This window comes from Schistocerca cancellata, chromosome 8 (assembly GCF_023864275.1).
Source record: "Schistocerca cancellata isolate TAMUIC-IGC-003103 chromosome 8, iqSchCanc2.1, whole genome shotgun sequence".
Lineage (NCBI taxonomy): Eukaryota > Metazoa > Arthropoda > Insecta > Orthoptera > Acrididae > Schistocerca > Schistocerca cancellata.
In genome coordinates, this window is record NC_064633.1 from 174000917 (window position 1) to 174145095 (window position 144179).

Sequence of the window (144179 nt, forward strand, 5' to 3'; positions counted from 1 at the left end):
TTTGTTGACATACACTCCTGGAAATTGAAATAAGAACACCGTGAATTCATTGTCCCAGGAAGGGGAAACTTTATTGACACATTCCTGGGGTCAGATACATCACATGATCACACTGACAGAACCACAGGCACATAGACACAGGCAACAGAGCATGCACAATGTCGGCACTAGTACAGTGTATATACACCTTTCGCAGCAATGCAGGCTGCTATTCTCCCATGGAGACGATCGTAGAGATGCTGGATGTAGTCCTGTGGAACGGCTTGCCATGCCATTTCCACCTGGCGCCTCAGTTGGACCAGCGTTCGTGCTGGACGTGCAGACCGCGTGAGACGACGCTTCATCCAGTCCCAAACATGCTCCATGGGGGACAGATCCGGAGATCTTGCTGGCCAGGGTAGTTGACTTACACCTTCTAGAGCACGTTGGGTGGCACGTGATACATGCGGACGTGCATTGTCCTGTTGGAACAGCAAGTTCCCTTGCCGGTCTAGGAATGGTAGAACGATGGGTTCGATGACGGTTTGGATGTACCGTGCACTATTCAGTGTCCCCTCGACGATCACCAGTGGTGTACGGCCAGTGTAGGAGATCGCTCCCCACACCATGATGCCGGATGTTGGCCCTGTGTGCCTCGGTCGTATGCAGTCCTGATTGTGGCGCTCACCTGCACGGTGCCAAACACGCATACGACCATCATTGGCACCAAGGCAGAAGCGACTCTCATCGCTGAAGACGACACGTCTCCATTCGTCCCTCCATTCACGCCTGTCGTGACACCACTGGAGGCGGGCTGCACGATGTTGGGGCGTGAGCGGAAGACGGCCTAGCTTCATGGAGACGGTTGAGAATGGTCCTCGCCGATACCCCAGGAGCAACAGTGTCCCTAATTTGCTGGGAAGTGGCGGTGCGGGCCCCTACGGCACTGCGTAGGATCCTACGGTCTTGGCGTGCATCCGTGCGTCGCTGCGGTCCGGTCCCAGGTCGACGGGCACGTGCACCTTCCGCCGACCACTGGCGACAACATCGATGTACTGTGGAGACCTCACGCCCCAAGTGTTGAGCAATTCGGCGGTACGTCCACCCGGCCTCCCGCATGCCCACTATACGCCCTCGCTCAAAGTCCGTCAACTGCACATACGGTTCACGTCCATGCTGTCGCGGTATGCTACCAGTGTTAAAGACTGCGATGGAGCTCCGTATGCCACGGCAAACTGGCTGACACTGACGGCGGCGGTGCACAAATGCTGCGCAGCTAGCGCCATTCGACGGCCAACACCGCGGTTCCTGGTGTGTCCGCTGTGCCGTGCGTGTGATCATTGCTTGTACAGCCCTCTCGCAGTGTCCGGAGCAAGTATGGTGGGTCTGACACACCGGTGTCAATGTGTTCTTTTTTCCATTTCCAGGAGTGTATTTGGAAATGCCATTTGAAAGTGGGTCTCGACCCGAAACTATTCATCAAATTAAAAATAAAATATTTGCAACTTGTACTGGTTCTTCGTTCTATTGATTAACAAATGTTGCTGACCCAAGCTACTCGAACATGCTGGAAGTTTGTAAATATTCAAGGTTTACAACTAATTACAAGAACGAATGGCCACCCTGGTCTGTATTGTAGTTAAGAATCGGGTTCACACAGTAACGTATGGTGCTAGAGACCAGGAACAATAGAAGTGCGAGACTATTTTGCTCTAATCGAACCCCTTAGGTAGGGCGAAGAGACCAGCGAGGTCATCGGTCTCATCGGATTAGGGAAGGTTGGAGAAGGAATTCAGCCGTGCCCAGACAAAGGAAGCATCCCGGCATTTGCCTGAAGCGATTTAGGCGAATCACGCAAAACCGAAATCAGGACGGCCGGACGCGGCATTGAACCGTCGTCCTCCCGAATGCGATTCCAGTGTGTTAACGACTGCACCACTTCGCTCGGTAAACACTCGTCTCGAAGTTGGTAACAACAGACATATGTGCACGTATACAAATGTACAACGGAAATCAGGAACCCCGGCCGGTGGCCCGCTAATGTTTGTTAAATCTTCTTAGCGCCCAAAGTTAACTGAATCTGAACGCTCACTTGCACAGTATCTGCTTTAGGTTCATGCATCCAAGGCAGGCGTCACTCGGTGAAAGTACCTAACTCTGATTTTATTTCTTTTTTTTTATCTTTTTTATTATCGGACATCTCCAAATATCATGTCGGACCCCGTTTTGCTCAGTGCAGCAACTCGTCGTGGCGTGGACTAAATAAGTCGATGGAAGTCCCCTGCAGAAATGCTGAGCCCTGGCTGGCCATAATTTTGAAAGTATTGCCAGTGAAAAATTTTGTGCACAAACTGACCTCTTGATCATTTCCCATAACTGTTCGATGAGATTTACGTCGGGCTATCTGGCTGACCAAATGAGTCACTCGAATTGTTCAAAATGTTCTTCAAACAAATTGTAAACAATTGTGGTCGGCAATATGACATCGTTATTTTGGAACAAGAAGTCCATGAATGCATGCAGATGGTTACCAAGTAGCCGAACGCAGCCATTGCCAGTTAATGTTCACTTCAGTTGTACCGGAGGAACCACTCCTTTCCATGAAAGCACAGCCCTCATCATTATGAAGCCACGACCAGCTAACAGAGTGCCTTGTTGACAACTTGGGTCGCATTTTGTGGGGTCTGCGCCCCACCCTAACATTACTACCAGTTTTTAACATCTGAAATCGGGGCTTATCTAACCAGATGACGATTCTCCTATCGTCTAGGATCCAACCGATATGGTCACGTGCCCAGGAGAGGGGCTGCAGGCGACGTCGGGCTGTTAGCCAAGGCACTGGCGTCGGTCATCTGCTGCCACAGCCCATTAACGCCTAATTTCGCCCCATTGTCGTAAAGGATACGTTTGTCTTACTCCCACACTGATTTCTACGGTTATTTCGTAGAGTGTTGCTTGTCTGTTAGCACTGAAAACTCTACGTAAACGCCACTGCTCTCGATTTTTAAGTGGAGGCTGTCAGCCTCGTGTAGTCCATGCTGAGAGGTTGTAACCTCCCCACAAAATAAATTCCGTAACCTCCCAACAGTAAAAACAATAATTATTTATATCATTCACATTTAGTGTAACCTTCCAACAGATTTATTCCGTAACCTCCCAACTGCAAAAAATAATATAAATAATATTCTCATTTAGCGTAACTACCCAACAATGAAAATATGTATAGCATTGACATTTAGCGTAACCTACTAACAGATAAATTGCGTAACCTCTCAGTAATAAAATGTGACTAATTTGTCAATAAAAAACTGTGGCTCACTTATAACCTTTCAATAACTGACTGTGAATTTAAACTGGTAAATTTTACACGTCAGCAGTGCTGCGTCATGGCCCTGAACATTCATTCTGAATAAATTGAAAAATCTTACCTCAATTAGGTCGCTGGATAACGCGTATATATCTGCTCCTATAAGAAATTTTTCAGGCGCAGCTCTGTGCAATGCTGCCCGATAGATTTGTCAAGTATACAAAGAAACAACTGATTTTTCCTTTCAACAATCGGGATGACAAAGGATTGGAGAAATTAGTAAATTCTTAAAACTGAAATGAATGGTTGTCAAAAGTTACTTTTTATCAGAAAGATTATTATTAAGATATTTTTAAAACATTTACATGGGACTTCATATAACAATACTACACATGCGCGAGGTTGCTTTTACCTTATACTACAACGGTCAGGCTCCGCCATCGCTCCACCACGACCGGCCCAGCCAACACGATACACCAGACTGCTCGCTAGCAACTGCTTACTGCTACTGCATACAACACTGCTCTCTGGTCTGAGATTCTCTTATACCTTACACATCGCAGGCAGCGCGTCAGCAATCCATCGAAATTACATCTGCTCGACTGCGCTAGCAACAAATTCTTTAATCGTGGACCTCTTACAAGGTAATGTCTGAAAGTTGGTATTCTCGAAACACTTCTGACACTGTGGAGCTCGGAACATTGAATTCCCCAACGATATCCGAAGTGGAACGTCCCATGCGCCCAGCTGCGAGGAGCATACCTCGTATAAACTACGTTAATTCCCGTCGTGCTGCCACAAACACGTCAGACGTCCTTTCACACAAATCATCTGAGTTCAAATGACAGTTCTGTCAATGCACTGCCGTTTTATACCTTGCTAACGCGACACTACTGGCATCTGTGCATATCGCTATCCCCTGACTTTTGTCACGTCAGTGTATACACGGTGATGGAGGCTGTTTGGGGCTGTTTGCTCATAGCTGATACGAGACTGCGTCGCTTTGTACCTCCAAATTCGCAGTCGGTGAGCGTGAAATTGGCAGTATCGCAATGCGTATGATCTCATATTGAACTCAGGAAAGCAATTTGCACTTTGCGCGTCTACCTAAGTTACAGGAATTACAGCTAATATTCAAAGCTGATGTTTCGTGATTCGGTAATCAAAGCACACTGTCCTTTAGGTTCAACACTGTCCCCTACAATTAAATACGGATTTGGTCTATCGCATATAGAATTTTTCATTCTTTTAGATATTTACGTCCTACTAATTCCTTTTTATGATAATGTTGTAGCATGTTCCTTTAATTTACTTCCTTGTTACACGCATTGTGGCGTAATCGGACACATGAAATGATAGGAAAAAATTATAACCACTGTTTCGTAACAATGCCTTCGGGCTACCAGGTAGTCAGTTTCATCGTCACGTCCAGGAGGAATGCTCTCCCTCTCTCTCAGTTTCTCCACGTCGGCTAGACAAGAAGGAACTTGCTTACTGCTAAAACTACTGGTACAGGAGCGGAGAGTTTCATTCCAGAAGATGGGACGGTCTGGAATAAAAGTACAGCAGAAACAAGGGTGGACAAGACCAGCGGCATTTATAAACTACGTAATAAGTAGCAAAACGTACCGGTTGTTTCAAATTCAAATGGCTCTGAGCACTATGGGACTCAACATCTTTGGTCATAAGTCCCCTAGAACTTAGAACTACTTAAACCTAACTAACCTAAGGACATCACACACACCCATGCCCGAGTCAGGATTCGAACCTGCGCCCGTAGCAGTCCCGCGGTTCCGGTCTGCAGCGCCAGAACAGCACGGCCACCGCGGCCGGCACCGGTTGTTTCAGAAGTGATGGTCAGTATTCAGGAATATGACAGGAATGATCATTCGAAACAAAAAATTTAAGTAAACCTGGCCTCTAAAACGCATACCTTAAGAGCTATGAGCAGTTCTTGATATTCGATACTGTGAAACAAATCTCTATTACTGTAATCTCTTCGCTTAGGTTATTTAGCATATTTTGGGAAGTGGTAGTATTGACCAAAACAAGAAAAAAAGGTCCAGTAAACGAGTGCTGCAAAATGCGCACCTTAAGAGCTGTGAGCACTTTTCCATATTCGCTACTTTGAAACACAACTCTTGTAATCAACAAGTCGGGTTTGGTTGTTTGGGGGAAGAGACCAAACTACCAGGTCATCGGTCTCATCGGATTAGGGAAGAATGGGGAAGGAAGTCGGCCGTGCCCTTTCAAAGGAACCATCCCGGCATTTGCCTGGAGCGATTTAGGGAAATCACGGAAAACCTAAATCAGGATGACCGGACGCGAGATTGAACCGTCGTCCTCCCGAATGAGAGTCCAGTGTGCTAACCACTGCGCCACCTCGCTCGGTTAATCAACAAGTGCTCATAACATTTTTGTTTCGAATGATCATTCTTGTCATATCCCTGAATACAGGCCTCCACATCTGAAACACCATGTATAGAAATTAACACGGTTGTATTCTTCAATAAATAATGAGAGTAGTCAAGAACCGAACAGGGGCAAAATATGAGACATTTTACTGTACAAAACAGGTAGAGCACATTATTTTTAATGACCGTCATTTGAAAATTAATCATAAACTGATAATGGGGCTGTTCCTATCATTACGTGGGTAGTCAACGCAACAGTCATCATTTCAGACCATGACCTACGTCTGACGTGTATAACTCTTGAAAACTCTGCGAGTGTAGATCCTAAAGCCCAAATATTGACATGTGGATGGAAATAACAAAGGCAGCATAGCAAGGATGACTGTTCGTATGGAGAACTGAACTCCCGATACAGATTCTTCACCTAGCATGGCTGGAGAATAGGAGGCTGCATCAGACGATGTGGCAGCTACAGCGGCAATGAATTGCTGATAAAAATCACGACGAATTTCATAAACTAACGTTCTGTAAATCCCGGCTTCAGACTAAGGAGTGCCACAAGTCTTCTGCTAGACAGTTCTTCTTAAACATTCGCCGGCCGCGGTGATCTAGCGGTTCTGGCGCTGCAGTCCGGAACACCGGGACTGCTACGGTCGCAGGTTCGAATCCTGCATCGGGCATGGGTGTGTGTGATGTCCTTAGGTTAGTTAGGTTTAAGTAGTTCTAAGTTCTAGGGGACTTATGACCTAAGATGTTGAGTCCTATAGTGCTCAGAGCCATTTGAACCATTTGAACCTAAACATTTGCATCAATCAGTACAGGATAAGAGACGAAGATAGACTATGCTAACAGCTCTCTTACTGTCAGTCCACCTTCGTTGTTCTATAGAGAATGACACGTCTCCACCTAGGTCTAACTCGAGGAAAGCGCAGGCGCAGAGACCTGAACACCCCACTAAACCTCGGACAGATAGTGATACTGCACGCGAGTGTCACCCACTGTGGACGGAGGATGGAGCCTCAACAGAGTAGCCATGTTCTGTTAAGTAATGGCTGTTTCTCTTTAGCTGTCATCTTGTGATCTTCATTAATGAATTACCCAAAAACTCCATCGAACCGAAATTTTGGATACAGTGATTCCTCTACCTCGGTTATTATTAAAAGTTCTCTTCGCTCATTCCAACAAATCAAATATGTAAAATCCGGTCATAACGTTTCCTTGGTTCTAAATGAGTTAGTATTTCGAAATTTCAATTGTGTGACTGTCTTCCTTCAATTTTTGTTAATGTTAGCCAGTTTTTCCTAAACATGTGCATCAATCTGTACTGGAAAAGATACCAAGACGGGTCTCCTGTGCTAACAGCGCTTCCACTATCAGTCCACCTTCCTTGCTCTATACAGAACGCCGAAAATTACTAGTTAGTCTCTCAATGAATGAAACTGTGTGTGTGTGTGTGTGTGTGTGTGTGGTGTGGTGTGTCTGTATATGTGTGTGTGTGTGTGTGTGTGTGTGTGTGTGTGTGTGTCTGTGTGCGTGTATGAGCGTGTGTGTGTAAGAAGAGGGGGTTTGTAGAGTGAGACCGAGATTTTAATACAATAAACATATTCATACGAATGAAAAGTGCCGCAGCCATGTGGGTATGGAAACAAATTGTACAAGATTCAGTTCTTCAGTTTGCCATTTGCCCAGATGACTAACGAGAACATAATGTTAGTTCAGTTCTAGTTTTTGTGGAAATATTGAGAATCATCCGCACAGGCCACTGATCGCTTCTGTTTACATTTTCGTCTTTCCCAAGTTATGGTTATACCTGTTAAGAATAGCAAAGCGAGTGATTGGTATGGGTATATAGGGTGGTTTTCACCGAGATCTATTAGATAAGTCCGTCCATTGTTTCTGTATTGCCATATGTTATCTGTGCCTGTTACCCCAGCTACTTTCAGACAATCGTTGCTAACTTTGCAGTTTTCCTGGACGACAGGTTTCATACGAACAACGTAAAGACTGGTGCCATCATCGAATATTCATACAAAAATGGGATTGTTTATAATGTTCCTCGAAAGGGAAGGAAGTATGGTACAATATATTGGGTCTAACTGTTTAGAGGCACAAAACGCGTGGGTGTTTTCAGCTCGTTACTAAACGCAAATAACTAGGAGGCTGAGTTGATAGGAGCTCAAGCAGTCCAGGTTGCAATAATATGCGGTACGGCACACTGCTAGAGACCGGGATTATCATTCAAGAAACACATAGTACAATGAAAATTGCTCATCTTCAGTAGTTTGTAGGACTGCAGTTACGGCTATAACTGACACAACATAATCTGAGGGACTAAGCCTGATTGGCCCTCCTCAGAGAATCAATGCAAACAGTACTGGCTGAGGGCCGATTATGAAAGTGCGTCTGCCTAGGTTGAAATCTACCGAAGAAGTGAACGAGGTACACTCCAGTTCCGTCGAGCTGCACAGCCCTCTAGAGTGCGCTGTGCCCGGCAGACGACGGGCTGCCAACATTACGTTGGCGCGGCGTTGTAGTAGTATCTGTGGCAATGATACTACGCAATATGTAACGCTAGGCGAATGTAGGCGAGCTAATCGGCCGCCTAGAACTGGTACAGGATGAGCTGAATTTGCTTGCTGGTTGTAACGAGTCGACGGTACGAGGGCGCCGTGCGGCCGCTCCAGGCGAGCCAGCTGCAAGGGCTTCAGCAAAGGACGGGACGTGGGGAAACTTGGATGACTTGTTGATCGCTTAAGAGGGCCGTCTATGCTCCTAGCAATGGCGGGCTTTGGGACAAACTGAATAAAGGTTTATTCAGCCCTCTGATAGTATATAACTATTCACAATCAAATATTAATGCATATCTGAACATATCTGCAATCTCAGAAAAATGCACCACTTCCAACAACACAACATTATTTCAGTATCCTTAAAACTACAGAAGCTAACATTTCACAGTGAATAAACATTTACGCAGTGAATCTCTGAATTAACATCTTTTAATCGCTTCCTGCAATTTTAAGAAACGATATCTCAGATGACAGCATTGCACTACAGCTACCATCCATGAAAACAACCTATCTGTAATTATTTTATTTATTGATTTACGAAGTGTTCTATATATATATATATGTTCATTGTGCATATGTTTGTCGGTACATCGTATTGTCCACATTTACACACCAAAGGAACATAGCATCAATTCCTCGTATCATGTCATACTTATGTAATTATTTAATGAACAGTTTACTATTTTGCCAGTAACTTTATTTAAATGTTGATTCCGAGTGCTATTAAAAACTGTGATAATTCAGAAGTGATCATTTGTATGTATTAACGGACACCACAGTTGAAAAGAGAACCAAAAGTCGCTTCTGTCACGAAGGCATAAATAATAGTTTAAATGATTAAAAGGTATTTAATGAGAATTTGTTTTCTTTTGTCATGAGCACACTTGATCTAGAATGTTGGCTTATTTACTTATGAACCAACTATTACTTACACGTACTGTAAATGATCTTAGTGTAACCAAATGATTATAATGTTTCTTTATTTAAATATCGTTGTAATATTTTATTTTAGCCCGGGAAGTGGTCAAGATGAGTCAAATCATCTATGCAGAACCTGAGGAAGATGCAATTTTGGTGCGGACGGCCTTCAGCAAATGGCAGTAGCGACTTTCGAAATGAAGAGCTGAAGAGAGCGATTCTGGACACTTTATGTCGAGTTCTTGAAGAAGGAAGAGCTTCCTGAAGTAACGAGTGCAATTCAGTTGTATAGGTGTTTGATTCTGAGTGGTATACGGCTGCTACCATACTCAAACTTCTGAAGGGACTTCGTATTTGGAGAGGTCTGAATGTGCTCCAGAAAAGCAGTCTAAGATATTCCGCTTCTCTTAAGGAACAGGACAAACAGAATATGAGTTACTGTTCATTACATTGCTTGAATTAGTTTATGAGCCATCATGTTTAACTTGTACTATTTTGAACTGACGAATATTTCATGTATTGATCGCGAAAAGGGCTTAGCGTTCTCGCGTATCTTTGATAACTATTCAATTTCGGGATTTTGCTACAATTCTCGTAATGCTGTCAACCTAACTTTACTGCATTAGGTAAAGGTATTTTCTCTCTTAAAATATCGGAAGACCACTTACGTTTATGAGAGATGTCCTCTCCTGAGCAAACATTAATCAACATAATCCATTGTAGATTACGTCAGGTACAGACTTTAGAACAGAATCCCTGTTATTAAATAATTCATTCAAATTTTATTCTGTATATCTCCGTATTTTATTAACCCGCAATTCAAGCCAGTACATAGAATATTTGACTGCGTGATCACAGCTACAGGTCATTATTTGCAGCTAATTAGCTGCAGGGCATGAAAGCAGATGTGCGTGGCTCGAGCTATGACTACATGGAGCTCTTCCCTTCTGTTTTTTGAACATAGCCCTACATAGACCAAGTACCTAAGGTACGAGCAATATCAAAGTCGCAACTGGGGTGCTTGTGTGGGATGCTGTTTACAAGAGCAGCTACACTGCAGTAACCGTTACGTACCGTCGTAAATAGCAGAGAATCGTGTTAATGAAGCCAAAATGCGAAAGGTTGCTGTGGCAGCTACAGTGAGCCTCAGCATGCGGGAAATGCCCAAACGAATCTTCGCTCCATTCCATGCTCAACGATGTTCATCTGTCAGTCAAATCTACATCCGTATCTGTATCTACAACTATACTCAAGAAACATTTGTAACCTGCATGGTAGAGGGTGCATCTAGCACCTCCTAGGAAAAAAATGCTGTGCACATAGCTACTCCGACGAGAAACGACAGGCAGCGGCGCGTACAGCACAACACGGGATACTGCAGGCCTTGTGAATAACAGCTCCAGCCAGGAGCGAGTAACTACTTCACACGTGTTAAATAATTATTGACTGATCGTTTGAATTCATGGAAGCTCTCTAAAACACACGAATATGTTAAGATCTTTAGTGAGTGCCTTTCTAATTTCATATTTATTTCCCATGGCCAAAGTACAGAACCTAGCATTCGCGAAACGTGATGTACAATGCGCCTATTTTGACGTCCCAAGTTTGCTTCAGGGCCTATATTTCTCGTGTGCCCCGGCACATTGTGCGTTAAGTAACAACATGTCGTACAAACGCAACACAGGAGCATTCGAACTGCACGCTATTTATCATAACCGAGTTTATTCGTGAGTGTAACTGGTACGACATTGAACGTGAATTGTTTTCATTTACCAGGTGTGCACTAGATTGGACGATTTTTGTGTGTTCGATCAACCTATGATGTTATTCTTACTGCCAAAATTCTGTTTCGGTGAACTGAGCTGACTTACACGAGAAATAACGATGGAGGCCTAAAAATTACTGTACTTAAATTTCTGGAGGATTGAAACAATGCCTTCCACTGTGGCCGAGCGCTTCTAGGCGCTCACTCCGAAACCACACTGCTGCAACAGTCTCAGGTTCGAGTCCTGCCGCGGGCATGAATGTGTGTGATGTCCTTAGGTTAGTTATACTTCAGTAGTTCTAAGTTCTGGGGGACTGTTGACCTCAGAAATTAAGTCCCATAGTGCTCAGAGCCATTTGGAACTGCAGTGTTCCTGTACACATGCATTTCAACACACGGGCTATCATTTGGCACTGGGATATACTAGTTGATAAGGTGTCCCAAAAAATAAATAAACAGTCACACCTAACATGTTTACACCTGGTGTTTTATTCTCTTTTTAATTTTACTGGTATATTACACACTGTCTTACACTGTTTAACAGGTTTCAATGATACTTTCTATTGTAAAGAAATTTACACTTTTCGTTTTATCTTACCTTGCAGTTCTAAATAAGTATCTCCAAACAGGTATGATATAAATAACATTTTGATATCATGTAGGTATAACAGCCAAAAAATTCATTAGCTCCCATATCTACTGAGGAAAGTGAAAAACAAATGCAATTAAAATGGACTTCGCTGTTTTCTCTGTACAGGATGTAATAGGTATAGTTGGAGATAATTTTATATATGGTACCTTAACATACAGGGTGATTCAAAAAGAATACCACAACTTTAAAAATGTGTATTTAATGAAAAAAACATAATATATCCTTCTGTTATACATCATTACAAAGAGTATTTAAAAAGATTATTTTCACTCAAAAACAAGTTCAGAGATGTTCAATATGGCCCCCTCCAGACACTCGAGCAATATCAACCCGATACTCCAACTCGTTCCACACTCTCTGTAGCATATCAGGCGTAACAGTTTGGATAGCTGCTGTTATTTCTCGTTTCAAATCATGAATGGTGGCTGGGAGAGGTGGCCGAAACACCATATCCTTAACATACCCCCATAAGAAAAAATCGCAGGGGGTAAGATCAGGGCTTCTTGGAGGCCAGTGATGAAGTGCTCTGTCACGGGCTGCCTAGCGGACGATCGATAGCCTCGAGTAGTTGACGTTCAGGTTTCATAATTAACCTTTTTCATAGGACTCTCCATACAGTTGATTGTGGAATTTGCAGCTCTCTGCTAGCTCTGCGAGTCGATTTTCCTGGCCTGCGAACAAATGCTTGCTGGAAGCGTGCTATATTTTCATCACTCGTTCTCGGCCGTCCAGAACTTTTCCCTTTGCACAAATACCCATTCTCTGTAAACTGTTTATACCAACGTTTAATACACTACCTATCAGGAAGTTTAACACCATACTTCGTTCGAAATGCACGCTGAACAACTGTCGTCGATTCACTTCTGCCGTACTCAATAACACAAAAAGCTTTCTGTTGAGCGGTCGCCATCTTAGCATCAACTGACGCTGATGCCTAGTCAACAGCGCCTCAAGCGAACAAATGTACAACTAAATGAAACTTTATAGCTCCCTTAATTCGCCGACCGATAGTGCTTAGCTCTGCCTTTTGTCGTTGCAGAGTTTTAAATTCCTAAAGTTGTGGTATTCTTTTTGAATCACCCTGTATAGTAATATCAGTGTGTTGTTTGTTTTTTCTCTATGTTTAACAACCATATAACACAATTTCCTGCTTGAAGTTTACTGCATTTCGTAAGTGCACCACTAAGTGAATTATACCATTCAGTATAGGCTAACAATTTTGCCTCCATGTTCCCACATATCAACACTTCCTTTGGTACCTGTTGTAAAATATGCATTAATGTCTTGCTCTTGCCATAAGTATTTGGAGGTCCTAACCAATATAAAAACATGCAACTCTTAGTAGCAATAATTATTAGTCTGCAAATTAAGTAAATACTGATGTTATGTTGTTCAGTACATTGTTCTCAGTCACCGATAAAAATATCTGCACTTATATCTGTTACACCCTGCATATTCAATGTAATCCCGTTCCATGAGAGAGTTTCTCAGACTAACTAGACATTTCCTCCTTACGCTTCATTGTTAGTTCTTTCATAATTCTTTGTCTTGTCCCTTACGTTTTATTATTCGCAGTTTAATTTTTATGCCATGTTCAACAATAAAGGCAACTCTGTAAAGTATCTCTGTCAGACAGATCTCTATGAACTAACGACACAGGGACCGAGTGGAGACACTTCTACCTGAAGCTAGGATAGCTGCTGGGAGCCTTAGAAGCGTCTTAGACGCGAGTAAAACATTATTAGAGTTGAGTCATTTTTTCACATAGCTTACAAGTCTTAGTTCTTCCGCAACAGCCTCGGCTGTTACTCATTCAGCTGCATGTTGGATTCTGGCTGATGTCTCTCCAGTCAGCTCAGCTGGTGCGCGCCCAGACGTGGTTAAGCGGCCTCGGCGCCACTGCAGGGTAACCGGCCACCTGGTGCGGCCACTGCCCAGAGCCTGAAGCTGCCTAGTGTTGGCTGCTGTAGTGTACTAACTCCCACCCCGAATTATACGACGACTCTGGATGACCCATCCGCCATTTACCCTGTGTCGGTAGCCATCTGATTGCTTGATCTCCTCCCTACCGCCTGATAGATCTGAGCACCTGCAGGCATCTGTGTGACGAACGGGAATGTGGACCACAAGTGGCCCTGTTGCTGGCTCCCACTTTGAAGTTCAGTGCTGGCCGCAACTTCTGATGTGGTGATGTCTGAAGGCAGTCACGTTTCCAGTAGAGGGTTACAGGTCGCGAGTTGTATGGAGTTCACCAGGTGAAAACCATTATCTCGAGTACATCGTCGGCTAGTTCATAGACGGTGTTGCAGAACTTAGAACATACATCCACTACAGCATCGTAATCATGGAATCGAGTGCTATTTCTTCGAATGCCATCAGTCCCAACGGTAAACTCATTAGGAGAGCTAGAATTCTGGAGTATTTAAAGGGAGCTATCGTGAAGCTATTGCTTGAGGCTTGGTACGCAGTGACCGTATGCGTCCAGCTTATTCTGTTGTATTCACTTAATATGTTGTTTTAACCATTGTGTCGGTTTGTTGCTCTTACGAGAAGATGTCTTACGAGATGATGTCATGAGATGATGAATATATTTGTCTTGCTTCCTTTGTTTTACTGTTGCAGTCTCCCTTCTACTGAATGTGTCGACATACTGACCCACTTGTGATATCAATCTCGCTTCCTGTGTCCGCTTCAGTCTCGAGCATCACTTGATCTTGCTCGTGGCGATTTTCATGATTCCAATTTCCTACCCCTTACTGTTCTGTGACGCAGTAAATCTTTATAACGTCCGTAATAGCTTATGAGAGCCTGTGGTGTCGTTTAAGACCTTCCTTGAAATCGATACGATTTTTTCACAGGCAGAATTTTTGTTTATATGCTCCATTTTCCTAAGCAGATCTGCATTCCATGCCTGTGTGCCTAGCTTTTCAAGGAGATACAGCTTGTCCAATGCCATATATTTTAAGGTCACTACATTCTATCAGAAATCAAGTAATAGCGTCGACAATCATAATTTATATTCAGATTCTAAAAATGAACGCATTTCAAGGCATGTAAGCTTCTCTTCAGGGTTTGGATATGTTTGAATATTGAATAAAGTTCTGAGCACCGCATTCCAAATGAGATTCCAAATGTAGGTAAGTGTCCCTTCCTTTTTACCATCAATTGGTTAACAATTCGTTACTGTGGTAGAGTTTCACACAAACCAGTCGATATTTCTCTCAGCGTTGCCATATAATGGTGCACAGTTTGTACTTGAACAATTCAGTAGCTTATTTTTACAAGCTGAAGATGGCATTGTTGTAGTTAACATCAGCTTAGCTTCGTTTCTGTGGGAAAGCCGACGCTTTTTTCTTCTATCGATTATCTAATACATGTTTACTGAATTTACCAACGGATTTCTGTTTATTACAGTGTAAAGTGTGTTTAAATGTGTCGCAAACGTTGATATTAGACTATACTGTTGGTCAGTCTGCGACCACAACCTTTATTTGGCATGCACATTCGTTGGCGTCACCAACAATGGTACTACTGCCACCAAGTGTAAATCTTTTCTCAGCCCAAATTAGCTTCTTGGTTCATTTCTTCGACCATAGGTAAGTTATACATGCATAGCGCGAGACAAAGTTCTTAGAACGAAGTACCGACGTTGGTGAAAAGGTGGTACATGTCACTGAATATTACAATGCTTAAATTGTGCTTATAGTTGATACTTTTGACCAAGTTGAGTCTGAAATGGCTGTAGAATGCTGCAAAGGTTTTCGTTGGAAAATTCCAACTTATCCGTCAATGTAACAGATATGTGATTCCTTGTTCACCCCTAGTGTTAAAGGTTTTTTTTTTTTTGAAGAAGATATTGAATGAAGTATGTTTGCTCCGAATATTATTTGCAAGCAAACTATATGTTACAACTAAAATCAGGACAATGTAAGATAACTCATGGTTTCTGTCAATTTTCATTACATTAACATCAAGAAGAATAAAATATTCTCTGTTTCTAACTACTAAATATATAAAGATATTGACTGAAATACGTCTAGTATACAGACCAAAGCGAATTCCACGTAAATTATCAAGCGGGCATGTCATAAACGTCGGGAAACAATGTATGAACTCTTGTTAACCCTTCTCTTAAAAGCGTTTTATGACTCACTGAGTACCACTCGGGTCATATAGACCCCAAGCAATTGAAAGTGGATATATTTGCACTATTTTAATGAACTAACATAGAAACATAAATTAAATTGGTCAGTGTAACTGTAATTATTGTATTTTCGTAAATATTTCTTTCAAGAGACCTAGAGAAATTTAAATTGAGGTCATAATGACTCAAAGCAAAGAAAGGACATGAATAAATATTATTGTGTGGTAAAGATAAAACTAAACGAAAAACTCACTGAATGCAACTGACTCAGAGAGAGAAATTAATGTATTATAAAAACAATGCTTAGAAAATAAGAGATATACAATTTTCCAATGCTTATTGGGTCATACAGGGCATAGATCCAGCAGCACTATTCTATTTTCGTAAATGTTAAATCCAAAAGAAAAATTAATAATTTCAGCTCGGGTCATTAATAAATTTAGATACATTGTAATCATAAAAATGAACGTAACATCATTGGATGCATTTGATTCGATAGGCCAAGTCATGTGTTTTGAAAATTATCATTTCGAGTATAAGGAACCCATATCTTTCAGTTCTGCTTAGTGTCATATTGTGCCCTATGGCACAAGAAGGGCTATGTAAGTGGGACATGTGTTTACAGAATTTATACGAAATTTGAAGACCAGTACTTCACCATTTGCAATTAGTTTTGAGCTTTCCCATCTTCCATTAATTGCAGTTTAAAGGAAGCTATTCATCAGACACATTTCACTTATATTTACAAACTGTCTTTTGTGTTCACTGGTGTCTTCCTCTGATTTGTTCGTTGTGAAGTCCATTGCTTTTTCATGCGTTCTGAGATAACGATTCACGATATATCGTCTCTATCAAACTCGCTTCTACTTTTGTAGCTTTTGCAATCTTTTGCACTTCGCTTTTGTAAACTTCATAGAAGTTGTTTTCATAGAAATCGATCTGTGCTTTCACCTGCTTCACACTCAGTACTTGCGAAAATATTATTTTTCCCGAATACAATCTCCACTAAAAACAAAGGATAAAATAGTGGACTTCAAAACATTTAAATGAGAGGAAGAGACTCCAATAACCCAACAAGATAATTTATAAGCAAATGCCAAACGCTTCTGATGACAAACGTTTTTTAAAGTGCAGTAAACTTAATATGAGAAAAAAAAATTTCAAATTGTAAACAAAAGCAAAAGGAGTCTGGTGAGAACATTCTCTCAAATTGTAGTAAGCTTATGATGGGAAAATATTAATAACTTAATCATATTATCTGCTACAAGTATGCATATTATCTGCTGGCAGTATGAAAATAAGCATATTAAATCATTTTTTCGGTACGATTTAACAGTAATCAGCTGTAAGTTTCAAATAAAACAATTGCATCACTTCAAAGAAAAAGCGTTGTCGTTGCATAAAGAATCACAGAGTTCAAGTCGATATTCCCTTCAAGAATTTTTTAGCTTCCCGGTCGCCTTACCAAATGGACTACGCTGTGACCTGCTCAGACTACGTGCGTTGACGTAACAGCCTAGAGCACAGGCTTTCTTTTTTCAGGAGGTGCTGATACCTCCCATTGTACCAATTATTAATCTATAATCGTCGTCCCTGTGGAAACAAAATGCATGACGTTGTAGCGTATTCCTAGAATCGTCACTTATAGTTTCTTCATAACACAGAGCCCGCCAGAAAAATGTATACACGTTTTGAGGAACAAAAAGGATCATGTGTTTATTTTACATTTTATACTTGATCACACATGTTTTACAACCTTCAGTTTAGCTGATGGTTACTTTAAATGTTCAAAATGTTCACCGCTGACGGCTATAAATGTAACAGAACGACAAGCGGTCGCCGCAACTACGTCAGTCAATGTTACAGTGGAGATCGTTGCACATATCGATGTAATCTCCTGGTGAAGTTCCTCCAGCGTGCGTGCCTTACGTCGACAGACTTTATCTTTCACAATTCCCACAAGTAAAAGTCCATAGGTGTTACATCTGGCGACCGTGGAGGGAACTCAGTGGGCATCCTTCATCTAATCCTATGCCCCGGAAAATTGTCATCCAGGAAAGCTAGTACGGCTTGGTGGTAGTGTGTTGGCGCGCCGTCCTGTTGGTAGAAGACCTCTTTATCAGCTCCATAAAGCGCAAGTATACGTGGCAAAACTGACGTGCGTAGCATTTCCAGATACACTTCTCCAGTGAAAGTAGCATCAAAGAAAAGGGGTCCTACTAAGCCCCTGGATGATAGTCCACACCACAAGTGAACCCCTGGTAGATTGACCTCTTTATCCTCATAATCATGCGGAATTTCCGGTTCCCAGCATACACTGTTACGCCGATTCATAGTTCCATTAAGTTTAAATTGTAACTCGTCACTCCACACTACTCTTCGTCACAAATTGTTCGTCATCAGTTACTCTTCGCTGATAACATTAGCAAAATTGCATGCGGCGATTGGAATCGTCATCATTAATGGCGTGAAGTAATCGAGGAATGTAAACTTTCCAGTTTGCTGCTTTCAGAATTCTTCCTACACTTGTATTGCTAAATCCTACTTCACGTCCACATAGCGTAGCAGACGTCTGTGGAGAATTAACAAACTATTACAATACAGGAGCCGACGAAAAAGAACTTGTAGCTGAACGCTGTCTTGCTGATCTTCCTTTGTGAGTATCATAAATCATTTCATGCAACTGAAACTTGTCAAGGATGCGTTTGTTGGGCGGGTTGGAGGTTCTGTTTCGAACTCCCGCCTCCACTGACGTTGCACTTCAACGGCATTATCAAACTTGAAAAACCACTTCACAATACAATTCAGTTGCTTGATGCCAAGCGTGCTCCAGCCACCTTGTTTCTTCAATGCATCTGTTGAGCCAAAGACCCATATGACACTAGAGCCTGACTAAGAGGTTATACATTTTTCTAGCGGACTCTATATGTTGTAGGTAGGCTTTCACAAGTAAGTTTGACTAAATCTTGACGCATCTTCCCGTCCATGTTTTTCAGAATCTGCTTGACGCTGTCTCATACTTAAAAAAGTAAGTGGTCAATCTGCTGAACTTCTTTGTGTATGATCAGTACCAACTTTAGTCCTATTTGGAACTCTCAAGTCGTACTCAAGGATGTGTCGCAAGACGTAAGCAGTTTCCTTCGTACGCTGATTACGTTTACACAGTCTCTTACCAGCGAAGTGAAATCTTCTACGTGCTTCACTTACGACAGAGCCTATATGATCATTGCTTTCATCACGCTAGGGACTATCACCAAAGAATTGAGTTGATTTCTTCCAACAGATTCAGGAAGAAGTTCAGAAATTGACTGTATTCCTGACGCAAGCGATGTCAGCGCAGTATCTACGGTGGCAGCTTGAACTAACAACCATAAACAATAGATGTACATTTGGCCAGTGAGTTGTGAGCTAGTCTGGAACCGCGCGACTGGTACGGGCATGGATGTATGTGATGTCTTTACGTTAGTTAGCTTTAAGTAGTTCTAGGTTCTAGGGGACTGATGACCTCAGGTATTACGTCCCATAGTGCTCAGAGCCGTTTGAGCAAGTTGTGAACTGTGTTCAGTAATGGACGAGTCGCTGCAGAGTGTCAACGTTGTTGTGTCATAAATCACAATGGAGCAACGAATGGAACATGTGAAAACCATTTTGACGCATTCCACAGAATATTCTGAAGAAGATATTGTTCCTGCCCATCTTGTTTTACGAAAAAAAAAAACAACGACGCCTTGACTCATGCCGCAAACTGATTGAAATGAAAAACGCGACCTACTCTTTTCTTGACAAAGTCGTCACGATAGGCAAGACTTTGTGTTATCAGTACGAATCTTTCACGAAGCGACTAAGTGCAGGCCTTTGATGGTTCACCAAGACCGAAGAAGTTTTGAATGTGGAGCACGAGTTGAGCATCATGCAAACCAAGTACTGTTTTGACAGTTTAAAATGAATGTGTAAACGTTTGTGCGTTGTACGCAAGTGATGGGTACAATGAATAATAGCTAAAGCATTGATATCAGCAGTTTAACTGTTCGAGTAGTGTGCTTCTTAGATGACACTTGCACAATTTTCCCTTTCTCAGCTTCAAAGCAAACTGGCGATATGTGCACACTTTCAGGTACATTGGCGAACTAAAATTAAGGACGAAAGAAATTTCCACATAATGTGTCACTGCCAAGTAACACAGTTGAATGAAACTTTTTCCATACATAGAGAGAACTGCTACAGTATAGTACGTAAGATACACGGAAGAAATACGCATTGAATCGAACAGAAATAACACTTCTAAAGATAATAATTACACTAAAGTATCCGCTGTTTATAATAGTCCCCTGGTTATTACAAAGGGCGGGACACCTTTCTCAATAGGGCTTGTAATTACAGCAAAAGGGAATATATGCTCTTCAAAGTTTTCCTGTGCTGGCCATTAGCTCGGTAAGAAGTTCTTGGGGCAGGTCGTTCCATTTCTCCACAAGATCGGTTGACACTGCTGGATGGTTGTTGGGTAGTACGGGCGTGCTTCAATACATCTGGCAGAGGCATCCCACATGTCCTCGAAGGGCCCAATCCACCCCTGAAAATATGCTCATGAGAAAGGTGTATAGCGTCACAGTGATGTAGACTCGTGAGCATACCGTACCATGTTAAAAGAGTTAAAGTCGGAACGCACATGAAACCTGATCCGTCTCCATACCATAATACCAGCACCACAAATGAAGAATTTATGCAATTTTCTTGGGTGCATTACGTGTTACACTTACTGGACCTCGGGCAAAGAGACCATCCCCACGCAGTCACCCTGCCACCCTGGAATTTGAGACTGCGTGCCTGGCAGTCCTGTTAAATGTGGCTCCACCCTCTATTTGACGTTTATCCTTTCTTGCCTGTAGCACAAAATAGCGGTCATCCGTGTTGACCTCACGACATGTAAATTTCAGCTTCCTGTGCACGGCTGGGAGACCTCTGGCAACATGCTCCCTCACTTTTTTTTTTCATTTGCACCAAGTTGTTAACGTGTTATGTACTTTACCTATTTCGTCCCTAAGTTTTCCAGAACAGTGTAGTAACAAAAACTTGCTGAATATTTGTAAAGCTCTTTTCCAGACAGTACTTAATTGTACTTCTTCATTGGATCTTAGCATAACTTCTTGACATTAGTCTGAGAATATTATTAAAAATCTTCATTATATGCATAGTTTATTTAGTGAATGAAGAAAGTTCCTTGACCAGTGCCAGCGGATCACGAGATGCCACCCGACAGCTCTGCGATGTGGCATCATTCGGATGAGGTATGGAGGTGCATGTGGTCAGACCACCGCTCTCCCAGCCGTTGTCTGTTTTCTAGCCACGAACCTCTATTTCTCATTCAAGAACCTCATCAACTAGCATAACGAGGCTGAGCAGACCCTGTCCCAGTCCTTCCAGAAAAAAAAAAAAAAAAAATCGCTGACAGTGACAGGAACCGAAACTCAGTCCTATACGTGACATCAAGCCCGGCCAACCACTCAGCAACTACAGCTAATCTGGTGTAGTGGCTCTCGTTAGACTCTTTGACATGATCTCTGAAATGAATCAAGAAATTTTCTAAAGGTTCTATAGTCTTGGGACATCATATTCACTGTGTTTGCGATTCATATTTCTGAAGGTAATTTTTGAACACACTGTGTTTCAAACTAACTAACGAAAAGTAGAGGGACTTGCTAGTTGTTACTTCTTAATGATTGCAGTGAAAAATTTAGATAGGGTGTAAAAGTGACCAATCTGAATATTAACTGAAATTACTGTTACCAGTCACAGTTTTAAGTTGCTTTCCCAGCGCATTTAGGAGGGTTATATGTCCATGGTAACACAGATTTGCACTGATGATCAAATACATTATCACCATCTACTTAAAACATGTTGGTCTACTTCTGGAATTCAATTCAGCAGTAAAGTGTATGCCATGGATTCTATAGGTACTTTAAAGGTCTGCAGATGTTTGTGGCACCAGATGCCTATGTACTGGTAACACACTTCGCCTGACTTATAGGCGGGTGGTTTCTGGGTGCGGAGCTGGCGTCCGATATAGTCTCAGTTGGGTTTCATCGGATTCAGATTAGTCGAATTTACTGGCTAGACATTAACGTGGGTTCGCTATCATACTCCTCAAGCCATTGAGGTAGGATTTTGGCCTTGTCACATGGTCAGTTACCCTGCTGGTAGATGCCATGGCTGTTGGGGAAGACAGCAAGCAATAGGGGTTAGGGGTGGTCTCTGATAATGTCAATGTCATCCAGAACCGTCGTGGTGCCTGCGATTACAACAGCAGATCCTGTTACGTCTGCCACAGACGGCCCCTGCCAGGCAGACTACACTCAAGGCACCCCTGTGTACCATATAAAATACACAAGCACTTGCAGGCGCAACCAAGAGGAAAACAATTCTTCAAAACAAACAGAACTTGCTAGAGACTGATTTGAACCTTTTTCTGCAGAGGTCGCCTCACAGATACAGGGAAAGTTGGAGTACTCGGCCGGCCTCCGCCGCCTTTATAAGGCCAGCGCAGCAGCAGTACAGCCGTTTCCTCGCCGAGCTAGGACCAGCTCCGACAGACCTCACCGACGCTCTTGATGAATGGTCGTATACAAGTTATTTGTTTTTGTGTGTATATAGTGATTGTTCAAGAAGTGTAATTCAGTTTCAATGAACGACATTATACTGAGCGTTCTACAATACTGAGTATTTTTCAGATCCCATGGTCGCCCAGGTGAATGTCTCCCATAACATAACACTGCTCCCACCTGTCTGCGTCCCTGGCGCGCTGCATGTTCCGAGTAGCCTTTCGCCTGAATGACGCCGTGTCTGGACAAGACCGTCGACCATGTTTAGCAATAAACAGCAGTCATCCGACCAGGCGACACTACTCCATTGATCGGCAGTCCAATAGCGCTGATTCCGTGCCTGCTGTTACCATAACTGAGGATGGGTCAACGCGGGAGCACGCATTAGTCCTCTGGTGAGGAACATCATATTCAACAGTGTGCGCCGAACAGTGTGCTCCAAAACACATGTGTCTGAGCCAGCACTGTACACTGCCGTCAGATCTGCCATAGATCGACGCCTTCCGTGCTTTAGAGAGCGGGAAAGCCTCCGATCCCTTTGCTCTGTGATGACGTATGGACGTCCAACTTCTTGTCGCCCACTCGTGGTTTCTACATTCTTCAGCTACCTTGCATAGACGTTCACGACAGTAGCACGCGGACAGCAGACCATCTTCACCATTTCCGAGATGCACGCTCCCAAGTATTTTGCCACAACAATCTCGCTTTTATCAAAGTAGCTGAAGTCGGCGGTTTTCCGTATTCGGGCCACTTTCCGTAGCTAGAATTATTCCCCTTTCGTCTCTGTCCCCTTCATATACTTCTGTTACTATATCACGGGCCCTCAGCGCCACCGGGAAGCATACAGAATGGCGGTGGGCTGTGGTAATAATGTTTTGGCTCATCAGTTTAAATTGTAATACCAGGAAGTGACCTGTTCGCACTGTAACGCGCAGTACGCTCGCTTGTGAGGGAGGGAGTTGAACCGTACAAGGATAAGTCTCCGCGGTGTACCACGGACTGGTACATGGGCCAGCCTGAGTGGGGTATTTAGACGATTTCCCACGATCGTCTGGAAAAATACTGTCCTGGTTCGCTCTTTCCGCCTACAATAATACGCTACAGAGGTAGTTGAAATACGGTACAACACAGAACAAAGTCTACACGATTCACTGACAGATGTCACACACTGTGACATTTGTACCTCATTTCAGCCCACGTTTTCTTATATTATATCGTACAGTACACCAAAGTTGAAGCTGCGTAAGTTCGCCAAGAGGCGAGAATGGTAGACAGGAAAGTGGCAGATGGCCACGACGACAGGGAATGGTGTCGTGAGTACAGGCAGTGTTGCACGAAAGCGTATAGAGAGAACGGTGATTCACCTACACGGCAGCTACCGCGTAAATTTGTTAATGGATATTATCGGTTGAAATATTTGCACAAGGTAATACTAATACCGACGGCCTTATCCACACTGACGGATTTCCAAAATTGCTTTCCGTCAAACTAAATTCACGGCCAAATCTTAATTAAAGATTTCAGTTAATATACCTAAATTATTGTCAGACTGAACCGACCAGTCGTAACCTCACCTTGAGCGGGAAGGTGCGAAAGAGTCAGTCTAGCTTATCACTCAGTTTAAAACTAACTTTCACGTCGGCCCCAGGTACCTATGTGAATATGGATGCTTAATAAATTAAGAGAAAGTATATTTTAGCCTCTGAATAGTTTGTTTACCATACATCACACTTATCAAAATCAAGTGGATAAGCGTTATTTTGTTATATTTTATGCCGATGAATAAGCGCTAATTAGAATCCGCTTTCTTTGATGCATATGTTGCTTTTAGACTGGCTCTAAAGGGATTTATTATAATGATTTATGTTACAGATTTTTAAATTTTGAGCAATAAAATCGCTTTATGTTGACTTCCACTGTGATGGCGTTGACATATTCCTTCTTGCCAGTCTATTACTCACTGTTCGTTGTCGTGTTTGGATCTGCGGCCGAGCGGACAAGAAACCTATTGGGGACATACAAATTTAGAAAACACGCGATAAGTATAGCCCCTCCCCTACATTTCAGTAATGCCTGGGAAGAGGAAATAGAGCCAGAAATCTTCACTGCGAGTTGGTCAGAGCAGCTCTGTACATGCAGCAGTTAGTAAACAACAACTTCAGACGTTAGCGTTTCCAACACAGTAATGCATCACGGCAGGAATGTTCCATACCTCTTTCTTCTTAGTTAATTTCTTAGGAAGCAATAAATGAACCACTACAACACGGCGTATATGCTTTACGACGACGATGGCTGAAGGATGGGGCATCTGACTACAAAGTTAAAAAATTAAAATAAAATTTGCCAAATACCGGAAAAAGGTACCCTCTACCTTGAGGTGACAGAAGTACTGGAATACCTTCTAATATCGTGTCGGACCGCCTTTGTACCGGCGTAGTGCAGGAACTCCACGCGTCATGGGCTCAACAAGTCGTTGACGGTCCCCTGCTGAAATGCTGATCCATGCTGCGCCTGTAGCCGTCCATAACTGTGAAAATATTGCCGAAGCAGGATTTTTGCAACAACTGACCTCACGATTATCTGAGTGGCCAAACAATTCGCTCGAATTATCTAGAATGTTCTGGCCCTGTGACATGGTGAGTCGTCATCCGCAAAAATTCCACCGTTTTTTGGGAACACGAAGTTCATCAATGGCTGCAAATAGTCTCCGAGTTGCCGAACATAACCATTTCCCATCAATGATTGGTTTAATTGAATCAGAGAACCCAGCACATTTTATATAAATGGCTCTGAGCCCTATGGGAGTTAACATCTGAGGTCAGCAGTCCCCTAGAACTGAGAACTACGTAAACCTCACTAACCTAAGGACATCGTACACATCCATGGCCGAGGCAGGATTCGAACCTACGACTTAAGCTGTCCCGCGGTTCCAGACTGAAGCGCCTAGAACCGCTCGGCCACAACGGCCGGCTAAATAGAGCACAAACATTTATAGAGCCACTACCAGCTTGCTCATTTTTGAAAGCTTTAAGCCATAGAATCGTAGGGTCTGCACCATTCTCGAACCCTACCATTAGCTGTAACTGAAGTCTGAACTCATCTGACCAGATCAACGTTTCCCAGTCGTCTAGGGTCCAACGGATAAGGTCACGAGCGCAGGAGAGGCGCTACACACAATGTCGTGGTGTTAGCAAAGGCCCTCGCGTCGCTATTACACCACATTAGAGCCAAATTTCACCGCTTTCTCCTACCATATAAGTTCGTCGTACTTCCCACATTCATTTCTGAGGTCATTTCTCCCACTGTTGCTTATGTTATCACTGACAACTCTACGCAAACGTTGCTGATGTTGGTCGTTAAGTGAAGGCCATCGTCCAAAGCGTTGTCCCTGATGAGAGATAATGCCTGACGTTAGGTATTCTGAGCACATACCTGACACTGTGGATCTCAGAATGTTGAATTGCGTAACGATTTCCCAAACGGAATTTCCCAGTCGTCTATCTCAACTACCGTCCCGTGATCAAAATCAGTTAACTTTCATCTTCTTCTTTTTCTGTAGAGGTCAATCCAAGGACTGATTTGCAACAGCTAAAATGGCAGCTTGTCTCCATTCTGTGCGTCTTTCTGCATTTCTCTTCTTCTCTATAGCTGTTACATTCCACATCTTTTACGATTTGATCAATGTACCTCATCCGTGGTCTTTCTCTTAGTCTTTTTCCCTCGACATATCCCTCTATGATTGTGTTCAGGAGTCCTTTATGTCTTAAATGATGGCCTATAAATTGCACTCTTCTTTTAACAATGAAACTCCAGAAGCTTCTCTTCTCACCTGCTTTTTCCAGAACCGTTTGTGACCTTGTCGATACATTTTATTTTGAGCACGCGTCTATAGCACCACATTTCAAAAGAATTTGGCTTCTGGTCTTCCTCTCTCATCATGCGGCGATAATCGCGTCGGACATCACCTGAGTGCAAATGACAACTCCATTAATGCACTGCCCATCGATACCTCCTGTAGGAGATACTACCGCCATCTGACTTTTGTCATCTCATTGTATATGCGGTAGGGAAAAGAAAGAAAGAAGAATTAGGCATGACTGTAGTGTATGTAAAAACTGCGAGCAACCAGTGGCAACAGTTTTACAGTTGTCACGGTTCTTCCACTCGTTAACACAACACATACGCTTTGTGTACACAACATAAGAAGTGAGTACGTGACAGTAAACTGTCACTGGTTGGAATAATTTGTAATTTCAATTGATACTGACGGTGTCTTTTTGGGTGAAGACTAGTTCGTAATTCTGCTGTCCACGAACGAGATTACTGGCAGAGGAACAGCACAAAATCGTGTGTGTGTGTGTGTGTGTGTGTGTGTGTGTGTGTGTGTGTTGGTGGTACTCTGACTCGACGGCGAGGGCCGTCAGCTCCAGTGACGTCAGCTGTCGCGGCGCCGACGCGAGTAAACAAACAATGGACGGCGCACAGTGCGGCGCGCAGCCTCCTCGGCCCGGTCCTCGCTGGTCCCGTCATTACGCGAGCAGCGAGCGGCGCCCGGTGGGTCGGCAAATATTATTACCCGCAGCGCCACCGCAGGAGCGTCACAAATACCGCGCCGGGCAGAGCGGCCGGTAATGAGCGGGCGGGGTGCGGGAAGCGGCTGTAGCAGCAGCGGCAGCGGCAGCGGCGGGGTCCCACCGTCCGGCTGCGGTGTGCGAGCGAGGGAGTGAGAGGACGCCGGCGGCGGGAAGCGAGAGAAACTGTGCCGCAGCTGCCACTTATCCTACATAGCGGCACGATTTGTTCGTATCTAGGACGGCGGAGCCGCTGCTATCTGCGCCCCAGAAAGGGAGGCGACGGAAGAGAATTAGAAACGAGGGCAGAGTTTAACATCACATCGACATCGAGGTCATCAGAGATGCTGTTATATAAGTAAAAGCGCCATGTAAAACTCTGTCTGAGATGGACATCTTTAACAGTATTGCAAACTGTTTCAGATACACTATACATTCAGTTTTCAAGTAATACCTTAATTATACATAGCGCTGCAGCTGCTCCTACTTCTTCGTTTCATGCAATCTGCAATGCCTTCAAAGTCCACCGCGAGGTTTTTATACCCTATCGCCCACTAAGTCGGAACTATTTGTCCTACAGAAGAAATTAAGACGATATCTTTATAAAAAAACTTAATGTACCTAAATGTTGTACTGAGGTAAGTTTTCAGTGGAGGTCATGATTTTCGAGTTATTAAAGAAAAGCACGGTCAATTGTCATTTTGTACGTTTTCCCTGAATAATTTGAAAACCGCGGAATATGGCGATAATGTATCCTACTAACTGCAATAAATTGCCTACCAAAACGTCCTGTCCATTTTTCTGTATTGTGGGCTGCTTAAAACCCATAGATAGGGGCAGTTGAATAAGCTTGTATAACAAAGTGAAATGAATTTAGGATCATACAACATCTAATAACCGAGAAACTAATATCTCCTAGGCTTCATGCAAGTGTTGGCACCAACATCTCTAAATCAATCACACATTAGTAACTGTGGCTTCTATGTAACTTATTGGAAAGAAATAAAAAGATGGACATACATCACTTAAATCTACAAAGATGTGAATTACATGTACAACGCAGTTTTAAAACATATAATCGTCGGACAGATGTCTTAATGGTGAGATGCAATGAAGGAATGACGATATAGTATCCAGTGAAGGAGGTACTGTACGACAGTCCACGACATAACAGAATGCAACACTTGTTTTGAGACGTAACGGTCATACTGATCAGGGAATAAATTTCAGTTATTGGCTTCTATACATGGTGTCCCATTTACCTTCACCACCCTAAATAGCTGTTTGTCCAGATGAAAATTACAAAATGGTTCAAGCAAATGTTCTTTATCCGCCAGGGGACATCTATCAGCATGATTGTCTTCATTGTAGCTTTGTTTTTTACAAAGATATGAACAGCGGTATGACTTTTTTAAATGGCACCCAGTATCATTTATTTGTTAATTCATTTCCTCTCCTAAAGACCTATTCAAATATGTATCACAGTGTACCATCACTGAAACACAACGTTATTAATTACGTAATACAACACTGACGTTGACGCCCCCAGCACTTAGTGCAGGTACTCGGGGTAACGGAACACATCCAAGTGCTGACGTTGACAGAGGACAAATGTAAACTTAAGTAGAATGCACACCAGTCATTTCGTTGTGTGAGTAGAATGTACACCAACGAAGACAAGGCAGAAATGCTGCCCATCTATGGTGAATGTAAGTTAGCACAATAGTAATTGCAATACTGCTTTCTTATGTACGGATACATTTAGTACAGTAGGTTAGTCCTTTTAAATACTGTTGTGTGCAATAGGCATACAGTAAATGCGGTCCCTCTTAGAAACTGCATCGACATAACGTTTCTGTTATTGTTGTTGTTGCTCAAGGTAAGCTGAACTGTACAGAGAGCGATATCCTGACAGGAACCCACCTTCCCGACGGGTGTTTCCTCGTCTTGTTGTGACATTTCAGGAAACAGGAAGTTTCAACCCAAGACAATGCAGTCGCCGTAGCACTCGCACAGACGAAGCTGCCGAAGTTACTGTTCTCGCTTCCGTTTCTTTTAATCCACATGTGAACACTCCACAGCCTGAACACGAGACTGGCATTTATAAAACCAGTGTACATCGTATTCTTACACGTCACCAGTTCCATTCTTACCATATACACCTACATCAAGAATGTTATGGGAATGATTTCCACAATCGTGTACATATCTGTCAGAGGGCACAGCCGTAAATCCTGGCAAACACGAACTTCTTCTCCAGTGCTCTGTTTAACGATGAATGTTCCTTCTCAAACAAAGGCCAGGTAAATACAATGAATATGCATTATTGGTCCAACGACAACCCACAATGACTTAGACAGGTGGAACATTAGCGTCAATAGAGAGTTAACGTCTGGTGTGGGATGCTTGGTACAACAATTATTTGCCCTTATTTCACCTATGGTAGTCTAAATGGCACAGCGTATGCCAACTTCCTCAAATTATTCCTACTCTTCTAGTTTAAGTGCCGCTAAGAACCAGAATGCTTATGTGGTATCAACACTATGGATGTCCAGCACATAATGTCTTGCGTGCACGTCGTGTTCTGAACCGAAGGTATCCTGACAGATGGAACGTCGAGGAGGAACAGTTACGTCGCCTGCTAGGTCTCCTGATTTAAGTCCTCTGGACTTTTTCTTTGGGGATGCATTAATGACGTCGTCTATCGCGATGTTTCAACAACTCCAGAGGACATGCAGTTGCAGGAACGTGTCGTACATGATTGTAATTCTCTTTAAGAGGCAACACTGGAGGCAGTAAATAATTCTTTCATTCAACAAGTACATCAGTATATCGGAGTCCAGGATCACCAATTTGAGCACCTTTGAATTTTCTACTCGTGGGCAATGGTACAGGAGATTCAAAGTCAATTTTGTGTTATATTTTTACTTGGTTTTAATTTCTCTGCTTACAACTCCCCCCAGTGGACGACTTTGTGATCCCAGGATCAAAGTCAATGTTGTGTTATGTAATTAATAACGTTGTATTTCAATGAATGGTGCACTGTGATACATTTTTGAATAGGTCGCTGGGAGAGGAAATGAATTACCGAATAAAAAATAGAGGGTGCCATTTCAAAAAGTCATACCGCTGTTCATATCTTTGTAAAAAAGAAAGCTACAACAAAGACAATTATGCTGATTGATGTCCCTGTTACAGGTAAAGAACATTTACTTAAAACATTTTGTAATTTGCATCTGGAAAAACAGTTATTTAGGGTGGTCGAGATAAATGGGACACCCTGTACACACCCGTCTCCATCGAGTTAGTGTGATACGCCCGCAAAGGGTTGCACCAGCGGGAAGGTAAAGGTCAACACAAGGGCAGTGGAGTGGAAGGAGAACCCAAACGTAACAATAGAAACACCATTCACAGTTAAAATGTTTTTAACAGAAAATTAATTTACCAGTAACAATTTGCAAGCTTTATTTTGATATAGCATGTATTTATGATAGTGAAATCTGAAGGAAATTTTTTATCCAGATCTCGCTCAGCTTGAACAATCTCAGCTGTATTTAAAGTAATGATTTCTAAAAAGATAAAAATTAGATTTAACAAATCGCAAGGAAGTGGTGTTTTTAGTAAGATGTTTGCCTTACATATTTAGCAGTGATTAAGGTAATCAACTTCTTGAACCACTATCTACATTTGTGCTAAAACTTGAGGCTGAGAAATAGTGATGTTAAGAAAAATTACTTATTACATTTATAACATCAAGAATACCAACACAAATAAGACCATTATTTTCAACCGACATAGTTGGTTAAAAGCCTAACTGGCTAGTAATAATTTACGGAGATAAAAAGTGATTAAATCAATTTCGTGCACTCGCACGGAACGTAAGAAAATGCTGTTAGGCACGCAGTAAACACAGTTCAGTTGTAAGGAGCAAGGAAATTAAGCGAGGCACTTTAACAAACCTTTCAACATAATAAGTTTATCACAACCGTTATCAACATAATTTGGTCCATAATAATCCAAAGGCCTGCCGCGGTGGCCGAGCGTTTCTAGGTGCTTCAGTCCGGAACCGCGCGACAGCTACGGTCGCAGGTTCGAATCCTGCCTCGGTCATGGATGTGTGTGATGTCCTTAGATTAGTTAAGTTTAAGTAGTTCTGAGTTCTAGGCGACTGATGACCTCATATGTTAAGTCCCATAGTGCTCAGAACCATTTGAATCATTTAATCCAAGGCCAAGGCACCGACCCGTTCTCCTTCGTCACAGCAATATTACGAATACCGTTACTGTATTTTGCAGCTTCCTTCCCTCAACAAATGATGGGCCCAGACCGTTTGGACTGCTGTAAACAAGTTGAATTGCTTACCCATAAACATGGAGGAGAAGGCGACCAAATACAGGCACAAGGAGTAGTGTACTAAGTTTATAACCGGAAGGTCGTATTGTTTAAAGCGGTGCTTGGGCCACGAGCTTTGACAAAAGGTTAAGCTCTGTTATCTGACAAGGAGGAAAGCAGTTTGCCATATTACTGCCAGTCTGTCCTAACAAGTTCCATTGAATCTAATTACACGGCAAGGAAGCGTTTAGAGTTGTGAATGCTAATGGTTTAGATCACATAAATCAGCTGATCGAGGTATATCGCAAAGTCACATGTAAACGTGTACTTGAGCCTACTACGCCTGTGATACCAGAGACCTTTAACAAGCATACACACTTCCAAGGGTTAAGCTCGATTCATAGAGAAATATTCACCACCAGCTGGTAATTCAACTCGCCACTGTATAAAAACAGTCGTTACACCCAGGTCTGTGCGATGCGCAGCGCGGCTCACTGTTTTTTATCACCAGAATTGGTTCCGTCGAGGGACGTAAACAGTTGTAGGAACAGATACCATGGCGATCACTTCACAGCTCCACGGACCACTTCAACGCAGGACAATCGTAGCCGACCGAGGCAGCACCAGCCGACTCACTCCGTGACGGTGTCTACACCCTGTGCGGGCCCACTGTGCTCCTCTCAACTCCTTCTGGCGACCACCGCCCGCACGCGTCTAATCCTTCGCGCCGCAACCCCGACATCTCGCCGCTAGTTTCTCTATTCGACCTCTAAAAATTCTAGCGAAGATCTTCTTGCTGAAGGAAAGCGTTCCCTCGGATTGATCGTCTAGAACTTCGGGCCTGTCAGAGTGCCACCCTCAGCAATGACATCTTCTTTTTCTGATGTAACCAATAACATGGCTGTTGTTGATTAAATATGTACACTACTGATTGGATGAAGCGGATAACGTTAGTAGTTTATTGACCAGGAAAAGGAAGTGTTTTAATGAATCTAAAGATAATAATACTTGTAATAATGGTCTAGCACAGGGGTTCTTAAGAAAATTTTATCGAGGACCCCCTTATCGAACATGATTCGTACCTTGTCATATCACAATATCAAATACCTAAAAAAGCCAAATTAAGAGTCTTTTTATAAGTTTTCTATTTTTGGTACAAAAAAAACATTGACATATTCATCATTGAAAAAATATTGTTTTGAAAACTTTTCATTTTATCCGTCGTTGTTATTGTTAAATTTTTGATTATTGCTCAAATTCTTTTTCTCCAAATCAGGGTGTTTAGTATAACAAAATCCTTAAAAAAATTAAAAATTTGGTATGAACTGAAAATGACAGGAAAAAAAATTAAAACTGAGTGTATTGGTCTTTCAAGTGTGCTACGCTTGAGATAGCATTGGGTAGACATGTGTGAAAAATAAGAAAACACTAATTTCATACAAGGTAATTATTTATTTAAAAAAATACAGTTACAACAGAGAACTCCATCAGTATACAGTTGGTTTTAATTTTCAGTTCTTAAGCTCTGCTCATGCAGGAAGCGGCCAAAACAAAAAATCTGTTATCATAGGAAATATATTAAATATATTTTTGATGCTAATAGCATCTTGCGGACCCCTCTGTCATAGCTCGCGGACCCCAGGGGGTTGTAGCAGATTGGAGTGTGAGAAACTGAGTATTAGATGTAAGAGACGATACCGAATGTGGAAGTGGAGAACGAGTTAACACATTTCTAGCAATTACAACGTAGTAAATACGAACAGTAATAGTATTTTTTACAAAAAAACGACATTAGATTTAAGAAGAGCGTGACTAACTTATGTGCTGGCGTAAGCTGGCGCCAGCACACCATGCGGCATATAGGTTACAAGATGATCGACAGAGGCCGAAAACAGACTCGCAGGAAACGCACTGCCAGCGCCCTCTCGGTTGCTAGTATTTATATAGCCGCCGCGGACTGTACGGCCAGTTTGTTCCAGTTAGTTTGAGCAGCTTAAGCAGAGTGAGTTCCAGCGTGTCACCGCGTCGCACCCGCAGTCACAGCCTCTAGCTCAAAGTCAGACAGCCCATAGCAACCAAAATTGTGAACACAGTAGACTTTGTACTTCGCCAACATTGAGGCTAAAGTGGACTAGAACGGAGAGCTTGTACCACAGCACGTGAGGCTTACGTTAAGTAGCTCTTTGTGTATGTTAATAAAGAACCCAGTTAATAACTGCTTGCAGTTTGTGTTAGAGGATACCGGCCACCAAACAACTTCGTCTCCTCGCTTCCCATGGCACAGCTCTTCAGAGGCAACTAGACGATATAAAAACTTATCATAAAGTTTACTTTTAATTATACAGTCATTTTTTAATGACACAATCACAACCGGTTTCGGCTGCAATGGCCATCTTCACGCGCTACAATAGAGAAAAGCAGTGCTTATATTAGTGCTTAAAGCATGTACAGATATTTTAATTAGGTCTACTTCAAGGCTAAGTGATAGTGCTACCATCATTTATATGGTTCATAACTATGGGAGACATTTAATGAATATATATTCATGCATTGTCAACTAACTATAACGTCGCATATACATACAACTAAGAGTACTTTCCCTCCCCTACCCTTTGCGCTTGATGCGTGCTTCCTCTTATAGTGTCCCTTTTGAAATATTGAAGCCGATATATTTGAAGTAAATAATAAAAGGACTCTGAATAATATTATATGGACATAAACGACAAATTAATTATGAAATTGTTTTAAATTATGTGATTCTTCAATTTGTCCAGGCGTATTTTATGACGAAATAAATCTCGGGGGAACAGACTGGTATGAGTGCGCATAGGACACAATATTCCGGCAATCGACCACGTAGCCATCATCAGGTGCGCCGATGTCGATTGCCGGAATATTGTGTCCTATGCACACTAATACCAGGTTGTTCACTCGAGATTTATTTCGTTGTATTAAATTAGTTTCAAAGAAAGACTATATCGATAGCAATGTAATAAAAAGACATTATTTATATTAGACGAAAGCGTAGTGCATAATGTTCTCGAAACTAACATTATTATCTTTGTCATTATATATAAGAGAAAAAAGATATTTAAAATCACTTCGAGTCAGATCGCTTCTTCTGCTGTATGTAAGGTACATTTGCTATGTGTAAAATGGTAGCTTTTGTTCTATTTGTTCTTATACATAGAGAATAATTCAAGTGTGCAATCTGTGCTAGTGGAAATATATTTACAAAAAGCGAGTGCATTGTGTTACTTAAAGAACCCATGCAAACAATTCGTCCTGAATTAATAATTGCAAGAAGTTGTTTAGGATTTTTTCAATCTCTGCGAAACGAGCATCGGTGATCACTGGCTGGCAACGATTGGCCTCCAATACGCGGCATATTTAATTTTTTTTTTTTTTTTTGTGTAACGTATCACCACAGCCGCCGCACAAAGAATCATTTCAAGTTATTGAGTTAACTAAAGTGCAAAGCTTCACTAATTTTATTTCGACAAAAAATGCATACTTTCAAAGATACGATTTATTCTAGGTCAATGAACATAGTCTGCATTACATTTCGGCGACAGCATTTGAAATAATTTGTAGGTAGCCTCGCGCTCATTTGAAATATAATTTAATATTTATATTTGGCCACCAACAAATCAAAATATATCTATCTTATACTATACCTTTCTTGTGTTTCACTTCATAATAATAATAATAATTAATAACCAAAGAAAGGAAGGGATAATATACCGGGTGATCAAAAACAACGGAATAATGTAGATAGAGAGATAAAAATTCACACACATGCTTCGAATGACATGGTTTTTTTTTAGAAAAAAAAAGACAAAGTTCACGTAATATCCGACAGGTGGCGCTGGACAGAAAAACGTCAGTGACTGCGCATGACAATCGTGTATAAACGAGCTGTAATGAGAGAGAGAATCAGATGCGCCAGCAGTCTCAGCATGTTGACGTTACCTGAAAAGGCGCTTTTAGTGAAGCTGTATTATCAGAATGGGGAATGTGCTAGTTTAGCGTTAATATCCTATCGCCATAGGAAGGGGATTCGAACGGGTAAAGGTCCCTTGACAAATGCAGCTGTGGCGAGAATGATTTCGAAGTTCGAAGTCACGGGTTGTTTAGACGATAGACGCATAGTGGCCGACCGAGCACAGGGCGTAATGCTGCTGAGACAGTTCAGGAAGAAATGGAGTCTGTAGCGGGTTCGTCTATGCACGGGGAAGTCAGCGCTCGTTCTGTCGCACGTCGCACCGGCATTCCATACACTACTGTTTTGTTGGCACTGAGGCGTACCCTCCGATGCTACCCGTACAAAATCCATCGGCATCATGAACTGTTACCTGGCGATTTAGTGAAGCGGAAGGCATTTGCGGTGTGGGCGTTTCAAAAGATGGCAGAAGATGACGATTGGTTGAGTAACGTGTTGTGAATCGACGAAGGTCATTTCAAGCTCCGAGGGTCTGTCAACGCCCACAACTCTACGACTGTTCACGGTATGGGTTGGATTTACCACATCTACCGTTATTGGGCCTTTTTTCTTCGAGGAAATGCGTGATTCTGGTTTTGTAACTGCTACCGTGACAGGTGAGAGGTAGGCCGATATGTTACAGAATCGCATCATCCCGAGCCTGGCTTATAAACACCTGCTGGAACGTACGATGTTTATCCAGGATGGCGCTCCACCCCATATTGCTAGACGCGTGAAAGATCTCTAGCGCGCGTCGTTTGGTAATGATCGTGTGCTCAGCTGCCACTTTCGTCATGCTTGGCCTCCCAGGTCCCCAGACCTGAGTCCGTGCGATTATTGGCTTTGGGGTTACCTGAAGTCACAAGTGTATCGTGATCGACCGACATCTCTAGGGACGCTGAAAGACAACATCCGACGCCAATGCCTCATCACAACTTCGGACATGCTTTACAGTGCTGTTCACAACACTACAGCTGTTGTTGAGGAATGATGGTGGACATATTGAGCATTTCCTGTAAAGAACATCATCTTTGCTTTGTCTTACTTTGTTCTGCTAATTATTGCTATTCTGATCAATTGAAGCGCCATCTGTCGGACATTTTTGAACTTTTGTATTTTTTTGGTTCTAATAAAACCTCATGTCATTCCAAGCATGTGTGTCAATTTGTACCTCTCTATCTACATTATTCCGTGATTTATTCAGTTTTCAAATTTATACTGTATATTTGATCACCCGGTACTCTGTAAGACAATCTTCTCTTATGAAAACTATACTTATGACAAACATTGAGATAATATTTTAATCAGTTATTCATATCGTATAAAAGCAGGATACAGCTCGTTATAACAGTGAAACCTACTTGAAACAGAGTGAAGTCTTTACAGTAAAAATGGACAGATTAGTAATACTTATGGTACATACTGCTGATGCATGAAGGCGCCAAACTTCAGGCAGCTAGTATACGCCACTGCACATAAGCTTAGGATATATGACACAGAATGGGTGACCAGCACAGTCCCTGTTGCATTTCGCTGCCACTCCTCTTCCGGTTACGAGGTGTTTACGTTAGCTGAATGAATGTTAGAGAGTGCAGACGCGACTCGGACGGCACAGTACGGTACTTGTTCGTCAAAAGATTCCTTAAACAGCTGGAGCATTTACACAGGACACTGCGACTATCTCAACTAAATAGATCGTCGTAAATATTAAAATATGCTTTAGTTGCAAACGTATTTTGCTCATTGACAAGTTTATCCGATTTCTTGCGTTTCGTAATATAAATCTCCAGTTCGTCTAAATTGTCTAACGATTTACTTTCTTAAATATTACGCGAAATTTGCAGTTTTTCAGCAATGTTACCAATATCTAAAAATGGTATATAAGATACCTTACACGCCATTTAAATGTATTCACTCTATTTAGTACGTGTCCAGCGTATGTACACAGATGTGCTCTTGTGTACCGTATTTGTATCATGTAACAAGCATCTGTGAGCAATACGTATTAGGATATGGAATTTTGGACGAGGTGCTGCGTGTTTTTAAACGTTTTAACTATGACAAACTTTTATGACTTGCTTTTATCCGTTTTATGTCTTTTGCATGGGGTTCAGTGTAAAGTGAACGTGTTTTACTACAGAAAAATATTTAAGACCTGAAGATGACAGCTAAGACTGTTGAAATCGGTTGAATAAAAAATCTTTCCTGCGATTTTGGCTTTTCAATGGTCCTTAATAATTAAAACACATCGCCCTTCGGTACTATCATAATGGGAAAATCCTACAATTATCTTGTCCTTCCTTTTGCTTACGTAAGAGTAATTCTGTTTTATTGCTAGAGTGGGTGTGCTCTTTCAATTTCAAGTGAAAGGAACTGCCTGTCTGGCCGATGCAACTTTCACTCCAGTCACAGAACGATATTTTATAGACCACAGCTTTCCCATATTTATTATTCCTACGTGACAAGTTAAGACGCAGTAATATCTTCAGATCATCTGATGCTAATTTTAAATCCCGTTCTCCGGAATATGTGTTCAGTTCTATCTAATGTTTTGCCTACGTATTTCCTGGTGGTGTCTTTGACCTTACAGAGTGCCGCCTGTAGACGTAATTTATTTCTCTTCTTCATCATTTGTTATACACTTTGTTCACAATATCCATTTCATATTCATTTGCAAGGGCGACTTGTCTTAATACGCACAGTTCTTTCTTCCCTTCTGCTTGGGGTAGTCGAAACCGAACTATTCTAGGTGTTATAGCTTCAAAGTACGCATGCTTTTGATGTAGAGGATGATTGGAATGGGTATTGATAATCGCGTCCATGCATGTAGGTTTTCTGTGCGTTTGAAATGCATGCCTACCGTTTTAGAGTTATATTGACAAATCTAAAAAATTAATCTTCCCGTCTACTCCGTTTACCGTCTTGGACTTGAACTTCGAATTTACACTGCTCAATCTTTGGCCTAGTTCTGTGTTTTGCGTTTTATTCCCCTTGCAAAGAAAAACTGAGTCGTCAACATATGTTTTGTAGTATACGATGTTGGCAACAACGTCTAGATTTGCTTAAAAAAACTATTTTTCCGCTGCATAATAAAAGTATCTGCACTGATTCCGATTAAGCATTTTCCTGTAGCAAGCCCGCCATTCAGCCTGTAATGTCGATTGTTAAATACGCAATAATTATATGACAAAACACACTGTAATATTTCTATCGGTTCTGTTACATCATCTTGCCCTAGGTCTATGTTACATAGCAGAATTATTTTATAAATTCTAAGGCTTAGTGAAAAGGGATATTTATGTGAAGTTTCTTGATATCAGTTGAAACGAAAGTAGCTCCATCCCACATACCAATATCTTATATTTCCTGAGAGAAGGTTCATCTATTTTTAATATTACAGGATTATTTAGAATTAAAACTCGCTTTCAATATTTAGTTTCGTTCCCTATTAATTCCATATGCACGACAGTTACTATTATTAGCTACTGATATCATTGATCTCCGTTCGTTATAATTTAATCGGTGTTCTCAGAACGGCTTACTAACGTTTATAAACTTGAGGCACCTTTTATGTTATTTGAAAACTGAAAATTCAGATTATGTGTTTCCTTGTTTGGTTCTTTGTGGAATCTCTATGTTGTGTACTATTTATCTTCGATAATAATATTATTTGTAAGAAATTCTTCAGTATTTTGAATATAATCGTTGTCATGAATCACTACAACTGTCTTCCTACTGTTCGCCTTGATTACGAGAATTTTCTCATTCGCAGGTAATTATTCAGTTTCTGAATGTCGACGCTGCTACCAGGCGCGTTCACAGTGGACCAACCGTGATGTCACTCTTCTCTTGGCGGCCGAAGAGCAAACAATGATAGACATACACACTTGTGACATAGCCAGCGCGTATTAGGAACACTGAATAGGTTCTCAACTGCCAAGCTCGCTAAAATCATTTATTCGTAGAGACGACCGGTTTCCGCAATTCTTTCTGTACTGGAGGAGATTATGCAGTGATTTAACAAGGTCCGAAGGTCGCAACAGAGATCTGTCAAAACCGGTCATCTATACAATTAAATGACTGTAGGGATCTCGGAAGTTGAGAATTAATTCAGTGGTCATAACGTTGGACACATCGAATAAAGAAGAATGTCTATGGGGCAGCATATCCGTCGAAAAGCACCGTTCTGGAATTGAGACGAAACGTCCGGAGCAGCTACAAGGGATGCTGCTGCTACATGTTCAAGTACGTCCCCATGTGGCAAATGTCGTAACGTCGGAGTTATGCCAACTTACGTGGGGGACACTCGAGCACCCGCCCTACAGTTCTGATCCCCCCCCTCCCCCCCCTCCCATGGGATTATCACGCCTTCGGTCCCTTAAAGAAGAGCCTTAGAGGGTCCACGACTGTTGTGCAGTAGGCAGTTACGGACTTGTTAATGCAGGAGGACACCGTGTTATACCGAACAGGTATCTTCAGCATTTTCAACTTGGTGCTTGGGCGGGGTGATTACCTCGACGCTGACGGCGATTTTGTTCGATAGGCTTAACCATTCAGCACCGTACGCCATTCGAACGGATTATTTCTGATATCCCCATATAATAACAGGTAAAATGGCAAGTACAACAGTAATAATTCTTAATCTTCTCGTAGTGATAAATTAATTTTAATTACCTGGTTAAATGATAGACATTACAAGATCGATAATCAATTGTTAATGGAATTAACCATATCCTTTTATTCAGGAAACATTTTTCATTCCTAGAGAGTTCAATCATATGTATTATAATTCTACTTATGTGGGTTTTTACTTCTTATAACAGAATTCGGAAATTCCTGACAGTGAGTGGACAAAGCTATAAAACTCATATCGAAAATTATCATCTTGGAAGTAGCCTGTTTATGTGTTTGTATGTTGGCAGCGCTGTGTAGCGCTCTGCGTTAATAACTCTGACAGCGCTATGAGCACTCTGTAACAGACGCTCGGTGGCTGGTGGGACGCAGTTAGAGGTGAACAGCCAGAGTGATGGAAGTTGGGAGTGAGTAGTCAGCAGTGATGAAGGTTAGAGGTTAATACTTAGCAGTGTAGGAGGTTTGCAGTATCAGCGCGAGCGGACGGTCTGAATGTGTATCAGTCATGGAGATTTATTACTGATGATTATATAGTATTTTTGAACTAGTTGTCACCTGATTAAGTTCAATCTGCTAAATACATTGTTTGCTCTGCAACAAAATCTTTCCTTTGCTAAACACATGCCTATTAGTAGTTAGAATCTTTTATTTAGCTGGCAGTATTGGCGCTCGTATCGCTGTAGTTCGTGTCATCATGATTTTCTGTGACGTAAGTGACTTACGATATGTATGGGTTGCTGTTAGGATTTCTTCCAATTCAGGGCCATTCTTTTGTGTTAATTATTTGAGCAGTCAGATTCCGTCTGAGTTGCATTTGTTAGGCAGAATTTTGTAGGTCAGATATGAAGTGATAAAGACAAAGACGGTACGCTCAGTTTCACTCAGCAGGTTCTCTTGCATTCAATTTCACTCAGCAGTTTCAGAATTAAATAAAGAAGTTTCACCTCCCCAGTTATTTCAGCCCAAGTAAAAACATAGATATAGAAGTTTCAATCTTGTATATCTGCTTCAAATTTACAGGAGGAATGATATATATGGAGTTCTACGTAACTATGTGTCACAGAAAACTATAAATTGTGCCACAAGTGTTGTAATGAATCAAACGACACGAGTGAAACCCTGTGAAACATTTTTGGAGACAATTTACACCGAATATCAAATATTGCCTCTCACACTAGAATACGACTACTTACCACATCAAAATAAAAATTGACGAAAAAGCTCTAGAAGAACTGCGTTTAAAAGACGTCATCATTCACACAACATCAGCTCGCCGCCTTCAGTAATGGGCTCTGTTTGTCGCCAGTTATCTCTACGAATTCAGTATGTCGCCAATTACTTCTACGAAATTCAGTACCGTTCTACGAATGCCCATGCCAACCCCGACCTAATTTCGCTGTTTCAGGTGGGTCCAGACTCATCCGTTGATTCCGATCCGGTAGTCTGTGGCCACTTAGATATACCGAAGATGAAGCAGCTCTTGCCTGACTCCCTACTGACGCTAAGCGAGTGGCCCATTTTTCTGTGGGTGATCCGGTTCTTGGCCTGCTTCTGCTTCTGGTCATGCAGGGATGGCCATTTTACTACCAGCAGATACTCATCCCAGAAGTTCAAAGTTATTGGCTTCACCAGCATGAAATCTCTGCCTTTAGCTGTGTTTTGTTGCTTCAGTACGAAAATGGCTGGACTCGAGTGGTCATCCCATTCTCTCTTCTGACCTGCTTCGCCAAGGTCACTGGGACATCTTATTGAGAAATCGCAGTGTGTAGCAAGATGTATGTTCGAAAGGGATAGACAGTGATTTTGCTGCCTTGGTCGTCACATGAACGTTTTGCCAAAGCAAACGAGCAGCCCCACGGAGTGGTTATTTTCCATGGTCGGAGACATCGTCACCATGGTCACGGGTTGTTTCCTTGGCTATTTATGGTGCATTGTGGTTGATGGATGATCAGCTTTTCTTTCGGATGTCTTTCACGTCTTCTTCATGATTAAAAGTATGTCAGAAATAACAGACAATTGGCATCAGTTTACGTCTGCTAAGTTGACGACAATCTGCACCTCCACTGGAATTGCTCGCCGCCACATAGCTCCTTTCTGCCTGGCCTCCAGGGCCAGGAGACGAGTCCAGCTAAACGACTCCATAGATGACTGAAGCTATACACACATTCTGGGCCTTCCCTCATTCCAGATTCAACTGTGACACAGCAGGACACCATTGCCCAGGCACCACTTCTGGCAGCCCTCTGTGGAGATTGGTCTTCCAGAGCCCATCCTCGGGCCAACACCAATGGACATCGACCAGAGTATTCGGGACACACATCCATCTGGGGGTTCTGCTGATGGCTTGTGAATCGACCGTTACGGTGAAATCATCTATTCTCTCTATCATCCTCTTGTGAGGGAGAGATGCCATGAGCATTTCATACGCCTACAAAGACCGGCAACCCGTCAGACACTGAAGCTACACGGGTTTGCATAAGTACAAGGCGTTGCCTCCCCTGACTGCTTCTAAGGACAACAGACGGCAGGAATTGAGCCATCAGGGCTCCTCCGTGCCGAGGACCTATTTTTTTTTACCTCCGCGTCACGTGTGCAGAACTGGAGCGCCACGAATTACTCCGCGCCTCGGCTATATAGGGTGACCCAAGAGAACACATTGGCCGTTCGCTCCAAAGGAGCGCTGCGCCAATTCATGCGACGGTTATTAGCAGCCAATGGGTCAGAGCCCGGTCGGAAGCCACCGCTGCGGGATCTACGACTTGCCAGCGATATCGTGAGACGTACCTGTCGGCCACTTACGCCGAACTCTCAGCCTCCGTCGATTGGGATTATCTGTCGCATAGTCCGCACATCCCACTACGTTTATTCAATTTGTGTTTCAGGCAAAAAATTTTTTGTGTCTGATGAGTGGTATTCTTTTTTATTTCGTGTATGGATTTCGGAGTGAAAACTGCATCGTTAGAGCTTAGCAGATTCGCTTGAGACCTTCCTTTGTAACCAGGTGAAGCACTCACAGACTATCTAAAATAAAAATGAGAACAGCTTGTTCTTCAAGACAACGTCCATGTATACAAAAGCTGTTGTATATGACTAAGGGAAACGTAGACGTCGTCGAAAGGAATAGAAATGAGCGTTTCCAGACTAGTTGCTCACCTGTCGATATGTGGAATTACATTGCTTGGTTATGGGTACCCTTATCTCGAGGGGGAGAGGATGATAAGATAACAACGACAGCTTGTAACAATAATGTACCTATAATAATTTTTTTCTTTATGCATTTAGATAAATGTTCCTTTCTGAATTTATGTGAAATAATGTAAATATTATTTTAGAATTTTTTTCTTTTCGTGTCATGTTAAAGAAACTGTACACAACTTTTGAAATGAATGTCATTACTTATGTTAGATTTTAAGCAATTTGATAACCAAAGGAAAATGTATTTAATGTTAAAACTATTGTAAAATGTGTAAATTGTAATTTAAACACTTGGTCCATACGTAGGTAATGCATTAGAATATGTGTAGTAGAAAACCTGTGGTGAATACCCTACCTGTAGGGGCGCGGGAAAAGGTGGATGCAGGCGAGTGCGGGAAAACGCACACTGGCGCGGTTCGGCACAACGGGCTCAGTGAAACAGTCGGAGTTGAGCATCGGTCAGAGGAACTTGTACTGTACCGAGGAGGCTGTCTAGGAAAAGTGGATTCCATTGAGCCTCGGATGGGCCGATTCCGACGACTACTTGGCATGGCTATATTCTCAGGCACAAAACTGGAACGATTACGACGCCAAGAAGAATGAAAGTGCCGATACTGTGAGAGCCTTAGCCGTGCTTGTATGTGTGCTGTGCTGCCCGCTATCTCGCTGCTCGCCACCCGCCGCACCGACGTGCACAGGTCAAACATTTACTTCATCTTTAGAAGTGTATCTGTGTGGACCAGTGTCGAAACCGTTTTAACTGTTCAATAATAACGTGACCTTTATCAGAATTGCCTTAGCCGTTACTTATCCTTATCATTGACCTAGACAGGGTCCTTACCACACATTGTGTAACCCGAGTATCCTGAATTGAAAGTTTACAGTTAGTACTAAATTATCTGCAGACCAATTTATGCTATAAAGACGTTCAAGGTTAGGAGTGCAAATGTAAATGTTAGTAAAGAACAACAGTGTGATTAAATTGAAAGATAAAATTTGAATTGAGCTAGCAATGTTGTTTAATTAATTTGAGACTGAAAGAATGTTAGTCAATTACTCCAGAAGCGTGACAAAAGAATAGTAATCCATAGGTTGATAATTTTGAGTGTTAATGTACCTTCAGGACTTACTAGTTTCAGCATAACGACCGTAACAGTTTCAGCCCCCCCCCCCCCCATTCTCTTGCCTATTCTTGCACATTTTGAAGTGTACTGATCAGAATTGAACAGTAAAATTAATTTCTATATTAAACCTAAGTATATTAGTGTTTTTTCCAATTTTAATAGTGACATTGTATGTGTGTTTTCAAAATTGCTGATTCTAGGGTAATCTATGCCCGATTTCATTCTGATCAATATACAAAGTGCAGCTCGTAGTAATCATTGCTGTGTGGTGTTGTGTAAGTTTAACTCGTCCAATTTAGTACAAAAGGAAAAAACTTTAGTTCAGTGGATTTTTTTTTTTGTTTCAAACTTTGCCATATAACGCTACAGTATTACGTGTTGTTATGCTTGTACATGCACACACTTGTACAAGGAAAAACTCACTCAATGCCTAATTAGGCTGGCGACCGTATTATTAATCATTGGTAGTATCTACTGTGTGTACTTCTTGTCCATGCGAACGCGTAATTATACTTTACATTTGCTTGACGCATCACTGTAGTTACTGACTGAATATAAGTCCGAATTGCTTCCATTAGGTACACGCGGTCAACTTATGTACTAAATCCTTGTTTACAAGGTGAAGCCCGTGAACTTATTACAGTACAGGCTTTATTGAGCTAACGCACGTCCGGCAGGGCGGTAGTGTTATACGTGGCTTCCCGGTGACAGGACATCCAGTTGTTGTCGGTTATAAACTAACGTAAAGACCGAACAGTGGATGTTCAGTGGCTCGAATAGAAATAAAGTTCAGTAAAATAAACTGCAGTGTGAGTCAAGTACAATAGTGTAGTGTAGTCGGCATTTAATATGGACAAGAACGGGGACAGGATAGATGTGCCAAGCGGAATGGAGAATGCAGCTAGCAGTTGCAGGAGTTTACGCGGCCAGATAACAGATGGCGTTAGCGGAAGACAATTGGCGTACATACAATACCATGAACACGTCAATGAACAGCTTGAAATGTCGCGATCGTCTCGAACACAGCAAGGGACAAAACAGGAAGTAGAGGGTGACTTTGTAGATGATAGTGGGTACGTGAACGAATCCACTGACATATTTGATTCACCGCAGATAAAGAAAGAACCGAAAGAAACTTTTGAAGTAGGTTCGGAACACACGGATTCCGTAGAACAAAACAGTGTAAAAATTTTGAGCATGAACGATCTATTCGAACAATTAACCAAACAAATTGCAGGGCAGAATGAGCAACTTCAAAAACAAGTCGGTAATCAGAATGAGCAACTTCAAAAACAAGTCGGCAATCAGGTTAATCAGCTCAAAACACACGTTGACGAGCAGCTCAAAACACAGAACGAGCAGCTCAAAACACAGAATGAGCAGCTAAAAACACACGTTGACGAGCAGCTCAAAACACAGAACGAGCAGCTCAAAACACAGAATGAGCAGCTAAAAACACACGTTGACGAGCAGCTCAAAACACAGAACGAGCAGCTTAAAACACACGTTGATCAAATTAAAGCACAGTTCAAAGATCAAGGAATTAGAATTAGTAAACAAATAGAGCAGGTAGAACAAAAAGTGGGAAATTTAAGTTCTGTGGTAAATAATATGAAATTTGAAATTGATACTATTAACAAAAATATGGATACTATGCAGGAGGAAATTGGTAACATTAATAGTAGATTCGATGTTGAAATTCTCAACATCCAAGAGAAGGTAGAACCTCTGGTTGAAACTAAGGTAGACGAAAAAGTTTTCGGTCTTAAAACTGAGATCGTAAACGAATGTCAATACGGAATATCTCAGTTGAAAAAGGTAGTTGTAAACACTGAAAAAGAATTAGGTGAAAAAGTAACCGGATGTGTTCAAAATTGTACGAAAATTCAAGGCAAAATTTTCGATCTACAGAGCAAAATTAAAGGTAGGCCTGGTGTGGTCTGTAATGGCGCACCAATTACGAAGCTGTTAGAAGGCGAGGAACGCTTTGATCCAGCCAAGAAACATAACGGGTGGCATCCGTTAGATTTTATCAAAAATTGCGAGAGAGTATTTCCTGAGCACTTGTCTGATCAGGAAAAGATAAATGTAGTAATTAGCGCCTTAGCAGGTGACGCTAAGCGCTGGGGAATAAATTTAGATACCGAACGAATGACGTTCGAAGAATTCAGGCAACGATTTACAGAAGAATATTGGTCTGAACAAAAGCAGGACCATTTATGGCGCGAGTTTATCATGGCCAAACTGCATGATAACAGGGGCAGGAATTCTTTGAAAGATTTCTGCGAATATTGGTACCGAAAATTGACACATTTAAAAGGCCGAAGATCAGATTCAGAAATTATCTGGGAACTGTATAAAAAGCTCCCAGAAGATTCCAAGAGGTATGTAGGAAGCAACCATCGTAGCTTCCAAGCCTTTCTGGAAAGGGTCGAAGACGAAGACCATTGGCGCGCAAGTCGTGCCAATTATCAAAATTTTGGTAACCATAATAACCGACACAATGACGAAAGAAATGACGGCGATGGATTTCGCGTCAATATGATACAGAGAGGAAGAGGCAGAGGAAGAGGCAGAGGAAATTATCAAGGTCGCGGTAGAGGGTATGCCGCGCAAAATAATAACGACGCGGGAAACTAATTTCCGCGAACGTTGCGGGCCAAACGGAAGCGGACAATACATACCGGCCCCGAATTAAGAAAAGATACCGGTCCGACCGTAATGTAATGAGACAGGCTAGAGACAGGCGCGAAGCGACGCAATGTGTAGTGGCGAGACAAGCGCCAGGTGCGAGCCAGCATGAGTCATATAGGCCGCACAGAATACTCCAGATTAACGGGCGAGTGGAGCATCAGAGGGCAACGGCCCAGCCTAGCGGAACATCTGTTCAGAGAGAAGCCGCTAGCAATACGGCAGCAGTAGGTACGAACGTAGCTGTAAGAGATAATGAAAATTTTACGAGTGATAATTCCGTGGCAAAGGAAACAATAGATGAGACTGTGAGTACACAGAGAGGTGCGGTTAGCAGTGTTTGCAATGAGGAAAAGGGCGATAATGAATTAGCAGAAGTGACTGATTGGCGTGTGCAGATCGACGATCTGTACAAGGGCCTAAAGCAATGTGAGTGGGAGGATGTTAAGAAGGAATATGAGGCGAAGAAATTAGTTAATAGAAAGGGAAATGATAGGGGCGTCAATATATAGAAGGGAGAATAAATAGCGCCGCGAAAAGTACGCGTGCTGCCGATAAGGGGAAGGTTAATGATAGGAAGGATTTGGAGGATGAAATCCTCAGCATTGACGAAGAAATAACTTCTGCTAACAATCCGCCAATAGTGCAAGCTGCTACCGAGAGGCACCGTGGAGAAGGGGCAGATGATTACATGAAAGTAATTAAAGTCCACGAGGATTACACCGAATATGAAGTCACAGTAGAGGTAAATAAAGCTGATGATGAGGCCGTTTCACCAAAAGAGGAGATTGAATTAAAATCTAAGCCTGATGACAATACCGAGGAAGAACTTAGTGCCTGTCTCAGAAAAGCCTTTATGTTAGAACCTGATAGCGATCCGGAATGGTCGGATTCCGACGATAGTTCAGATGATGAAATATACGTAAATACAGACAAAATTGAATATACTAGCTTTCCCTGTTGTGCAAAAGTAGCGTATTTAAATGAATCTAATGTGGAGGAAGAGAGTAGTGATGACTCTAGTGAAGATGAATTTTTCGGGGTAAAAGAAAGTGAATATACTTTTACCGAAAGAGGGTATGAAAAAATCAGTGAAATCAAAGGGGATGCAGTTAAGTACGATATTGTACCTAACAAGGACGAAGTGTCAAAACAGAATCCAGATGTTGTGACTGAACAAAGAAAGAAAGAACCACCGGACGACTCAGAGTTTATTTCGCAAAGGGTTCAGGTAATTAATGACTTTGATCTCCCGGAACCAAAGAAACCGCCTGATATATGTGAAGTGAATGTTAAAAGCATATCTTGGGACGATGTTATCGTCGACCCGGATTTGCTCAAGGAAGACCACGATAATGAAAAGCATTCGACGGTGAAACAAACAATAATACCAGTTGAAATTTATAACATGAAATTGCAAGTACTTCTTGATACTGGGTCTCAGATAAGTGCAATTTCCCAATCGTTTTTCGAACACATTTGTGATAAGCCTGGGCTAGTAATTATGTCAGTAACAGGTGTAAAAATTGTTGGGGCTACTGGCAAGGCTAGCAAGCCGGTAAAGAACCAGATTTTGGTTGAATTTAGTATAAAAGGACAAAACTTTGAACACGATTTTTTGGTTGTGCCAGACTTGAATACTGAAATGATTTTAGGAATAGATTGGTTGGATAAGGAAAAGGTTATTATTGATTGTAGCCAGGGAGTGATCAAAATTAATAGTACATTTAGGAATTTGGAATTAAATTTTGAGGGAACTGGGAAAGTGTTGGATTCAGAAATTGATTCTTTGTTGTTGGAGATTGACAAAGGGAATGATGGGTTGACGAACAAGTACGAGATGTACCATGTCCAGAAATTATTGAATGAGAGTGACAAGCAGGGGCATGAATTTAAGGGAATGGTGGAAAATTTAGAGGGAATATCTCCCGAACAGAAAGCAGAGTTGCTTGAAATTTTAGATGATAACAGCCCCGTATTTTCGGACAAACCTGGCCTAGTTAAGAATTTTGAATACCAGATTGAGACAATAGAGCATAAACCTTTCTTCGTAAGACCGTTTTCGATACCCATATCAAAGAGGCAGGCTGTTCAATTGGAAATAGATAAGATGATAGAGTGGGGGGTAATCGAACGAAGTAACAGCGAGTATAATAGTCCTCTTATCATAGTGAACAAAAGGGATGGGGGAGTGAGAGTAGTTATCGACGCTAGGACTTTAAACAAAATTGTAAAGAAGGAAATAGATAGGCCTGAGAATCTGGACGAAATGCTCCAAAAATTTTATAACGTAAAATATTTAACCAGTCTGGATATGACCGCCGGATACTGGCAAATCCCATTGAGTAAAGAATCCCGTAAATATACCGCTTTTCTATTCGCCGGGAAATGCTATCAGTATAAAGTAGTGCCATTTGGGCTTAGCACATCTGTGGCAGTATTTATTAGGGCACTGGACTTTGTGTTAGGTAGAGAACTGAGTTCCCGGTTAACCATTTATGTAGACGATTTACTGATTGCTGCAGAAACATGGCAGGAGCATTGCGAGTTATTACAGAAAGTTTTTGTTGCTCTACAAGCAGGGGGCATGACACTTAAATGGAAGAAGTGTGAATTTGTGAAATCGGAAATAAAGTTTCTGGGGCACATTATTACTACCAACGGTATTGGCAAGGATCCGGAAAAGTTAAGTGCAATATCGGGATGTCCAGCTCCTAGAAATAGAAAACAGTTGAAAGCCTTTCTAGGTTTGTGTGGATTCTATAGAAAATTCGTCAAGGGCCAAGTTTTTAATAGTCCTCATTTGAACAATTTACTTAAGAAAAATAGTGCTTTTGTGTGGACTGAAGAATGCAGGAGAGATTTTGAAAACTTAAAAAGGGAACTTTTGAATGACAATATTTTGCATCACCCTATACTGTCAAAACCTTTCCATATGAGTACTGATAGCAGTGCTTATGGAATTGGCATAGAAGTGTTCCAAGAAATCTGTGAGGGCAAGGAAATCGAACACCGGACTATCGCATTTGCCAGTAGAACCCTAACAAGATACGAGAGAAATTACACTATTTCGGAAAAGGAAGCTTTAGCCATTATATGGGGGCTGAAGAAATTTAGAAATTATCTGTGGGGCCATAAGCTCATTATACATACCGACCACAAAGCTTTGACTTTTTTAAAGATTGCCGTTTACTTAATGGTAGGCTAACTCGTTGGGCTTTGTACCTGCAGCAATTTGATTACGATATTTGCTATATTAAAGGTACTGAGAATTATGTGGCAGATGCCTTATCTCGATTGCCTAATGGTATGAGTGAAGTGCCCAATGAAAATGGGGAAGAGGGTACTTTTCAGATAAGGTATATGAAAGAGATTTCAGGAAATAGGAAAACTGAGCAGATATGTAAGAATATGAGGTACCATCAGAATGAGGATTCAACCTGGAAATCAGTGAAAGTAAATTTTGACAGTGTGCAGTATCCTCAAATTAAGAAATATTACAAAATTTATAAAGGCATTTTATATATGAGGAAAGATTTAGTTACTGAGAAATGGAGGGTATGTTGGCCAAAACAGTTTGATACTGATGTCATAGATTATTTTCATTTGGCATTGGGGCATAGTGGGCCGAAAAAATGTTTGGATAAACTGAATAAGGTCGTAGTGATTACTGGTAATGTAAGTAAGAAGGTAAAGGAACGGATTAAGTCATGTGATATCTGTCAAAAGACCAAAGTACCGAACAAAACTAGTAGGGGACCAATGCAAAGTACATTGCCTGAAGACACCCTAGACTTATTATCGGTAGATTTATATGGTCCCCTCCCAAAGACTTCGGGAAATTGTGCATATCTTTTGGTGATTTTGGAAGTATTTTCTAAATTTGTGAAACTATACCCCTTGAAAAGGGCCACAGCAAAAGCTGTATTTAGTAGGATGGTCGAATACTTCAGGACCATCGGGAAACCCAAGGCAGTACTATCGGACAATGGACCCCAGTTCATATCCAAAATTTGGAAAGAGGGAATGGAGAAAAATGGTGTGGAGGTTAAATATATTGCAGCCTACCATCCTGCAAGCAATCCGGTTGAAAGATACATGCGTGAAGTCGGGAGATTGTGTAGAACATACTGCAGTCACAATCATAGAGCCTGGGGCAGATTCATATCGGATTTTGAGAATGTCATGAACACATTACATCATGAAACTACAGGGTTCCCACCGGAAGAAATTTTGTTAGGTAGAAGTAGTAAAAGTTTAATTGAAGAAAAATTAGAGTTTCCACCTTGTACAAGTTTGGGATTGAATCAAAAGAAAGAATTGGTAATAAAAAGGGCAAAGCAAAAAACCGAATCTAGATCTAGAAGACACGATAAAAATCTAAAAGTTTCAAAATTTAAAATTGGAGATCATGTTCTTCTGAGAACCCACGAAAAATCTAGTGAACTAAACCATGAAATTTCAAAATTTAAATATATCTATAATGGACCATATATAATACAGAACATTCCACACGAAAATGCTTACTACCTAATCTACCCAAAATCCAAAAGACCTTTAGGTGTAAGAAATATAGTGGATCTGAAACTGTATGTTCCCAGAAACGAGTAATTGTGCTGTATCTTATGCTGAACACAAATTGTTTCAAATGTAACTATTCTTTGTAAATGTCTGTATACCATTGAAAGTTTACTAATGTAGTTATGTGAGTTTCAGATTACCAATTGTACTGTAACTATAAAAATGTATGGAGGAAAGGACTGAAAGGAAAGGGTAAATGCTTTCAGACAGATAACAGGTGGAACTGTCAAAAATGAAAATGGGCAGTGTATGAACCAGAATAGGAAGGACTGCCAAATACCAATGAGGGCAGATAAATAGTCGATGGAAAATAGTAAATGTAATCCAAAGGATGTGACAATATGAAGTGAAATGGACTGCCCAAATCCACATAATAGGCAGTAAATATGTGTAGTTAATTTTCTGAAAATTTTGTGTGTGTGTTTTGTTTAGTAAATTAGAAAATGGACTGCTATTCAAAGCAAGCAGCGACAAATTATCTTATAGTATATAAGGAATATGCATTTGTTTTTGTAGTTAAATATTTGCATTCCAGAATTTTAAATTATTTCGTTAAGAAATTTGGGAAAAAATGATTAAATTGCTATTTTAGTAATGTTTAAATGGGAAGTTGGACTGTGCAAAAGGCACTTAAGTAAATAACAAGATATTGGTCTTAATATATTAAAATAGTATGAACCTATATACAGTGAGTGGAAGGAAATATGTAGTGTAAATCTTCTTGAACTTTTACGTAAAGATTCAGAACCAGTGTATTATTGTTAAATTTAGTATTCCCATAAAATTTGGACTTAAGAAAATTTTCTGGAAACAGGGGCATGTGTAACAATAATGTACCTATAATAATTTTTTTCTTTATGCATTTAGATAAATGTTCCTTTCTGAATTTATGTGAAATAATGTAAATATTATTTTAGAATTTTTTTCTTTTCGTGTCATGTTAAAGAAACTGTACACAACTTTTGAAATGAATGTCATTACTTATGTTAGATTTTAAGCAATTTGATAACCAAAGGAAAATGTATTTAATGTTAAAACTATTGTAAAATGTGTAAATTGTAATTTAAACACTTGGTCCATACGTAGGTAATGCATTAGAATATGTGTAGTAGAAAACCTGTGGTGAATACCCTACCTGTAGGGGCGCGGGAAAAGGTGGATGCAGGCGAGTGCGGGAAAACGCACACTGGCGCGGTTCGGCACAACGGGCTCAGTGAAACAGTCGGAGTTGAGCATCGGTCAGAGGAACTTGTACTGTACCGAGGAGGCTGTCTAGGAAAAGTGGATTCCATTGAGCCTCGGATGGGCCGATTCCGACGACTACTTGGCATGGCTATATTCTCAGGCACAAAACTGGAACGATTACGACGCCAAGAAGAATGAAACTGCCGATACTGTGAGAGCCTTAGCCGTGCTTGTATGTGTGCTGTGCTGCCCGCTATCTCGCTGCTCGCCACCCGCCGCACCGACGTGCACAGGTCAAACATTTACTTCATCTTTAGAAGTGTATCTGTGTGGACCAGTGTCGAAACCGTTTTAACTGTTCAATAATAACGTGACCTTTATCAGAATTGCCTTAGCCGTTACTTATCCTTATCATTGACCTAGACAGGGTCCTTACCACACATTGTGTAACCCGAGTATCCTGAATTGAAAGTTTACAGTTAGTACTAAATTATCTGCAGACCAATTTATGCTATAAAGACGTTCAAGGTTAGGAGTGCAAATGTAAATGTTAGTAAAGAACAACAGTGTGATTAAATTGAAAGATAAAATTTGAATTGAGCTAGCAATGTTGTTTAATTAATTTGAGACTGAAAGAATGTTAGTCAATTACTACAGAAGCGTGACAAAAGAATAGTAATCCATAGGTTGATAATTTTGAGTGTTAATGTACCTTCAGGACTTACTAGTTTCAGCATAACGACCGTAACAGTTTCAGCCCCCCCCCCCCATTCTCTTGCCTATTCTTGCACATTTTGAAGTGTACTGATCAGAATTGAACAGTAAAATTAATTTCTATATTAAACCTAAGTATATTAGTGTTTTTTCCAATTTTAATAGTGACATTGTATGTGTGTTTTCAAAATTGCTGATTCTAGGGTAATCTATGCCCGATTTCATTCTGATCAATATACAAAGTGCAGCTCGTAGTAATCATTGCTGTGTGGTGTTGTGTAAGTTTAACTCGTCCAATTTAGTACAAAAGGAAAAAACTTTAGTTCAGTGGATTTTTTTTTTTGTTTCAAACTTTGCCATATAACGCTACAGTATTACGTGTTGTTATGCTTGTACATGCACACACTTGTACAAGGAAAAACTCACTCAATGCCTAATTAGGCTGGCGACCGTATTATTAATCATTGGTAGTATCTACTGTGTGTACTTCTTGTCCATGCGAACGCGTAATTATACTTTACATTTGCTTGACGCATCACTGTAGTTACTGACTGAATATAAGTCCGAATTGCTTCCATTAGGTACACGCGGTCAACTTATGTACTAAATCCTTGTTTACAAGGTGAAGCCCGTGAACTTATTACAGTACAGGCTTTATTGAGCTAACGCACGTCCGGCAGGGCGGTAGTGTTACAAGCTCACTTCTGATACCTGATAAGTCGTTTCTGGAAGTTGGGGTGAAGAATCGTTTAGATCGAGTGCTCTAACACGTATTTATGGGATACGTAAGAGGTTCTCCGCATTTCAGTACTTGCAGTGGCAGATAGAACGAACGGAACGGGAACGTTGATACACTTTTAGCGGAGTAGTAGATTCCATTCTTGATATCAACTGAATGGACGAAAAAGCTGGAAAATACATCTACTTGGTTGTTAAAGTAATTTACGCTGTTGTTTCTTTCGAATGAGGAGATAAAGCTCCCTTTTCAGCTGAGACTCGTATAGACGCCATGAAGCTACGAGGTAATCATGAATGAATTATAAAGGATGAATATTACTAAAACCGACAATCTGCAGGGACGGATTCCCTCCTGGAAATTGAAAAAAAGTTCCAGTGAACATGTGACCAGAAACGCATCGTTGCCACGGTAGATGGCGCTGACAAATAAAAGTTCCTATGTCCACGTGCCGTGTGTTCCTGGTGTATTGTATGTGTGATAGACGCAGCGTACTGTAAAGAGAAGAATGGGCCGATGTTCTTATCGGCAAGCGAGCCGAGATGGTGTTTGTCTACGGCCAATCACATGGAAACGGTCGAGAGGTAGCACAGCTTTACCACAACACGTACCCTCATAGATACCAATTACATCGCACAACATTTCAAGCCCTTTTCGGGATTTTGTGTGTGATGCGCCCTTTCAGACAGATGTACATCCGGGAGGTAGCGGACTCTGCGTATACCAGATCTGGAGGACCTGGTTCTACAGGATACTGAGTTGAACCTTAGTAAATGGTCCAGGCAAGTTGCTCGTCAACAGGGTGTAAGCCAGAGAACGATTATGTGTATCCTGCTGACAACCGCTTCCATCCCAATCACCTGCAATGAATGCAAGTTTTATCAGCAACGGAGCTACCTATATGGGAAGGATTTTGTCGATAGTTTTTGCACCAGATCATCACAATTATAGGAGTTCTGTTAGCATTTCTCTTCACCGACGTAGCAAGCTTTAACAGAACTAGCATCATCAATCTGCATAATCGTCATCTATGAGCTACAGGCAATCCCCTGGGAATGGTTGAGGAGAATCGTCATCATCGGTTCAGCATCAATGTGTGGGCAGGAATTCTTGGCGACGACATATTTGGACAGATAATGTTCCACAATGCCTCATTGGAGGAACGTATCTCGAGTTCCCGTGGAATACTCTGCCTGGGCTGCTCCAGAATGTGCCTTTGACAATAAGACGGATTATGTCGTTTTTGGATAAAGGAACACCACCCCGCTTTCTCATAACAGTTTACCGACGCCACAACATCCTTCCGGGCGGTGGATAGGACGCGTAGGCTGTGTGCATGGCCTGCTAGAAAGCCGGGCTTAAAACCCCTGGAGTTTTACCTCTGGGGCCATCTGAAAAACGCTGTTTATGCTGAACCAGTTCCTGATATGAACATCCTTCGACAGCGTGTTCACAATGCCTATGACGCTATTCGGAGAGCGGCCGTAACGTGCGAAAGAATGAGGCAATCCACGCGTTCATTGCATCCTATTGCAGCCACTGTGAACATCTGTTATAACGTGGAATCGATGCAGCTCTGTACAGTGGTTCGGAAAGATTTGTTGTCGTTCCACGCACACTATCCATTTCTGGACACATCTCCAAAGGACCCCTTTCCCCCACTTCTAGTCAGGAATCCGTCCCTGCAGTTTGTCGGTTTTGTTAATGTTAACCCTGTATATATCGGTTATGCACGCTCCGAAATACGTTGACGTAAGTGCCACAATCCACTTTGACAACGCCACATGTTGGGAACAGTACGACAGTAGTTGTAGACAAAGATGGGGAGGGGGGCACTGTCACTTTTTGCGGCAGAATTTATTCCCTTATCTGTTGATCCTGTTGTTGTTGTTGTTGTTATTATTACTGTTGAAACCGCTGCTGAAGTTGCATTAGGTGATAGTTGAGCAGCTGTTGTTGTTCTAGCGGTCTATGACCTAGAGTTTGCTTCTTTCGTCTTTCTGTTGATTGTTACTAATTTTCTGGTCGGCCATCTCCTAAACATGTGGGATACTTTACTAATTTGGATTTGAAATAACTAGTACGCCTACATTTCGTAATTGTCATCGCCTCGATTTTTTCTCTTCTCCCAATAACTGAAAATCTAGGCAGAATTAACAGTACTTACTCATTCAAGCAGCAACAATCTGCGTAGAGTTAAAAAATAAATAAGGGCATAAAATATAATAGAATACATAGCTGAAATGATTTTCTGTGCGGATTTCAGATGATCAGTACTTTTGGGCACTACTGTTTGCCTTATAACACTGTACCATTATATACTCTTCAATGATTAATGGTTTTACAGAGTTGAATACTACGTCAATTACAACGTTATCATGGTACAGTTTCTTGCAGCGGATTCACACGAAGTGTGAGCTCCGAATGAGGAAGACGTTCGTTCCACTCCTCTTCGATACTGCTATTTGAGGAGCACCATCGTAAATAAACGATACTCCTCTGAATAGGAAAATTCAGTCCTTACGCAACTGGAAAACTGGATAAATCCACTACAACAAAAATGGGGCATCTTCTGCTAAAAGGAGAGAAATACAAGAAAATTAATTATGAACACTATAATAACGTCTGTTTGCCTTTGAATGCAGTGTATATGTATGTCGCTACACTGAACGATGAAAGTGAATATCTAGGGTGCATCGATAAAGATCGATATTGAACGAAAGACGCTCATAAACTGAATAGCAAGCGAGCGAGTGGAAGGCTTCGCTCTGTCGAGAAAATTCTAGAGAGTATAGCTCATCTGCACGGAGAACGCGTAAAAGGGTCTAGTGCGTCGTATTCTCGAGAATTGCTAAAGTGTTTTGAATTCTCATCAACTCCGAATACAGGAAGTGGTTGAAAGAAGATCCGCACTCTAAAGGAAGTAACCGCCTCAAGTTATTAAAAAATACGCTGTAAAGACTGAAACTGACTAAAACACTCCAGAAATAAGTCGAATCAAAATATACCTAGAGCATAGGTGCATGAGTTATTTAAGCGTTCTAGTGTTAATACTTCATGAAATGTTGCCATTATTAGGATACGAATTTTTTATGTGAGTAATTCCTTAACCACCTTAACTAAATGTGCATTTATCTAGCAACAAAATTTAAAATGTCTTACACAAAATATAAGTTTGCAATATTCAAGTCAAATCATCAAACAGAAGGAGAATATGTACTTGTTAAGGCCACCTGATGATCTACATACTACCTACATTATGGACTGGGATCGGAGCAATAGTGATACGAAACCCTCTGAAGGTTTTACAAAATAAAATTGCAACACTATGCTGCAGTGGTACATAATACCGCATCATGTCCTTGATACCAAACCATGAGATACAGCTGAAACTTTGTAGTGAAAATTGTACGACCTAGATTCAAGAACGGGAGATGCCGACTACATCACTACTACTTCAACAATATCACATCTTCACGCATGTACTTGGCAATAAGGATGTTAACCACACTTTCTTTGACAGCGACAGATGATATCAAGAATCTACGATAATGCAGCGTTTGATGACCTCTGGCAGTGCTTTACCACCAAACATTCAAAATCTTTTACAGACACAAGAAATAAAAATGTATACAATCGTATGCATACATGGAGGCACAAATAACAATACAGGATATGTGACTTTTCATAAATTTTTTCTTACATTATAATATGCTAAATGAACAGGCCTAATTTGTGTTGTCAACCCCCCTTTCATATATCTAAATGTATCCTAATCTTCTCAGATCATTGCCATGATTTCAGGTTAAGTGGATGTAACAAGTAATTGATGTTATGATGGTTCAGGCTGTTACACACTTAAATCTTGAAAACTCATTCTGAGGATTGCTGTGTGGGTGATGTCTGAAAGCCATTAATGTAATCTAAAAAATTCTCTTGAGTCGCATTTTTGCACCGCATGATCCATATCAAATGAAACTTTACAGAACAAATGATGTACCATAGAATGTGGTGAACAGGAAAGAAACTTCCAAAAAAGTTCTTTGGTATCGTATCAGAAGACAAATGAGAATATCATTAAAGAACTGTTTATCTAGGTTGGTAGTGTACTAATGTAACAGGGAAATTACGAATTTCAAAGTTGGTTAGACGATCAGCTGATGTTCTTCTCACTCAATGACACACATCGGATGTAGCGCTCAATTTGCTTACTTCGAACTTTATAAGTACCAATTTAAATTTTTTTGTTTTGAATTAAAACATGGTAAGCAGATCTGCATTTTCGTTTCATTAATCAAAGTTCAGTTTTAAAATATACTTTAATCTCACTTGTGTCCCAGCTAACTGAAAATGTAATGTTGCCATTTCATAATTTGTTGGGTGAACAGAAACAGTCACTCAGTTAGATTGTATGGATGAAAATTAGTTTGACGGTAAAGGTTTTAGTTTTTTAAAAAGAGGCCTACTGAAAACGTTTACTTTAACTGTTGAGGCGCCATCTTTTAGTCAAGGAGGTGTTGTTCAAAAGTTCTGTATTGTCTGGGGGGGCACAATTTGTAGATTGAAAGACATTATCTTTAAACTCGATGTTATTGGGGGTTAACAAAGTCCACTAAAATAATCTTACAATAAAGTAAAGCTAGATGTAACACTTTTTGTACAACATAATATAAACCATGAAAGATGCTACATTTTTAGTTTCTGTATTGAATAAACTTTTCTTGAACCACGCAAATTTTGTTTGTTAATCCCCTGAATTCAAAACATAGATTTCATGTTCTCATTCACCATAAAGACCGGTAAATAGAAAAAAATTATATGAGTAACAACGCTGATCTATTCAAACGTATCTGCTGTGTGAATATAAGTTTCAGTTTTTTAGGAGAAACCATGAACTATGTCCCGAAGCCAATTATAAGGTTTTTAAATTTGGCTATAATCGAATATAATTTTGATTGTCTTTCTTCAAAACTATCAATTTCTTCTTTTAATTCTGTAAATATTTCTTTTCTCCCCATTTTATGGTAACGATTACGGTCCACCACCCATTATGTGGTAAATCTTCAACTATTTGCTCATTAGTTACTCACATACTGCAGAAAGCTTCTTTATGTATTACTGAAGCTTAAGATCGCTTGTACAAAAGCAGCTGTTCGCTCGAATGGTGGATATATTTTTGGGAAACCACTGCGACTTCTAGTTAAAATACCTTTATTTACATAAATATGTAATTTTTCGTAACGTTCTGTAAATATGTAACGTGCCTTTGCCTTTACTGATCCGTAGAACAGAATTCAGTAGACAGATGCATTGCCTAAAAACCTATAAATCTTTTCATCGCAATAATACCGTCCTCCACCTGTTCCTGCACGGTGGTAATTCTCTCTTCAAAACATAACCACTAAAAGCAATCAGCCCATGCAGTGGTCCTCTCATATTCTTCCATCCAGAACCCTGTTAGCTACTACTGCGTGTCTAACATATGTCACACCAACCTCACACATTTTCTGGAATAGTTGTCCATAGACTTCTTTCCTTGCGTTACTCATTAGAAACTCTTTATTGTATAAATCTGTCTACTTATCATTAACAGTATTCGTCATTAAGATTCCTAGTGCTTTTTTCATCAGATTTACCATGCTCCACGTTTCAGTAAAATGCATTGTTCTACAACAGCTAGAAACGTAATGTGATAATTCCTCCGCAATTTATAACGCTACTGGCTACAATTAAAATCGTAACATTCTGATAATGTTATTCTTGTGAACGTATTTTTATTTTGTGACCATGAATGTGTGTAATGGAAAGGTGTCGGACGAAATTCGTATCCATACAGATTTCTACTGAAATAAAGCAGTAACAGGGTAAACGAGAATCGAAATAGGCTTCTGTTAGTAATCAAGTAAATTGTAATTACGTAAAAAGGAACTTTCGTCAGCCTAATTACCCAAAGTTCTAACAAGCACCAGAGTAGTCAACTATTGCGGTTCACTTTACTGAATCCGTTTTCGATCATGTGTAGCATCTTAAGATCGTTCTGTCTTTCTTGATTTTATGTTTACTACCTGTTCTTGCTTTGAAGCTGCTTCGTCTGGTGGTACATAACAACATTCTGTTACGCCTTCCTCGATTTCTGTTTCTTCAGCATATCCTTCATCCGAACTATCTTCCACATCTGACCATTCTGGGACACTGTTTCATTCTAACACAAACCTCATTGTTAGACACATATTAATTTCCTTATCCAACCTTTCGTCGGTTTTTTAATACTCAGGGCCACTGTTTCCTCCTAATGTTATTAGTTCTTATTCTTTCATAGCTGGCTCGTCCTCTGAACAGTCATTGACATCGGCTCTAATGACCTCTATCTTTACTTCGCATTTTATGTAGTCCGAACAGAACTTCAGTAATTCGTAAACAATCGCTTGTATCTAATTCTTCCTGACTTCAGCCATAGATTGTTCTGCTGGTGATAATTTAGTCAGGAATTCTTCGTAAGTAATGCTGAGAATTTCAAGTACTTCCATTCTCCTTATTACGACCGCATTTCTTTTGTTGGCATCTAGCCACTTCCAATCCTCTTCTGTCATTTCACTACTACCTAACCACGCCTACGAACATGTTAACGTTTTTTCTTGTCCTGCTGTCGTTACTTGTCGAAGCATGCTCAATGCATCCTACTGTGATGCCATCATTCTGCTCTACTGCCGTGACTACAGCTTCTGTATGAACAGACGATTAGTCTGGTGGGTTCTCTTCCTGCACATTGATATACATTTCATCGGCTGTCAGACACACTCCTGGGCATATCTGTCGCTCTTTCGAGAGTTAGTTTCATTACGTCTTAGCCGCTATTGTTTCTCACATTTTGGGCGTGAAAATCTTTCCGCGTTAGTCTGGCTCCCATCACACGCAGTCTTCAGTTTCCCACGTTGTTGCTATCTTGGTAATGTCATGATGCCTCTTCCGCCAACACCTGAAGTACATTGTCCTATGCCTGTACCTCGCGAACCATATTGGCACGATAGCTATTGCCGTTATTTTGTTTTTGTTCTTTTGTGATTAACATTATTGTTATTATTATGGCGATAATAAGGATTACTTCGACAATATCATCGTCCACTACTCTTTCTGAAAACGCAGAAAAACTCTTAAGTTTGCTTCCTATGTGTCACTTCGAATCTTCTGGCAGCTCTTTCCACAGCTCCCAAATAATCTCGAATTCGAAACGACTACTTCATAATCGTGTAAGTTCCGTTACCAGGATTCACAGGAATCATTCACAGCGTTTCTGCCCCTGTTGTCAGCATAGCCATTATGAATTCTCTCCATAAACAAACCTATTTTTGTTCTGACCAGTATTCCTTAGTAGTCTTTTGTCAGAATTCATTAAACGTTATCTGATCAGGGCTCAAATTTAATCCCTACCGACCAGCTCACCTGCAACTGCACTAATAACTATGTTAATCTTTCCATGGTCTGTCAATATTCAGGAAAAATCCTTTCGCAATTTATCAAAAAATACAATGTGGGACAGGCAGTACGTCTTTTGGCTGGATTAAAGCGTTCTTCGTCCTCTAATAGTTTTTTTAAAAATCACGTATTCTATCACTGACACAACTAGACATTTTCTTTTCAAGGTAACAGATCTTGCCTTGTATTCTGAAGTGTTTTGCATACACTTCTGTCCTCAAATATCTACATGTTTGCTTATTTTATCTTCAAAAGTAACCACTGTCTCTCTCAAATGTGAGATTTCATTTTCTACATTCGTTAACAATTATGGTTTTCAAACCGAAAACGTTTTCGTCCACTTTCGTTACTACTAAAAGCTCTACCGTTTCTTGGAACTTTATGAATTATAAATCTCACCTTTAACTGATATTTATGATCTGTCACTAGATTGTGACCACATTGGTGTTTATGGTATTTATTTCAAGTTTCATGTCTTTACATTACTCGAGACGCCTACTTTTTATGGCATCAGCTTGTGTTTTCAGCTCATTATTAAGACCACTAACTTTGTTCTGAGTTGGTTATCAAGACTGCTTATCGTGTTTTGAGTTGGTTACCAATACCACAAATTTGAATGTTAATCCTCCTACCTTGTGTTTTAAAGTGTAGATAAAATTTTTAACGTACCATTCATGCTAAAAAGTTTTTGACTGGCTTGCTCAACCATATGTTTATGTTCTGATTGTACCTCACGTTCTTCGATTGGTTCCTTCTCTGCTCATGGAGAACTGAACATATTAACCGATTCATTAGCATAAACACTATCTTCCATGTAATCTTTCCCAATTTTTCTGTCCTTTAGTCTCTGTTTTCTTTGCCACAGTCTCATCATCTGAAACTCATTGAGATATGCATAGTATGATATGTAAGCACATTGCTGTTCTGTGGTGCTACCTGTATATTAATTTCGGTAATGCAGTTGGGCTCCATGATGTTTGATCGATACACCACGTACAGGCTCTTTCTGTTCGCTTTGATCTACTACTCATTATCTATCTATATAATACTGAATATGAATTACAGTTAACGTTTTAAGCTCCCTATTTAAGCTACTATTTAAATAGTAACATGCCAATAAAGAAATTATTGTGAAAGGACTTTTTTGTGACCATGTCTGTGTGGTATGGAAAGGTATCGCACGAAATTTGTTTAACTAAGTTTCTTATTGAAAGAAAGCAGAAAAATGTTGAATTAGTAATAACGAAATGTCGACAGCCTAATTAAGCAAAGTTGTACCCACTACTAGCGTGGTTCATATAGAAATTTTACAATTGGGGTTGCCTTGACTTGGTACTGAATTTCCGAATTATTTCCAATCCGAAGAACCAGCTGACAATTGCAACGCAGGAGCTTTGCAGTTCGACCGCCAGACCCAGATTTTCTATTCCCTCCTAGCCAGTTCCACTTCGGACGGACTTCCCTCCAAGTCTTACATCATTACAAACCAATTTTCCTGATTTATGAACCAGATTTGTAAATTTAAATATAACATTTTCACTCTTTTAAAGCACATTACTTCCGATATTAAATACACAAAAAATTACAATTACGTAAATTATCGTAAATAATGAATAAATGATTTACATCGATGTTACATCAATGGACATGGTATACAGAAGACAAATTAAGTAAAAACACGTAAAATTCTGATATGGGTTATATAGATAATATCGATGATACTGATTGACAGGCCTCATGTCCCAGTGATGTTTCCTGTTAGGGATAAATCAGTGAAACGCCTGTAACACCTCAAGCAGTGTTGAGCGAAAACTAGAAAGAAAAAGAAAAAAATTGCAAGCACATCACAACCGCTTTCACTTTACATTAATACAAAAGCAAATAACATCATATCACCTCATTCACAGAAGAACAAAATTAGTTACATTCACATTTTGACGATGGGGAGAAATTCTGTGTTTCCTAAAGACACATACATAAGACAACTCTTAATACCTAAATATAAGGCACAGTAATGATAAAAGCTTTTCTACGAACATTATCTAAATTTTGTTCAGTATTTACAGTTACTTACTGTAAACTTTATGCAGACTGTTTATTATGCTTTCAAGACAACATGTGTAGTTACTTTCCTATTTTTTGCCCTTTACAAATATACTATTGAAGAGTTTACTTTCAGTTTGTGTGAATCAAAACAGTTAGATAAAATTATTACTTTCACAAAATAGTCATTTTTTCCTGTGTTAATTTTTCAGGCAGTTTAACAAAATGGTAAAATTTCAATAAGAATAAACTTTCTCACAACCTGCTCATTATATCTGTCAGTCCACTCCAGTACTTTCATTCACAAACCTTGTTCTTCCAACAGAATTCTTGGTTATCTAGTGAGATTTTCGGCAGTCCATGCCCTATTCACTTACTGAGAAATTATGCTACCTACTTTAATTAACGGCAATCCATTTCATCAAACTGCAACTCATTATACAGTACAGCTTATAGCATATCGTTTCACTGTATTGGAGTGTCCACTTCATTCTACACACTGTTACATCGTTAGAGTCAGAAACTTATAGATAAATGTTAGCAAACGCTATAACAGCAATTCTTCACTACATTATAACATGTCTAACAATACATGGCTCACAAATATTTACTTGTCTGATCATTCCTTTTTCAGAATCTATAATGTGAGATTTCATTTCTATATTCGCTAACTATTTCGGATTTCTGACCGAAAACGTTTTCGTCCACTTTCGTTACTACTAAATGTTCTACACTTTCTTGGATCTTTAGGATATCTAAATTGAACATTTCATTGATATCATTGATCTGCCACTACATATTGGCCTCATTAATATTTTTTATGTTTATTTCAAATCTCTTGTCTTTAAGAGCATAACTCAAATGGCTTTCTTTTTCGTCTATCTTTCCGATATCCTTACTCATCCTAACGCTCTTTGTGTTCGTGACATCGATTTGCCTTTCCAGTTGATTACAAAGTCTTACAATCAATAATCTGTGTGGTGAGTTGGTTATCGAGATCACTAATTTCTATTCTGAGTTGGTTCACAAGACCACTCATTCGACTATTGATCTGCTTTCTTGTGTTTTACTTAGTGTAGATACATTTTTAACATAGCACTCTCAGAAGCTTTTCACTGTCTTACTCCACTATATCTTCGTGTTTCGATTCAGCTTCATGTTTCTCGATCCTCTGGTCGTAGCGAACTGAACGTACCAACCGATTCATTTGCACAACCACTATCTTCCATGCAATCTTCCTCATTTGTCCCATCCTTCGGTCTCTGTTTCCTTCGTGGCCGTCTCATCATCTGAATCTGATCATTTATGTATGCGTGTTGAGCTACGTAAGCTAATTGCCGTTCTGTGGCGATACCTGTGTATTAATTACGGTATATGCTATCGGACTCCATGATGTTTTATCGATACAACCTGTACAGCCTCGTTCTGTTCGCTTTGATCTACTACGTGTTATGTATCCATATTAAACTGAATGTGAATCACAGTTTATAATCTAAACTCCGTTAATGTTTGCTATTCGTCCGTTTATTAAATTTACTGCAATTTCGTGGCACTTTTGTTTCGCACTTAGCACATATGCTATAATCTGTATTTTCTGCGTAAGAAGCTAGCGAATGTCCTGACATACGACGCCGTTGATAACACCACCGGCTACTATTAAAATAGTAATACGCCCAAAATGTAATTACTGTGAAACGATTTTTTTTTTTGCTGACCGTGTCTGTGTGTAATGGAAAGGTGTCACCTTAACTTTGTTTCCCTAAAGATCTCTATTAAAGCAGTAAGAAGGTTCAATTAGTAATCTAGTAAACTGTAATTACGTAAAAAGAAACGACTTCTAGTCTAATTAGGCAAAACTTTACCAATACTAGCATCGTTCATGGGGAAAGTTAACAATTGGAGTTGACTTCACTTAATACTGAGCTTTTGTTTTGGTGATAAGGTACAAGACACCAGCATAATTTAGCGAGTAATTTACCAGTGAACTGGACTACACAGGAGGAGTATTAAGACACTTAGCTAACAACAAGCTCTCAGTAACACAATCTGCGCATTACTGTAGGAAGATAGTGATAATTTTACGTGAAAGCTTATTAACGGAGGAACACTACTGACTCCAGAACTTATGATCACTAAATAGTTATGTTCTGTAAATATCCATAAAGTTTCTTAACTTTTGTTAAAGAAGATAACAGCTTATTAGTTCAGTAAAATAATATACTCTGATTTGTCGTAGCACTTGGGATTGGACCCTGTCTAGGTAAATGACGAAGCATAAATATGGCACCACAGCACAGAGTTTACAGAGCACAAACTTATTATTGAAAACGAAACCACATATCTGGTTCATCCCGTTATACAGTACTCAACTGATAAATCGAGATGAAGGTGGTGACCGTGTCGATCTTACGTCCCATTCAAGAAAGGAGCAAAAGTATCCATGACTCTTCCTGTGCAACAAGCTCTGAAAATTCACTTCTTAGCGTCGGATTTTCATAGTGCAGAGCTAACCAAAGTATGCCGTGAATAATAAGCCGAGCTACATCCCCATCCTAGCCCCCAACTGACTATGCCATACAGGAGCTTTGCAGTTCAACCGCCAGATCCATCTTTTCTATTTCAGTCTAGCCAGTTCCGTCGCGGGGGGACTTCCCTCAACATTTTACATCATTAAAAACCTACATTTCCTGCGCATAAATCGGTATTATAAACTAAAATAGGATGAAAATAACATTTTAATCCTTTACAGCACATTACTTCATACATTACATCCATATATTAGTTGCAATTACGTAAATTATTATAAATAACAACTAAAACATTTACATAGATTTGCATCTATCAGCATGTATTCAGAATTTACATTAAGTAAGAAATAGACGAAGAAGCCAGTTGAGACAATTACGGGCAAAATCGATAAAATTCTTAGACATATCCCATATTTGAGCGATCCTCACACAAGAATATCATTAGTTAATTTCCAGAATGTTTCAGTGTGAATAAGAAACTCTGTCTTACCTAGAACACTAAATACAAATGGTAATACCCATATTAAAATGATACATATATAAGAGAACACTTGATAGATAAACATAATGTACACTATACGATACAAGCTTTTACATAAACATAATCTAAATGTTGTTCAGTATTTACAGTTCTTTACTAGAAACTGTATGCAGTCATTAACTATGCTTTCAAAGCAATACGGGTAGTTACTTTTCAGATTTTATCCATTTCAAAAATACTATTGAAGATTTTGCTTTCAGTTTGTGTGCATCAAAAGCGATTAGAAAATATTATTACTTTTCACCAAATAGGTGTTTTTTGTTGTGTTAATTTTTTACACAGTTTAACAACATTATAACAAATGTAACAAAACATACTTGATAAAAAACATATTATACAGTATATTTTATTCTTGACATATTTGCAAACAGTGCTCTTTTTTATTCTGTTCTGTAGACAAAACGTTTCAAGCCCACTACGTTATGAACTCCTAACTCGTTCCTTGATTTTACGGTACTCCAGACAGTAAGCCTTAGAGTAACACGTTCATTGAACTCCAAACAGTCCACTGTATATCCATTTAAATTGGGCCTTTGCAACGGAATGGGCCCACATTTTCTAATTGTGGTAACACAATGTGCTATTTTAGACAGAGAGATCTAATTTCATCCCAAGTGATTTTATTTATTGGCACATTGCCAATGTCAGGGGCTTTCTTTGGTTCCGCAGCTTCAGAGTTTTCGATAACGTGTAGTATAGTCCGGTGGTTCTTTCTTTCTTTCTTGTTTCTGTGTTTACTACCTGTTCTAATTTGGAAGGTACTTCGTTTGGAGGTACAAAACAACTTTTTCTGACGCCTTCCTCGATTTCTGATACTTCAATATATTCTTCATCCGAACTGTCTTCTATGTGAGACCATTCTGGGTCTCTGTTCCATTCTAACAGATAGGTCTATCTTAGACTCATGTTCATTTCCTGATCCAACCTTTTGTCGATTCTTTAATACTCAGGGCCACACTTTACTCCTAAAGTTGTTAATTTTCATTCTTTCATAGCTGGCTCTTCATCTCAACAGTCATGGACATTGGCTCTAGTGACGCCGGCCTTAGCTTCGTGTTTTGTGTAGACTTCATGAACTTCAGTAATTCGTAAAAAAATGTGTGTATCTATTTCTTCCAGACTTTGTTCTGCTGGTGGATGGTTAATCAAGAATGCTTCGTCAGCAACGCTGAAGATTTCATATACTTCCATTCTCCTTATGGCGACAGTATTTGTTTTGTTACCATCGAGCCACTTCCGATTCTCGACGTAACTTTTCCGCCTTTCACTATTACCTAACTTTCTGGTAAAATAATTCTTTTTTTAAATCTTCCCTCTCGTACTGTTCTACTCCTTGCTTCAGATCATCAATCGCTTCACACCAACGAGTAATACCTGACAACTAGTTTTGGCAAATTTAATCGTTATTTGAACTGCCAGCGGCGCTTTCCTCCTCATCTAGGAACGTATTCACCTTTTCTCTTACTCCATAGTTTTTATCTGCTGAAGCAGGTTCATTGCATTCTACTCTGACGACACAGTTCTGTTCTACTGCCGCAACCACAGCTTCCTGCAAACATCTGATCGGTCTGGTGTATTCTTAGTTTGAGGTTCCTCTGTCCACACCCTAGTATACATTTAATTGAATATCTATCATGATCTATTCCTGGGTACATCTGTCGCTTTGCTTGCAGCAACCTGCGGTGCTTCAGAGTCGCTCTCTCGAGTATATGATTCCTTAAGTCTACACCACAATTGTTTCTCACATTTTAGAAGTAAAATCTTTCTGCGATAGTTTGGCGCCCAACATATTAGGTCTTCAATATTCTACGTTCTTGCTGTCGTGGTAATGTCGCGGTACAAATCCTCTTCCGAGAAAGGCTGCTCGACCTTTTCCCCTCGCTCGTTGAACAAAGTTAACCTGATAACTATTGCTGTCATTCTCTTCTTTGTCATTGTGGTTAACAGTATTGTTATTATTAAGTTCATAATAACGATTATTTCGCCAATGATGTTCATCCCCTACTCTTTCTGAAAATACCAAAAATCTCTTATGTTTGCTTCCTACATTTGCTTACATTCCTGTCCGCAAATATTTTCTTGTTTGCTTATTTTAGCCTCAAAACTAAGCACGGTCTCTCTCAAATGTCGGATTTCTTTTCTACATTTGTCAACAAATTCGGTCTTAAGACCGAAAATTTTTTCTTCCATTTTTGTTTCTACTAATTGTTCTATCGTTTCTTGGAACTTTATGGTTTCTACATCAACATTTAATTGATATTTACAATCCGCCACTACATTGTGGCCACATTTGTATGTATGGCATTAATTTCAAGTTTCACGTCTGACTGTATTACTCAAGACGCCTACTTTTTCGTGTACCTTTTCGATCTGTCTACTGATCCTAATGCTCTGTGTTTTCATGAGATCAGCTTGTGTTTTCAGCTTATTATTAAAACCACTAACTTGTGTTCTGAACCGGTTATCAACACCACTAATCTGTGTTTTGAGTTGGTTATTAATTACAGGATACTTCCTAAACTCCTACAATATTTTCTAGTCATTTTTTGTTTTATTCAATTTACTTCAAGTTCGTGCCGCTGGACATTCAATACTCGTAATACATTGTTTCGAGATTAGCACAGATGTGATGGTCTGTAACTTTCTGCGAAAGAAGCTAACGAATGTCCTGTTAGGCGGTTCCATGTATAGCTCTGTTGGCTGATATTAAAATAGTAATATGCTGATAATATCATTCCTGTGAAAGGATTTTTATTTTGTGACTGGGGCTGTATGTGGCGGAATGGTGTCGGACTAAATTTGTTTCCTAAAGTTTTATATTAAAAAAACTGTAATTATGTAAAAAGAAACGTTCGCCAGACTAATTAGGCAAAATTGTACCATGCACTAGCATGGTTAATAAAGAAAATTAACTATTGGGGTTCACTCTCCCAGATATTGAATTTCCGCTTTGTTGATAACATAAAATACAGCAGCACAAATATACAAGTTTTGTACCAGTAAATTGACTTTAACTACACAGGACTAGTATTAAGACTTGTAGGATACAAAAGGGTATCAATAACTCCTACTACCCGTACATTACAATAGGAAGATAATGATAATTACAGGTAAATGATTACACTGCGTTTTAAAACATTTTGTCAGATGATTTGTTGAAAGCAGGCGTTCTTGAATACTTTTTTAATGTTGATTCTAGAAATAACTACCTTTTTGTCTATCAGGTCAGGTTTTTACAAAAATTAACAAGTGATTTTTTAAAAATTTTTGTTTTTGAGCCCACAAATGTATTCTAACACCATTTCACATATGTTGAGTTTTTAATCAAAACATATTCAAAAAATGAAATCCATCGAAAGTACTCTCCAGAACGCCCCTAATTTGTTTCGTTACTGCCTTTTACAAAAACAAGAAGTCAACGGTGTTCCATAAAATTTGAAATGTATATTCTTTGATTTCCTCTTCAACATCCTACAATTTTCGGCCATTACAGCTGTTGTCTAGCGCCGCTGGTATTTCCTCTTAATATCTCGATGGATACTTTCACTCTACTCATTAATATAATGTCCCAAATTCTGAAAAGCAGTCGATATGTGAGCGTAGAAAGTGCACTTCCATTTTCATTTAACAGCACATCTTCCTGAAATTTTGCAACATTTTTCAACAGTGGGCTTGTAGTCGGGATCTTTATTATTCCATAGAAAGATTTCAGTAACTGCACGATGGGCGGTCATGCACCATTTTCTCTTTTCTTCATTGTCTACTCAATCTTTATCGTTCATCAGTTTATTTATTTGATGAGTAAAAAAGAATTACAGCTTTCAGTTTCTCTCGTGTGGAGAAGGGAAATTTCTAGAAAAAGTGCTTGATTCAGGGTCCATCCTGTGGTAGTGCCCTTATAAATTACTTCATCAAGCACAATTTTATTTGTAGACGTGAAAGCAACACTTATTTCTGTTTTATAAGTGGATTGCGCAGGATATTTTTACTTACAGGTAAAACATTTCTCCGCTCTTACCAACCTGCCACTTTCCAAAGTCTTTGCCCTGCCCAGTTGTACAATTCTCATTTTGGGAACCCAGCTTGTTATCCTAATAGTATTCCGATAATTTTGAAGTCACTGCAAATAGCCAAGAATGCTCCCCCTACTAGATACTTGTTAAGAGTATCGATAAGTTCTCATACGTCCCTTCATTTGAACTGAATGGGCCGCAAAACTGGCCGCCTACAAATTTCCATTATGCAGTAACATGCCTTTCAGGCTCTTCGTTGACGAGTCTGGAAAATTTTCCACTGCGTAGAATAATGTTCAGTGCCGTTAATGTGCATTAACTGGTTTATGTATGTTATTGAAGTAAACCAAGGAGTCGTTCCTTGATAACAAATGACCTAATTCTTTGTCTCTGTGTCTGTAACATGAGTGATGTGTTCTTGATTCCAGAATATTCTTATTTTTTAATCAGGAGGCAAACAGTTCTACTGATTCCTTGGGCAAATTCAAATCTCCTACGAGATCATTAATTTTACACTGAGAGTTATTGAGTAAAGTCACATTAAGACTGGTGGAATCACTATCGTCTTCGATAATTGCATCAAATTCATTTTCCTCATCATTCTCTGCCACTTTCTCTACAACAGCTGGATGAAAAGTAGCAATCAGATCTTGTTCATGTGCAAACTGGCCTAATGGCTGTATCAATGCTCGAATACACAATCTGCCGCTTATTTTTCGAACCGCGCCCCTAAACGTTAACTAAGCAGCAGTCATTAAGGTGATTTGTTGGCTTCCTCCATGCCACTGGAATCGCAAATGGCATACGTGTTTTCTTTCCTTTTGTTCATAACCTTAACCTCTCTCTGGCGCCGATCCCTTCCCCTCGTGACCAAGTTTCTCTTCAAAATAGAATTGTAATCTTTTTTCACAAAGTCTGCTAAGCCAGTGTATAATTCACAAAAATGTAACAAAAAATATTTACGTTCTACACAGACTTGTGTATTGAAATTGTAGTAACTGTAGACAGTAGGCGAAGTGTTCAGTAACTATCGACAGTAGGCGAAGTGTTTCATTAATACTGTCTTAAATATACAGAATAATCACAATGTGGCACTGGTAATCCAAGCCCGTGAGACAAGCAATACTTTTAGAGTCACACAATAACAACTAGCATCAAAATGTGTAACAATCTAAAGGTATACAATGTCGTATTGGTAAATTTCCCTCCAACAACACGCATAACCCACTGGTGTAGCAATATATATTTGGAGTGAAATTACGGAAAAACTGTACGTGATGGCAGAAAGCTAAAACCAGATTTGGAATCAGGGTAAAAAGTTGAGACAGTATCACATATTAGCCATCTGATACGGTGCACACTAGTGATTTTAACGGAGTACCACTACTGACTTGGACAAAAGGTTCTTGTGGCATTTCAAATTAGAGGGAATTACTACTATTGAAATCATTATAAAGTAATTGTACCTTTCGTAGTGATTATTATTTGCATTCTCAATGAATATTCATTTTCTTATAATACTTAGCTCAAATGGTACATGTGACACATGAATATAGTATAGTTAATAACTGTACATAGTTTCATATTCTTCATTGCTATTATTGTAATATGACATTTAATCTGGCTTAACTATCAGCACGCAACCGCAGCAACCAATCTATCGGTAGACTCAGATCGAGGCTGACCACCTTAGCCACAACACAAAACTGGAAACACTGTTAACTACATAGCTTACGAAGTTATAAACAATACTGTTTAATAAAAAATCTTTGTACTATATGCTTTAAATCTTTCTCAGTAATTATGCATTGATGAGACTTTAAGTCTTCATTTATGCAAATTACGTGGAGTACATGAATAATTAGGCTCACTAAAGAATTATGTACTTTACATCTCTACACAGTTTATTAATTTTTGTAAAAGGGGATAATTGCTTTTCAGTTACGTAAAATATTATACTCAGATTTGTCGTAGAACTTAGGATAGGGCTGTTTCTAGGTAAATTACTAATAATGAAATACTGTGGTTCAACACAAAGTTTACAGAACACAGATCTCATGTCCTATTCAAGAAAGGCGGAAAAAGGTATCCATGGCTCTTCCTGTGCAACAAGTTCTGAAAATTCTCTTCTTTGCGTCGGATTTTCATAGTGCAGCCCTAAACAATAAGCCCAATTGCATCCGCTTATATATTTTTCCCTCTTCACCTGCTACCCACCGACTGACTCATGCCACACAGGAGCTTTGCAGGTGGACTGCCAGATCTGCCATTTCTATTCCATCCAAGCCATTTCCGTTGTGGGGGGACTTCTCTCCAAGTTTTACATGATTACGAACCTACTTTCCCTATGCGTGAACCGGTATTATAAATAAAAATATATATTGTCACTCTTTTACAGCACATTACGTTTGACGTTACATTTCTAAATCAATTACACTTACATAAATTATCGTAAATAATTAAGAAAACCTTTACATGGATGTTACAACAAAGAGCATGGCTATACAGAAGGCACATTAAGTAAGAAACAAACAAAGTAGTTAGATAGGACCATTATATGTATTATCGATAACCGTGTTAGAAACTCTACACTTATACCAGTAAGCTGCTTCTATTGAAGTAGTCGCTCTTCGGTAACACAAATTTGTAACTGTTACCTCGCTGCATTTGGCCATTTGGTTTCTCGAATTACGAGCGTGACAGAGGAATTGTTTCACGTCTACTGCAACAGATTCTTGATATTGATATTAAAGAAGTCGTTATTCTCCTTTCCAAAGCTCAAGCCCCCTTTTGTGCTCATTTTGTTTATTTCTAACACAAATAAAGGTTGCGTGGGCTATGAACCACAGAACCCGCAACTGTTCTCTACTTTATTTAATTAGATTGTACTTCTTTCACAGCTATTTCGACGCTCAAGTTTCACTCATTTTAGCACGAAGTGTACTTATTTGAATTGTCCCTTCTCTTAGTTCCACTTTATTTTAGTATATGTTATAGATCATAAGTCGGACTGCATACTGTAACACATGTCATTGTTGACAACACATTATTCCATCCGACGTTTGCAAGATTTTCTTTTGTTTTACGAAATACTATGAAATTGTCTTGATTTTCATTTACTGTCTTGTTCGTTCCTACGCTGAACGTAAGAATGGCATCTGACGGTGAGCATGCCAAGTAGGTAGCGGCGGAATATCCCTTAATTTTTTGCAGAATATGCTATTGTATAAAGAGGAATTGGCACGCTATGAGCTCAAATACACTGACAAACTAACCTTGATGACGAAAGTAAGTTTCTCATGTTATGTTGCTGCCAAGTAACATAGAAGGAACCACTACGGCATAGTACGAGAGATAGTTGAAGAAATATACACGGAGAAGTACATTATGATTATGATGGTCTTGGTGTAATGGTGTAGGGCGGCCTGTTGTTGTATATGCGTACTGACCTCCAAATATTTGGACACGTTGAACTGACTCGTAAAAACTGTTATAGCAATTTACTCCTTTACCGTGTGCACCTTTCCAGGGGTAAAAAGGGTAAGGCACAATTGGGTGGGAGAACGCTAATGGCAGGTCGAAACCTTGTAATTGGAAAGGGTTTTCCTATCCTCCGCACGCGCAAACATCTTTCCTTCTCGAAGTATGAGAGCTGTGTGTGGATGTGTATCGGTTAAGTGTAGACGACTGTAACGGTGTGTGCGTGAGTGTAGTGCTGTGTTCGTGTTGGAGATGGTGGGGGAAGGAAGACGGTGAAACACGGTGCTGCACATAGCCTACTCTTCTCGAAGCGCACCAACGGGCCCGCCAAGTTTAAAGTCACCAGCCGACGAACGGCTCACCGTGAACAAATTAGCATGCCGTGGAGAAGTTTTGAATTTAATCCAGGACGTTGCCACAAAAACCGATGATCAGAGACTTCACGCCACCACCAGTCCTGCCCCTCCGATGTAAACGCGAAAGGAAAATTTTCAGGAGTACGCTGCGTACCGTCACCCAAGCAAGTACTGGCCACGCTCGACGGTGCTTAACTTCTGTGATGTGGCGGAAACATGTTTATCCACCTCGGTGCGGCCGTTCACTGTTCAAGGGGTGCATTCGGCCCTGACTTCCGTTTTATGACTGACAATGCGCAAATGCGTCGAACAACACAGGTGTATTAGCTCTTGTATGAGAATTCGGCGAATGGAATAGCCTACCTTTTCCTGCGACTTAAATCTCATCGAGCACGTACGAGACGCGTTGGGGAGTTGTATTGCTGCACGTCCACAAGCATCAAGCACTATCCAACCGTTGTCAACCGCGCTGGTGGAGTAATGGAAAGTTCCAGCACTGGAATTCATTACCAACTGCAGGACCACGTTTCAGAGCGTGCACTGCCGTCCGTGGTGATCACACACCCTGTTAAGACCCCTGTCCCACCATCATGAATCACAGCGACTGTAGCGTAATTAATATCTTTGAATAAAAGTATTATTTCTGTTCGTCTCAATGCGCAACTCATTAAATTACCTTGTGTACTATTCTGTAGTACTTCTTTCTATATATGGTGCAAAGTTCTATCGAGCTTTGTTACTTGGCAGTGTCCAATCTGATGTTTTGCGTACCAGTGTAGGTGGAAGGAAGCCAGGTCGTACTTTGCCCGGACATACATTAACTCTTACATAGTCGCTCTCTTTCAATTTTCCTGGGAAATGAGTAACGAATGTACGCCAGTGCGCAATTAAGATTCTGAAGTTTTTCTCTTTTATTGTTTCTGACATAAGGATAACACGACTGCAGCAGGAGACATGAAGTCTGAAGTGACGTAGAGCGACGACTACTTACGAGTGTCGTCGTAACTGTCGTCTGCTTCACGTCTGCTGTGCAGCGAGCTACCTTAATTTGGGTGTTAACTGTATTTTTCTTGCTTGTCACTTCTTCTTCCGTGTGTGTTTGCTTTTGGGAAGCTTTGATTGTCGGGTGCTAATAGTGGTGTTCCGTAGATTTCGTGTTTGTTTTGAATACAGTGAGAGAGAGTCCCTTTAGTCAGCCATAGTGCCAGTAGTGCTAGTGTTTGTTTTCAATACAGTCCAGAGACAGGTAGTGCTATTTTCATTGTTTTCTACAAGAAGTGGCTAGCAACCACACTTTAGTGAATAAACAGCCGCCTTTAGTGAATTAGCAGTCTAGTTAAAGGTTGATTAACTCTCTTCAGTAAATTGATTCCTTAGGATGTATAGGATGTGTGACTGCTGTGTACGGACGCAGGAGGAGCTGGCCACTGTTCGCGAACAGCTGAGCCTGTTGAAGGCCGCGGTCAGCCGTCTTCAGGCTGCTGCCTCGGAGTGTAGCGGCAGTGGGGAGTCTGGTGCGTCGCAATGTACACCCCAGGTGTTACATGCTTCACCCACTGTCCCTGCTGTCGAGACATCTTCGCGGGTACTGGGCGTGATTGGGCCACCCTCTCCCCAAGGGGAGAGGCGGGTTCAGCGGCGTTCGCGGCGCACGAGGCGGAGGGTCAATGTGGAGGCTGGCCGTGTGGCATCGCCCGCTCTGCCTGTGAGTGGACATGTTGCTGCTCCTTCAGCAAGGTCCGAGCAGGCACACGGGGGGAGGAGTTTATTAGTTATTGGGAGCTCCAACGTTAGGCAGGTGATGGAGCCCCTTAGGGAAATAGCGGGAAGGTCGGGGAAGAAGGCCAGTGTTCACTCAGTCTGCTTGCCGGGGGGTCTCATCCGAGATGTGGTGGAGGCCCTACCGGCGGCGATAGAGAGCACTGGGTGCACCCGACTGCAAATTGTTGCTCATGTCGGCACCAATGACTCCTGCCGTCTGGGTTCAGAGGTCATCCTCAGTTCGTACAGGCGGTTGGCGGAATTGGTGAAGGCTGAAAGCCTCGCTCGCGGGGTGAAATCAGAGCTAACTATATCTAGTATCGTTCCCAGAACCGATCGCGGTCCTCTGGTTTGGATCCGAGTGGAAGGCTTAAACCAGAGGCTCAGACGATTCTGCGGAGATCTGGGGTGCAAATTTCTTGACCTCCGCTATCGAGTGGAGAAATGTAGGGTCCCCCTGAATAGGTCAGGCGTGCACTACACGCCGGAAACGGCTACAAGGGTAGCGGAGTACGTGTGGAGTGCACACGGGGGTTTTTTAGGTTAGAGAATCCCCTCCCTAGGCCCGACAAGACACCTCCTGAGACGCGGCAAGGTAGGAGTACGCAAAATGCAACAGGGAATAACAGTATTAATGTGCTAATAGTAAACTGCAGGAGCGTCTACAGAAAGGCCCCAGAACTGCTCTCATTAATAAACGGTCACAACGCCCCTATAGTACTAGGGACAGAAAGTTGGCTGAAACCAGACGTAAACAGTAATGAAGTCCTAAACTCAGATTGGAATGTATACCGCAGAGACAGGCTGGACAGTGAAGGGGGAGGCGTGTTTATACCGATGAGAAGTGCAATAGTATCGAAGGAAATTGACGGAGATCCGAAATGTGAAATGATTTGGGTGAAGTTCACGGTTAAAGCAGGCTCAGACATGGTAATTGGATGTCTCTATAGGCCCCCTGGCTCAGCAGCCTTTGTAGCTGAGCACCTGAAGGATAATTTGGAAAATATTTCGAGTAGATTTCCCCACCATGTTATAGTTCTATGGAGATTTTAATTTGCCAGATATAGTCTGGGAGACTCAGACGTTCATAACGGGTGGCAGGGACAAAGAATCCAGTGAAATTTTTTTAAGTGCTTTATCTGAAAACTACGTTGAGCAGTTAAACAGAGAACCGACTCGTGCCGGTAACACATTAGACCTTCTGGTGACCAACAGACCCGAACTATTTGAGAAAGTTAACGCAGAACAGGGAATCAGCGATCATAAAGCGGTTACGGCTTCGATGATTTCAGCAGTAAATAGGAATATTAAAAATGGTAGGAAGATTTTTCTGTTTAGAAAAAGTGACAAAAAGCAGATTTCAGAATACCTGTTGGCTCAACACAAAAGTTTTGTCTCAAGTACAGATAGTGGTGAGGATCAGTGGACAAAGTTCAAAACCGTCGTACATAATGCGTTAGATGAGTATGTGCCAAGCAAGAGCGTAAGAGGTGGAAAAGAGCCACCGTGGTACAACAACCGAGTTAGAAAACTTCTGCGGAAGCAAAGGGAACTTCACAGCAAACATAAACATAGCCAAAGCCTTGCAGACAAACAAAAATTACGCGAAGCGAAATGTCGTGTGAGGAGGGCTATGCGAGAGGCGTTCAATGAAGTCGAAAGTAAAGTTCTATGTACTGACTTGGCAGAAAATCCTAAGATATTTTGGTCCTATGTCAAAGCGGTAGGTGAATCAAAACAAAATGTCCAGACACTCTGTGACAAAAATGGTACTGAAACAGAGGATGACAGACAAAATGCCGAAATACTAAATGTCTTTTTCCAAAGTTGTTTCACAGAGGATGATTGCACTGTAGTTCCTTCTCTAGATTGTCGCACAGATGACAAAATGGTAGATATCGAAATAGACGACAGAGGGATAGAGAAACAATTAAAATCGCTAAAAAGAGGAAAGGCCTCTGGACCTAATGGGATACCAGTTCAATTTTACACAGAGTACGCGAAGGCACTTGCCCCCCTTCTGGCAGCGGTGTACCGTAGGTCTCTAGAAGAGCGTAGCGTTCCAAAGGATTGGAAAAGGGCACAGGTCATCCCCGTTTCCAAGAAGGGACGTCGAACAGATGTGCAGAACTATAGACCTATATCTCTAACGTCGATCAGTTGTAGAATTTTGGAACACGTATTGTGTTCGAGTATAATGACTTTTGTGGAGACTAGAAATCTACTCTGTAGGAATCAGCATGGGTTTCGAAAAAGACGGTCATGTGAAACCCAGCTCGCGCTATTCGTCCACGAGACACAGAGGGCCATAGACACGGGTTCACAGGTAGATGCCGTGTTTCTTGACTTCCGCAAGGCGTTCGATACAGTTCCCCACAGTCTTTTAATGAACAAAGTAAGAGCACATGGACTATCAGACCAATTGTGTGATTGGATTGAGGAGTTCCTAGATAACAGGACGCAGCATGTCATTCTCAATGGAGAGAAGTCTTCCGAAGTAAGAGTGATGTCAGGTGTGCCGCAGGGGAGTGTCATAGGACCGTTGCTATTCACAATATACATAAATGACCTGGTGGATGACATCGGAAGTTCACTGAGGCTTTTTGCAGATGATGCTGTGGTGTATCGAGAGGTTGTAACAATGGAAAATTGCACTGAAATGCAGGAGGATCTGCAGCGAATTGACGCATGGTGCAGGGAATGGCAATTGAATCTCAATGTAGACAAGTGTAATGTGCTGCGAATACACAGAAAGATAGATCCTTTATCATTTAGCTACAAAATAGCAGGTCAGCAACTGGAAGCAGTTAATACCATAAATTATCTGGTAGTACGCATTAGGAGTGATTTAAAATGGAATGATCATATAATGTTGATCGTCGGTAAAGCAGATGCCAGACTGAGATTCATTGGAAGAATCCTAAGGAAATGCAATCCGAAAACAAAGGAAGTAGGTTACTGTACGCTTGTTCGCCCACTGCTTGAATACTGCTCAGCAGTGTGGGATCCGTACCAGATAGGGTTGATAGAAGATATAGAGAAGATCCAACGGAGAGCAGCGCGCTTCGTTACAGGATGATTTAGGAATCGCGAAACCGTTACGGAGATGATAGATAAACTGCAGTGGAAGACTCTGCAGAAGAGACGCTCAGTAGCTCCGTACGGGCTTTTGTCAAAGTTTCGAGAACATACCTTCACCGAAGTGTCAAGCAGTATATTGCTCCCTCCTACGTATATCTCTCGAAGAGACCATGAGGATAAAATCAGGGAGATTAGAGCCCACACAGAGGCATACCGACAATCCTTCTTTCCACGAACAATACGAGACTGGAATAGAAGGGAGAACCGATAGAGGTAGTCAAGGTACCCTCCGCCACACACCGTCAGGTGGCTTGCGGAGTATGGATGTAGATGTAGATGTAGATGTAGATGAATGGAGTAATGGAGCTATGATTATTTAATAACGAAAGATACTTTATACCATGAGTCAATATTTTAATTCTTAATGAATAATTCATTCGGGTTGAATCACTATTTAAACACTGGTAGGTGACGTCATTATAATATTGTAGTAAGCTAAGTGAAATGTCTCTTTTCCAGTAGAGTATATTCTTATTCAATAATATAGTCTGATGAACAGATTAATCAGTCAGTTGTCACGTACGATACGCACAGGTGGGTTGAAGAGTAATGTACTAAGTATGAAGTAGTGTGGCCTTCACATTGTCTTAACAATGACTTGCGATGTTGATTGGCTGAATTACGGGCAGCTGCAAGAGGGAGATTGAGTAACATTAGCGCCAAGTGGTATGGACACTGTTTATCACTACCATCGGTAGTAAGCCCATCAATAAATAAATAGAATTTCTAATTGCTTATCAAGTGATCCACATCGTAGATACCAGTTATTTTACGAACAGACTGTTATCAAATAATTACTGAAAACATTCATATCTACTGAACATTTGGCAGTACGCTTACTGACGAATTTTAAGCACAGTGGTCACATAAAACAAACCGTCTGTAAGTGAAATACCATCCTGTGGTTCATTGGGAAAATCTTCAGGGGTTAGAGACCACACACAAAAGCTACAGTATACAACCCACGATCGACCGATAATTCAATATTGTTCTTCACTATGGAACCGGCAACAATAATCAGCAGTGGAGGAAATGGAGAGGATCCAATGAGGAGAAGGGCGCTTCATCACAGTTTCGTGCAGCGCGTGTGAAGGCGACACGGAGGAGCTCATCCAACTCTAGTGATACAGTGAAAGTCACATTTGGTTTACTCTTAAAATACAAAGAGTGTATTTTCCAGGGTGAATCAACAGATACATTACTTCCTCCTAGGTACACTTAGTGAAAAGACCGTGGAATTACAATTGGAGAGACTCGATCACTCATGAAGACTTGCGCATAGTTTTCCTTTAGCACTTTCGCGATAGGAACAGGGAAGAGGGGAAATGATAGTGACAGATGTGTTCACTGTGCCGCACACCTTTCGGTGCGGGACATAGATGCAGATGTCGATGTAGAAGAACCAATGGTTCATGATTCGGCTTCTCGTCCCATGGATGCGATGGCAGCTGGAAATTAGAGAAAAGAGCATTTTCCTGAGAAACCATAGGAAACAACGGCTTAGTAACGAGTTTCCCCTCCACGTTTGGAACTCAACACAGCATAGATTATGCTTGATACATATTTAGCTAGTGTTTGGTAAGTTTAGGTAGTTATACGGCACCACATACCTACGCATAGATCATGCGTAATGGGCAGGTTGTTTGTGGGCGCGAAGCTGGTGGATGGTAGCATGGTAGACGTCTTACGTAGGGTTCTGATCTGGTGGTCAGTACATCGATTCCACTGTCACGCTCGTCAAACGGCTGTAGCATGAAGCGGAGAGTTTTCTTACTGGAAGCCTATCGCTGTCGGTTAAGATATGAAACAGAAAGGTATGCAAATGGTCTATAATAAGGTTTACCTAGTCCACGGTTGTCTTGGTAACTTCAGTTACTACCACACGTTCAATGGAAGCCGTGGAGAATCTTCGTCGTAGCATAACACAGCCCTCACCGGCCTATGTCTATGTTTTAGTGTACGTTTCGACCAGCCGTTAACTTGGATGACAGCGAATCGTCAAACGACCATCGACCCAGTGTAACAACAAACGTGATTCATCCCAGTAGACGACACGTTCCCATTAATCCAGCGTCCAATCTCGATGATGCCATTGACACTGCAACCGTAATTGACGATGACGTTAGGTCAACATAGAGATCGTCAGCTCTATGGTCAAGAACGTGCACTGTACTCTAAGGTGTGAAGCCATTGCGCCTGCACAGGCATTGTTCTCTGTCGTCAGATCTGCCACACGTCCCTGTCTATCCTACTTTATAGAGGGTGTCCGGGAAGTAGGGACGAATGTTGTAAAGCTATAGAACGTACAAAATTTATTGAAAATGTAATGCATTTTTTACAAACACAATAACTTCTTCCATTTATGTATGAGAAATTGCATCATCCATATGATAAACCAAGGTCACGCGGCAACGAACAATGCGTAAAGTTTTTGATGATGCGTTCACTAACATTTGGAGGAATTCCGTTAATAACACTTTTAATTGCATCCTTTAACTGGTGTATTGTTATTGGTTTGTTCACGTACACTTTTGATTTCAAAAATACCCACAAGAAAAGTCACAACGCGTAAGATCGCATGATCTGGCAGGCTATTCCTGGTTGCCACGCAAAGAGATAATTTCTTGAAGAAACTTTTTGTGGTGTCACCGCCAGACACCACACTTGCTAGGTGGTAGCCTTTAAATCGGCCGCGGTCCGTTAGTATACGTCCGACCCGCGTGTCGCCACTATCAGTGATTGTAGACCGAGCGGCGCCACACGGCAGGTCTAGAGAGACTTCCTAGCACTCGCCCCAGTCGTACAACCGACTTTGCTAACGATGGTTCACTGACAAAATACGCTCTCATTTGCCGAGACGATAGTTAGTATAGCCTTCAGCTACGTCATTTGCTGCTACCTATCAAGGCGCCATTACCAGTTACTATTGATACTGTAATCATGTACCGTCAAGAGCGACGCTCATCATCTCATCATTAATGAACTAAAGTATTCCACCAGCAACGTCCGTTTTTCTAAAGTCTAATTTCCTTGTCCTGTTCCAGACCTCACGCCAGCCTGCGTGAGCTAAAACGCGTGCCTTTCTACTTCCTCTAATAATACGGAGTTAGCCCTCCTGCCAACCCACAACACTTTTCATTCAGGAGAGCGATCGTTTCACGAGATGTGTGACATGTCGCACCATCTTGTTGAGACCAAACTCGTCGTTTTCTTCAATAAGAGGGAAAAAACCGATGGGAAAGCATGTTTCCGTAACGGTCGCCGTTCACAGTCATGGCAGCCTCCTCATTATTTTGAAAGATGTACATGTCGATAACTCCTCCTGCCCAAAATCCACACCACACAGTCGTGCGTTGTGCATGCATCTCATCTTCCACAGTCACTGGCGGATTCCGTTACACCAAGTTCTGCAGTTCTGCTTATTGACGAACGCAGTGAGGTGGAAGTGTGCCTCATCTGAGAAAACTATTCTTTTTGTGAAGTACTCGATCTCCGCTTGTTGAGCCAAGACCCACTGAGCAAATCTATGTCTCTTGCCACGATCTGCAAGCTTCAACTCTTGTGTAAGTTGAATCATGTACACACGCATTTTCAGATCTTTTGAGAGGTTTTCATGCAGTGAACATCGGGATAAATTCAGTTGTTCAGCTCGTCGGTGAGCCGATTTTCTCGTGCTTCCGGTCACATTGTCACACACGACAGCAATGTTTGTGTCGAACGGAACGCGGTCTTCCTGTTTTCTTAACGTTTGAAATGGAACCCGTTTGAGTTCCAAACTGATGACTCGGTTGGTATAGCACTACGTCTGAGTCTCACACGCAGTTCACAAATTGTTGCCGTGGGATTTCACGGTTTTTATAATAAATTTTTGTCACTTGGATATGTTGTCCAGTTGTCAACTGCTCCATGCCGAAAATAAACTTGAAACTACATTGCTTACCACTTAATGACTAGTGATCGGAAGGATCACAGATAAACACGAAAAAACTTCGGCTGCCAACCGTGATAAGACAAAATGGTGCAAAATTCAAATTCGTCCTTATTTCCCGGACACCCATTAGAAATGAGAAACCTCAGACCTCCACTTTCTGTGATGAGTCATGGGCATCAAGCACGTTGTCACCTACCTACTTGTGCTCTGAAAGTCCATGAAACCCCTCATACACTTTCCACAGATGTTCGTGGCAGCAGCACTCAGACTGGAGACTACCTCGCATGTTTCCCTGATTCTCGTTCCCAGAAGCTGCCCTTTGGCAGAGTCGGTTCTATCAGCGGACCTCCCCGTTCGCGGCCCATATCGTCGCTAGAATGGTAGCACATTCGTCCCTACCCCACGTGCACACTGTCTGTCCTTAAGTTGCGATCCCAATTCGGCGTCTGTTCAATGGCACTCCATTAATGTTACTCAATGTAACCCTTTCCAGCGGCACTCCTGTAGTCGCGCGACGCCGGAGACATCAAAGCGGCGCGCCTTTGGAGTGGGTCGCATTCAGTTACTACGTTGAAGGACGGCCACTGGACAGCCACACGTCTACTGCCGCGCACCCTGCGTCGTCGCCGCCGCCGTATTGGAATCGCACCTCTGTAGAGTGACGTACAAGCAACGAGGTCAGCAACTATTCAGTCTCGCTGAGGGTAGTGGTCATAATGGTGTAGCTCGTCAATGTGTTTTACGTTTTTTGTTACATATTAGTAAATTCTAATTACGTTTCCAAGTAATCTCAGTGTGCGAAATGGTTTCTACACTACTGGCCATTAAAATAGTTACATCACGAAGATGAAGTGTTACAGACGCGAAATTTAACCGACAGAAGAAGGTGCTGTGATATGCAAATGTCTAGTTTTTCAGAGCATTCACACAAGGATGGCGCGGGTGGCGACACCCACAATGGGCTAACATGAGGAAAGTTTCCAACCGATTTCTCATACACAAACAGCAGTTGACCGGCGTTGCTGGTGAAACGTTGTTGTGATGCCTCGTGTATGGAGAAGAAATGCGTACCATCACGTTTCCGACTTTGATAGTAGCCTATCGCGATTGAGGTTTATCGTATCGCGACATTGCTGCTCGCGTTGGTCGAGATCCAATGAGTGTTAACAATATGGAATCAGTGTGTTCAGGAGGGTAATATGGAACGCCGTGCTGGATCCCAACGGCCTCGTATCACTAGCAGTCAAGATGACAGGCATCTTATCCGCATGGCTGTAACGGATCGTGCAGCCACGTCTCAATCCCTGAGTCAACAGATGGGGACGTTTGCAAGACAACCACCATCTGCACGAACAGTTCGACGATGTTTGCAGCAGCATGGACTATCAGCTCGGAGACCATGGCTGCGGTTACCCTTGACGCTGCATCTCAGACAGGAGCGCCTGCGATGGTTCAAACGGCTCTGAGCACTATGGGACTCAACATCTTAGGTAATAAATCCCCTAGAACTTAGAACTACTTAAACCTAACTAACCTAAGGACATCACAAACACCCATGCACGAGGCAGGATTCGAACCTGCGACCGTAGCAGTCCCGCGGTTCCGGACTGCTACGCCAGAACCGCTAGACCACCGCGGCCGGCCGCCTGCGATGGTGTACTCAACTACGAAGCTGGGTGCACGAATGGCAAAACGTCATTTTTTCGGATAAATCCAGGTTATGTTTACAGCATCATGATGATCGCATCAGTGTTTGGCGACATCGCGGTGAACGCACGTTGGAACCGTGTGTTCGTCATCGCCATACTGGCGTATCACTCGGCGTATTGGTATGGGGTGACGTTGGTTACACGTCTCGGTCAACTCTTGTACGCATTGGCAGCACTTTGAACAGTGGACGTTAGATTTCGATGTGTTACGACCCATGGCTCTACCCTTCATTCGATACCTGCGAAACCCAAAGTTTCAGCAGGATAACGCACGACCGCATGTTGCAGGTCTGTTGGGGCCTTTCTGGCTACAGAAAATGTTCGACTGCTGCCCTGGCCAGCAGATTCTCCAGATATCTCACCTACTGAAAACGTCTGCTCAATGGTGGCCCAGCAACTGGCTTGTCACAATACGCCTGTCACTACTCTTGATGGTGGTATCGTGTTGAAGCTGCATGGGCAGCTGTACCTGTACATTCCATCCAAGCTCTGTTTGACTCAATGCCCAGGCGTATCAAGGCTGTTATTATGGCCGGAGATGATTGTTCTGGGTACTGATTTCTCAGGATCTATGCACCCAAATTACTTGAAAATGTAATCACATGTCAGTTCCACTATAATACATTTGTCCAATGAATACCCGTTTATCTTCTGCATTTCTTCTTGGTGTAGCAATTTTAATGGCCAGTAGTGTACATAGATTAGAGCATAAAATCCTTTGGTACGGACTGTTGAAAATAACAACGGCGACATTAAAGACTTATTTTATACACAATTTTGAGTACACTGGTTGGTTATAATTCAAATGCTGCTTCTCAAGCAGGTCGAATGTGAGCCATAATAATCGTTTGGCAGCGAAACTTGATAGATATGCTAATGCATTAATGCCGAATCGATTTACGCTGGAAAAATTGTTAGTTCCAATTTTGACCACCAGCTGTCTCACAAGGAGACGTCACGACCGTGGGGTCGTGGATTTGTCCGAAATTTAATGTGGTGAAAGAGGACCCCTAACACCTCACGTGATTAAAATATTAGGACGCACTACTCGGAAAATCCCGAGAAAAATCGATACAAAGTTTCTTAGCTGCCTTATGAGTATAAAATGTCAGTCCATTGCCGAGCCGCCGTGTAGCCTATATAGCTGGCACGGTAGCTCAGCGTGTTCGGTCAGAGGGCTGTGTGCTCTCTGTGTTAAAGAAACTGAGTCAAGGAACCAACGATCAATTTAAAAAGATGTCTTGTGACGTCCGCTCCGACCAAACGCAACGAACTGTATCGAACAAAATGAGTAAAAAAAAAATGGTTAGTGCTTGGACTCTTACGCCACAGGTCTCGGGTTCTATTCCTCCTCTAGCAGTCTTTCATTTCTTCTGTTTCATTTTCTTTTGTTATTCCACAAATTATTCAAAACGTTTCTCAAACCTAATTTTTTTTTAAAAAAACATTATTTAGCTGAAGAACGTAAAGTTTCGTGCTCGTTGTTCTATTTCGTTTTATGGGGTTTCAAGGTTTAAAGGGGCTTTGTAAGGGTCCCCTTGGGATTTCAACAGTCATCTGCGCTTAGGACTGTGCGCGAGTCATGAGAAGTAAACAGCAGTTTGTTTTTCGATTTCGTCGTGAACAGACGTGCCTGTTTCAAATTTCAATCCGAGGTTAAACATGTCGACTGAAGAAGTTGCTGGCTCATCTGGAATAGGAGAAGAAATTGCTGAAGAATCCATTCATAGTGATCTATCAAAATTACTATTGAAGGACGCAGTGGTGTATTATGAAAAGCTGTTGACAGAAAATAATTTAACTGCATCGACATCTTCGGAAGAAATCTCTCGCGATGCTACTTTATTGGCCGGAGAACTTTATATTAATACACTGGAACTTTTGGGTGAAAAAACATTCGTAACTGAAGAGGAATTAATCTACACTCATGAGGATTGCGAAGAATGTGAGAAGAACGACGAACAGTTCGAAGTGCCACAAAATGATTCGTCTCCAGACGAATATAAACCGTCACCGAAAAGGTTTAAAAGTGATATGATTCCCATTGCCTACAAAGTCAAAGTCGTGAATATTGCTAACGTGCACCCCACATTATCCTTGGCGACATTGCAAAAAAAAGAAGGATTCCGCCAATTGAAGAGGAAAGAATATCATTTACAATGGGAGAAAGATATTAAAAGAGGGGGTACACGAATGGATAAATTTGAGGCGATAGATTCGTGGACCTACGACCGTTTTGTGGAAGCAAGACAGCAATATCAGCAAGTCACGACAAGAAATTTACAGCAATGGGCATTGGCTGCGGCTGCATAAGTCGTCGATTTCAAATTCAAGGCATTTGATGGGTCCCGGCATTTAAACAGAAGCACAGAATTTCACAACGCAAGATAACGAACTTGATTTCGAAAAAAGAAGCGGCGTCAATGGAGGACATCCAGGCGTCTGCGGAGACCTTTCGTCGGCAGACGTGCCGTTTAATCCCTCAATACCATGAGGATTATGTGATAAATACTGACCAAACAGGTAAATACAAGTTTTCTGCGTACAAAATGTAAAATATATCTATTCAAATTTAATTATAGAAAAAGATATTTATATACACATTCGAATATTATTTAATATTAAAAATACTATTGTTTCAGGAAGCCAATATCAATCTGTTTTCAACTGGACTCTCACTGAAAAAGGGAGTAAAACAGTTTTCATGAGAAAGTCGGATTTGAATGAAGTGACGCATTCGTACACCCCACAATATTCAATAATATTATCAGGACAATTGTTGCCACATGTCTTCATATGCTTACAAAAAACGACCGGTCATTTTGCACCTCGTATTCACAGATTAATAGATGGCTATGCCAAAACTTATACGAACGTCGTCGTAACATCATCGAAGTCTGGAAAATTAACAACAGTTTTATACATGGATTTTCTCCGGAAATGTTTAAAATCTTACATCGGGAGGAATAAATATTTACTTCTCATTGACTCTTGGGGAGGTTAAAGGAATGCGGAGATATTTGATGCAATTTTTCAAGATGACGAAAATATGCCAACTTGGTCTGTAAAAGTCATACCTCCACAATGCACTTATTTGGTGCAATCTTGTGATGTTTATCTTTACAGGCAAGTTAAAAATTTCATATAGCGCTTGCAAAATTGCAGTGCATTGTTACAGGAAAATCGTGCAATTAATTCCCAGGAAGACTGTATAAATATTCATTCTATAATTCACCATCAACTATCGTCACCAATATTCCGAGACATGATTCAGTATGCCTGGTTTGCCTCAAAATTATCAGAATCTCGAAACATTTTTGTAAATGTTAATGGGGCATGTTTTTGTACAGATTTATTGCAAACGCCCTGTGATTGTAAAAAAATCCGCTTTTATATGTTGCGCAAGAGTCGCACAAATGATTGCTTTGTTTGTTTTTACGATAATTACCACTGCGGTTCTTGTTTATAATTATTATATGTATAAAAATTGAATATTTCCCAATCGACTTTTTTTATTCTGATTAAAAACCCTATGTTTCTCCTAATATGCTTTACAATGAAAGATGGAAAACCCACCTCCATGAATTGTTGTTGGACAAAATGAAAATAATTTTTATTCAGTAATGTAACTAATTTGTTAAAGATAATGTAGGTTTGGGAAACTTTCTGAATAATTTGGTGGAATTACAAAAGAAAATTAAACAGAAGAAAAAAATGTGCCGGAGGATGAATCGATCGCGAGACCTCTAGCGTAAGATTCCGAGCCCTAACCATCTAGCCCTCACGGCGGCTCGGCAATGGACTAACATTTTATACTCATACGCCACCTAAGAAACTTTGGATCGATTTTTCCCGGGATTTTTCGGGTATTGCGTCCTAATATTTTAATCAAGTGAGGTGTTAGGGGTCCTCTTTCACCACACAAAACTTCGAACAAATCCCCGACCCCACGGTCGTGCCGTCTCCTTGTCAGTGAAATTGTTTTATGTGAACGGCAGCAGTCACTGTGCTGCATTAGAGTGTATAGAGAACTGAAAGGTCTGAGGAGGGGTCCGACGTCATTACACCGTTTAAAGAAAATCATAATGAAATTTAGAAATACCTACGAGCTTGGTGTGGCACCTGGTAGAGGAAGGCGTTCTACTGCGATGGTAATTATTGACTAGATTGCTGTTGTAACTGACCATGTAGCAAGTGCATTGGTATGGCTAGTACCCGTACGAGATTGTGCATCCCATGCTGAATAGTATGGACAGTTTTGCTGTCTAGTTTACACTGTTAGCCATACATAGTTAGAACACTCGACTCATATTCGGGAGGACGACGATCAAACCCGCTTTCGACCATCGAAAAATAGGTTTCCCGTGATTTCTCTGAATCGCTTCAAGCAAATGCGTGGATAGTTCCTTTAAAAAAGGGCGTGGCCCATATCCTCCCGCATCCTTCCGTAGTCCGAGCTTGCGCTCCGTCTCTAATCACGTCGTTGTAGACGACACGTTAAACACAAATCTGTTCCTCCAGATACCCGCGAAGGGCCCAGACGGTGTTAACTGAAACTTCATAATCCGCAGCAACGTTCTGAATTTGCTCTTCGGTTTCTGGACGGATGAAAAAAGTTGAAGACATATGGTCGGGCAATAATCTTTGGAGTGACACATTTTACACTACAAGGTGCCCTGAATACACAGAACTGCCCAATTCGGGGTACTGTTAAATCGCATGAACGACCATTGCATCCGCCGTATGTAACTGTTTGATGTGTATTCACAAGTACGTTTAGTGCTGCGCGGACTGGCCGCGTGGTTTGTGGCGTCATTTCACGGACTGCGTCGACCCTCCCGCCGGAAGTTCGAGTCCTCTCTCGGGAATGGTGGTGTAGGTTGTTCTCAGCATAAGTTAGTTTAAGTAGTGTGTAAGTCTAGGGACCGATGACCTAAGCAGTTTGGTCCCTTAGGAATTCACACATATTTGAACATTTGATCACGTTTAGTCTCGGTCCGTCCTTCTTTGAATACGTACACCCACAGGGCCTGTCAGGTGCAGCGTGGCGTCCGCACGTTATCGAGACTTCTTCATGCACCATATAATTACTTCCTGCTTTGTAAGAGCGCAGCTGTGTAGAAACCATTGTTTTCATGTAATATGGAGCAAGGCCTAATGTCGTAATCGCGTAAAAAGATGTGCGTAATGCAACCCCGCGAACGTATCTCCAGAGGTTCTCAAGATACATGTCATTCAAGATCATCTGACTTTTGACTCTGGGAAAATCGGAAAGAACGCACTTACCAGGTTCACGTTCATTCTCTGCCTCAACTGAAGTCTAGTATGCGGGAACGCGTTTCTCAGTTTCCAAGGGAACTATTGCGAGAAATTGCTGATCAAGTAGTTTTACGACTGCAGCAGCTCGTCGATGTCTCCGGTGCTCTAACTTAACAAACTGTGTAAGAGGCTGTTAATAAGAAAATCAATATCAGTATCATTGTAGGAGGATATTATTAATAACTCAGACCAGATCTTCATATAGTTAAGGCCATTGACCTTCCGTGCGGATGCACACGCATTGCCCGAAATCTTACGAGACGCGGTAGGATTGTCTGCCGCGAGTAATGGGTGTAATGGGCAGGGGCACTACGTGTGTCTGTGTCCTCGGTGGCTCAGATGGATAGGGCATCTGCCATGTAAGCAGGAGATACCGGGTTTGAGTCCCGGTCGGGGCACACATTTATAGCCGGCGGGAGTGGCCGAGCGGTCCTAGGCGCTACAGTCGGGAACCGCGCGACTGCTACGGTCGCAGATTCGAATCCTGCCTCGGGCATGGATGTGTGTGATGTCCTTAGGTTAGTTAGGTTTAAGTAATTCTACGTTCTAGGGGACTGATGACCTCAGAAGTTAAGTCCAATAGTGCTCAGACCCATTTCAACCATTTGAACACATTTTCAACTGTCCCCGTTGATGTATATCAACGCTTGTTGGCAGCTTACGATCTTGATTAAATTATCGTTTCATCTGAGTTTCGTGAGCGAGTCCACTCTGGAGTTGGCAACTCGCCAGGTCGGCGCTGCACACGTGTACGCCCATCACTCGCATACAGGCAGAGCCTAGTCTTACCACTGAAGACAACAGAGCGGCAGTCTACTTTCCAGTTAACTCTTTCACGACATCAGAATGTCCGTGCTTACTGGTGTCGTTATGTCAGTGATATCCCGGTCGGAGACACACGTGACCTTAATCCTGCTGCACGCTGACGGTTCGCAATGGTCCCCGATGACACAGCAGGTGCAACATCAGTCCGCATTTATTCCCTGGATGATGTTCGGCCGGGCACCGCTACATGCTTAGTGCGTAGATCATGACGTGAATCTTTATCAAGCGGACGTCCAGAAACTGGTTTGCTGGTATAAAGATGTTCCACTGACCATTGCTGAAAGCAGCGACACACCACCGACACATTGGGCATTTCGTGAAGGCGCACATCGAGCGTCCCGCCGGCCAACAATACTACACGTTTAAAATGGCTGAAGTTATTCAACAGCAGTAAGTACCAGTCTGTGGAACACAGTTGTACCTTAGAACCAATGTTGCAAACACTGTTCACCAGCTCAGCACAGTTAATGCCTGCAGAGGTAGATAAGAGGGTGCAATGTTCTCCTGAGCGCCATCAGACTGCTGATGACAGTTACGAATAAATGATTAAAACTAAAACCTCTTATTATGCACATATTGTATCCTGATGCCACTAAGCATAGTCCAAACGCTGCTGAGCATTCTTTCGGCAATGTGTATTGAGATTTAATACAACACCCTATGTTAATTTTATTTCTAGAAAAATTAATTCATGCGAAGGTAGTTTATGCTAACATTGTTCAGTGTGGAATACATGTTGTTAGGTGACATCAACATACGCCAGATTTTTTGCATACAACAGCACTCGAAGACGGTGAGAATATGATATATAGATATAGGAATTCAGGAACTGGCATATTAAGATTGAAAAGTCAGTGTATGGGAAAGTTACAAATAACCATACACATCAGTACATTTTTCCACAGAATAACTGACGGAGGAAACAATAATTGTCCGCTCACAGAGCAAAATTATGTCAAAGCGTCTTTTCTGAATGACACTAGAAACGTGAGACTAGAAATTACTGTCAACATTGGGACAAAGTTTGTTGCAAACTGAGGAGTGCTGACTGCTCATTTATGAAACAGGTGATGCTGGGATTTGAGGAGGCTAGCTAAGCGGGTACCATTTGAATCTGTAAACAGTATATCTCAATAGACAGGTAACAAGTAATCATCAAAAACTCAGAATGGGTAAAAATAATAAAAAAGTACTTTTGATCAATGGACCACGAAGAATAAACGGTTAAGTTCTGGATTTGCAGCATACTACGTTATTGGGCACCTATGGACTGAAAACAGGCACGTCAGTACTGGCAAACTCTGTGGGAAGTAGATATATGAGATCTACCCAGGTACATCTGAGAGCACCCACGTATCCATATCGTACAGACTGACACTCAGGACCTGACCAGGGAGAAGGAAAAGGTCCCTGATTTCAAAGAAAATAAAACAAAGCATCCCAATATCTTCTTTTCCCAAGTACCAGCGCATACTCAAATATTACAGCGAAAGCAACATACTTGCGAAATAAGCTGTGCATAAAATCATAAACTGTGAAAGGGGGCCAAAGACGTACTCCTTTCAAGCAGAGAAGGAAATACACTCCTGGAAATTGAAATAAGAACACCGTGAATTCATTGTCCCAGGAAGGGGAAACTTTATTGACACATTCCTGGGGTCAGATACATCACATGATCACACTGACAGAACCACAGGTACATAGACACAGGCAACAGAGCATGCACAATGTCGGCACTAGTACAGTGTATATCCACCTTTCGCAGCAATGCAGGCTGCTATTCTCCCATGGAGACGATCGTAGAGATGCTGGATGTAGTCCTGTGGAACGGCTTGCCATGCCATTTCCACCTGGCGCCTCAGTTGGACCAGCGTTCGTGCTGGACGTGCAGACCGCGTGAGACGACGCTACATCCAGTCCCAAACATGCTCAATGGGGGACAGATCCGGAGCTCTTGCTGGCCAGGGTAGTTGACTTACACCTTCTAGAGCACGTTGGGTGGCACGGGATACATGCGGACGTGCATTGTCCTGTTGGAACAGCAAGTTCTCTTGCCGGTCTAGGAATGGTAGAACGATGGGTTCTATGACGGTTTGGATGTACCGTGCACTATTCAGTGTCCCCTCGACGATCACCAGTGGTGTACGGCCAGTGTAGGAGATCGCTCCCCACACCATGATGCCGGGTGTTGGCCCTGTGTGCCTCGGTCGTATGCAGTCCTGATTGTGGCGCTCACCTGCACGGCGCCAAACACGCATACGACCATCACTGGCACCAAGGCAGAAGCGACTCTCATCGCTGAAGACGACACGTCTCCATTCGTCCCTCCATTCACGCCTGTCGCGACACCACTGGAGGCGGGCTGCACGATGTTGGGGCGTGAGCGGAAGACGGCCTAACGGTGTGCGGGACCGTAGCCCAGCCTCATGGAAACGGTTGCGAATGGTCCTCGCCGATACCCCAGGAGCAACAGTGTCCCTAATTTGCTGGGAAGTGGCGGTGCGGTCTCGTACGGCACTGCGTAGGATCCTACGGTCTTGGCGTGCATCCGTGCGTCGCTGCGGTGCGGTCCCAGGTCGACGGGCACGTGCACCTTCCGCCGACCACTAGCGACAACATCGATGTACTCTGGAGACCTCACGCCCCACGTGTTGAGCAATTCGGCGGTACGTCCACCCGGACTCCCGCATGCCCACTATACGCCCTCGCTCAAAGTCCGTCAACTGCACATACGGTTCACGTCCACGCTGTCGCGGCATGCTACCAGTGTTAAAGACTGCGATGGAGCTCCGTATGCCACGGCAAACTGGCTGACACTGACGGCGGCGGTGCACAAATGCTGCGCAGCTAGCGCCATTCGACGGCCAACACCGCGGTTCCTAGTGTGTCCGCTGTGCCGTGCGTGTGATCATTGCTTGTACAGCCCTCTCGCAGTGTCCGGAGCAAGTATGGTGGGTCTGACACACCGGTGTCAATGTGTTCTTTTTTCCATTTCCAGGAGTGTAGTTTTGTACTGCAAGACAAAGTTGATCCTCTAACATGTGGTCACTATAACGTTTCGCCACCTTTGGAAAGAGGTTAAATTGGATAGCTGGATGCATTAAAAATCTCATTTCTTACCTTTACGAATAGGTCCTGAACTGAGACACGAAATGTGCGAGATCGTCGCCGCTTTGGTGCCGCTTAGCAGCTCTTGGCGTAAGTGTCTTTACTTCGTTAAGAAGTTGTTACACACAGTCAGTGTTTAAAATCACGTATTACTAAAATACACACTGAAACAAAAAGAAAAATGCCTCACCATGAAGGGGTTATCCAAATGAACGGAAATCGGTAGTGTGATGTAGATGTACCGACCAACAAATGATTACAACTTTAGAAAAAGTGGATGATTTAGTCAATAGAAACAACGTCATAAATTCATCAAGTCAGTAACGCGTTGGTATGACTCTGGCCCTTATCCAACCAGTTATTCGGCTTGGCATTGATTGACAGAGTTTTTGCATGCTCTTTGAAGGACATCATGTCAAATACTGTCCAATTGGTGCGTTAGTTCATCAAAATCCCGAGTCGGTGGGAGGGTCCTGACCATAATGCTCCAAACGTTCTCAATTTGGGGAGGTCCGGCAAATTCACGGCCAAGCTAGGGTTTTGCAAGCACGAAGGGAAGCAACAGAAACTCTCGCTGTGTGCAGGCGGTCATTATCTTGCTGAAATGTTAGCCCAAGACAACCTGCCATGGAGGGCAATAAAATGGGGCGTAGAATATCGTTGACGTACAGCTGTGCTGTAATGATGCTGTGGATAACCACCAAAACGGTCCTGCTATGAAAAGGAATGGCAGCACCAACAATCGCTAAGCGGCCGTTGTTGTTTCCAGTCTAGAAGGCCAGTCCAACATACTCGAGTTACGAGTGGATTTTGCTGTAAATAAAGACGTCACATGGCGGCAGCTAAGATTAACAGTTGGAAAGTGCCTCACATACAGTGACCATAGTGCGATTTTCATTGAAATAGACAGAGACAACAATAGAGGGAAACAAGCAGGGAATTGCATGAATTTGTTACATATCAGGAAAACGAATTTGGATGGCTTAATTGCCTACATTGTAGCATTTGGAATATAATCTCTTCCGGTACATGTAAACTTGGTTGCGCAGCTGTTAGAGTTGAGTCGTCCGCAAAATAACGGGCCCAAAGGAACGGTTAACCAAAATGAACGGAAGGAGCGAGGAATGAATTCTAAGGAACGCTCTTTCATAGTTCACTTCGGCCGTGGGTTTCTGTTTATAGTTCCGGGGAACGGGAAACGATCGGTCTCATCCCACATCGGCACGTCGGCTGGTGTCGTTCCAGCCTTGTTCTTGTTCCCGTCTCTGCCTCGGTCTCCCTCGACCGGACTCGCCCTTCGCGTGCCCATGCGTCACAGTTCCATTGCCGACTGCTCCTGGTTAGTCCATTATCGAGTTGTTGTTCGCTTCGTTCGTTGCCTACGCGCATTCTCGATCTATGTCAAACATTTCCTGAACTCTGGACGTCTGGTTCTTTTCGTATTCTATTCAGCGTCTACGATCGGTAATTAAAATGTATTTTATAATTACGTAAATTACATAAAATTACATTGTATGTAATACATACATCTTTTCAGGCAATAAAAGGACATATCAGCTTACGTCACTATTTCGATAAGCAGTAGAAGCCCTAGTTATAAAAAAGAAACTTTGTTTGTTAACACACATGCAAAGAAAGTCGGCACGGGACACATAAGTGGTCATTTTCGGTCCTTTTTGATCCAGGGTAAAGCAGCATTTCCGTTGTTATGGAAGGTAGACCGACTTACAATCTAATGAAGCCCGCTCTCCATAACTGAGTGTCTGGTGGCATATTTTGTAAAGGGAATATGATACCTCCTACAATATTACTTCAGTGGTACTTGTTGGCACACGAAAAATCGGCTTCGAGTAGTATACTGCTCATTTTCGCCCACCAGTCGTCAACTATTGTTTCGAAGTTGTTGTTTGCATCAGCTTATTTGTTATTTCCTTACTGCCTAATTATTACATGTTTATCTATTCTGCTCGTAGCGGTCAACAAATCGTGTGTAATGGGTGAGCAGTCTGTACTCACAGCCGGGTTTCTGTGCGCTGCCTTATATCATTTCACTGCAATCGAACACCTGACGTTAGTTAATTGAACCCAGGTCTTGTGTTCTAGACTGGAAGCAAATTGCCCTTCTTGGGGCATTCGAACCAAGATTCACATACGTTTAACTTAACAGACTTTGGTAAGAACCATATACCATGCTCAAACGAACGGTAAACGAGTGAAATCGAATGGTTTCCATAAAAGAGCGATCACCAGTGAACTAGTTCCCAACGATGAACCAGTTTGCCCGTCTCTAGCGGCCACTAACTGACAATGTACATGACATTTTCTCTCTAAAACCTAGGCAGGTTTTCAAGCTATAATTCCGTATGGCAATGAAAGTTTCCATACCAAGGCGAAGAATAAGACGACGAAGAAAAACTATTCGACGTGCGTTAGGGCAATCAGAGCGCACAGCAAGGATCCATGAATATATGGCAATTAATAAGTGGTAACGATGGCAACCTCAGTTCAACATATGGGAAAGACCTCCCTACTTGTTAACTAAGGACGTTAAGAGGCATACTGTCATGTCCTCATTTTGTAGTGAGGACAGCCCAACGACTGCTCGCAGGAGTGAGTCAGTAGAATATCTGCTACTGCACTGAGGAACCTAATGGTCAAATTTACACACATCTCTTAATATAGTGAAGATTTCCGAAGCAGTGTCTACTAACATTTTAAAAAATTTGCGTTACGAGACGCCTACAGATTTATTTGAAGCTGCCTCATAAATATACAAATTTTCCCATGTTGGACTTGAGCTCTGTTTAGCAGCTAGTACATATCCTCCAATTGTTACCTTCTCCTCAATCTCCCTTCATTTTGGTTCGTTCATTTTCCTGCTCCCACCGCTACGATAACTGTGTTGCAATGAAACTATCAACTCAGACATATACCTGGTAAGAAGACAAACTAAAAAAATATATACAGGGCAACATCGAAACAGAGACCTTATTAATTTAAGACATGGAGGGTAGTGAGTTAGTAGTTACGTAAGTGGGAATAAGTATTTAAAAAAAGAACTTAAAGAGGGCCAGTAAGTTTTAAGACCGTATAGTATTACTCATATTACAATGTTGCTGTACCAACGTGCCACAATGGACTGGAGTAAATTTCAGTATAGTCAAATACAGTCCACAATGTGGGGATTGGAGTATCTCGTAGGAACCTGGAGGAGTGCATATGACAATCACTTCTACACTAATGCATGCTGAATATCATCATTTCTGAGGCTATTGGGTAAATACTGGCCAAAGTCTACAGTGTGCTACACAGTACTAGGGGAGTACGTGTAAGTGAACTAGTGGTGTCGAAGACGAATGCGTAGAGCGATAGAAAGATATAAAATTCATTAACTAGGAGAGACTTTTCACAAATTTACGTGACCATCTTATATGCTCTGGAATAAGTAAACGGAAATATTTGTATCGGATTATGGTAGCATTTGGAACCAGACCATGTGGTCGACTGATGGACAAAAGCAGTCTGATGTTGTTGTTGTGGTCTTCACTCCTGAGATTGCTTAGATGCAGCTCTCCGTGTTATTCTATCCTGTGCAAGCTTCTTCAACTCCCAGTACTTACTGCAACCAACATCCTTCTGAATCTGCTTAGTGTATTCATCACTTGGTCTCCCTCTACGATTTTTACCCTCCACGCTGCCCTCCAATGCAAATTTAGTGATCCCTTGATGCCTCACATCATGTCCTACCAACAGATACCTTCTTCTTGTCACGTTGTGCCACAAACTCCTCTTCTCTCCAATTTTATTTAATACCACCACATTAGTTATGCGATATACCCATCTAATCTTCAGCATTCCTCTGTAGCACCACATTTCGAAAGCTTCTATTCTCTTCTTGTGCAAAATTTCTATCGTCCATGTTTCACTTCCATACATTGCTACACTCCATACTTTCAGAAACGACTTCTTGACACTTAAATCTATACTCAATGTTAACAAATTTCTCTTCTTCAGAAACGCTTTCCTTGCCTTTGCCAGTCTACATTACTTTATATCCTCTCTACTTCGACCATCATCAGTTATTTTGCTCCCCAAATGGCAAAATTCCTTTACTACTTTAAGTGTCTCATTTCCCAATCTAAGCCTCTCAGCATCACCCGACTTCATTCAACCACATTCCATTATCCTCGTTTTGCTTTGTTGATGTTCATATTACATCCTCCTTTCAAGACACTGTCCATTCCGTCCAACTGCTCTTTCAGGTCCTTTGAGGTCTCTGACAGAATTACAATGTTATTGGCGAACCTCAAAGTTTTTATTTCTTCTCCATTTATTTTAATACCTACTTCGAATTTTTCTTGTGTTTCCTTTACTGCTTGCTCAATATGCAGATTGAATAACATCGGGGAAAGGCTACAACCCTGTCTCACTCCCTTCCAAACCACTGCTTTCCTTTCATGCCCCTCCACTCTCGTAACTGCCATCTGGTTTCTATACAAATTGTAAATAGCCCTTCACTCCCTGTATTTTACCCCTGCCACCCTTAGAATTTGAAAGAGAGTATTCCAGTCAACACTGTCAAAAGATTTCTCTAAGTCTACAAATGCTAGAAACGTAGGTTTGGCTTTCCTTAATCTTTCTTCTAAGGTAACTCGTAAGGTCAGTATTGCCTCACGTGTTCCATTATTTCTACGGAATCCAAACTGATCTTCCCCAAGGTCGGCTTCTACCGGTTTTTCCATTCGTCTGTAAAGAATTCGCGTTAATATTTTGCAGCAGTGACTTATTAAACTGATTGTTCGGTAATTTTCACATCTGTCAACGCCTGCTTTCCTTGGGATTGTAATTATTATACTCCTCTTTGAAGTCTGTGGTTATTTCGCTTGTCTAATACATCTCGCTCACCAGATGATAGAGTTTTGTCAGGACTGGATCTCCCGAGCTCGTCAGAAGTTCTAAGGGAATATAGTCTACTCACGGGGCCTTGTTTCGACTCAGGTCTTTCAGTGCTCTGTCAAACTCTTTACGCAGTGTCATATCTCCCAATTCATCTTCATCTACATCCTCTTCCATTTCCATAATATTCTCCTCAAGTACATCGCTCCTGTATAGACCCTCTATGTACTCCTTCCATCTTTGTGCTTTCCCTTCTTTGCTTAGAACTGGGTTTCCATCTGAGCTCTTGATATTCATACATATGGTTCTCTTTTCTCCATAGGTCTCTTTAATTTTCCTGTAGGTACTATCTATTCTACCCCCAGTGAGATAAGCATCTACATCCTTACAATTTGTCCTCTAGCCATTCCTGCTTAGCCATTTTGCACTTCCTGGCGATCTCATTTTTGAGACGTTTGTATTCCCTCTCGCCTGCTTCATTTACTGCACTTTTATATTTTCTCCGTTCATCAATTAAATTCAATATTTCTTGTGTTACCTTAGGATTTCTACTAGCCCTCGTCTTTTTACCTACTTGATCCTCTGCTGCCTTCACTACTTCATCCCTCAGAGCTACCCATTCTTCTTCTACTGTATTTCTTTCCCCCATTCCTATCAGTTGTTCCCTTTTGCTGTCCCTGAAACTCTGTACAACCACTGGTTTAGGCAGTTCATCCAGGTCCCATCTCCTTAAATTCCCACCTTTTTGGAGTTTCTTCAGTTTTAATCTACAGGTCATATCCAATAGATTGTGGTCAGAGCCCATATCTGCCCCTGGAAATGTCTTACAATTTAAAACCTGGTTCCTAAATCTCTGTCTTACCATTAGATAATCTATCTGATACCTTCTAGTATCTCCAGGATTCTACCATGTATACAAACATCTTTCATGATTCTTGAACCAAGTGTTAGCTATGATTAAGTTATGCTCTGTGCAAAATTCTACCAGACGGCTTCCTCTTTCATTTCTTACCGCCAATCCATATTCACCTATTACGTTTCCTTCTCTCCCTTTTCCTGCTCTCGAATTCCAGTCACCCATAACTATTTAATATTCGTCTCCCTTTACTACCTGAATAATTTCTGTTATCTCATCATACATTTTATCAATTCATTCATCAACTGCAGAGCTAGTTGGCTTATAAACTTATACTACTGTAGTAGGAGTGGGCTTCGTGTCTATCTTTCCCACAATAATGCGTTCACTATGCTGTTTGTAGTAGCTTACCCGTACTTCTATCTTTTAATTCATTTTTAAACCTTCTCCTGTATTACAGCTATTTGATTTTGTATTTCTAACCCTGTATTGACCTGACCAAAAGTCTTGCTCCTGACACCGAACTTCACTAATTCCCACTATATCTAACTTTAACCTATCCATTTCCCTTTTTAAATTTTCTAACCTACCTGCCCGATTAAGGGATATGACATTCCACTCTCCGATCCGTAGAACGCCAGTTTTCTTTCTCCTGATAACGACGTCCTCTTGAGTAGTCCCCGCCCGTAGATCCGAATGGGGGAGTATTTTACCTCCGGAATATTTTACCCAAGATGACGACATCATCATTTAACCATACAGTAAAGCTTCATGCCCTCGTGAAAAATTACGGCTGTAGTTTCTCCTTGCTTTCAGCCGTTCGCAGTACCAGCACAACAAGGCAGTTTTGGTTAGTGTTACAAGGCCAGATCAGTCACTCACCCAGACAGTTGCCCCTGCAACTACTGAAAAGTCTGCTGTCCCTCTTCAGGAACCACATGTTTGTCAGGCCTCTCAACAGATACCCCTCCGTTGTGACTGAACCTACGGTACAAGCATCTGTATTGTTGAGGCACGCCAGCCTTCCCACCAGTGCCAAGGTCCATGGTTCAGGGGGGAGGAGGAAAAGCAGTCTATCTTCGATAATTTCAGAAACCTTGAAGTAATCTAAAATTAGACTAGCGTATGGGCGGTCACGAAATGGAAAAGAGAAAGAGATCCAACGTTTTAGTATAGCCAAGGATTAATAAATTAATAATCTAAGATTGAGAACCACGGGACTGGCTCATGGTCGTACGCGGTTTATCTTTAATAAATTCAGAAATCCCGAAATAATCCAAAATTATTCATACATTCGAGAAATCATTTAACTCAGGATAATGAGCTCTAACATATCTACATAGCCACGCGTCGATAGTATTGCGCTGAGGACCATGTGGTTGGATGATAACCAGGATTTATTCTATGTTTCGCAAAGGGATCCGGATTAGAAACAGGAAAATTTCAAGAGTTACACTCTAGTACACGAATAGCAAGAACAACAAAACACATTGCAGGTAAATCTCCCATTATTCACTCTCACAAACACCGTGAAGTTACACATTTAACGGTAATCCTCTCAAAACAGAACAAGACGAACGAAACTACATAAATCGCGTGAATTTCCTTCATGAAAAATTTAAAATGAACAAGAGTCTCAAAACCTTTGTGTCCTCGACCTGAAGAACTGAATCGAATTAACACAATATTAGAGTGGTGCTCGCAGATGTACGCCCATCACTTACGAAGTCCCGTCGGAAAGCGCTGTGTGGTCCTTTTACGGGCATCCGTCCCCTCCCCCCATCCCCAAAGTAAGTGGAGGGGGAGAACATGTTGCTTGTTAGGCACTACAACTCTATTAAATAGAGCGGATAGCAAATCACTTACTTCTTTCCATTTACACACTCACACATCCCTCTTCCCCGAACACACACACGCGCACAATAAGGGAAAAGATGAGAAGAAAAGCGGGCTGTATAGTATATACATAAACATGGACGCACTCTCTTTTTCCCACAGGCTAAGTGTTCAATTGGTAACAAAATTAAAAATGAGAAAGTTAGTCCCCAGTATCGCTTCTAGGCACAAGTTACACTTGCTACTCATGAGATTGGTCTTACTGGCCCCTTTCAGTACTTTTAAAGGGCTGATGACATCCAGTAACGCACTGACATCTATAGACCAATGAGGAAAAAACCTGGAGTTTATGAACGTATGAAAGGTATGTGGCTACGAAAAAGGAGACTGCTTTAGCTAAACGGGTTACTTTGTTAGCCGCTTCGATTGCTTGCTATCTTTAGCTGCATACAGAGCTGCTCACGAGGCTACGATCAGCTACTATTTTTTTTATATATAAACCCCGTGTGAAGACACTCATTGAGACGATGTTTCGAAGGGATTATGTTTGACCAATGTAAAAATTTTCTGAGCTTACCGTCTTTCTGAGGACGTTGTTTTAATTCTTGTAGTAGTCTGTAACAGAAAGTACGTGTTAAATCTGAGTAAAGATATTTTTAGTAGGTAAATAATTTTATACATAATTTCTCCAATAGCTAAATACGTTTCATTTTTAGCACTGCTTTTATTTCAATCTGAATGTATGTTGAGATGGGTTGAGCCTGATGCCTTATACATAAAAGTATGTTTTACCAAGTATAGTACATTGCTGAAAACGATAGTTCATCCGAACAGGATTTTAAATTCCAGCGGTATCGACTGGCCGCCGTGTTCCCTTAGTCCTTAGGCGTCACTGGATGCGTCTAAGGAAGGGCATGTGGTCAGCACAAGGGTCTTCCGGCACTTGAAGTTTTCATGACAGGTGCCGCTATTTCTCAACCAAGTAGCCCCTCAATTGGATTCACTAGGGCTAAGTGCACCCCGCTTGCCAACAGCACTCAGCAGACGGTGACAGTGTTCTATACGAGAGCTGGCCAAGCCCGACACAACTTAACTTCGATGTTCTGACGGGAATCGGTGTTACCACTGCGGCAAGGCCGTTGACTTACTCTCAGTACTTAAGCATTTCTAAACTGCAAGCCGCCAACTTCCATTTTCCACAAGTATGTAGCACGTATTGAAGTCTGGACTACTGAATTACAAGATGCAGTGTTACTTTTATTCAACTAAAAAAAATTGTTTTTGAAGGGAGACTTTCTTTTTGGCGGTAACTCAGTAACAATTTTTTCCATTCGTGACTTAATAAGTTCTGCACCACATTCTACAAAACAGTAGATTAAGTATTTCTTTGACATACTGCCGATATTCTCCTGCAAGATTGCACTCACGTGGTTAAGTAACTATTGTGAAGTAATGTTTCAAAGACCGAAACAATTAATCACACTGAAAGTAGAAAGCCTTATAATAACAGTCAGTATTACTGTGAGTTGCTGTATTGTTCAAACTATTTGCCGTTGACGGAAAACAGAAAGTATGAGGGGCAATCAAAAGTGTCTCTTTCTGGAGTTGTTGCAACGGATATGAAACTTTGCGAAAGTCCGATTCTAGTAAAAGGGCAAATGTAGCTAGATCAACTATGGCGAAGTTATTAGTAAATGCGTCCAAACAGGACCAAAGTGATGTTATTCTTTTCTTGTCTGCAGAAGGATAGGCACCGGCAGACATCCATCGGACAATGAAGAATGTGTGTGGCGCGGTACGTCTATCGAAAACAACCGTTGCGGAATGATGCGTCAAGTTCATGCTGGCGCACATCACCATATCGCAAATGTCGTAAAGCAGAACGTACGCGAAATAAAGTGGGAAACACTCGAGCACCCTCCCTACAGGCCTTATATCTCCCCATACGATTACAACTTTGGGAAAAGTCCTTAAAGGGTCTACGATATCTGGCGGCCGAGAACGTGTGGCAGGCAGCTACGGATTTCTTCACGCAGCTGGACACGGTGCCTTACCAAACGGGTATATTCAACCTGGTGCGTTGGGGGCATTATTGCCTCAATGCTCACGACAGGTTTGCCTGATTGGCATACTGATCCTGGACTCCACGGCCTTCAGACGGAATCTTTTTGACTGCCCGCTATAGTCTGACCTACTATCGGTCTAAGCTGGCTCTACGTGGACATTTCCGAACGTAACTTACCGCATGTAGGCAAGTGTAAGCAATTTAGGCAATTCATTCACGACTTCAACAATATCGAATTTTCAACTCATTCTTTCACGTTACATGCTAAAACGTAGTTAACATACACGGTTTTTTTCTTTTTCTTTTTTGTTTTATGTTATTTTAGATACATGAATCATAAAGGATCTGGTACAATTTTTTTTTTTCAAATAAAAACATTGTCATTTCTGCTATTACTATTGTAAATCTCAGCGAGACAAATTGAATCTTGTTTCGCTCACCAAAATCCCAGTTTCGAACATATTGCTATGTTTAGAACTTATAAATTTATCTGCTGCGCTTTTGCCAATTGCCACCTCATTGCAGTGTAGTCAATAAGATCGTGATTTCGTAGCCAAATAGGGAAACAGATAAAGTCGGTTATGGAAGACCGAGAAAGTTGCACTAGCCGTGTAAAAGGAGCACAGAGCAAATGCAGCATTCTAACCTCTCTGTGTACATGCCGTCATTTGAGAATTGGTTACTTTGAAAATTAAGAAAAGCGATATTTCACAAACAACGAAAAACTACGACCTCCACTCACCCTTACAGAGGATGCAAAAGGAAAGAGAGAGGGCAGCTGAGACTTACACTATGTAATCAAAAGTATTCGGACACCCCCTAAAACGTACGTTTTTCATAACAGGTGCATTGTGCTGCCACCTCCTGCCAGGTACTCCACGTCAGTAGTCATTAGACATCGTGAGAGAACAGGATGGGGCGCTCCGCTGAACTCACGGATATCGAATGTGGTCAGGAGATTGGTTGTCACTTGTGTCATACTTCTGTGTGCGAGATTTCCACACTCCTAAACATTCCTAGGTCCACTGTTTCCGATGTCATAGTGAGTGGAGACATGGAAGGACACGTACAGCACAAAAGCGTGCAGGCCGACCTCGTCTGTCGACTGACAGAGACCGCCGACAGTTGAAGAGGGTCGTAATGTGTAACAGACAGACATCTATCCAGACCATCACACAGGAATTCCCAACTGCGTCAGAATCCACTGCAAGTCCTACGACAGTTAGGCAGGAGGTGAGAAAACTTGGATTTCATTGTCGAGCGGCTGCTCATAAGCCTCACATCACGCCGGTAACTGCCAAATGACGCTTCGCCTGGTGTAAGGAGCGCACACATTGGATGGCTGAACAGTGGGAAAACGTTATGTGAAGTGACGAATCATGGTACACAATGTGGCGATCTGATGGCAGGGTGTGGGTATGGCGAATGCCTGGTTAACGTCATCTGCCAGCGTGTGTAGTGCCAACAGTAAAATTAGGAGGCGGTGGTATTATAGTGTGTTCGTGTTTTTCATGGAGGGGGCTTGCATCCTTTGTTGTTTTGCGTGGCACTATCGCAGCACAGGCTTACATTGATGTTCTAAGCACCTTTTTGCTTCCCACCGTTGAAGAGCAATTCGGAGACGGTGACTGCATCTTTCAGCACGATCGAGCACCTGTTCATAATGCACGGCCTGTGGCTGAGTGGTTACACGACAGTAACATCCCTGTAACGGACTGGCCTGCGCAGAGTCCTGACCTGAATCCTACAGAACGCCATTGAGATGTTTTGGAACGACGACTTTGTGGCAGGCCTCACCGACCGACATCGATACCACTCCTCAGTGCAGCAGTCCGTGAATAATGGACTGCCATTCCCCAAGAAATCTTTCAGCATCTCATTGAACGTATGCCTGCGAGTGTGGAAGCTGTCATCAAGGCTAAGGGTGGGCCGACACCACACTGAACTCCAGCATTACCGATGTAGGTTGCCACGGACGTGTAAGTCCTTTTCAGCCATGTGTCCGGATTCTTTGGTCATATAGCGTAGCTTAAAACTGTCTTGATAGATGGTGACCAACAAGGATGACAGTACATCGAATCAGCAAAAAATTAACAGTGGCTTAATGGTGCAGTAGCTCTGGGAGCTGTTTCTCATAATCAGTATATTAGTTCCCCAGGAATTGAGAGTAACACTGGTAGAAGTCAATTTTGTGCACTAGCAGCGTACATCCGTGTCATATCACTGTTACGTCACATTCACAAATGGGTATGCTGGAAGCTCATGAACTTCACTTCACTGTTTGTGATGCTATTGGACCACAGGGTTCTTGAAAGAAATATCTTCAACTATGAAACATTTATAAATTGTGGTAAGTTAATATAATAAATATGCTTAACTCGGCCGCTGAGACTCGACTCTGGCTGAGGCAGGTTGGATATGAGAGGCAATTAAGTTTCAGCTTTTGGCGTGACATTATTCCCGACTACATAATTGGTCCTTATTTCATTGAAAACAATTACTGAAACGCTACGTGCTCTGTAAGAGACAGTACAGCTCGGTAATACGTGAATGTATGGTGTACGAGTGCGAATGATGCTCGACTCAGGACTCGGTTGGTGCAGAAAACCGATCATCCAGCTCGTTCCTGATCTCTTGACAAAACGCAAAGGCATTACCAGTTGGCCTCCACGTTCGTACGATTTCAAGGCACTGCGGTATCTTCACCGGGCTGACCTCAGAGATGAAATCAGTGCGCAAGTTTCGGTGGCCAAAAAGAATTTGAGAAGGACAGCTACTTAGTTTCTGCAAACAAAATGCCCTTGAACAATCAGCTTGCCTACATGTAAATGCATAACATCATCACGCCCATCTCTAACCAAAGCCACGCTCCCTTTCACCACTCCACCTACTCCCATCACTCCCCTCTCTTAAGCCATGCACCTCTCACTCCCCCAACATCTCCCTCTCACTTTCCTCTCCTCCAGTCACATCTAGTATTTTACTGGCCGTTGTGGGGTACACTCTTCATCATTTTATTTTTATTGTGACTGTAAACCCAACAGGCTTTGAGAGATAGACCTTTAGGATTTAGTCGGAAAACGGCTGCTTACCGCAGCGACCACTACCAGTGTAGCATTTCATGGTTGTGCCACAGAAACAAGTCAGGGAATTAACTTCAGGTCAGTATTGGTAAAGATTGCTGGCTAAGTTTTTCTTTAATCGCCGATGTACTTCAGTTATGTAAGTAAACATGTACTACTCATGCCAGTGATATTACTGCGTAGGTTTGTAACAACATTTTAAATCGCTGAACTCTTGTTACTGAAATACTATAAGAGCTGTTCTCATCTTGTCCCTATTATGAATAAATATTCACGTTGGCTCTGACACAAGACCTCCTTGTCCGCAGCATCAGCTCATAAACGAGAAGTTTTTCGTATTTGTCCAAGACTTCAATATGCAAACGTGTCTATAACTTCTAAATGATGCCGGATCTTTATCCTTTTTCTTTTGAATCACTACTTCTCTAGCTGTTTTCCAATACACCAGGTTCCTATGTATTCACAAGCCCTCGTTTTGTAGCATTCTCAAATAAGACATTCTCAGTGAACCTACAATCCACACGCCCTTAGGGTAGACGCCACCCGGACATGCTGCCTTTCCCGTTTTGAGCTTGGATCTAGCAATAACAACTGCACCTTGAGTAAAAGGTAACACCAGCATCCGATTGTCGTATTCGTTATCTAGCCCACTTACTAAATTTTACGTGCAGGTAAGAAGCCGTGTTTGCATTGAAGTCAGGAAGTACTGCCTATTGTCTTTATTAACTGTAATGGTCACTTTTGAAAAATGGTTCAAATGGCTCTGAGCACTATGGGACTTAACAGCTGCGGTCATCAGTCCCCTCAGTCAGTGGTTTCAGTTGTCTTAATGGTGGGAGTAGGAAAATGAGTAAACCAAATTTGAGGAGACATTAAGATTTGGTGGATATATATTAGTTACGAAACAAAGCTCAACATAGGGAAAGTTGTGTGTTTATGAGGCAGCTTCAAATAAATTTTTAACATGTTGGAAATATGTGGTAAGTTACTACGGGACCAAACTGCTGATGTAACCGGTCCGTAGCCTTACACACCACTTAATCTAACGTAAACTAACTTACACTAAGGACAACACACACACACACACACACCCATCCCCGAGGGAGGACTCGAGCCTCCGACGGAGGGAGCAGCACGAACCGTGGCAAAGCGCCCCAGAACTCGCGGCAGCCCTGCGTGGCTTCACATACATCGGTAGGTATCTTGTAACTCAAATTTAGTAAAAAGTTAGTTAATACTCATTTTGGAACCTCTAGTACACTGCGACACGTGAGCAAATTTGACCATCGGTTCCCTCCTCCAGAAATGTTTGAAATGAGGGCAAAGACTTAATAGCTGACAAATATGTGGAAATGTGTGTTAAGGACTTCAGGCCATTTAGCAGAATACAGGCTTCCTAAATTTAGGGCAAGCGCTGATTGAAATAGGAAAAAATATGATTCAGTGAACTTTATAGACCACGTTCTGGTGATATGAAACGCAGAGCGAAGAAAGCTTCGTACGAAAAAAACTGCTTGCTTCAGACATGTACTTCTTACACTGACATAGTGAGAAAAACCAACTTCATATATGATAAAATTTAGAATGAACTATTTTGACCACCAGAATGAATTCAATGAACCCGGCTGCTACGCGCTAAAGTTACGGAAAATAAACTTCCCCATTTATTTTAGTTGGCGTTGTAGTATAATAGACATCTTCCAGGGTCTTTGCTCCAAAGGACCTCGACTTTCAGAGGGTATCTACTTACTACAGACAAGAATTAGCATGACATTAGATTTATATTAATACCTTCACCTGACGGCGGGCGTTGATATGTATCAACGGGAACAGGTGAAAATGTGTGCCCTGACCTGGACTCGAACCCAGGAGCTCCTGCTAATCTGACAGATAATCTATCCATCTGAGCCACCGAGGCACAGAGGATCGTGCGACTGAAGGGACTATCTCGCGCACGCCTCCCGCGAGACCCACATTCTCACCTTGTATGTCCAAACACCACATTCGTAGTGTACCTACTCAACACACTCATTATTCGTGGGAGATATTCTTACCAAGTTCCGTAATAGTTCGGGTAATATGTGTCCATCCGCACAGAAGAAGGTCATGGCCGATATTGCCAGAACTATATACTTATGTGGATATGGCGTCTATTCTTTCGGATTGAGAATAGCCAGTGCTAGTCGACAGAAAGGTGAAGTTTCAGAGGAAAGTGTTCATATATAAATATATGAGACCGAAATACGCCAAAAGGGAAAACGAGACAAATAAAATCCCCCATTTACTGTTTCACAACGGCCCAAAGCAAATGTATGCTTCATTGGGCCTGGTCGTGTGTTACTCAGGTAAAAAAAGACTTTCCGTCAACTTCCGAACCCTACACATAACACCACATAGCTACAGAATAAACAGCTACATACAAGCATAGCAATGCGGGAGGACGGAGAAATTATACTTGCTGGTACTTAGTTTTAACAATATACCTTAAGAAGTTGAAAGTCAGCAAACCAGATGAAAATAAAGGTTTATTAGCCTTTGACGTAGGTTACGATATTTGTAAAAGTACCTTCTTCAGACGTAGTGGGCCCTAAAAATGTATACAACCAGTTACACTATTATTTTTAAAAACATAATAAAATACTAAAAGAAAAATATTTGTGAGGTAAGCGTACTCACTTGTTACAACACATGATGGTACTTTCTATTAGATGAAGCCGAACATCTCTTTTCATAAACAAAATTGATAAAACAAGAATTATGGCAAGACATGACTTGAGAGAGCAGCCAGATAAAATATATCGTACTTCAGAATGAACTCTACCTAGTAAATGCCCACAGTGTAATGTCCCCACAGCAAATACCCTCTACCATGCACCAATTAATCATTTTCAATCAAACCATCCACATTCATTCACTTTGGAAAAGTTATCTGATCTGATTTTCTCGTAATATATGCGGCGACAGCTCGTCGACGCCAAAGTATTTTCTAGTGCGTTTATTCTTTGAAATAACAGAGATGGATATATGCATTCTCCATGGCTGTTAGAGTGGTAACTAGGACAGCTTCTGGAGTATCTGTTGAGGGATTGACGTGTTTCTGAGAGATACATATTCTGCTTTTCTTCTCGCTAAAGCAAGCCAATTAACATTTGTGACGCTAGTGGTTTGTTTTGACGAGAAAGAGGTTGTAAAAGGAAAATAATTAAGGCGTGGAATCACCGGAGATCTGGACATGTAATGGAGATGGATTTAGTACACGATATCCTCCATAAATAAGGTTTGTGACTTTTTTGTTCTGGAGTGAATGAACGAATGAGTTTTTTCTGAATCGTTTACTGATCACGTTGGCCCTGTAATCAGTGGGCAAGTTTCAGATGTGTCGAAGAGAGCCTGCAATCACTGAGTCTGTGTTAAATCGTCCAAAAAAGCTTCGTACACATCTGGAATTCGCATTCTTTCGTAAAAGGAACAAATTGTTCTCCCGACTGACTGTAGGGTTTAACAATAATAATATATGTTAAGATCTCTTACATCAAGCTAACCGCTGATTACCAAGACGAAGGACTCCACCAAAGATTCTATTTGGCTGTTTTCTTTTTACAACTATACACGTAATTAAATCTTATATTAAAAACTATACATAGATAAAGGAGAGAAAGAGAGAGAGCGAATGAAAGTAGAGATAATACTAACAATGCTCCATTATTCTAATTTTTCGCCTGTCTTATCACGGATCAGCCAAGAACTGGGAGAGCCTTAATTTACTGTATAGACTTTTGTGTGAAGGTGAAGGGATCTTAAAGACAACTGATACACGTCTATACGGACAAGAAATTACACAGAGATAGCGGATAGTTCCATTGATCATCTATTCTTAGATAAAGAGACGGCAACTTATTATCCGAACATTTAAAAATGTTAAAACAGGTAAGGCCCTTGTCAACATAAAATTGCAATAGGCGTCTCAGGATAAAATATTTGCAAACGTTAAGTGTACATCATGCCAGATACTAAGTGTAAGAGGTACAAATGTACAGGCGCGAGCGATCAGAAAAATTGGGCTGCAGAGGGCGCTAAATACATGCTTCTAAGAACTGCGTCTTGGTTGTGTTGAACAACTGCATTTTATATCAACGTAAGCATGGAATATCCTCTACATGGTTATTACAAATATAATACACTTACAGGTATTCATTACATATAAAATTACTAATACTTCTGCTGACATAGTAATACTATACATAGATCAATGTTAAAGATGCATGGGGAAAGAAGAGTAAATATAAGCTAAAACAACGACAATAAACACCTCTTCAGATTGCCACATATCCTGTTTCGCAACCATGTGTAAGATTTTCAATATATCTTACATCTAAATATGAAACGACATCTGTGACACAATTCATATGTAAAATAGTTAACGATTTCTTTTTTTGTTTGACTGGTTTGATGCCCTCAGCCACGAATTCCTCTCCTGTGGCAACTTCTTCTTCTTTCTTCTCAGAGCAGCATTTGCAGCCTACATCCCCAATTATTTGGTGGATGTGTCCCAAACTCTGTCTTCCTCTACATTCCTTACCCTCTACAGCTCCCTCTAGCACCATGGAAGTTATTCTCTGATGTATTAACAGGTATCCTACCATCCTTCTTGTCTTCTTAACAGTATTTTCCATACTTTCCTTTCCTCGCCGAATCTGTGAAGGACCTCCTCATTGCATTCGTTTTCCATTCGCCAAATTTCAGGAATTCTTCTGTAGTACCAGTCCATGTTTCCCTACCATACAATGGTGTGCTACAAACGTACGTTCTCTGAACTTTCTCCCTCTAATTAAGACCAATGTCTCATACTACACTCCTGGAAATGGAAAAAAGAACACATTGACGCCGGTGTGTCAGACCCACCATACTTGCTCCGGACACTGCGAGAGGGCTGTACAAGCAATGATCACACGCACGGCACAGCGGACACACCAGGAACCGCGGTGTTGGCCGTCGAATGGCGCTAGCTGCGCAGCATTTGTGCACCGCCGCCGTCAGTGTCAGCCAGTTTGCCGTGGCATACGGAGCTCCATCGCAGTCTTTAACACTGGTAGCATGCCGCGACAGCGTGGACGTGAACCGTATGTGCAGGTGACGGACTTTGAGCGAGGGCGTATAGTGGGCATGCGGGAGGCCGAGTGGACGTACCGCCGAATTGCTCAACACGTGGGCCGTGAGGTCTCCACAGTACATCGATGTTGTCGCCAGTGGTCGGCGGAAGGTGCACGTGCCCGTCGACCTGGGACCGGACTGCAGCGACGCACGGATGCACGCCAAGACCGTAGGATCCTACGCAGTGCCGTAGGGTACCGCACCGCCACTTCCCAGCAAATTAGGGACACTGTTGCTCCTGGGGTATCGGCGAGGACCATTCGCAACCGTCTCCATGAGGCTGGGCTACGGTCCCGCACACCGTTAGGCCGTCTTCCGCTCACGCCCCAACATCGTGCAGCCCGCCTCCAGTGGTGTCGCGACAGGCGTGAATGGTGGGACGAATGGAGACGTGTCGTCTTCAGCGATGAGAGTCGCTTCTGCCTTGGTGCCAATGATGGTCGTATGCGTGTTTGGCGCCGTGCAGGTGAGCGCCACAATCAGGACTGCATACGACCGAAGCACACAGGGCCAACACCTGGCATCATGATGTGGGGAGCGATCTCCTACACTGGCCGCACACCACTGGTGATCGTCGAGGGGACACTGAATAGTGCACGGTACATCCAAACCGTCATCGAACCCATCGTTCTACCATTCCTAGACCGGCAAGGGAACTTGCTGTTCCAACAGGACAATGCACGTCCGCATGTATCCCGTGCCACCCAACGTGCTCTAGAAGGTGTAAGTCAACTACCCTGGCCAGCAAGATCTCCGGATCTGTCCCCCATTGAGCATGTTTGGGACTTGATGAAGCGTCGTCTCACGCGGTCTGCACGTCCAGCACGAACGCTGGTCCAACTGAGGCGCCAGGTGGAAATGGCATGGCAAGCCGTTCCACAGGACTACATCCAGCATCTCTACGATCGTCTCCATGGGAGAATAGCAGCCTGCATTGCTGCGAAAGGTGGATATACACTGTACTAGTGCCGACATTGTGCATGCTCTGTTGCCTGTTTCTATGTGCCTGTGGTTCTGTCAGTGTGATCATGTGATGTATCTGACCCCAGGAATGTGTCAATAAAGTTTCCCCTTCCTGGGACAATGAATTCACGGTGTTCTTATTTCAATTTCCAGGAGTGTAGTAGACTTCTCCTGGCAAGTAATGTCCTTTTTGTAAGTGCTAGTCCGCTTTTTATTTCTTCCTTGCCACGGCCATTATGAGTCATTTTGCTGCCTAGGTAGCAAAATGCCGTAACTTCGTCTACTTTGTAATCTCCAGTCCTGATGTAAAATTCTCGCTATTCTCATCTCTGCTACTTCTCATTACTTTCGACTTTCTTCGATTTACTTTCAGTGTATCTTCCGTACTCATTTGACCATTAAAATAAACAAGTCATTAAATCCTTCTGCACTTTAACTGAGGATAACAATGCCATCAGCGAATCTTATCACTGATATCCTTTCACATACAATTTTTATCCTACTGTCGAACTCTTCTGTTTCAGTAACAGCTTGTTGGATTATAGGGTTGAAAGACTACATCCATTCCTTTCTTTTTAAGCCGAGCACATCTAACTTCGTCTCCCACTCCCATTGCTCCCTCGTGGCTCTTGTACACATTGTGTATTACTTGACTTCCATTTAGGTTACCCCTACATTTCTCAGAATTTCGAACACCTTGCACCACTTTACATTGTGTAACGGTTTTTCTAGGACGACAAATACTATGAGGATTATTTGATTTTTCTTCAGTCTCGCTTTTATTATCAGCTGCAACGTCCGAATTGTCTCTCTGGTGCCTTTATGTTTCCTAAGGCGAATCTCATCGTCATCTAACACATCCTCAATTTTCTGTTCCATTCTTCTGTATACACTTGGATGCATCAGCGGTTAAGCTGATTGTGCGATAATTCCCGCACTTGTCGGCTCTTGTATTCTACGGAAATGCGTGAATTGTGTTTCTCCAAAAGTTAGACGGTACATCGCCAGACTCATACATTCTACACACCAGCATGAATTGAGATTACAGTCTTAATGTTTCCGCCGTTGCTTCTAATTTCACCGGAGGTTGTTTTGACTTTTCCATATGCTAAGTCATTCCTTCCAGCAATCTTTCCTGTTTTGCTTTCTTCACATTTTTCCTCCACCCAATTCGCATTGGCTTCCCAGAACTTTCTATGTATTTCATTTCTAAGTGGCTTGTATTTTTGTATTCTTCAATTTCCGTGAATGTTTTTGCACTTCTTTCTTCTGTCGAACAAATGGAGTATTTCCTTATGTGACCCATAGTATCTTGGCAGCTACCTTCTTTGTACAGATGTTCTTCTTTTCAACTTCTGTAATTGCTCCTTTTAGTGATGTCCATTCCTCTTCAACTGTACAGCCTACTGAGTTATTCCCATCGTAGTATCTGTAGCCTCAAAGAACCTCAAGCGTATCTCTACATTCTTTAATACATACTTTGGGCACTGAGGTTTCCTGACTTGACTCTTACACTTTAGCCTGCTCTTCATCATTACCAAATTATAATGGGAGTCTGCATCTGCTCTCAGGTACAACTTTTAATCCAGTATCGGATTTCGGAAGCTCTACCTGAACAGAAAGTAATCTAAATGGTATCTTTCCTACCTCCCAGTCTTTTCCAAGTGTACCTCCTGATTCCTGAGCAGAGTATTTGCTATGCCAAGCTGAAATGTATTGTAGGAGAAAAGAGAACATCACTTTAGTTCAGAATGGTTCAAATGGCTCTGAGCACTATGGGATTTAACTTCTGAGATCATCAGTGTCCTAGAACATAGAACTACGTAAATCTGACTAACCTAAGGACATCAAACACATCCATGCCCGAGGCAGGATTCGAACCTGAGACCGTAGCGGTCGTGCGGTTACAGACTGTAGCGCATAGAACCGCTCTGCCATTCCGGCTGGCATCACTTTAGTAACGATGTGTTAATCATGATACACAGTGATACGTTATAGCCGGCTGCTGTGGCTGAGCGGTTCTAGGCGCTCAGTCCGGAACCGCGCGACTGCTACGGCCGCAGGTTCGAATCCTGCCTCGGGCATGGTTGTGTGTGATGTCCTTAGGTTAGTTAGGTTTAAGAAGTTCTAAGTTCTAGGGGACTGATGACCACAGATGTTAAATCCCATAGTGCTCAGAGCCATTTGAACCATTTGATAGGTTACAAAACCAGCCTAGTCAGCCGTAAGCTTTATATGTGGATTACAACACCCACAACGCAGATACTTGAGCAGCTAGTGAGAAAAACAATATCACACGAATAATGCTACCTTAATACCTTTTATACATCTCATAACATGTACTATTTTTCATAGTATATTATTGTGCTAGACGACGAAGACAGATATTCGCCAAGACTGTAATCACATTTTACGTTTTTCTTCACGTATAAATAGTGTTTCTCATATATGATGGGAAACCTGTGTGAATATCTGCAAAAACATTTTCTGTAATTACGTCCTTTTCTGTTATGTTCCACTAAATAAATTTGTTCCTAAAGAGATAGCGTTGTGTTTATCTGAGCAACTCACAGCTCTTAAAATGGAACTACACATAGATGTGTCTCACGAGCAATGGAGAACACTAAAGTGGTTCGTAAAGTCATTATTTAATTTATACGGCAGATTTTAAAGTAGTATCTCTAGTTTCTGTAAGCTGCACCTAAGTTTATGCTGTTGTAAGCATTTTCATCAGATCGCAGCAGCAGACTACATGTTGTTAAAGATACTGTCTACGTAAAGAATGTAAATGTTGAAGTAATCGTTTCGACGGTGGATGTTAATTAATTTACCAGTAAAATTATTTTGTACACATCATCCGATCAAAAGCACCCGAGAACCACCTGTACTGTGGATTTGACCACTGTCGTCACGCCACCAGGACCTGCGAGAATAAAAGGAGGTGCTGAGTTTTATGTGGTTATACTGCGTTCATCACAAGAATAAACCTGATGTAAACAATACGCTATGTATTCTTCAGCGTTTGCTTGAATCTCATTGGATTTAGTTTCATGTGGAGCCGAAGCCAAGCTGTGCCCAGTACAGTGAAGTATGATAGTAAGGATGTGTTTTATGCTGTGTTACATGCACATAAGTAAGCGATAATGCGGTACAACATATTGACCGGTGAGTTTGACTTGGACAGCATTGGCTACCCGGCTGGTCCAATAACCTGCAATAATGTGAAAAATTGCATTTCAGATGAAAAAAGAGACGAGCAAAGAAACAATCTTGTTTCGAATGTCATTTAATTTTTAAAGATAGTGAAATAATATTCGGTAAAATCCCAGCACTACCGCACGCTTCCAAAGCGACCAGGTGGAGAGCATAAAATGCTCACCGGACATAGTATTCTGATTACAAATAAGAGTGATGGAAAATTCCTAACTTAAACACGGGGTAATTTTTCTGAGCGAGCCATGTGTGATGTAAAAGCATACTGCAGCCATTTCACCGTTCTATTGAATACTGAAGCCACTGAAGGTATTAATTACGGTCAGTTGTCTGGTAATATCTTAACACCTTCCTTGTCCGAATCTGAGAAATACGTTTCAGTTCTGGAACTGTCACGCAGGCGCCGCATCTTCTTCTCTTCTTTAACGACGTGCCGTTCTATATTCCGCCAGCGTCCGGCAGTGACATGTGAAAAAGCTGCGTGCGTTAGTTCCAATACGTCTAGTAGCTTAACAGTGTTGCTGTTTCTCGTGCCAGATCCCTTAACATGGCTCCAGATCTGTTCCGTTGGGTTCGTATTATTATAGCACAGTGACAAATGTAAAAATTCAGCATTTCTGTGGTGTACTCGATGCTGTGAAAATGATTGTTTTTCATGTGTCTACGACAGTGATCACTCTGATTCATGTGAGACTACATCTGTGGGATAAAACAATGGACATAGTCCAAATAAAGAGAACTTCCTTAATTTAAACAACCGTTATTAACAATCTTTTATGTAACATTCATAATTAAGAATTTGTGTTTGGATTGAAAACAGGAGTTTCACAAGCAATTGGTACTTGAAAACAAGAATGCGTGCATTATTCGTAAAAAATTAGAATGAATTTTACAATTAATGTAGGTATTTCAAATTGAACGAAAAAAGTGACGGAAGTGACACTTGAACCATGGACTGCACTTGATCATCTATTCTACCCTACCGATTCCGCTATACACCAAATGTGTATTTATATCTCACTGTATCAAACACAGTACCTCGAAAATTTTCAGAGCCGATTTTTTCTGTAGATTTACGAAAAATTTGTATAACATCAATTTCTGCAAGGTTCGCGGGAGAGCTTCTGTAAAGTTTGGAAGGTAGGAGACGAGATACTGGCAGAAGTAGAGCTGTGAGTACCGGGCGTGAATCGTGCTTCGGTAGCTCAGATGGTAGAGTACTTGCCCGCGAAAGGCAAAGGTCCCGAGTTCGAGTCTCGGTCGGGCACACAGTTTTAACCTGCCAGCAATTTTCAAATCAGCGCACACTCCGCTGCAGAGTGAAAATCTCATTCTGGAAACATCCCCCAGGCTGTGGCTAAGCCATGTCTCCGCTATATCCTTTCTTTCAGGAGTGCTAGTTCTGCAAGGTTCGCAGGAGAGCTTCTGTAAAGTTTGGAAGGTAGGAGACGAGATACTGGCAGAGGTGGAGCTGTGAGTACCGGGCGTGAGTCGTGCTTCGGTAGCTCAGATGGTAGAGCACTTGCCCGCGAAAGGCAAAGGTCCCGAGTTCGAGACTCGGTCGGGCACAAAGTTTTAATCTGCCAGCAAGTTTTATAGAACAACCTTTCTCTCGGCACTTTCTAACAGTGTTCGACACGCGTGTTTCACTACAGAACAGGAAGCAGCCTGCGTATTAACAGCGCGACAGTCAGAGCACAACAGTATAGAGACTGTGACTGTAGATGATTTTTTAAATACAAACTGCGTACCTAAAGAGTGATTAAAAATAACGTTGATGGCTGTTAAAACATTAGAATATCTTAAAGTTTCGTTTAATGTAGCTTAGTAATAATACACACATCAAAAAATGGTTTGCATCTCCCCAGTTCCCATAAATCCTGCAGATAGACGTTGACTGTGGATACTGTATCACAGACACAGTCCCGTTCACTGTTCAAAGACGTCACGAAACCCGCCTAACGATGTAAACAACCATGCATGGGAATCTCCTATTAGACGTAGGGGGTCAGACAGCCAACCAGTTCCAGTAATTCCACCAGTTCAACCATGCCTAGGCGGTCAATACCGCGGTTCATATTGCTACTTTGTGCCAGGAAGGACTCTCAACATGGAACGTGTCCAGACGTCTCGGAGTGAACCAAAGCGACGTTGTTCGGACTTGGAGCAGATACATAGAGACAGGAACTGTTGATGACATGCCTCGCTCAGGCCACCCAAGGGCTAGTACTGCAGTGGATTACCGCTACCTACGGCTTATGACTCGGAGGAATCCTGACAGCAACGCCACCATGTTGGATAATGCTTCTCGTGCACACATAGGAGGTCGTGTTAAGACTCAAAGTGTGCGCAACAAGCTGGATGATACGCAAATTCACTACCGACGACCATGGCGCGGTACAGACGGGCCCAATAACATGGCGAATGAACCGCTCATGATAGGCATCACGTTCTCTTCACTAATTAGTGTCGCATACGCCTTCAACCAGACAATCGTTGGAGACGTGTTTTGGGGTCAACCGGGCCAGGCTGAACGCCTTAGACACCTTAGAGACACTGTCCAGCGAGTGCTGCAATGTGGATGTTCCCTGATATTTTGGGGTGGCATTAAGTGGGGCCGACGTACGCCGCTGGTGGCCGTGGAAGGTGCCGTAACGGCTGTACGATACGTGAATGCCATCCTCCGATCGATTGTGCAACCACATCGGCAGCATACTGGCGAGGCATTCGTCTTTTAGGATGACAATTTGCGCCCCATTGTGCACCACTTGTGAATGCCTTCCTTGAGCTTGAGGATAATAACATCGCTCGACTAGAGTGACCAGCCTGTTCTTCAGACATGAACCCTATGGAAAACGCTGGGTATAGATCGTAAAGGGCTGTTTATGGACGACGTAACCCACCAACAACTCTGACAGATCTACGCCGAATCGCCGTTGAGGAGTGCGACAATTTGGACCAACAGTGCCTTGATGAACTTGTGGATAGTATGCTACTACAAATACAGGCTTGCATCTGTGCAACAGGACTTGCTAATGGGTATTAGAGGTACCGGCATGTACAGCAATCTGGACCACCACTTCTGAATTTCTGCTGTGGGGGTGCAACATGCAATGTCTTGTTTTCAGGAGCAATATAAAGGGCGGATATGGTGTTTATGTTGATCTCTATTCCAATTTTCTGTACAGGTTCCGGAACTCTCGGAACCGAAGTGATGCAAAACTTTGCTTGATGTGTGCATATGTAATACACAATTAGGTCCTGCTTCCAACACCAATGTGCTACGGCTTATCACTTTTGTGTTTGTTTACATCAAGTTTATTCTTAAGATGAACATAGTGTAACGGAGAAGCATTGACAGCAGACTGTATCGGAGAGGTCTGGGGGTTAGAACGTGGTCTGGGCATTAGATGTGTCCTGAGTAACAAATCCATCAGGGACATTTCAGCTCTTCTAAATTCGCTCGACGATGAAACGACTGTGAAGTCGAAACGCTAAAGGAACAGCCACAGTTAAGACAAGACCGAGCAGGGACACTCGAGTATTGCGGATGGTGACCGTGAAATATCACATGAATTCACCGGAAGTACCAGTGTACTACCTGCATTTCAGTTAGCACAATGACTACGCGTAGGAAGTTGAAAAGAATGGGGTACAATGGTCGAGCTACACCTCACAAGACACACATTTCTGTAGACGGTGGTAAACGACCCTTAGGATATTGCAAAGAACCACGCCACTGGACAGCGGGCGACTGGAAACGAATGATTCGGAGTGAAGTACCGAGCTTCATCCTGTGGCAGTCCGACTAAAGGGTTTGGGTTTGGCGAGCTTTAAGAATGTTAGCTTCCGTCGTATATAGTGGCAACAGCAAAGTGCGGAGGATTTGCTGTTACGCTATGGAGACGATCTCCATGGCTAGTGAGTTCTCTTTACTGCGATTTAGGAAACAATAAATTCAGTAGAATTTGAACACATTTTACAGTATTCTGAAGTTTCTATAAAAGAGGGACAGTTCTGACATGATACCTACTTGTACCAACACGACAATGCACACCGTCATGAAGCAGCATTTTTGAGGCAATTGTTTGTGGTCAATAACGTTCCTGACATCGTCTGGTCCATCCAGTATTCTGACCTGAATCCAGTGGCATATCTTTGGGATGGGTTAGGATCTCGAATTCGCTCCTATATCACTACCACCTCTAGTTTTGGGTCTTGAGTAAGAATGATGGTCTGTTTCTCCAATGACATTCAGACACCTCATTGAAAGTGTCCTCGACAGAGTCAAGCTGTGATAAAGGCGAAGGGTGTCACACCCCACCCTAATGTCAACAAATGGCTGTCTGGATACTTCTGATTAATTAGTGTATAGATGAATATACCTGCCATGGTAGCCGATAGTGCTAACGCGCTGCTTTCTGGACTCGGGTAGGCGCGCCGGCCCAGGATCGGATCCGCCCGTTGGATTAACGGCGAGGGCCGGTGTGCCGGCCAGCCTGGATGTGGTTTTTAATCGGTTTTCCACATCCCACTAGTTTAATACTGTGCTGGTCCCCATATTCCGCCTCAGTTACACAGCTCACAGACATCTGAACACATTCGCACTCTTCCATGGATTACACTAGACGCAGACAGTTGGGGTACAGTAATTCCTTCCTGGGGGCTATGGGGTGGCGACAGGAACGGGATCTTCCCACCCCTTAACATTAACATGCCACATTCGATTAACCAGCAGACCTCGCATATTCAGATAAATGCTTGGAAAGAGAGAGAGTGTATAATTAATATCCGACTTTAGGCATTTTCTAGGGCTTCATACTTACCAAACAGACAGTTTTATCAGAATTAATGTGTTCGATCGTTTTCGAGCAAAATACATTCTAAGTCAGCGAATAAAGGTGAATAGTTTCATCGACCTTTTATTGTCTCGAGGCTATTAGAAAATTCATAAACAAACACACAACTCAATTTAGGAATTGAGAACTCGATGGTTGGGAGAAATTAGTACCCTCGGAGTGTTTCACGGTGGCAGTGTGGAAGGAATACAGCTGGCGTGACCTCTTCCGCGGATTCACAGGGTGTCTTTCGTCGGTGGCATCTGAAATTATTAGTAGTTTCTATTTTTCAATAACCTTTTTCTCTAAATAAGCACTTAAAATGCTGAAATTGAGATTCAAGACTGTCGTCGTCAACAATAATCTTTTCCCTGTGCACTAACGTGTTCAGAACCACCTTCTTAGGTACAGGATGATAAAAACTGTTGGCATTTGTGTACCGGTTAGTGTATGTGGTTGTCCTGTACGCTGAATAACCAATCCGTCCTCCTGCCTTACGTTAAACTGAAATATCCAAGAACAGAAGCTTGCCATCCCTCTCCAACTCCACGTTAAATGTAATGTTGGGCTGGACAACGTTCATGTGGTCGACAAACTGCTGCAGTGCATTTTCACCATAAGTCCACATCAAGAAGATGTCGTCTATATACGGTGGGAAGGAAGATGGACACAACCCCGCAGACGCCTCGTGTATCGGCAAAACAGGCGAAGCGAGTTACATTCCTTCCAGACTTTAGATAGATAGGGCAGAGAGCACTCCCACTGAAGTGACATGGAGTAAGACTAGTGTACGGCCCGCCTCAAAAATTGCATGTTCCCCCCCCCCCCCCCCCCGCCCGTTAAAGAGAACGTAGGTTCTCGAGTTCTTGGCGTTTATGGCGTCCTCTGTGAGTATGGTAGCGTTTACACAGGTCAGACAATTACCACTGTTGCCGAGCGTTGTGCAGAGCATTCAAGACGTATGAAAAGAGGTGAAGAGGTGAAATGTAGAAGTCGGCCTTGGATGAAAATTCCCTAGAAAACGGGCATACAATACACTTCAAAAAGACAAGAGTTTGGCTCGAACACAATCATACTGGGATTCCGTTATCAAAGGTACGTCCGAAATTAGAATAAGCGGCAACAATTTTAACAGGTACCAGGGTACACATTTGTTAGGGGATGGGGGGCGGACTTTGGACATTTAGCGAAAGCAAAGACGGCTTGACACCTGTAGGGACGCGGGAGTGGCAGTTTCAGACGTAGTGCCGGCCTCTCTCGCTAAGTGACGTCACTCGTTCCCACGGCACGACGGAGCTGCTAAGAGCTGCCCAAAACGCCTCCTGCGCACCCGCCACGCCATTGCTCTCTGGAAGGTTCCATATTTTGCCTTTACATCTATATAAGCAGTACATCGTATCAGCGCCGGAAGTCAGCGTTTTAACTCCTGATGACGATGAGGAAGACAGTTATCGAAAAGTCGAGTGTCATTTTCTAAATGAAGTGACTTGTAAACCGAGAAGATTATGTTATAGGAATTAGCATCATTGTAAAGAGCTCTCAAAATAGAAGAAAATTTTATCAACACAGAACACCGCTTTAAGAAGCCTAACATTGGAAATTGAAAACTGTTGGCGCTATAAAGTGTAGATACGTGCCATTACTCGCGTCTCACACAAAGCATGTTGACTTTTACTGCCGACCTCAGTTTCTTTGCGGGACTCCTTCAGTAATGACATATTCTCGCTAAGATGCATGTAATACGCTTATGATGTTAAAAAAATGTTGTCGGAATTACAGTAAGCAGACTGGGTTTATGCGGAGACATCAAGATCGCCCACGATGCTCGCGACACGATTTTGGCACTGGAGACACCAACAACAACCAGGTGTTCCTCTTAGCAGACTGACGACGAGATACTTCGAGCTACTCAGAGTACACAAAGGTGGCTAGGAGGTATGTCTCCAGAAAATAAGGCTGCTGGGCTTTGACGCTCGAAGGAATTTTATCCACCAAGTTGACAATAGTCTGTTGAAGTAAAAGGTATTGACAGTGAAACGAACCGAGAGTTTCTATTCTGAAACCTGCGAGCTATGAGGTGAGGAGTGTAATCATGTTTCTTCTTGTAGAGAAGAATGTGCTGTTCCTTTCACGAAATCAAAGTTGTTTATGTGTGTGGGGTGATTGCATCGAGATTAAAAAATAATGCATTGATAATGGCTGGGCACTAGCCGAAATCTGGATTTGCGTAATAAAACCTGTAAAAAAATAGGATTACTGATTGATGCCCTGTATCATTTATAAATTACATAACAGTCGATGAATGCACCCAGTTTCATAATGGAAGGTAACCTGATGAAGACTTCACTGTGTACCGTCATACTGGAACTTTGGTACTGGAATATCGTTCTGTTACTTTACCTTTTACTTACTCGAAGACCAAAATCACAATAACATTTCGACGATTCCATCAGGACTCCAGCCTTCCCCATTGTAGTTCATTGGTTATTTCCTAGTTAGCGGTATTTTCTGGAAGTTTTTGTTTTCAGCCTAAAGGTCATCGGCCTTAGACCATACTTACGTTAGTTCGTTTCTCTACACGAAGTGACTGTTTGTCCCAGCCTTCAGCCTTCCCAGATATTTCAGGGTTTAGATGAGACTCTCTTGTTTACTCTTCATTCAAGAAGAAATTGGCTTTCGAAACTTATTAATCCTCACGTTGCCCTTAACGTACACAGAGCAGAAAAATCTTTTCGTGTTATATAAACTAGCTCTACCAAATTTATACGAACATTGCTTGTGTGCCAAACCAGGCAGTCGCACCAGACTGTCGGTAAGGTTTTACTTTGGCTCTTAGGCCACCTGTGCGATCTTATTCCATATCAGTTGCTGGCGAGGTCTTCTTTGATCTTCAGTTTTCACACAGTTACTAATCCCACATTGGACTTCTTCTTATTGTAATTATAGGGGATGTATTACCTTTAGAATTTCCATTCCCGTTTTTTTTACCATTACTTGTTTCCAGTATTTATGCCCGATCAGTTTGCATTCCGATATTCTGAGGTAATGTTTCTTTCACCTGCTCCATCATGGCCAGTGCAGCAGCGTTCTACCTCCTCCTTCTTGTGCGACTAATGGTAGATGCAACGCCGCCTCATAGACCTGCTGGCCCACATTCTCACGATATTGGAGCTACCATGCTGGATTAACATCCTCCAGAGTTTGCCATGGTTTGATTTGGCTACTTTCCTCAGGGTAGGGCGGCCAACAGCCGAAGATATAGTGAATTCCGTCCACTAAAACTTAAGTAAAGATATTGAACAATCTCCTACTCTTGTAGATTTTTGCGGCGTACGACAAACATTGCTCTGAGATGGGGAGAAAGGTATAATCGCCGGCCGCCGTGCTCGAGCGGTTCTACGCGCTACAGTCAGGAACCGCACGATCGCTACGGTCGCAGGTTCGAATCCTGCCCCCGGGCATGGATGTGTGTGATGTCCTTAGGTTAGTTAGGTTTAAGTAGTTCTAATTTCTAGGGGACTGTTGACCTCAGATGTTAAGTCCCATAGCGTTCAGAGCCATTTGAACCAAAGGTATAATATCCGCTACATAACGCAGTTTTGAAACATAGCGAGGTAGGTGACATGTAGGCACAGCCGAGAAACCGCGTGCTCTGTAGAAAATAGCAAAATTAACCAACCAGATAGCTGGATTCTCAAAATCCGACGTTATTTAGCAGTGTCACTCCTGAGTCGAAGAAGATTTTACACACGAACTTCTGGGAAATGGCCCAGGGTAGAGATCTCTTATCTTGCTTGTTTTAAGGTTTCAAAGAAAACTACTTTGTTTTCTCATCAGAAATTGGCTATCTGATGTCCCACCTCAAGAGCATAGGATGAGCGAACTGAATGCCTGTCTCTCTCCCTGAGGCTGCAGTCTCACCTAGGATTCAGAACACTTTTATGGTGACCAACTTCTCCTATAAGAATTCTTACCTCTTGCTAGCCATCTCGCAGACAACCAACGGTGTAGTTCCATCATCGTACTAAAAAGAGAGCTGAACAGAAAGCAATCAAAGGAATAATCATGATCGCTATTACACTGAAGAGCCAAAGAAACTGGTACACCTGCCTAACATCGTGCAGGGTCCCCGCGAGCATCCAGAATGCCGCAACACGATGTGGCATGGACTCAATTGATTTCTGAAGTAGTACTGTAGGGAACTGACACCATGAATCCTCCACAGCTGTCCATAATTCCGGGAATTCCCTTCTGAACAACACGTCGCAAGGCATCCTAGATATGCTCAATAAGGTTCATGTCTGGGGAGTTTGGTGGGAAGCGGAAGTGTTCCTGGAAGCACTCTGTAGCAATTCTGGACCAGTGGGGTGTCGCGGAATGCACAACGCACATGACTTATCAGGGATCCCATATCACTCCAACTGCACACACCTCACACCTTTACGGAGCCTCCATCAGCTTCAATAGTCCACTGCTGACATGCAGGGTCCATGGATTCATGAGATTGTCTCCATACCCGTACACGTCCATCCGATCAATACAATTTGAAATGAGACTGCCCGCATCTCGTGGTCGTGTGGTAGCGTTCTCGCTTCCCAAGCCCGGGTTCCCGGGATCGATTCCCGGCGGGGTCAGGGATTTTCTCTGCCTCGTGATGGCTGGGTGTTGTGTGCTGTCCTTAGGTTAGTTAGGTTTAAGTAGTTCTAAGTTCTAGGGGACTGATGACCATAGATGTTAAGTCCCATAGTGCTCAGAGCCATTTGAACCATTTTTGAAATGAGACTCGTTAGTCCAGACAACACTTTTCCACTCATCAACAGTCCAATGTAGGTGTGGCGAAGTGTAAAGCTTTGTGTCGAGCAGTCACCAAGGATACACGAGTGGAAACTCGGCTCCCCTATCGGTGACGTTTCGTTGAATGGTTAGCACTTTGACAGTTGCTGATGGTCCAAAATAGAAATCTGTAGCCATCTGCGGAAGGGTTGCACTTCTATCACGTTGAACGATTATCTTCATCTGTTGTTGGTCCCTTTCTTGCGGGATCTTTTTCCGGCCTCAGCGATGTCGGAGATTTGATGTTTTACCTTATTCCTGATATTCACTGTCGCTCGTGAAATGGTCGTACGGAAAAATCCCCACTTCATCGCTACCTCGGGGATCCCATGTCCCATCGCTCGTGTGCCGATTGTAACAGAATGTTCAAATTCACTTAAATGTTTATAACCTGCCATTGCAGCAGCAGTAACCGATGTAACAACTGCGCAGAGACTAGACGTCTGATGTAGGCGTTGGCGACCGCAGCATGGTGTTCTGCCTGTATACATATTTCTGTATTTCGAAACGCATGCCTATAAGATTTTATTTGGCGCTTCAGTGTATTACGCCGCGTTAGTGCTTGGCTACTTAATCAATGGAATTCAGCATAAAAATATTCTGATACATGTTGGGTGACAGTTTCGGGGAAAATTGCTATCTGACAGTAGTATGGACCAGACAAGAAAATTTGTGTAGTAAAAACGGGCTCCTAAATGCTTACCTTAACAGCTTTGAATAATTGTTCAGTAGAACAGATGTGTGTCGCAGAAGAGAACATAGCAAGTTTTCATAGATACCTCTTAATGTGTGCCCTTTAGAGCCCGTTTTTACTGAACATACTGATTTAATATTTTGGCTGATTCTACCTCGTGTTAAAATAAGGAAAACAAAGAGTTTACAGTAGAAGACACTTGTTTCGGACTGTCGAAGATGAAGAAGTGCTTACTGCTCTTAAGGTATGTATTTTACGCCCATGTTTACTGGACAGTTCGGTTCTGTCATATCCATGAATATTTTCCATTCCTGCTTGATACATTCTCTCTACTTCGATCATCATTAGTTACTTTCTGAAACAAATAGAAAACTCGTCTACTATTGGCCCCTCCCGCCGAAGGTTCGAGTCCTTCCTCGGGCATGGGTGTGTGTGTTGTTCTTAGCATAAGTTAGATTAAGTTAGATTAAGTAGTGTTTAAGTCTAGGGACCGATGACCTCAGCAGTTTGGCCCCTTAGGAATTCACACAGATTTGAACATTTGAACATCATCTACTACTTTTAGTTTCTCATTTCTTATCTAATACCCTCAGCATCACTTGCTTTAATTTGACTATATTCTATTATCCTTGTTTATACGTCTTTTAATCCCTTTTCAAGGCACTATCCATGCCATTAAACTGTTCATGCGGGACTAAATAATTATTTCAACATTTTCTCACCGCCCCCCCCCACCATATCCACCCCCCTCTCTCTCACACACACACACAGTCTCTCTCTCTCTCACACACACACACACACGAGCACAAATCATTCATCACCACATGGAGCTCATGTTTTGCGTCCGTGCGTGAGTGTGTGTTGTGCGTGTGTGTATGTATGATCAAAAAGTATAGTGGCTCAGGAAAGAGACAAAGTAGAAAGAAGAAGAACGAAATAGATTGGTGAAAAACAGGAAGGATGCGACCCGTACGCGGGGCGACTCAGTAGTAAGAGTTTTAGAGCCGTATTGGCCACCGGGGTGTTCAATTTGAGAGGAGCGACGGAAAGCGAGGGAAACAGAGCGGTGGGTAGAGCGAGGGGCTGGGGTCGGAGCTCATAAAGCGTGGCGCGGGCCGCCGCTGTCGACCCGGATTTACGGCGGCGACGCGCCGCGCGGCCGGCCGGCCAGTTGATTGCGCTTCATGCTCCACGTCACGGCCGGCCACGAAATATTACGGCGGCCGCATTAAGGCCGGTGCGGCTGCGAGCCGCGGGCCGTCCATCGGCCGCGACAGATGCTGATTATTCCGTAAATCACACTGACGGGCCGGCCGCGGCGGGAGCGAGCGGTCGCGCCGCCGAATTCCTAGCCCTTCTTCGAATTCCCGTCTGCAGCTGCGTTAATGAGCGGCAAAAGGGCTCATTAACTTCTATGGCGGCCACTCTTCCCTCCTTCGCTCGCTGTTCTGCATTATTGTCGTGCGTGGAAGCAATTGAGGGACCAGTCACAGAGCGAATCTGCCTGTGCGCGACTTCACCGGGTGAGGTGTCGCATTGTTTCTTTTTTCTGTGTTTCTTTCTAAATCGCTTCTGGTAAGAGCCGCGTTGGTTCGTGTTCAGTTTTTAATGACAACGTCGTAGACGGCATGTTATACACTACTGGCCATTAAAATTGCCACACCTCGAGGATGACGTGATACAGACGCGAAATTTAACGGACAGGAAGAAGATGCTGTGATATGCAAATGATTAGCTTTTCAGAGCATTTACACAAGATTGGGAGCGGTGGCGACACCTAAAACGTGCTGACACGAGGAAAGTTTCTGACCGATTTCTCATACACAGTTGACCGACGTTTTCTGGTGAAACGTTGTTGTCATGCCTCGTGTAAGGAGGAGATATGCGTACCATCACGTTCCCGACTTTGATAAAGGTCGGATTGTAGCCTATCGCGATTGCGGTTTATCGTATCGTGACATTTCTGCTCGACTTGGTCGAGATCCAATGACTGTTAGCAGAATATGGAATCGGTGGGTTCAGGAGGGTAATACGGAACGCCGTGCTGGATCCCAACGGCCTCGTATCACTAGCAATCGAGATGACAGGCATCTGATCTCCATGGCTGTAACTGATCGTACAGCCTCGTCTCGATCCGTCAGTCAACAGATGGGGATCTTTCCAAGACAACAACCATCTGCACGAACAGTTCGACGGCGTTTGCAGCAGCATGAACTATGAGATCGGAGACCATGGCTGCGGTTACCCTTGACGCTGCACCACAGACAGGAGCGACTGCCACGGCGTACTCAATGACGAACCTGGGTGGACGAATGGCAAAACGTCATTTCTTAGGATGAATTCAGTTTCTGTTTACAGCATCATGACGGTTGCATACCTGTTTGGCGACATCGCGGTGAACGCACATTGGAAGCGTGTGTTTGTCATCGCCATACTGGCGTATCACCCGGCGTAATGTTATGGGGTTCTATTGGTTACACGTCTCGGTCACCTCTTGTTCGCATTGACGGCACTTTGAACAGTGGACGTTACATTTCAGATGTATTACGACCCATGGCTCTACCCTTCATTCGATCCCTGCGAAACACTGCATTTCAGCAGGATAATGCACGACCACATGTCTATACGGACCTTTCTGGATACAGAAAATTTTCGACTGCTGCCCTGGCCAGCACATTCTCCAGATCTCTCACCAATGGAAAACGTCCGGTCAATGGTGGTCGACCAACTGGCTCGTCACAATACACCAGTCGCTGAACTGTGGTATCGAGTTGAAGCTGCATGGGCAGCTATACCTGAACACGCCATCCAAGCTCTGTTTGACTCAAAACCCAGGCGTATCAAGGCCGTTATTACCGCCAGAGGTGTTTGTTCAGGGTACTGATTTCTCAGGATCTATGCACTCAAACTGCGTGAAAATGTAATCACATGTCAGTTCTAGTATAATATATTGTCCAATGAATACCTGTTTATCATCTGCATTTCTTCTTGCTGTAGCAAATTTAATGGCCAGTAGTGTACTAATCTAGCCTCCATGCACAGAACACAGTATCGCTGTAAATTGTTTATGACGTACCTACATTTCTAATCTTTGTACATAATAGACTTTCTTTTACATCTGATCAACGTAACAATGTTATTTTACTGTGTCGTGATTTCATGGTACATTCAAAATTCGATAGGCAGATTAAGTAGCTTATACATTCAAATTTGAAAAGACACTTCAGTTTCTCATTACACTGACGGAAGCGGCAGAAGTGGCCGAGCGGTTCTAGGCGCTACAGTCTGGAACAGCGCGACCGCTACGGTCGCAAATTCGAATCCTGCCTCGCGCATGGATGTGTGTGATGTCGTTAGGTTAGTTAGGTTTAAGTAGTTCTAAGTTCTGTGGGACTAATGAACTCAGAAGTTAAGTCCCATAGTGCTCGGAGCCATGTGAACCATTTGAACCGACGGCAGAGAAAAGGAAACACCGAGAAGGAGTTGTCCGCCGTACACGAAAATCTATAGGCCAGATTCTACATCTAAAAAGGCGATATCCATTCGGATTTCGCGCCAGCCGCGTAACAGTGGCGTTAGTAGCAGCACAATGTATGTGCAAATCAAATTTGCTTTAAATTCACCCTCTAACGGTCGTGAGCGTTAGTTAATTTTGAAATTAGATGTGGTGAGTTGATGTCAGTGAAGAATGAGATCGTATAATATGTTTACGAGAAGTTGAATGTTCCTTCTGCGATTCTGCAAAAAAAACTTTGCAGTACATGATTGCTTGCAGCTGTGGCCACGAGAATGTACGGTCGCAAGGTGACCGGGCCCTGGACGGTGTGCTGCTGAGATTGAAGACCATCATTTTCGACGTGTGGCTTCGGAGCATCGTACTGTATCTGCTGCAACAGTTTGAGCTGCAGTTGGTACCACAGTCACCCAACGAACTGTTACAAATCGGTTTTTTCTAAGACAGCACCGATTAAGATGCCCTGTAGCGTGCAGTCAATTGGCTCCATACGACCGCCACTTGCGACTTCAGTGGCGCACAAGTGAGATCTCATCAGAGGGCCGGCTTACTGACGAAAGATGGTTCTGTCTCGGTGCCAGTGATGGCCGTTTGTTGGTCAGAAATAGGCCAGTTGAGGGCGTGCAATCCGTCTCTGTGCATGCTAGAAGCACTGGACTTACATCTGGAGTTATCGTCTGCGGTGCGATATAATATGACATTTGGAGCACTTTCGCCGTTATCCCATGCAACCAGATTGCTAATTTAAGCATTCATATGGTGGTTCGACCTGTTCTGCTGTCAGTCATGAACAGCTTTTCAGCGTGTGTTTTAACGAACGCCAAAATATCGCTGTTGTCACCAACAACCTCTACAGAATATCGACATGTTGGTTTGGCCTGCCCGATCACCCAAACCTGTCTCCAGTCAAGGGCATATGGGTCACCACCTAAAGACAAGTCCAGCGTCATCTACAACTAGCATTAACCGTAACAGTATTGACAGACCAAATGCAACAGGCATGGAACTGCATCCCACAAACTGCCGTCCGTCACCTGTACAATACAATGGATGCACGTTTCCAGGCTTGCATTTAACATTCTGACGGCTAAACCGCTTATTAATGCACCAGCATTTCACATTTGCAATGACTTATCTCGCACTTACTTTTAACCTGTGATTTTGCGATGTTAATCACATAAATATGTTTCTTAGAAAACTGTGTTCCCGAAATTTCATTAATCTATATGAATTATTTTTTGGTGTTCCGATTTTTTTCCTCATTCTATACGCCCATAAATTCTGTCTCTCGAAAGATTGCAATGTTAGAATTAAATACCTAGGTACCGTATTGATAATGGTTACAGATGCTGACGCATTATTTCATAAATTACTATTATGTACACTCATCGGTAAACTGCTTTACTGAATCATATATCATTATTAAAGAGTAAAATCTATTTGTGGTATAATAAATTTGGATTGTTCGCTCATGAATAATCTCTCCGGCACCCTTATCTTCCATTTACATATTTCAGTGCCTCAAGTATGTTTAACTTCCTTCTTTTCTGTTAGTATTTAGTACTACAAGCTGCATGGTTTGTGCTTCGCAAATGATGGCCAAGAGTAGTTGTTTGGGAAAATGTATTCCTTGTAACTAGTTAAAAAATTCCGCCAAGTTTGGCCAATATAAAAACGATCACACGTTCCACATTGTGATCTACACTTGTCACATGCACAATATTTTTTTCATTTATTACAGTTTCATGTCTTAGTGTAAACTTCAATTGACCGGGTGTTGGAAATGTCATTTTGTACTGCCTAAGGAAAGCATCTGCAAACCTTTCCGTAATAGGGTCATAATCTTTCAACTCAATAAGCTTTTCTTTTCTTTACGCGTTCCTTTGCGTGTTTGTACCTTTTGTGTAACTGAGCTTCTCTTGAAAGTACTGGCTACTTTTACTTGTTTGAGGACGCATAGCTCTCGTTGTGTTCCTACATCATCTAGCGGAAGATTTCACCGTCGAGCTCAGCATTTCGCGCTATATCCAGAGTGTCCAACAAATTACTTCCCGATTTTAAAATTAAATAACGTAAATACAAAGACCTGTAGAGGAGGGAGGAAAGTTTAACATCCCGTCGACAAAGAGGTCATTGGAGCAGAAGCTCGGATGGGGGAAGTATGGGGAAGGAAATCGGTCGTGCCCTTTAAAAGGAACAATCCGCGTATTTGCCTGAAGCGATCTGGGGAAACAACAGAAAACCTAAATGAGACGTGACTCACACGGGTTTGAATCGTCGTTCTCTCGAATGTGAGTCCAGTGTCAAAGATGTGTAGAAGAATGTTGTAACCTGTATGTTTATGATGAAAGCTGTAGTAATTTTATACAAATGTTTTAAATTAGTCGGTACAGAAGCTACTAACAGACAGAGCTCTAGTCTGTACAGCACGGATAAATAAACTTGTCCTCTCAAGCAGCTTTTCGAATCGCATTACAAACTTCTGAAAATGTCCACCGCTGAGAGCAGAGAGGTGCCGAAACGAAACAATGGAATTTTTTATCTCATCTTGAGACTCCACGGAAGTGGTTACAATTACCACAGAGGTACGCGTTCATGCTCTTCCAAACTGGTTGTGTAGTTCCAAAAGACAGTGTCTTTCACTGTGCCGCACAAAAGATAGTCGCAAAAAGTCAGATCGACTGAATATGGAGGCCAGCCTATGCCTGCACCTGTAAATGTTGGATGATTCCAAGCAATGATTCTATTCTTGAAGCGTCCATCAAGAAAACGAGACAGCTGTTAGGTACGATGTTGTTGACCACCATCTTGTGTAAACCACTAGGTGGATGGTTGATCCTCCTACGTTTACTGTGTGGGCACAAGTTGTACAAAAATTGCAATGTGAGTTTCACTAATTACCAATTCTCGAACTGATAAAGTGTCGGTAAAGGTTCTGATGATGTCACACCCCAAAAGAGATCTGGGAGAATGCACTGGTATCGGTTCACCAAATTGGTCAGTTCTCTTTATTCACGACTATTCAATTCAGATGTAAATATTCTTCATCTCCGAACTGAATGCAGCCAACATTTAAATGTTCAATACCAGTCATTGTGACGATTTCTTTCACAAACTAAGTCCTTTGAAACATAGTAGGTACTGTTATGACCAGGTAAGAGAGTTTTGAAAGCAGTGGTGGCTCTGAGCACTATGGAACTTAACATCTGAGGTCATCAGTCGAAAGCAGTGGTATGTCGATTGTTTGTCAGTATTTTATGCGTGATGCAACGCTTCAATCGACTCTCCGCTGCAATTCTTCAGTCGTATTTCGTCGGATGTTGCTGAATAAGTCCAGGAACTCTCTCAATATTTTCATGAGTAACTACATTTAGTCTCGGGCCAACATTCGCCACATTCTAATTTGGCTAGGAACTTGCGAAATGTTTCCTCAACAGATCGCTTTGGTACATTCAATTGTTTCATACTGTGTTTCAGCCTGTGATATTCCGGTACCAGAAACATACATTGCTCAGTGCAATACATGATATCAACCTCTCCTTTCGGTGCGCTAACCTCCTTCCTCTACTGAACGGCGGAACTAACGGCTCTGGGTCCCAGAGTATTAATTACAGATATTTTGTTTTGCTGTTATAGCACCATCAGGTAGCATCTTTTGTAACTTCTATACAGAATTCTATACCGAATTCTTCCAGGCTTCACAATACCATTTGCTGCATTCTTTTATAGGTCTTTGTTTTCGTGTTATTTACCTTCATAATCCTGAAGCCGTTTTTGGACACCCTGTACTTAGAAACTGTTGGCACATCGCAGGTGAAGTTATTGCTGATACCGTACGTAAGTGTATTCCACTTTTGACACGAAAATCCATGATATGTTACATGACATTGGTGTGAAAATTTACTTATCATCAAGTATCACTCGTCATATCTTTCCATTAATATCTACTGAGCATATACACAACTTTAGATTAGGTTTTACATTTCTACACAAAATCTTTGCTGGATATAAGAACATTACGTTTATAAGCTTATAACACACATCTCCGAAGCTTGTGTATCTCAGAACTGAGACGTCAACAATATGACGCGATTTCATGTGAAACATAAAAATAGTGAAACATATGAATAGATTTATATCCCATTTGATGCCTCTCATCGGAATCTATGCACGAAATAAGGATCTCATAGTCAGAAACCGACATTCGCAAGAGTGGTCAATCGAGGTATCGCTGTGCCAGGAATCTGGACTTGTATTCGAAAAATGAAGGTTCAAATTGCCGTCTGGCCACCCAGATTTGGATTTTCCGTTATTTTCCTAAACTGCATAAAGCAAATGCCGGAAGGCTTCCGTGGAAAGGATACAGACGATTTTTCCCCAAGATTGTCCAACGTAGGCTGGACATTACATCTTATTCTTTCTTTCTTCCTTTTCTTCGACAGTTACAACAAGTAGAACGTTGATCTAGACACCTAACGTATCAATTCAAATTGAAGTAACATACACTCCTGGAAATTGAAATAAGAACACCGTGAATTCATTGTCCCAGGAAGGGGAAACTTTATTGACACATTCCTGGGGTCCGATACATCACATGATCACACTGACAGAACCACAGGCACATAGACACAGGCAACAGAGCATGCACAATGTCGGCACTAGTACAGTGTATATCCACCTTTCGCAGCAATGCAGGCTGCTATTCTCCCATGGAGACGATCGTAGAGATGCTGGATGTAGTCCTGTGGAACGGCTTGCCATGCCATTTCCACCTGGCGCCTCAGTTGGACCAGCGTTCGTGCTGGACGTGCAGACCGCGTGGGACGACGCTTCATCCAGTCCCAAACATGCTCAATGGAAGACAGATCTGGAGATCTTGCTGGCCAGGGTAGTTGACTTACACCTTCTAGAGCACGTTGGGTGGCACGGGATACATGCGGACGTGCACTGTCCTGTTGGAACAGCAAGTTCCCTTGCTGGTCTAGGAATGGTAGAACGATGGGTTCGATGACGGTTTGGATGTACCGTGCACTATTCAGTGTCCCCTCGACGATCACCAGTGGTGTACGGCCAGTGTAGGAGATCGCTCCCCACACCATGATGCCGGGTGTTGGCCCTGTGTGCCTCGGTCGTATGCAGTCCTGATTGTGGCGCTCATCTGCACGGCGCCAAACACGCATACGACCATCATTGGCACCAAGGCAGAAGCGACTCTCATCGCTGAAGACGACACGTCTCCATTCGTCCCTCCATTCACGCCTGTCGCGACACCACTGGAGGCGGGCTGCACGATGTTGGGGCGTGAGCGGAAGACGGCCTAACGGTGTGCGGGACCGTAGCCCAGCTTCATGGAGACGGTTGCGAATGGTCCTCGCCGATACCCCAGGAGCAACAGTGTCCCTAATTTGCTGGGAAGTGGCGGTGCGGTCCCCTACGGCACTGCGTAGGATCCTACGGTCTTGGCGTGCATCCGTGCGTCGCTGCGGTCCGATCCCAGGTCGACGGGCACGTGCACCTTCCGCCGACCACTGGCGACAACATCGATGTACTGTGGAGACCTCACGCCCCACGTGTTGAGCAATTCGGCGGTACGTCCACCCGGCCTCCCGCATGCCCACTATACGCCCTCGCTCAAAGTCCGTCAACTGCACATACGGTTCAGGTCCACGCTGTCGCGGCATGCTACCAGTGTTAAAGACTGCGATGGAGCTCCGTATGCCACGGCAAACTGGCTGACACTGACGGCGGCGGTGCACAAATGCTGCGCAGCTAGCGCCATTCGACGGCCAACACCGCGGTTCCTGGTGTGTCCGCTGTGCCGTGCGTGTGATCATTGCTTGTACAGCCTTCTCGCAGTGTCCGGAGCAAGTATGGTGGGTCTGACACACCGGTGTCAATGTGTTCTTTTTTCCATTTCCAGGAGTGTAGATTTAAAAATGAAATAAACATCCCTCAGAAATGAAACAGCTGACGATGCGTTGTTAACAACGTACAGTGCTTCATATGTGAAAATGAGCATGGAAACGATTACAGTTTGAGCAAAGAAGGAAATCTTTATCGTAAAGTAATTTTTGGCTTTTAATTTTTTCTCAGTTTTTCTCTGAAAGTAGTGTACAAATAATGTTATGTTATTACCCAGTATTTTAGTTCAGTGCGTCCTCCGCATATTCCAGTTTATCAGAAGGTAAAGAAAGTGAACAGTAATTATTATTTATTTATGTTAACTAAGATAAATAATTTTTTAGCCTTGTTTTACGAACTTTATTATTACTGTGCGACCCATGTTACAGGTGATAAGCCAATTTTCTGGAACATAACTGATCTCACCGCCACCCCGCCCCCCCCCCCCCCCTCATTCAAACACGGACCTTGCCGTTGGTGGGGAGGCTTGCGTGCCTCAACGATACAGATGCCCACCGTAGGTGCAACCTCAACGGAGGGGTATCTGTTGAGAGGCCAGACAATCGTGTGGCTCCTGAAGAGGGGCCGCATCCTTTTCAGTAGTTGCAGGGACAACAGTCTGGATGATTGACTGATCTGGCCTTGTAACACTAACCAAAACAGCCTTGCTGTGCTGGTATTGCGAACGACTGAAAGCAAGGGGAAACTACAGCCATAACTTTTCCCGAGTTCATGAAGCTTTACTGTATGATTAAAAGATGATGGCATCCTCTTGGGTAAAATATTCCGGAGGTAAAATAGTCCCCCATTCGGATCTCCGGGCGGGGACTACTCAAGAGGACGTCATTATCAGGAGAAAGAAAACTGGCGTTCTACGGACCGGAGAGTGGAATGTCAGAACCCTTAATCGGGCAGGTAGGTTACAAAATTTAAAAAGGGAAATGGATAGGTTTAAGGTAGATATAGTGGGAATTAGTGAAGTTCGGTGGCAGGAGGAACAAGACTTTTGGGCAGGTGAATACGGTGTTATAAATACAAAATCAGTTAGGTGTAATGCAGGATTAGGTTTAATAATGAATAAAAAAATATGAGTGTGGGTAAGCCACTACAAACAGCGTAGTCAACGCATTATTGTGGCCAAGATAGATACGAAGCCCACGCCTACTACAGTAGTACAAGTTTATATGCCAACTAGCTCTGCAGATGATGAAGAAATTAATGAAATGGATGATGAGATAAAAGAAATTAATCAGGCAGTGAAGGGAGACGACAGTTTAATACTCATGGGTGACTGGAATTCAACAGTAGGAAAAGGAAGAGTAGGAAACGTTGTAGGTGAATGTGGATTAGGGTTAAGAAATGAAAGAGGAAGCCACCTGGTAGAATTTTGCACAGAGCATAACTTAATCATAGCTAACACTTGGTTCAAGAATCATGACAGAACGTTGTATACATGGAAAAACCCTGGAGATACTAGAAGGTTTCAGATAGATTATATAATGGTAAGACAGAGATTTAGGAACCATGTTTTAAATTGTAAGACATTTCCAGGGGCAGATGTGGAGTCTGACCACAGTGTGTTGGTTATGAACTTTAGATTAAAATTAAAGAAACTGCAAAAAGGTGGAATTTAAGGAGATGGGACCTGGATTACACAGCTTTAGGAAGAGCATAAGGGAACAATGGACAGGTATGGGGGAAAGAAATACGGTAGAAGAAGAATTGCCAGCCTTGAGGGATGAAATAGTGAAGGCAGCAGAGGATCAAGTAGGTAAAAAGACGAGGGCTAGTAGAAATCCTTGGGTAACAGAAAAGATAATGAATTTAATTGATGAATGGAGGAAATACAAAAATGCAGTAAATGAAGCAGGCAAAAATTAATACAAACGTCTCTAAAATGAGATCGACAGGAAGTGCAAAATGGCTAAGCAGGAATGGCTGGAGGACAAATGTAAAGATGTAGAGGCTTATCTCACGAGGGCTAAGATAGATACTGCCTACAGGAAATTTAAAGAGACCTTTGGAGGAAAGAGAACCACTTGTATGAATATCAAGAACTCAGATGGAAAACCAGTTCTAATCAAAGAAGGGAAAGCAGAATGGTGGAAGGAGTATATAGAGTGTCTATACAGGGGCGATGTTCTTGAGGACAATATTATGGAAATGGAAGACAATGTAGATGAAGATGAAATGGGAGATATGATACTGCGTGAAGCGTATGACAGAGCACTGAAAGACCTTAGTCGAAACGAGGCCCCAGGAGGAGACGACATTCCACTAGCACTACTGATGGCCTTGGGAGAGCAAGTCCAGACAAAACTCTACCATCTGGTGGGCACGATTTATGAGAGAGGCGAAATTCCCTCACAGTTCAAGAAGAATATAGTAATTCCAGTCCCAAAATAAGCAGGTGTTGAGAGACGTGAAAATTACCGAACTATCAGTTTAATAAGTCACAGCTGCAAAACACTAAGGCCAATTCTTTACAAACGAATGGAAAAAGTGGTAGAAGCCGACATGGGGGAAGATCAGTTCGGATTCCGTAGATATATACTGACCTTACGACTTATCTTAGAAGAAAGATTAAGGAAAGGCTAACCTATGTTTCTAGCATTTGTAGATTAGAGAAAGCTCTTGACAATGCTGACTGGACTACTCTCTTTCAAATTCTGAACGTGGCAGGGGTAAAATACAGGGAGCGAAAGGCTATTTACAATTTGTACAGAAACCAGATGGCAGTTATAAGAGTCGAGGGGCATGAAAGGGAAGCAGTGGTTTGGAAGGGAGTGAGACAGAGTTATAGCCTCTCCCCGATGCTATTCAATCTGTATATTGAGCAAGTAGTAAAGGAAACAAAAGGAAAGTTGGGAGTCGGCATTAAAATACATGGAGAAGAAATAAAAACTTTGAGGTTCGCCTATGACATTGTAATTCGGTCAGAGACAGCAAAGAACTTGGAAGAGCCGTTGAACGGAATGGACAGTGTCTTGAAAGAAGGGTAAAAGATAAACATCAACAAAAACAAAACGAGGATAATGGGATGTAGTCGAATTAAGTAGGGTGATGCTATGGGAATTAGATTAGGAAATAAGGCACTTAAAGTAGTAAAGGAGTTTTGCTATTTGGGGAGCAAAATAACTGATGATGGTCGAAGTAGAGAGAGTATAAAATGAAGACTGGCAATGGCAAGGAATGCGTTTCTGAAGAAGAGAAATTTGTTAACATCCAGTATTGATTTAAGTGTCAGGAAGTCGTTTCTGGAAGTATTTGTATGGAGTGTAGCCATGCATTGAAGTGAAACATGGACGATAAATAGTTGAGACAAGAAGAGAATAGAAGCTTACGAAATGTGGTGCTACAGAAAAATGCTGAAGATTAGATGGATAGATTACATAACTAATTAGGAGGAATTGAATTGAATTGGGGAGAATAGGAGTTTGTGGCACAACGTGACTACAAGGCGGGATTGGTTGGTAGGACATGTTCTGAGGCATCAAGGGATCACAAATTTAGTACTGGAGGGCAGCGTGGACGGTAATAACCGTAGAGGGAGACCAAGAGATGAGTACACTTAGCAGATTCAGACGGATGTGGGTTGCAGTAAGTACTGGGAGATGAAGAAGCTTGCACAGGATAGAGTAGCATGGAGAGCTGCATCAAACCAGTCTCAGGACTGAAGTCCACAACAACTACAACAACAACTGATCTCAAAGGCGAGGACAGGTCAATATTTCAAATCTATTCATTCTTGACATAAACTGTAACAGTTATCTGTGTTGACAGTTTTTACAAATTACTTATGGATTTACAAAATTCACTATGACAGTACCGAGAAAATTCATTACACCATCGTTTACAATAAATATCACTGAACATACATTGTAGTAGATATACGAAAAGGTATTGAGTTTTCTGTTATGTTAATGAAAGCATCAAGGTTTTTCTTGCATACAGCGGTTATAATACCGTCTAAAAGTGGTGAAGAATTAAACTGAGTTTATTCATTCGGTAATAAGTGTGAGGATACACAGATTTGTTTCTTAATTTCTAAAATATCTAACTTTCATATCTGTTATGTAGTTGTTGTCACCATGTATATACTGTTCGACAAAGGATGACTCTGGCTTCTTTACCCCTCGCAATACCGAGGAGCAAAGGAGTCTTTTCAGGAAATTTCCCGTCACTAGGTATCCTCCGTTGCTCCAGCAACCTAAGATAAATAACAACTAGAAGGTGTGCCAGTTCTTTGCCGTAATATCTATAAAATGTTTCAGGTATCTCATCCGGTCTCGAGTGTAACTTCTTCATATTCCCCCATCTCTTATATATCCTATATCGGCGTTCGCGCGATTGTTGAAAGAAAGAGCCGTATTAGGATATTCCTTTGTGAAACAGTTTCGGAAGACCAGTTTTAGTATGTCAGCCTTCTTTCTGTCATTTTCATCTACAACTATAACACACTCCTCAAACTACCTACCGTTATTTGGCGCAGGGCACTTGTGATAACACTAACTGATCCCCCTTACCCGTTCCACTCGCCATGGTGCGTTGAAACGTGCCCTTAGAAAAATTTCTGAATTACTGTGCTGATAAACCTCATACATTATTTGCTTTTCAAACAGCTGAGCAAAACTGTACGTACTCAAACATTCACTAAAGTGACACACAATACTTTTAGCGCAACGCAATCTGACTTTCAGTAATCGCTACAAAGAATGGCCCTGACTAACATTAACCTATACCTTTCACAAATCACTTACATCACAAAAATCTTCGTTACTCGAACTACTGCAATACAGCGAGCGCCACTACTTCCAGCTAAATAAAAGATTCAAACTACTGAAGGCACTAACTACTGTTAGGCATAGTTAGCAAATAAAAGATTTTGATAGAGAGAAAACAATGTATTTACCTTAAAAGTGTTCAAAAGTCATAATATATATAGCAGTTCATGATATCCATTCTTACAAATGTACTGTTTCTGATAGACACACGTCCAGATCATCCGCTCTGAAAAATCCGCCATCTCACTTCCCCACATCCACCACTGCTGGCGGCTCACCTCCAACTGCGCAACGCTACGCGCTGTTCACATCCAGCTGCCCAACACTACAATGGCAGACAACAATGCAAACTAGCCACAGACTGCACACAGTACAGCCAGTGATTTTCATACAGAGCGCTACGTAAAGTTGCCAACAAGAAAACCTATACAGCCTACTTACATAGCCCCCATGCTCCCCACAAAAAATTGTACAAATTGCTTTGGGCAGTGGCCAATACAGATTTGAAAAAATTTTTCATAATTACAATAACAAAGAAATCAAATGCACACACTTATCAATACAATGTTGGTCAAAGGCTAAAATTTTCTTACAGTCCATAAAGACAGTTCTGATGATTCATCACAGTAAAATTGTAGTGTTTTTCTCAAAGTCTGAGCAGTAAAAGAAAATGCACACAGAAGTAGTGGATTTCCATGCAGTCTTGAAGAAGTAGTGTTGTCCTTCCAACGAAAAGATAGTGCTCACTCTCGACATGTAGACAGGTAATGGGCCACAACAGAGCAAACCCTAGGCAGAGTCATTCGAAGGTGTGAAGAATATTGGTAGATAGGTCATCACAGAGTAGACCTACTGTAGTCCTGGTAGAGATTACGGTATTGGTGGGCCACCAGACGGGCAGACCCACTGTAGTCCTGGTAGATTTTGTGGTATTGGTGGGCCACCAGAGATGCAGACCCACTGTAGTCCTTGTATAAATAATGGTACTGGTGAGTCAGCAAAAGTGTAGACCCACTGTAGTCCTTGTAGAAATAATGGTATTGGTGGGTCATAAAAGATGCAGACCCACTGTAGTCCTTGTAGAGATGGCCAGCAGCCATGTGTTGTGACTGTGCAGGTGCACAATCACCATTGAAGAGTCTTGCGGATAATATAGCAGGTCCATAAGCACCACTTGTGCACTCACAAAGTTTTTGGAATTGTCCTTAGAACCAGCAATCCAGTCCCTTGCTGAATTATTAACACGTGTGCAAACACTAACAGTCCCTACTTCTCACATACTGTGCCTATACTATGACCATCAGAAACCTGTGCAGTGAAATGTAACTTACAAGTTAGTAATACGATGAACTGGTGACAATTACAATTTTATAACATGAGAATACAATTACAAAAATACAGAAAACATCATTAAAACATTATAATACAGATAACATTTGTAGTAATACAGGCGTTACAAAAGAATCGAAATAACATATGCATCAGTGTTACAGGAATTATAAGTACCTACATAAAAGATCAGAATAACTTTTGAAACATCAACTTCACACATGAGCAACAAAACAGAACAGATAAATAATGTCTAAACTTCTTTAAAAAGTAAAAAACATATTATTAATGCAAATTAAATTTGAGGATAACAGTATTCCGCATCATTGTGATTGTAGCTTAGTATTAGAAAAATTCTACAACATAAATCGTATCAGATAATCACATAAAGACAGGATGGACACAAATACACAAGGGTACACAAACATATAGCGGAATAATACAAAAGGAAAGGACAGGGTTTGTTTTACTGCAGTATTTTGCAAACAAAACTTCCTTTACTTCTTGGAGATCTCCCTTCATTTATCATTATTCCCAAAAAGTCCTATCTATACCTTCTTTCTGTATTCTATTCATATTTCTTTCAAAATAATTATTTCTCAGTGTACAGTACTCATTTTGGCCCAAATCTATTTCATATAACTTCTCAATTCATTCTTTCCCTATTGTCCATAGTCAGTTTCTTATATAGTCTACCCCCTCTTAAGCTAACTTAAATCTACTGAGCTCAGATGCATAAACTAAGGGATGAGGCAATGCAGCAGCACAAAACAATTAATACAAACAGCAATGACAAAAAAATGGAAATTGGCGAAACAAGCAGCAGGAAATCTAAATTAGCAAAGGAATTGCAATATTACAACTAATATAAGGCAATGCGCAGCAAACAAGAAAAATAAATCCGTAGTAAAACTGGCTTAACAGAGTAATACAAAGTGAAGTTTAGTAGCACTATGCCTGGCAAAGAGCTGCAGCAAATGCAATAACTTGTATCTAAACATGACAAAGCTCAAGCAGAAAAAATATTACAGTAAAGATGGCCATGTCTAATACCTATGTCACATCTTAGTGTCTATGTAATTAAAGTGGTGCACCACAACAACTTATTGTAAAAAAAATATTACCATGTACTTGAAAAGAAAATTATGTATGCAGTTACTGTTACTAGTCCCTTCTTATTGTTCTTTCCTTTCCAAGTGCTCCTTTTTTGAAGAATGTGGATCACAAAATTATTATTTAATAGATCTGTTGACAGAAAGTGTTCACATTAGCAAATTCATTTTATTTTATTTTATAAAACCAATGCTGCAACACAGCTGGAAACTAGATATCAAATGAAATAAGTAACTATGAAAAGCAAAGCATAAAAATATCATTCAATAGTCATGTGACATTTCATAGTTTCATAGTTAGTAGAAATTCTCTCAACTCTCATAGAAAGATGCTTGTCATAATCAGGTGTGCAGATGTAAGTATCTTTCCAAGTAATGAGCGTGTCGTATTTGCGATGCTTTCTCTAAAGGAATGTCAATGGCGGGGATAATGGCCTCTTTTTTTCTCCATCTAATGGCTTTCTTTTGTCAGACGACTACCTCTCAGCTGGGCGGCCAAAACGCATTATGTCAAGGTCACTTACCTTTCTTACTAAAATATTTACGACAGCAGTTTCTGCTACAGTGGCAGCCTCATATAAAAAAATCCATAGGTTGAGAATTTGCGTTACAAATGTGTAGATACAAAATCCTCTTGATATAACAGTGTCCAAAAAATTTTCGTCGGCATTGTAATACATTCACGCATTTACATACATTTCATAACTCTTAAAGTACGATTCTTGGTTTCCAACAACCTTTTTCACTAACCAGAGACCCTAACCACTACTCATTATTCCCTACCTTTTTACACTT